This window comes from Bos javanicus, chromosome 9 (genome assembly GCF_032452875.1).
Source record: "Bos javanicus breed banteng chromosome 9, ARS-OSU_banteng_1.0, whole genome shotgun sequence".
Lineage (NCBI taxonomy): Eukaryota > Metazoa > Chordata > Mammalia > Artiodactyla > Bovidae > Bos > Bos javanicus.
In genome coordinates, this window is record NC_083876.1 from 64,571,777 (window position 1) to 64,715,955 (window position 144,179).

General features: G+C 39.9%; 1 protein-coding gene and 1 long non-coding RNA gene across 2 annotated transcripts; one reads left to right on the top strand and one right to left on the bottom strand.

Moving 5' to 3' along the window:
• Positions 1-1,547: 1,547 nt before the first annotated feature.
• On the bottom strand, positions 1,548-29,850 carry LOC133253996 (uncharacterized). The gene is made up of 5 exons (XR_009738525.1): positions 29,716-29,850; positions 27,351-27,510; positions 18,410-18,495; positions 6,425-6,965; positions 1,548-1,716 (listed from the first exon to the last, which is right to left on the bottom strand). It is a non-coding gene; the product is annotated as an uncharacterized LOC133253996 (long non-coding RNA).
• A 38,072-nt stretch (positions 29,851-67,922) lies between these two features.
• Positions 67,923-97,837, top strand: TBX18 (T-box transcription factor 18). The gene is made up of 8 exons (XM_061427910.1): positions 67,923-68,669; positions 69,815-70,019; positions 72,241-72,342; positions 75,450-75,621; positions 81,655-81,822; positions 86,491-86,555; positions 93,154-93,248; positions 94,845-97,837. Exons 1-8 carry the CDS (start codon positions 68,363-68,365, stop codon positions 95,567-95,569), a joined length of 1,839 nt encoding a protein of 612 aa, XP_061283894.1. The 5' UTR covers positions 67,923-68,362; the 3' UTR covers positions 95,570-97,837.
• Positions 97,838-144,179: the final 46,342 nt, after the last annotated feature.

The following is a 144,179-nucleotide window of genomic DNA, read 5'->3' on the forward strand; positions in this document are numbered from 1 at the left end:
TCTAACCCATGCACCCTGCAGTGAAAGCATGGAGTCTTAACCTCTGGACCACCAGAGAACACTCACACTGTACATTCTTAATACATTCAAATTACTTGCTTGATTTGAAAAATCTAGATTAACATAGAATAATTTGAACATAGATGCAAAAATCCTCAAAAAAGTATTAGCAAACTGGATTCAACAATACATTAACTGAATCATATACCACGATTAAGTGGGATTTATTCCAGAGATGCAGGGATGATTCAACATCCACAAATCAGTCAATGTGATATACCACATTAACAAAATGAAAGGTAAAAATCATATGATCATGTAAAAAGATGCAGAAAAGGCAATTGATCAAATGCAACAGCCACTTATGAAGAAATCTCAACAAAACAGGTATAGAAGGAACATACTTCAACAAAATAAAGGCCGTATATGATAAATACATAGCTTATATCATACTCAAGGTGAAAAGCTGAAAGCTTTTCCTGTAAGATCAGGAATAAGACAAAGATGTTCACTCTTATCACTTTTATTCAAGATTTTATTGGAAATCTTAGCAAGAGCAATAGTCAAGAAAAAGAAATAAAAAACATCCAAATTGGAAAGGAAGAAGTAAAACTGTTACTATCTGCAGATGATATGAAATTATATACAGAAAATCCTAAAGACTCCACCAAAAATATGTTATAACTTAGAAATGAATTCAGTAGATTTGCAAGATACAGAATCAATATGCAAAAATATTTTGTGCTTCTATATACAAATAATGAACTACCAGAAAGGGAAATTTAAAAATAATCTTGTTTAAAATTGCATAAAACAGAACAAAATATCTAGGAATAAATAACTGAGGAGGTAAAACACCTACATGTTGAAAACTGTAAGACATCAATGAAAGAAATTGAGGAAGATGCAAGAATATGCAGTGAGAAAGGATAATCTCTTCAATAAACGGTAGTGGGAAAATTGGATAGCCACCTGCAAAAGAATGAAACTTGATCACTGTCTTATACTCTACATAAAAATTAACTCAAAATGGATTAAAACTTAAACATAAGACCTGGAATCATAAAGCTCCTAGAAGAAAACAAAGGCATGTATACACACATGAAGGACACTACTCACACATAAAAAAAAAATTAAATTTGGCCATTTGCAACAACATTGAGGGAGGGCATAATGGTAAGTAAAGTAATTTATACAGAGAAAGACAAATACTGTATACCACTTATATGTGGAAACTAAAAAATAAAGCAAATTACTGAATATGACAAGAAACAGACATAAATATACAGAACAAACTCAAACAAATTATAGTTCCATGGTGGGGTGGGTAACAGATAATAATATAGGGGTAGGGAATTAAGAGGTACAAACTATTATGTGTAAAATAAGCTACAAAGTTATATAGTACAACACAGGGAATATGGCCAGTATTTTATAATAAGTATAAATGGAATATAATATTTAAACATTGTGAATCATTATACTGTACACTTGTAACTTATATAATATTGTATATAGACTATACTTCAATAAAAAATAAGCACAAAAAAGAAATTTTAGTTTAGTTACAGTGGAATATTATTCAACCATAAAAAGAATGAAATCTTACTATCCACAACAAGGTGGATAAAACTTGAGGATGTCATGCTAAATGAAAAAAGTAGACAGAGAAAGACAATTACCATATGATGATATGATCCCTCTTATATGTGGAATCTGAAAACAAAATAAAAAGCTCATAGATATGGAGAACAGATTGGTGTCTGCAAGACGCAAAGGGTAGGGTGTGGAAGAAATAGGTGATTTGGTTAGTTTTTCAGTTTAAATAAATTGAATAAAAATGCTAATAACAAAACAAGAAAACAAAAAACCCAAATTACATGCTAGCATGTCTGTCCCCTCAAATAGAGTTTATGATAGTATCCTAGAATAGAGACAATAGAAAACATCATGTGGAGGTTAAGAGTGCACACTCTAGATAAAATACAACATGGGCTCTGCTGTTCACCAGCTTGGGTGGGTGACTCAACCACTTTGAACCTCAGTTTGCTCATGTGGAAAACAAAGATCCTATTAGTATTTGCTTTGTAGGGTGTTTGTGAGGATTAAATGAAATACTTCACACCATTTCATGACAGCTAATAATTGCTAGCTGCTTTGGTTTATGTGTTTGTTTAGTTTGTTGTTGTTGTTGTTTATGTATTCCTTGAGGCTTTACCGTAGCTAAGCCTAGAACATAAGTTTTTGATTAAAGTTGAATGAATGATGGCTTAAAAATATTTCAGAAATCTATCTCCTTACACATAAGAATTTAAGAAAGGATATTCTATGATTCATCTGAATAATATACTGAAGTAGCTTACAGTTCATACAGAAAGAGATGTGACAGAAGAGATGAGATGAAAGATAGATGATTCTCCTAAACACATAGTCTTGTTGGAATTTTTATGTTGTTATGATTTAGGTGTTACTCAACAAAAGTGCTACTATTCTGAAAATCTGCTCCTGTGTGAATTATGAAATAGATGGATTATTCACATTGATTTCACAAAGAGAGGTCTTCCATGGAAAAATATTATTGCAACAGTACACTAGTAAGGGCCACGATCTCCATCTTTGAGCTTTGAGCAATAAGAACCATCATTAGACTAATTGGTCTTTTTGTTGCCACGGTGTTCCCTGGTGTTTTAAAAGCTCTGGGTAATGTTGGGTGCTTTAATGGAAAGTGAAGTACCTGCCTAACAAGTTCTTGACCTGGGATGGTACCTGAGAACTCGGTCCAAGGGGTTTCCATAATGCTACAGGAGTGATAGGAAGACAGGAAGGGAGAGACATTCTTTATTTTTCTATTGCTTTCATTTTGCCAGGAGTTCTGCTAAAGATAAAAAAGTATGGATCCACTTCTATTTCCTGCTTTCCTTGTTGCTGTTGTTCAGTTGCTAAGTCATGTCTGACTCTTTGTGACCCCTGGACTACAGCAACCAAGTTCCTATATCCTCAGCTATCTTCTGGGGGTTGCTCAAATTCATGCCCATTGAGTCAGTGATATTATCTAACCATCTCATCTTCTGCTGTCCCCTTCTCCATTTGCCTTCAATCTTTCCTAGCATCAGGGTCTTTTCCAATGAGTCAGCTCTTCACATCAGTGGCCAAAGTATTGGAGCTGCAGCTTCAGCATCAGTCCTTCCAATGAATATTCAGGGTTAATTTACTTTAGGATAGATTGGTTTGATCTCCTTACAGCTCAAGGGAGTCGCAAGACTCTTCTCCAGCACCACAGTTCAAAAGCATCAATTCTTTGGTGCTCAGCCTTCATTATGGTTCAATCTCACATCCATACATGACTACTGGAAAAACTATAGCTTTGACTATGGCCCTTTGTCAACAAAGTGATGTCTTTGCTTTTCAATATGCTGTCAAGGTTTGTCATAGCTTTCCTTCCAAGGAGCAAGCATCTTTTAATTTCATGACTGCAGTCATTGTCGCCAGTGATTTTGGAACCCAAGAAAAGAAAATCTGTCATTTACCTTCTACTTTTTTCCCCTTCTATTTGCCATGACAGACTCAATGGACATGAGTTTGGGTAAACTCCAGGAGTTGGTGATGGACAGAGAGGCCTGGCGTGCCTGGCATTCATGGGGTTGCAAAGAGTCGGACATGACTGAGCAACTGAACTAAACTGATGTTACAAACTTCCATCCATATTTCTTCAGTCACTCTGTCTACCAGATCTAATCCCTTGAGTCTATTCATCACCTCCACTGTACAATCATCAGGAATTTGATTTACGTCATATCTGAATGGCCTACTGGTTTTCCCTACTTTCTTCAATTTAAGTCCGAATTTTATAATAAGGAGCTCATGATCCGAGCCACAGTCAGCTCCCAGTGTTGTTTTTTGCTGACTGTATAGTGCTTCTTCATCTTTGGCTGTGAAGAACATAATCAGTCTGATTTCAGTATTGACCATCTGGTGATGTCCATATGTACAGCTGTCCCCTGGGTTGCTGGAAAATGATGTTTGCTATGACCAGTGTGTTCTCATGACAAAACTCTGTTAGCCTTTGCCCTGCTTCATTTTGTACTCTGAGGGCAAATTTGCTTGTTATTCCAGGAATCTCTTGGGTTCCTACTTTTGTATTCCAATCCCCCATGATGAAAAGGACATATTTTTTTGCTGTTAGTTCTAGAAGGTCTTATAGGTCTTCATAGAACCAATCAACTTCAGTTTCTTTGGCATCAGTGATTGAGGCACAGACTTGGATTACTGTGATGTTGAAAGGTTTGCCTTGGAAATGAACTGAGATCATTCTGTGGTTTTCGAAGTTGTACCCAAGTTCTGCATTTTGGACTCTTTGGTTGACTATGAGGGCTACTGCATTTTTTCTAAGGGATTCCTGCCCACAGTCATAGATATAATCAATCTCTGAATTAAATTCATCCATTCCCATCCATTTAGTTCACTGATTCCTAAGATGTCCATGTTCATTCTTGTCATCTCCTCTGCTTGACCACATCTAATTTACCTTAATTCATGGGCCTAACATTCCAGGTTCCTATGCAATATTGTTCTTTACAGCATCAGACTTTACTTTCACCATCAGACATATCCACAACTGAGCATTGTTTCCACTTTGGCTCAGCCTCTTCATTCTTTCTGGAACTATTAGTAATTGCTGCATTTCCCCAGTTGCATATTAAATACCTTCCTACCTCAGGGGCTTATATTCTGGTGTCATATTTTTGCCTTTTCATACTGTTCATGGGGTTCTCCTGGGAAGAATACAAGAATCCTCTTTCAGTGGACCACATTTTGTCACAACTCTTCACTATGACCTGTCCATTTTGGAATGCTCTGAATGGCATGGCTTATAGTTTCATTGAATTACCCAAGCCTCTTTGCCATGACAAGGCTGTGATCCATGAAGACGATGCTTTGCTATAAAATGCTTTAAATGGGGTTTATCTATATTACTATTACTATTATTATTATTGATACCTTTTTAAACAAAACTTCACTCTATAAATTTAAATGCATTATATATTTGACTTCCTATAAAAATTTAAAAGACTTTTTAAAGAGAAATTTTACATTTACAGGAAAATTAAGAGGAAGGTACAGAGATTTCCCATGTACCCCCTTACCCCTACATGTGCACTGCTGCTGCTGCTGCTGCTGCTAAGTCACTTCAGTCATGTCCAACTCTGTGCAACCCCATAGACGGCAGCCCACCAGGCTCCCCATCCCTGGGATTCTCCAGCCAAGAACACTGGAGTGGGTTGCCATTTCCTTCTCCAATGTATGAAACTGAAAAGTGAAAGTGAAGTCGCTCAGTCATGTCCGACTCTTCTCGACCCCACGGACTGCAGCCTACCAGGCTCTTCTGCCCATGGGATTTTCCAGGCAAGAGTACTGGAGTGGGGTGCCACTGCCTTCTCCTACATGTGCACAACCTCCCCCATCTACACTGACACATCATAATCACCCAAAGTCCATAGTTTACATTAGGGTTCACTCTTGATGTCATGCATTATATCGGTTTGGACAAATGTATAATGACATGTATCCATCACTGTTGATGTTGTTCAGTCGCTCAGTCACGTCCAACTCTTTGCTACCCCACGGACTGCAGCATGCCAGGCTTCTCTGTCCTTCACTATCTCCCAGAGTTTGCTCAAACTCCTGTCCTTTGAGTTGATGATGCCATCCAACCATCTTATCCTCTGTTGTCCCCTTCTCCTCCTGCCCTCAATCTTTCCCAGCATCAGTGTCTTTTCCAAAGAGCTGGTTCTTCACATCAGGTAGCCAAAGTATTGGAGCTTCAGTTTAAGCATTAGTCCTTCTAATGAATATTCAGTGTTGATTTCCTATAGGATTGACTGGTTTGATCTCCATCACTGTAGTATCAGACAGAATATTTTCACTGCCCTAAAAATACTTTATGTGTTGCCTATTCAGCCCTCCCCTTGCCAAACTCTCTTTAAAATTTTACTCTATCCTTGTAGCTCCTCCTACTCTACTATCTCTTAAGTGTGTATGAAGTACTTGTTTCTTCACTGGTGGATAGTAGATGGTGTTACCTTTGTTTTATATATGCAGGAGGTAAAATTTTCATTATGTTAAGGATTTGTGCTCTGTACCTTTCCCCAGCAATATATTTCAGGAGGAAATCTGTATTCTTTATGAGTCTGGCCCTAAAACTCCATAGATTTCAATTATCTTGCAAGTCTAGTCATGCATCAAAAGATCTCTTTCCCCCACTAAATATGATGCCTAAAATGAAAAGCTGCTATGTTGTTCATATGCTGTGCTTTGAGGAACAGCTTTTCACAGATGGAAAGGCATAAAAATGATGGGCTGTTATCTTGTAGCTGAGACTCCATGCTCTGAACATATGAAATATTGATATTAAATCAAGCTGTACCTGGTTTCTCCCATATGAATCCTTCCAAGTTCTTGACCTCTCTTCTGTTGCTGTTTCATTTTAGGCAGAATTCCAGAGGCAGGGTGGGGATGGAGGGGATCTGTGGCCTCAGCGAAAGACAAATGAAATTGGACTAGCCTGTTCATGTATTAGTAAACTCAGGGAAGGAAGAAAACAGTAAAAATAAGGGAAACGACAATATGGTCACAAAGCTAAACATTTATTCAATAGGAAACTGCTTCACCCATATGCAATGACACCATTAAATGCTGACAACAGCACTTCTAATATTCATAACTAATAAATTGTGAAAGAAAATACATTCTAAGTACACAGATTATTGGTTAAGGTAATGCTCGCTGCTATAAAAACAAAACCAAAGCTTATAATTGTTAAAAAATATATCTCACTCATGTACGGCCAAAATGAGTGTTACTGATTTACTGGGGGTCACCTCCAGGCACTGATTCAGGGTCCCGTGCTCATCCCAGTTGTGATTCTATCAGCTTTAACACAAAGTTCCTGAGGTTGCCACGCTCCCCTGCATCAATTCACATGAAGGAAAAGAACATAGAGAATCTATCAGGAAGTTTTTATACACCAGGCTCAGAAATGCTATACATCACTTCTACTCATTCTATTGGCTAGAACCCACCCATCTGGCCACATCTAAGTGTAAAACAGTCTTATAAAATGCTATCTGGCTGTATGGCTTAGAAGAGGTAGAAAAACTTTCATTGATCATAGCTTACATATTTTCAATAAGAGCATTTTCAAAAATTTTCTTCAGAGATAATTTGACAAGACAATGGAACAAATAGGTTACTGGGATAAAGAGTGTTTTCACACACACACAAAAAATGAAAAAAGATATCTCAATATCACATACTTTTAATACATCTTGAAAAATGTATTAAAATCTGTCTTTGCAGTCCCTACAATTGTCTTACCATTCTGTCTGAAAGCGACATAGTTGGGGTTTTTCAAATTCACTAAGATATGAAGGCAGAGATAGCAGTTAAAGTCAAACCTTTCAGTTGTCAAAGCCCAAACCATCAAACTCTAGAAGATTCTCTTTCACTGGCTATAGTGAGTCTAGTCCAAACCTTGGTTCTTAGTATCTGGTAGAATAGCTATAGCATCAGGAGGACATGGAATAAAATCAAGAGGAAAATTTGCTGGAGTATTAGTCATAAAAACTCACAATGTCACTAACAGGTAAATACTGTTTTTTCCAGTGACTCTGGTATGTGTGGTGTGAAAGTCACTCAGTCATGTCCAACTCTTTGCAACCCCATGGACTATACAGTCCATGGAATTCTCCAGGCCAGAATACTGGAGTGGGCAGCCTATCCCTTCTCCAGCCAATCTTCTCAATCTAGGAATCAAACCGGGGTCTCCTGCATTGCAGGCGGATTCTTTACCAACTAAGCTATCATAGGTAACAATTATTTCAAGTTATTTTTAATGACTCCCATCTAATCACACAGTATTTATATCCATTCTAGGGATAAACTGTACATTTTCTGGAGGTTAACTGTTTCAAGACCTGACATTTAATTTAGATTAAGAATTCACTAATTGGTTCCCAGGGGGTCCAGCTACCAACAGGAAAACTACCTTTAGTTTTTAAGATCATCTTCTCAACCAAATTCTGTTCATATGAATTTTATTTCTAGCTTTAAAAATTTGTATTTCAAAATCAATTCTGTAAATATTCTTAGAGATATATTAGCAAAACAGAAGAGTGAGATTGTTATGCTGAAATTCACTAAAAGTTTACTATCCCAACCCCTGATGCTAGCTTTTTACCTAGAAGCTTTTCCCACTTCTGTGCTTGACTGTGTTAGTTTATTAGTCTTAAAAATCACTTGGAAAATCAGAAAATTTTTCCAGTGTCATTTACATATAACCAATGATTTTTTTCTAAACATATGACTTCTGTGATTCATGAATTAAGAATAGGGTTTTTAGAGAAAAAATGCCATTGATTAAATACATATTTTCAGCTTCCACAGTTTATGTGCATTTTTTAAACATCTATTGATGAAGACATCACAACATATTGAACATGAAAAGAAAAAATAGATGTTTTCCCTCTATGAGGCAAAGGTGTAAAGGTAATATATTTACCCAATGTTAACCAAGAATATTTACTGAACAATAAATAATAAGTCCTCTCATAAGGAGCAATAAATCAACAAATAATGAATCCTCTCTTAGGATGGCAGCCTTAAGAAGTATTTGTTTTTAGGCTGCTGCTGCTGCTAAGTCGCTTCAGTCGTGTCCGACTCTGCGTGACCCCACAGACGGCAGCCCACCAGGCTCCCCCGTCCCTGGGATTCTCCAGGCAAGAACACTGGAGTGGGTTGCCATTTCCTTCTCCAATGCACGAAAGTGAAAAGTGAAAGTGAAATCGCTCAGTCTGACTCAGCTCAGTCTGACTCAGCGACTCCACAGACTGTAGCCCACCAGGCTCCTTCGTCCATGGGATTTTCCAGGCAAGAGTACTGGAGTGGGTTGCCATTGCCTTCTCCTAGATAATGAAATTTTAGAAAGGAACTATTTAACTGAATTCATATGCCCTTGAAATATTGGTAAACAAAAAAGTTAAGAAAGCTAATCTAAATTAATCTAATAATCTGGTTTAATATTAGGATTCATAAAAATGAGTAAAGCAATATGAAAATATAGAATTAACTCTGTAAATACAGAGGTTATAAAAGAAGAAATGTCATTAATTATTGCCTGAGTATAGATCCTTAACATTTTTTTAAAAATACCAACTCCTGGTAACTTCAATTTTTTATATTCATTATTGTTCTTGCATGAGAAAAGAAGAGCTAATTCCTGATCCCATTGCTCTTTTACAAAACTTCAGAGATAACAGTGTTTTTAAAATATTATCCACAAAGGAAGATCAGGGGAAGTATACACTGATCCCAGAAAAGCACAACCTTAAGGAAATTACTTTAGCAGGAAACTTCACATGGTGATATTATAGCAAAGTTTGACATCATTAGCCAATAAATGATAAGCATTACATTTTAAACCAAAGTGGGAAATACAGATTATACTTCAGGTAAAAAAAAAAATTATTTCACCAAATTAAAAAGAGAAACCTAGAAGCTCAGAGAAGGCGATAGCAACCCACTCCAGTACTCTTGCCTGGAAAATCCCATGGATGGAGGAGCCTGGTAGACTATAGTCCATGGGGTCGCTAAGAGTCAGACACGACTGAGCGACTTCACTTTCACTTTTCACTTTCATGCATTGGAGAAGGAAATGGCAACCTACTCCAGTGTTCTTGCCTGGAGAATCCCAGGGACGGGGGAGCCTGGTGGGCTGCTGTCTCTGGGGACGCACAGAGTAGGACACGACTGAAGTGACTTAGCAGCAGCAGGCCTAAAGCTACATAGCAATCAGGATGTGCTAAAAAAAAAAAAAAGAAAGCAGTGAACAAAGTAAAGTTGGAAAGCAAATGTATTCTTGGTCTAAAATCCTTTTCAAAATGTAATTGTACCATGTGACAGTTTGTTTTGATTCTAGTGGTCTTGATTGTGCAATTAATAATTTGTACTCTGAATTTAAAATGATGGGAAGCAATAAGGTGAAGATGACATATATCTGGACCCAGAGTCCACACGCACAGGCTAAAGATCCCCAGCCTTGTGACCCTGGGCAAGTCCCTTCAACCCTCTGTCTTTCCTCTGATCCCATATGCCCTGAAGTGTCCTCCATCCTGCCTGCCACCTCCTGTTGTCCACCACTCTGCTCTCAGGTTCTGACTAGAGAACAACCCCAAGCTGCTGGCTGACTGTGGTAGGGTGAGTTTGGAAGATGGGTGGTCACACCAGAGAGCTCTGGAGGGAAAACCATGCTAGATGAGGGCTTTGAAAGTCTTTAAAAAAGACAGCTCATGCATTTCCAGAGTCATAAATTGTCACATGAAGCCAATGATCTCATTTTAGTGATATTTGTTATTGAAAGAAATATGGATAACAACTTGTCTTAAAATCATTTCATGATGTTGTGGTAAATAATATCAAACCAGCCCAGAGCCCTGGCATTTTATACTGCCTTTAAAAATTAACAAACCAGCAAAGTAGAAACTTCTTGATCTTCCTTCAACCAAAAGAGATGGAAAGTGCAAAGACATCATATCTATTTGAAAATACAGGGTACACCCCCATGTTTATCATGAAGTACAGTGCTGTGTTTTCAAGATTATTTTTATTTTGTATGTACCCTGTAGTGCTCAATATTTTAATTGCCACTTCCTCAACAAAGTTATTGGAAATCTTCCATCTTGCCATTAGCACTTGCGAAATAACTGTTAACAATATGTTATCCAGACACAGAAACTTTATAATTAATGTTGGAATAGTCTTCAAAGTCTAGTGACTAAAATATATCCTATAAAAATTACTGGACTTCATTCAATGCTATTCTGCTGTTTTAAAGTTCAGTAAATGTGTTGAGGGGGAGATATTTGGCAACCTAAGTTGGCCAGTCTGGCAGGGAGACCTGAGATGCTGGAGGGTTTAATTTCTGTTGTGTGGTAAGTACACCAAAGGCCTCCAGAGTTTCAGTGCAATCCCTGAAAGGCTGAAGGAGATCTGACCAAATGCAACTCCCAGTGGGAATCTGAACAGTCATCCGGGGCTATATTCCCACCTTGTCAGTTGATGAGGCACTGGGACAGGTTCCATTTAAGCAATAAAACACAACAGGCCATGTATATATCTGGGTGATTATAGCATAACTCAGATTGTGTTATAAGTCATGAGGCTGAAGGCCAAGTGTCTTAACTCCATGAGAAGTGCAATATTGGCCCCAAAACACACTGCCTGAAGTGTCTTATTGCTGTCAAGAAATGGAATTTCTACAGTACATTAAGAAAAGGAAAACACTTAGCACAGTGGATTTAAAATAACCATGGCTATGACATCACTGACAGCTAATCAAAACTCTAATTGCAACCAGAGTTCTGAGGCTATTGTATGAAAGGTCTTAACAGACCCAGGCACAGATACCATGAAGAACAATGCCGAGGCCATGAGCAAAACTTCAGTAGCACAGGACGTGAAGCGAGACCAGAGTGGGCTGGCAGATTTCAGACAATCCCATTAGCATGAGTTGGTAACTTTGTAGTGAACTCACCTTGGGCCAGTTAGCCAAAAAAAAAGTAGTGCAAACACCCCCTGAATATTTTCTCCTTCACTTGCAACCTTCATTTTCATACAGTTAAATATTTCTTTAAATGATTATAGATAAGGCAGCATAAATGAAAATAATACCCAGTTCACTTGCTCTAGAGGAGATGGAAGGTTATAATGAGCTGAGAGGAGTTATGGGGGTCACATCTTCCTCATGATCCATGCAAGGAATTTTCAGTGATATTAAGTTGAAGTTGTCCAAATGGATTGAAGTCAGTATGTAGTCATAAGGACTCAATTCACATTTTACATCTGAATCTGTGTAGCACCACAAAGTGGAACGTGTGTTTCATGGTCCAGGTAAAAGCCTCAAAAAATTTAGCTATGCCAAAGCACACACTGAGAGGTTCGTTCAGAAGGTATATAACAGGGAAGCACATAACATTATAAATGAGAGCAAAAAGAAGGGTTGTCTCAGGAGCCCAAGGATTTGAGCCTAATGATTTTCTGGGTCACCACGGATAAGTACATAATTTTTGTGGGTATTAGTTTACCTCCAGTGAGTGTTCCTGGACTCTGGTTATAGGCGTTGCTTCCTCAGCCTGAAAATGCAGCAACTCTGACATTTCCTGCAAGTTTACTGACAGGGCTTTCCTGGTGGCTCAGATGGTAAAAAGTCTGCCTACGATGCAAGAAACCCAGGTTCAATCCCTGGGTCAGGAAGATCTCCTGGAGAAAGGAAATAGTAACCTGCTCCAGTATTTTGCCTGGAGAATCTCATGGACAGAGCATGGTCAGCTATAGTCCATTGTAGTTACAAAGAATAGGATACATTACAAAGAATAGGACATGACTTAGACTGAACAAAAACAATGAATGATCTGTTAATGGTACTCATGTGAAAAATTCATGTTCTTGTGGGAAAAAACAAGGAAGAGTTTATTCCATTAGAGTCCATTCAGGTTCTGGAAGAAGGTAGCACAAAAACATGTTTTTCTCTTTCTTCTCAATTTGCTTAAAAATTTTACCCATATCATACCTGTCACCCATGATTATACTCATTTACAGATAATAATTGTATCCTACCTGTCACAAAATATTTTTAATAGTTTTACTTTATGTATTTTTCTAATAATCTTTATTTATATCAGCTTGGGTTCTTTTGGAACTACAGAAATGTTAAATGTATAACCAAATGACTAAAACTAGATATATGTAAAATATTCCTTATAAATATTAAACTCTTATTCATAAGAAACAGATCAATTAATTATTTTATCTTGTCAAAACTTTATATATATGGATTTAAAAATTCTGCTCTTTTAACCAATCCATTAAAAATAGTTAACAGTCTTGCTGGTTTTAATGGTTTTATTAATAATATATACTTTGGTTTAATTTGAAATAAACTACATTTCCAAATTCTGTTTTAACTAATGATCTTGCAAAGGACCTTTGATAAGCTAAATCCTTCATAATTTTAATAACCTTTCTCTTTGATAAGACAAAGAACCAGAGTCCAATACATATTCAGTTAATAACTTAGGATCTAGAATATTGCCACAGCGTCAAAGCTAGTCACTGAATAGCTTAATAAAAAATATTCCAATAGCACCAGTATTAACAGTGTTGTGTCCAGTAAAACTTAAGTATTACACAGAGATGTAAACATTAGGATCTAATGACTGGCTAGTAACACATTAGTCAGAGCCACTATGAAATGATATTCTCTTTTGTTGTACAACGATGCCATGAATAAGTGTAAAGCCACTTTCAAAGTACATGCTTCATCAGTTCAGTTCAGTTCAGTCACTCAGTCGTGTCCAACTCTTTGCGACCCCATGGACTGCAAACAAAGCAGGCTTCCCTGTCCATCACCAACTCCCAGAGTTCACTCAAAGTCAGGTCCATCAAGTTGGTGATGCATTCCAACCATCTCATCCTCTGTCGTCCCATTCTCCTCCTGCCTTCAATCATTCCCAGCATCTGGGTCTTTTCTAATGAGTCAGTTCATCGAATCAGGTGGCCAAAGTATTGGAGTTTCAGCATCAGCCCTTCCAATGAATATTCAGGATTGTTTAACTTTAGGATGGACTGGTTGGATCTCCTTGCTGTCTAAGGGACTCTTAAGAGTCTTCTCCAACACCACAGTTCAAAAGCATCAATTCTTTAGCACTCAGCTTTCCTTATGGTCCAACTCTCACAACCATACATGACTACTGGAAAAACCATAGCTTTGAATAGATGGACCTTTGTTGGCAAAGTAATGTCTCTGATTTTCAATATGCTGTCTAGGCTGGCCATAACTTTTCTTCCAAGGGGCAAGTGTCTTTTAATTTCACGACTGTAGTCACCATCTGCAGTGATTTTGGAGCCCAAAAAATAAAGTCTGTCACTGTTTCCATTGTTTCCCCATCTATTTGCCATGAAGTGATGGGACCCAATGCCATGATCTTAGTTTTCTGAATGTTGAGGGGTTTTGTGTGTGTGTGTGTGTGTGTGTGTGTGTTTGTTTTTTATTGAAGGATAATTGCTTTACAGAATTTTGTTGTTTTCTGTCAAACCTCAACATGAATCAGCCATAGGTATACATATATCCCCTTCCTTTTGAACCTCCCTCCTGTCTCCCTCCTCATCCCACCCCTCTAGGTTGATACAGAGACCCTGTTTGAGTTTTCTGAGCCTACAGCAAATTCCCGTTGACTATCTATTTTACATATGGTAATGTAAGTTTCCATGTTAGTCTTTCCACACATCTCATCCTCTCCTCTCTTCTCCCCATGTCCATATGGACATGAATGTTGAGTTTTAAGCCAACTTTTTCACTCTCCTCTTTCACTTTCATCGAGACGCTCTTTAGTTCTTCTTCGCTTTCTGCCATAAGGGTGGTGTCAGCTGCATATCTGAGGTTACTGATATTTCTCCCAGTAATTTTGATTCCACCTTGTGCTTCATCCAGCCCAGTATTTCTCATGATGTACTGTGCATATAAGTTAAATAAGCAGGGTGATAATATACAGCCTTGATGTACTCCTTTCCCAATTTGGAATCAGTCTGTTGTTCCAAGTACAGTTCTAACTCTTGCTTCTTGACCTGCACACAAATTTCTCAAGAGGCAGGGCAGGTGGTCTGGTATTCCCATCTCTTTCAGAATTTTCCACAGTTTGTTGTGATCCACAGTGTCAAAGACTTTGGCATAGTCAGTAAAGCAGAAATAGATGTTTTTTCTGGAACTCTCTTGCTTTTTCGATGATCCAACAGATGTTGGCAATTTGATCTCTGGTTCCTCTGTTTTTTCTAAATCCAGCTTGAACATCTGGAAGTTCATGATTCACGTACTGTTCAAGCCTGGCTTGGAGAATTCTGAGCATTACATTGCTAGAGTGTAGATGAGTGCAATTGTGCAGTAGTTTGAACATTCTTTGGCATTGCCTTTCTTTGGGATCAGAATGAAAACTTATTTTTTCCAGCCTGTGGCCACTGCTGAGTTTTCCAAATTTTCTGGCATATTGAGTGCAGCATTGTCACAGCATCATCTTTTAGGATTTGAAATAGCTCAACTGGAATTCCATCACCTCCACTAGCTTTGTTCATAGTGATGCTTCCTAAGGCCCACTTGACTTCGCATTCCAGGATGTCTGGCTCTAGATGAGTGATCACACTATCATGGTTATCTAGGTCATGAAGATCTTTTCTGTACAGGTCTTCTGTGTATTCTTGCTACCTCTTCTTCATATCTTCTGCTTCTATTAGGTCCCTACAATTTCTGGCCTTTATTATGCCCATCTTTGCATGAAATGTTCCCTTGGGATCTCTAATTTTCTTGAAGAGTTCTCTAGTCTTGTCCATTCTATTGTTTTCCTCTATTTCTTTGCACTGATCACTGAGGAAGGCTTTCTTATTCCTCCTTGCTATTCTTTGGAACTCTGCATTCAAGTGGGTATATCTTTCCATTTCTCCTTTGCCTTTCATGTTTTTTCTCTTCTCAGCTATTTGTAAGGCCTCCTCTCTCATCAGGAAGCTTCCATAAGTCTCTTACTCTTCTCCATCAGAGGGCAGACAGAATGAAAACCACAATCACAGAAAACTAACCAATCCGATCAGATGGACCACAGCCTTGTCTAACTCAATGAAACTATGAGCCATGCCATGTAGGGCCACCCAAGACAGACAGGACATGGTGAAGAGTTCAGACAAAATGTGGTCCACTGGAGAAGAGAATGGCAAACCACTTCAGTATTTTTACCTTGAGAGCCCCATGAACAGTGTGAACATGCTTCATACTTCCTATAACAATGTAACATAGCTTCATCTATGAAATGGGCTACCTACAACATACCATGGGCTGCCACAATAGGACCAATTCCCAATTATTTAAACTAATGAATGGCCTGAATAAGTTAAGCCAGCTAATAAACCCAGTTCTCTTATTGCAGACATTGCTTGTAATATACTTGTTAGAAGTGTTGCTGGGATGTTGACATATTTGGCTAAGGGATCCAAAATATACATGTTCTGCTCTGACAACCACCCTTACTCAAATTTACTGCTGTGCCTTCCCCCCAGCCCCCCAACACACAAAGTGCAAAGTGCTGGGTTGTTTCTGTGATTTTACTGGCTTAGCCCTGCCCAATTACCGCCAGTGCACAATGACGGTAAAAGACTAGGGTGGGCTGTGTGTGCCCATACTCTACACTACAAAGTGGAGCCACTTCTTACCCCTACTCCTAACCTACGATAGGCTCTTACCACTTCTGGCCTGTCATGGGCGAGAAATCAAAGCAATGACCAACGAGTGCAGGCATACTTTGTGGTGATCAACAAGGCAGATTCAGGTTCCCACCACACCAGCAGGATGATGGAGGGTTGCAGCAGAAAGCCCATGAGTGCATGAGCATGAACACAGTAAACCTCATCATCAGACTGCCCATTAGTATTTCAAGACTTTGAACAATCAGTTTAGCAACTCTTCCCTACTTGGGGAAGGGTGAGGAAGAGGCCTGAGCAGAGAGGGCTTGGGAAGGCAGAAGAGTCTCTGTTTCCACATTTCCTCTCTGCCCAAATAATCCACCAGTTCTACGGTTTAGTTATTGTGAACTCACATTTGCTGGGAAATGGAAGAGAATTGTGGTATTCTTTTAAGTGATATATTAAGAGGGGCCAAAAGGAAATCTTTTTACCAGGAGTGTTCCCTGGTTGGAGGCAGGTAGCTTCAGGCAAAAGAATACAGGGAAGGAAGAACTTGTGGCATGGGCAACAGAGAACTGGGAGTTACCTGGCAGAACATCTTATTAGGGTCTATGGACTATAAAACAGCATACGGAGAAGCCTGTTGATGGCTCATTATTCACCGAAATCTTCCCTCACCAACCCATAGTCTTCCATGTAGCAAAGGGATAGTGAAAATATGAGTATATATCCTATGGAGGGGAGTAAAGAGGGGTAAGACAAACCACTTGCCCCATAGTCTGTCTGCTTTGTAATCACCAAAATGATGTAACTTTAATCTTTCTTCCCTTGGTGATCCAATCAAATATTTTTAAAAAGAAAGAAAAATAGCCAAAAATATGTGAAGCAAATATCTAAGAAGAAAAAAATACAGAAGAGCATAAAAGAGCCACAAAGAGATGAACTAAATCCATGAGTAGTTACAACAGATTGAATAACGTCCCTCCAAAACTCATGTCCCCCTGAAAACCTGTGAATATGACCTTATTTGGAAATAGGGTCTTTGCAGATATAATCATGCAAAGTGAGGTCATACTGGACTAGAGTGGGCCCTACATCCAATATGACTGGTATTTTTACAAAAAGAATGGAATCTGGACACAGGCACAGAGAGAAGATGGCCACGTGAAGATGGAGAGAGAGATTGGATTTAACACTCACACAAGCCAAGGAAAGCCCAAGATTGTCAGCAACCATCAGAAACTAGGAAGAGGCAAGGAAGGATCCTCCCCTAGAGCCTTCAGGGAGAGCACAGCCCTGCTGATTTGGATTTCTAGCCTCCAAAACTGTGAAAGGATAAATTTCTGTTTCAAGCCAATCAGTTTGTGGTAATTTCTTATGGCAGCTCAAGGAAACTAGCATAGACACCATGGTGCATTACTAATACTTGTATATCAGTTGCATTGTTCTTTCTTTACATGGAAATCTATTCTATTCACATACCAAAAAATTAGACTGTTGCACAGAAAAATAATATTATTTACTCATTACCAGAAAAACATGGACTTGGAGTTTTCTTCCACTTGTGCAAATTAAATAGGTACCAAACCGTCCCCCTCTACCTCTCCATCCTTCTTGTGATCACGACCATTCATTTATAAATTGGGATATTGGAGTATGAGGAAATAAATCTACATGGAGATAAATCTACAACCCAAACTCATTAGGACTATTATCTCCTCTATGACAAAATATGCTAACTGATCCAAACTATGATGAGGCCATTAGAATGACTGCACAGATAATATGGATAAATTACAGCATTTCTTTTAGGTATTGCTTTATTTTCATTGTAATATATATTCAGGAATTATAAAGCATTTAGGATGAGATAAGCCTTGCTTTTCTAAGTTGTAGTAATGCCTTTTGAGGTGCTTAGAGGTTTTTTCCTCTACCTCAAGCTACTGATTAAGAATTCCTTCTCTAAATTAGTTTAATTTGCATCAAGGGAAATGTAAACTGTAATGGCACTAATATTTGGCCTTTAAATGCACTCAGAAATAATGATTATCAGAACTATCCTGCTGTGAGTTGTATGCTGGCAAAGTGGATTTATCATGCAATGGTCTAAAGGGACCCAATCTTTGGTTGCACTTACATGTTGCCAAGTATCCTGACTTGAGTGCAGGTTTTGGATGAAAGCCCAGTTCTCAGAATTCTTATCTCAGTCCCAATGTCCAGGACCTGAATACAAATTATAATCATAATGATAATAGTACCAAGAGTGACAGCTAACATTCACTGAACATTTACTATGCTGTAGGCACCATGCTAAGAATTTTATCTACATTACCTCATTTAACCATCACTAAGACTCTATGACATAAATGCTCTTATTATCTGTTTTATAAGTGAGGGAAAAGATTTATAAATGAAAAACAATTATACCTGTTGAGATCCACCCCAGCAGGGAATAAACACCACCTCCAAAAGAGGTAAATAAGGAGGGTTTAATGAAGTGACTATTTACAAAGTTGTTGGTAAGATTAGGGGAAACCAACAAGCAATGGTGAAAGGCTAATCCCATCAGAAAGTTCTTACTATCCCAGACTGGAACACTGTAAGAACAGCCAACAGCTTTTGGTAGAAGGACACAGCCACTGCCAAGCTGGCCTGACGGGCAGGTGGCTGGGATAATCAACACCCTGACCTGTCTTCCCTCTTTTTGATCTCCTGAACTATATCACATTGGCAGCCTCAACTAGAAACCATAGGATAAGGGAACTTGGTGATGCAGTCTCTAAAGGCTGGCCTCCTAAATACAGAGCCGGGTGGAGAAGACTGGAGAACAGATTTGGAGAGACAAATGACATCTAGGCAGCACAGTAACATACCCAGGACATACAACTACTCAATGTTGAATGAAGGCAAAATGTAAACATGGGTCACGTTCCTGTACTTAACCACTATACTGTGTACTGAGAAGGAAGAAATTCCCATAAAGAAACCAGTGGGGGTTGCAAGAGGATTCTTCTCTCCCCTACCCTTCTTGAAGTCTGACTCTTTTTGACCCCATGGACTGTAACCTACCAGGCTCCTCTGTCCATGGAATTCTCCAGGCAAGAATACTGGAGTGGGTTGCCATTCCCTTCTCCAGGGGATCTTTCTGACCCAGGGATCAAACCTGGGCTTCCTGCATTGCAGAGAGATTTTTTTTTTTTTTTTACCATCTGAGCCATTAGGGACAAGGATTCATAGAGCCAAAGCTATGGTTTTTCCAGTGGTCATGTAGGGATGTGAGAGTTGGACCATAAAGAAGGCTGAGCACCAAAGAATTGATACTTCCTAATTATAGTGATGGAGAAGACTCTTCAGAGTTCCTTGGAAAACAAGGAGATCAAACCAGTCAATCCTAAAGGAAATCAATCTGAATATTAATTGGAAGGACTGGATGCTGAAACTGAAGCTCCAATACTTTAGCCACCTGATTCGAAGAGCTAACTCACTGGAAAGGATTCTGATGCTGGAAAAGACTGAGAAAAGGAGGAGAAGTGGGTGACAGAAGATGAGATGGTTGGATGGCATCACTAACTCAATGGACAGGAGTTTGAGCAAACTTTGGGAGATAATGGAGGACAGGGAAGCTTGGTATGCTGCAGTCCATGGGGTCTGAAATAGTCCGGACATGACTTAGCAACTGAATGACAACAACCCTTCTTGAAATCCGTCTACAGCACCCCCTCCCCCCAGCTGAGTTCTTAGTTTTCTGGGAGAGCTCCTTCAATGCAGACAGAGAGGATTTCAGCAGAAATATGGGTATACCCAGCCTGCTCCCACTGGAATGTAAGCTCATTAACACAGAGATTTTAATCAGCTTGTTCACTGCTGTGTCCCTATAAATTAAGTTACTGGGTTTGAAGAACTCTTTTGAACCAAAAGATGCTGAACAGTCCATCTTCAGGAAAAAACCTGCTAGCAACAGAATATGATCAATGAATTATTCTATCCACTCTGCTTATCCTTATCACTTCCCTGTTTAACTTTTGTGATTCTGGTCTTTGATTAGCTGTTGAATATTTTTTACAGTGGAAATCTAATGAGTGCAATGTGTCTTGTTTGGTGCAAAGAGCTTTATGTAGATTTTCTTACTTGATCCTCATCATCACATTCCTCTGAGACCAACACTATTATTTTACTAGTAAGGACACTGCAATGCAGATTCAGGTATATCTTATTCCAACCAATGAACTTTAAATTACTTCTCCCATTCTGCCTTTCTGTTTCTCTATCACTGTTTAAAAGTAACAACTCCATTGGTGACACCCAGACTTTGATGGTACGAGGCCCTCACAGCACCTTTGATGGCTCATGAACTACCACTCAAATCTGATGCAGCTCATAGCCTGCCTCCAGCTCTGCTGGGGTAAGTCAGGATACCACCAGTCCTCGACCCTGCCAAACATCACCCCCTTCTCTATTATGTCTTCTACATACATGCCTTCAAAAAGCTGCTGTCTCCTCAAGCTCTCAGTTCCCTGACCCATCAACTACCTCCTTGATGAGTGCTGCAGGTTGCTTTGCAGTGCAGACTCACCAAAGAAGCAATGAAAATGACTGTTCAACTTTACTGCTGTTGGGAGAATAATTGATTGGTGCCTCTCCTCCCTCTGCTGCCCCTCTGGACCATTTGCACACCGAGGCCACTCTCAGGCAATGCCTGAGCATGGCAGAGGCTCTCAGGCAGGCCCAATCTGGCAAGATGTGGGGATTCTCCAATAGGTGGTGTTGTCTGAGGACTCCTCATTAGCCTGGATACACCGTTTTTGAAATTGTATATCCATCCAAACCTCGACTGCTCTTGGTCATCCACTTTCTCTCTCACATTTCACATATGTCAGACCTACATGTGGCTTTAAGCCTCTTCCCACCTTCTCCAGTTCCTTCTCCCAATAAATCTCTTACATGTCTAATTCCATCTTGGTACCTGCTTCTAAGTAAGCATGAATTGATGCGAGTGCACAGGAGATGGTCTGAGAAATAGTGGAAAGATAGGAATAGGGCATCATCAGAGAAAGGCAAGAAGGATGCCCTCCTAAATGGTAAGTGGAGCATAGATAGTTTCTGACACAAGTTGGCAGCTCAGTTGCTGGAGATTTCATGGGTGGTTACCTGGGAAAATGTCTGGGATGAAGGAAATATCGTTGTAGATTAAACAATCCAGACATTTTTTTTTTTAATTGGAGGAGAACTGCTTTACAACGTTGTGGTAGTCTCTGCCGTACTCAGGGTGAATCCATTCAAAAGATATGAAGTAAAAATAGCCATCAATACAAGGATAGTGGACATGACTACTTATTTCTAAGTTGTTTTGATGCCCTACAGAGATGATGAGAAACTTTTGATCATTAACAGGCAGATAAATGCTGAGTGTGAAACAGACTTACAGAAAGAATTTATGGTTGCTGGGGAGAAGGATGGGGGTGGGGTAGGGATAGTTAGAGAGTTTGGGATGGACATGTACACAGTTATATTTAAAACTGGTAAACATCAAGGACCTAATGTATAGCACAGAGAATTCTGCTCAATGTTATGTGGCAGCTTGGATGGGAGGGCAGATTGAGAGAGAATGGATACATGTATATGTATGGCTGAGTCCCTTCACTGTTCACCTGAAACTATCACAGCATTGTTAATTGGCTAAACCCCAATACAAAATAAAAATTTGAAAAAAAAAAAAAAGAAAGCTGAGTGTGAGATCCAGAGCATATCTTTGGGAGCTCACTGAGACGTCCTTGTCTAGGATACAGCAGAGCAATATCCTAGAGATTTGATAGGTATGTTTCAGCATTCCATAGATGCCCAAATGCTCACTTAAGGCAAGTTTGTTATGCTAAGGACCATGCCTGGGAAAAACCTGAGCCCCTGAAATATGGCATGACGTCATCTGGATGGGTGTCCCTCAAGATGTTGGTTCTACAGAGCCCTGTCAGACTGTTGGAATGGTGTATGTTCTTAGATGGGAGAGGGGGAGAATGTCTTCACATGTGAGGAAGAGAGCTCTGTCTTGTTAGGAAGAAATAGGGAGTGGTACTGCTGTTGCATGGGAGTTCTCATGTCTGTACAAGAGTGTACATGGAGCTAACAGCTTCCATTGGTGACCCCACAGCCCTTGCCTAGACCTGGTGACCATCTCGCTGGAGTCTTCCTATTGTCAATTCTAGTGAACTCTGGGACTTGCACTGAACATGGCACCCCAGCTCTTTTTCATGCCTACCTATCAGCTTCAGCTTACCTACACTCCAAAGAGTTATGTTCTGTTGCCTGAAAACAGCAGACCACATTTGACCCAAGAAACCCAGCAAACATCTCAACCATCAACTGCAACCACACCTACCCCAGTAAGGTCTGAAGCTTTGGAGTGGGGAGCCTCCCTTCTAAGCTGTTCCTTCCACGGATATGCTTCCTCAACCCAACGGGTACTTTAGAGTTCTTTCTACACCCTTATAGTTACTCTCCTATAGTATGGTTTAATCATTGTTTATGCTAAAAATCTCTTGTTCATATTACAATATAGTTTCTGTTTCCTGACTAGACTCAGATTGATATGAGTATCTAGAATGTATATTAAAAAAATACAGAATATAAGATTAAATGAGCAAACATTTACTGTCCAAGCCAGTATATTTAATATCTTGGTAAGGACCCCAACTGATGCAACAAACTCACTGCTAGTGTGGCTCTTAGATGCTTCAAAAAAGCTTATGGCCAATGTTGAGATAAATGGAAGTGCATGGGTTGCCTTGGCTGATGGCAGAGGAAGAAATAAAGAGGCTAAAAGAAGTAGGCATACTGGAATGAATGTATTAACAGGCCAGAAGATTATGTTCTACAGTGAAGCCCAGAGAACAGAGTGCATCATTCACCAAGGCCATGAAAATGGCAATGGTGGGAGGGGCATGAGCATCAGTAGATATTCATGGTGGACCCTCTCTGTAGGCTTGGCTGACTGTAGGGGAGGCAGTCACAGAACTGAGCTCAGTAACACTCAGCTCCAAAGTATTAGAGCCTAGATGGGGGTACTTTCCCATCAGACACCAGTTACCATAATTACATGCAAGAGCAGAGGGTAGCCAAAAGGTCTTGAAGAACAGGGAATTGTGGAGATGGTTAACACAATATGGCACCTGTAGGGGCCAAACAGACCACTGGGCAATAAGCATTCTCCTTTACTTCTACAATCAGAAAAAAGGGTACCAATTCCTTGCTCAGTTTTCTGATCCAGAATCACCTGATTTAAAAGGCTCTCTAAAAAAGAACATAGCAACACTGCTATAAGAACATACTGTAGTGACTTCCCTTGTTCTTCCCCACTGGGATGTACAGTGATATACTCAGCTGACTAGACACACTGAGGAAGGGGGAGTCCCCAGACAGATCAAGGTTAGTTTATTCAGTGTCTGAATTGACAGATCCCAGAGGTCCAGAGCCCCTGGAGGGGAGCACGGCAACCCACTCCAGTATTCTTGTCTGGAGAATCCCCACGGACAGAGGAGCCTAGTGGGCTGCAGTCCATGGGATCGCAAAGAGTCAGACATGACTTAGTGAGCACAGCAAGCACAGAAACCTAAATCATCATTGTTTCCATGTTCAGTTCAGTGCAGTCACTCAGTCGTGTCCGACTCTTTGCGACCCCATGAATCTCGCAGCACGCCAGGCCTCCCTGTCCATCACCAACTCCCGGAGTTTACTCAGACTCATGTCCATCGAGTCTGTGACACCATCCAGCCACCTCATCCTCTGTCGTCCCCTTCTCCTCCTGCCCCCAATCCCTCCCAGCATCAGAGTCTTTTCCATGTTAGAGTAGGGCTTATAGATGACAGGTAATAAATCCAGTTATGGTTAAAGTCTGGCCTACAGAGACACTCCCAGTGGTCATTTCCTTAGTTCCCTACCTTATAATTGGAATTGACATGTTAAACAGTTACAGTAACCCCCACATTGGGTCCTCAACTTATGGACTAAGACCTATTCTAGTGGAGAAGACCAAATAGAAACCTTTGAAATGGCTCTGGTCTCAAAGAACCAAGATAGTAAATCAAAAACAATATAATCTCAGGAGGGATGGTGAAGATTAGTGCCACCATTAAAGGTGAAGATTAGCGCCACCATTAAAGCCTAAGAGATGCAAGGATGGTGTTCCCAGTTAAATTTCTGTTGAGTTTGGTAGTCTGGTACTTGCAGAAACCAGACATATCCCACTAAGCCTTAGGCATCTTTATGTAGAAAGAGAGCTGCTGCTGCTGCTGCTAAGTCGCTTCAGTCGTGTCGGACTCTGTGCGACCCCATAGACGGCAGCCCACCAGGCTCCCCCATCCCTGGGATTCTCCAGGCAAGAACACTGGAGTGGGTTGCCATTTCCTTCTCCAGTGCATGAAAGTGAAAAGAGAAAGTGAAGTTGCTCAGATGTGTCCGACTCTGCGACCCCACGGATTGTAGCCTACCAGGCTCCTCCACCCATGGGATTTTCCAGGCAAGAGTACTGGAGTGGGGTGCCATTGCCTTCTCCAAAAAAGAGAGCACATATTGTTATTTTGTTGCAATGATTATTGGGCACTCAAATTTCATCATTTGAACTCTGATATATCACTCAAGTTATTGATAACTATAGATCGTAGCAAATTAGAACAATTTGAGAGAGCAATACGGCTCTGATTTTGGACAAAGAAGACAACTTTTGGGATATATTATAATCATCCTAAATATGTTCCATCAACAATAAACTTCATGATGTTCTCCAAAAAGGCACATGGCTGCATGGTACTTTACTGCTCCAAGTTCCTCTTCATGGACTATTATTCACCCTATATTTTGTCAGATATACTATAACATCTATTTAAAAACTCAACACAAGAGTTACCTTTTCCAGGAAGTCTCCCTTAAACCCCTATCCACACACCAGGCTAACTGAGAGGTCCTTTCTTACTGCTCCAGTAATATCCCCTGCAGTTTTTTATTTGCAATAATCTCTCACCTTTATACTTGTCCATTAATATATCTGTCTCCCCACTGGGCTGTGAGCTCCTTGAAGGCAGGGATTGCATCTCATTCATCTTTGGGCCTCAGTTGTTTAGAATAGTGACTGGCTCACATCTGGCAGCCCATATATATTTGTTTAATGAATGAATAAATGACTTAATAAATTTAAATATTCTGTGTTGATGTTTGGATTGTGTACCAGTTCCTCAGAAAGCAGTACTCTCTGAGCGATTTCTTCCAGAACACATTAGACTATTTCATGAATGTGTATGCAGGCACATTTCCAATTTATCCTTTTGAACTGGAACAATACCCTGCTCCAGACCACCCAGCAAGAACCAGTCTCTGTGGTCAGTGCTCTGTAACCAGATTGAATCATCAGCTTTCAGTCTATTCTGGATGAAATTCTTGGCACAGTCATCTCCATGGAAGGTCAGGTGAGTTATCAACAGTAGAATTACTGACTATGGGTATGACTGAATCCCCGCACCTGGCTCAGCTGCCATAGAGTGATGAGTCTGCTGATAGTCCCTTTAGATAATGTGGTTCCTCACTCTCAGCTTAAAGCATCACTTTACCAAGTTCCACAGAATTATGTCTGCCATGTGCCAGAGAGAATTCAACGGATGTGCTAACATCTACTGGATCACAGAAAAAGCAAGAGAGTTCCAGAAAAATATCTATTTCTGCTTTATTGACTATGCCAAAGCCTTTGACTGTGTGGATCACAATAAACTGTGGAAAATTCTTAAAGAGATGAGAATACCAGACCACCTGACCTGTCTCCTGAGAAATCTCTATGCAGGTCAAGAAGTAACAGTTAGAACCAGACATGGAACAATGGACTGGTTCCAAATTGGGAAAGGAGTATGTCAAGGCTATATACTGTCATCCTTCTTATTTAACTTATATGCAGAGTACATCATGCGAAATGCCAGGCTGGATGAAGCACAAGCTGGAATCAAGATTGCTGGGAGAAACATCAATAACCTCAGATATGCAGATGATGCAACCTTTATGGCAGAAAGCAAAGAGGAACTAAAGAGTCTTTTGATGAAAGTGAAAGAGGAGAGTGAAAAAGCTGGCTTGAAACTCAACATTCAAAAAACTAAGATCAGGGCATCTGGTCCCATCACTTCATGGCAAATAGATGGGGAAACGATGGGAACAGTTACAGACTTTATTTTCTTGGGCTCCAAAATCACTGCAGTTGGTGACTGCAGTCATGAAATTAAAAGATGCTTGCTCCTTGGAAGAAAAGCTATCACCAGCCTAGACAGCATATTAAAAAGCAGAGACATTACTTTGCTAACAAAGATCCATCTAGTCAAAGCTATGGTTTTTCTAGTAGTCATGTATGGATGTGAGAGTTGGACTATAAAGAAAGCTGAGCGCCTAAGAATTGATGTTTTTGAAGTGTGGTGTTGAAGAAGACTCTTGAGAGTCCCTTGGACTGCAAGGAGATCCAACCAGTCCATCCTACAGGAAATCAATTCTGAATATTGATTGGAAGGACTGATGCTGAAGCTGAAGCTCCAACACTTTGATCACCTGATGTGAAGAACTGACTCATTGGAAAAGACCCTGATGCTGGGAAAAACTGAAGGGAGGAGGAGAAGAGGACAACAGAGGATTAGATGGTTGGATGGCATCACTGACTCAACAAACAAGAGTTTGAGCAAGCTCCAGGAGTTGGTGATGGACAGGGAAGCCTAGTGTGCTTGCAGTCCATGGGGTTACAAAGAGTCGGACATGACTGAGCAACTGAACTGAACTAAACTTACCAGGTTCCACAGTCTGCCATGTGCCAGAGAGAAGACAGCTCGAACATGGCAGTAGGGTCAGTCGTAGCTCAGCCTGACCAGAAGCTAACTCAGGTCAGTTCTTGTACTACTTTTCAAACCACACAACCCTGATCTCACCATCTGCTGCTACAGTCAAAGCTACATCCAGGATGCAATGTCCCACTTACAGAAAGCCATGCATTATAGTACAATTAACATAAGTGATTGAACCTTCAAGCATCTCTACGAGCAAATAATATGGTGGTTACTCTCTTTTACCTGCTTCAACTGTCTGATTTAGTCTTCCCAGGTTTGAAGTGTAACAACTGAGACATTTGTAAATGTGAGACATTAGTAAATCCAGATGTATGTCTTGACCAGTGCAGAAAGGATCCAACTGTACATTAGGACCAAATAACATCCCCATCGTGGGTCCATTCTTCACATCGTTGTTTGGCGAGAGAGGGGGAGGAAAAGAAGTGGGGATATAGCTTTTGAATTAAATTAACGTGTATTCTCATCCAGTCTCTACCACTTCACAGTAGTGTGATCGCAGACTAGTCACTTCATCTTATCATTCCTCAGTTTCATTGCCCATAAAGTGGGACAATCTGCTTAACTGCAAAACTTGAGCCCCTTTTATCATATCATTCTTCTCATTATAAGACATGATTTTTGCCCTTGGATAGCTAAAAGGGGAAAAGACTGAAAAATAATTAAAAGAAATCTAAACACCTCTCAGCTACTCATGGAAGATTTGACCTAGGTTTCCAGAAAACACCATGGGTATACGAATTAGGAAAGACATAAACAAATGTCTATCCCAGTCTCTGATACTGTACTCCATAGAACAGATGCTGTGGAATAACAATACGATGACCACTTAAGTTTAGCTGGATCAAAGCTGCCCACCTAGTCACCCTTCTGGGAGGCCCTACAAATACCAAAATCTGCAGATGCTCAAGTCCCTTTTATAAAATGATCATAGTACAATTAATATGGTTGGCTTTCCAGACATCTCAGCATAGTTGATACCAAAATAAATCTTGACTATTTACTAGCTACTTGACTGTAGATTCTCATCTACACAATTGAGTTTATAATACATATCTCACCAGGTCAGAGTGAGAATAAAATATGATACCATATCCATTCAAAAACATTCCACAAATAATAAGTTCTTCTTTGCTTCCTCACCACTCAGGTGGCAGTGATTAATAAGAAACATTCTTGTTCATTTGTAATCATTCTTAAGGAGTCTGAAGTGAATGCTCATAGTAGAGGCCTGCCACAATATGCAGCTCTATAAATAGTAGTCGATAGAAATAGAATTCTGACAGCCAGAAGGATGTCAACTGTATAAAGCCACATGGGAGACACATTCTGAACCCCATGTCTACAACAAAATGCTGTGCGTATGATCCCACTATGATCTTTATTACACAATTTTGTGGCCATGGGCACACTCATAAAGATTATTGCAAAGCATTTTAGTTCTAGAGGACTCCAAGGATAATTTATACCAACCCATAATAAAAAACTCCCACTGATATATACTTTTAATGCATCCTATATATATACGTATCATTTCTCTAAACTTAATAAAAAGTAGCATTTAGTTCCAAAACATATTCCCCCAAGTTGGATGATACTACTTATTACCTATGCATGGCTTTAGGTGTATCAATCTAAACTGAATTTTATAGAATTTCTTCTGGCTGAGCATCTGTTTTTCTCATTCCACACTAAGTAAGTTATCAGATTTAATTTTGAAATATGAAAGCTATTATCCAAAATGTACCGATATTTCCAGGTGTGCTTTATGGAAGTGTAGAACTACTTCTCAGAAGCATAAAACAGTTGTTGAAAAATGCTTTAAAGTGCCAACAAGTTAGAAGTCTTATGAGTTGAGCAGGGTCAGGCTCAGAGAAGTCGAACCCCGAGGTCCATTTGCCTCAGTCCCACAATCATGATGTGCCTTCTGTTCAGACCTCTGACAGTCTACAATCAAAAAGGAATATAATACATTCTATTCTGAGGGTTAAAAGCTCTACTTTACTTCATGTAAACATTTAAAATATACCACACAATTTTAGCTCCATTTGGCACTTCTTTATTGGTTTATATACCACATGCCTCGAAAATAGCCCAGGCTCTCTCAAACTTAGAGAAGACGAAATATCTTCAGGCAGCCTTCATATTCCTTTTTTTTTGTTTTTTGGATCATTTTAGAAGTCTTTATTGAGCTTGTTGTAATGTTGTTTTCTGGCTGTGAGGCATATGGGATCTTAGTTCCCTGACAGGGACTAAACCTGCACCCCTTGCACTAGAAGGCAAAGTCTCAGCCACTGAACCATCAGGGAAATCCCCTATATTCCAATGTATTTGATCTGTAAAGCTTCAAGTGGCAACATCAGTGATCTTCTCTAGTGATTAGACTTGTGGAAAACTCATATAACTAAAAGTCATGAGACTGATTAATGGCCAAAATCCCAATTCAGTGATTTCCTATTAGAAATACCGTACACTTCCCTGGTGGCTTAGATGGTAAAGCGTCTGTCTACAATGTGAGAGCTGGGTTCAGTCCCAGGGTTGGGAAGATTCCCTGGAGAAGGAAATGGCAACCCACTCCAGTACTTCTTACCTTGAAAATCCCATGGACGGAGGAGCTTGGTGCATGGTGTTGCAAAGAGTCGGGCACGACTGAGTGACTTCACTCACTTTCACACAGCTTACACACAGATAATCTATGCATTTATATGAAGGACAGAAAAGATGTTAGGAAAGGTTACATAAGAAACCTGTCATGAGAAGAATGCAGTTTGCTGATTTTGTATCTTTTTCTTCTTTAACCAGCATTTATTGAATACTTAAGATGTTCTGGGGTATATGCAAACTGCTGTTCAGAAAAAATAAAATAAGACAATTGCTTTGATTTATGGAGCATTTACACTGTGTCAAATATATCTTATTATCTCAGGTAATTACTACAAAAATGTGAAATGTTACAAAGCCCACTTGAATAAATGAGAAAGTTGAGGCTCAGAGAAATTAACTTGCACAATTATAGTAGTAAGTAGTAGGCTCTTGTTTTAGTTACTAAGTCGTGTCCAACTCTTCTGTGACCTCATGTACTGTAACTCACCAGGCTTCTCTGTCCATGGGATTTTCCAGGCAAGAATATTGGAGTGGGTTGCCATTTTCTTCTCCAGGGGATCTTCCTGACTCTGGAATCAAACCTGCATCTCCTGCACTGGCAAGCAGATTCTTTACCACTGAGCCTCCAGGGAAGCCTGGTAAGTATTAACAGTAGGACTGGGAATCAAATCCAGATCTACTTTCCTACAAAACTCAAGCTCTTGCCATCACATCATGGTACTTTTAATTTAATACAGGTGTGAGCAAACTAAGGCCTGTGTTCAAAATCCAGCCTATAGCTTGCTTCTGTAAATAAAGTTTTATTGGAATACAGCCACGCTCCTTCACTTATGTTTTACTGTGATTGCTTTCTCTCTACAGGAGCGGAGTTGAGCAGTTGCAACAGAGACCATATGGACTACAAAGCCAAAAAATATTTAACATCTAGCTCTTTCACAAAGTAAGTTTCTTGAACCTTGATTTAAGATATATTTGCTCAAGGAAATGGAAGAGAAATCAAAAATGGAAGAGAAACAGGAAAACAATTAAGATACAACTTAAAAGTCTTCCTATTATATATGGCTACCCTTGCTTGGTTCCCAGGAAGACAAAATCTGAGACAGATTATGTGCCAATATTCTATTAGCAAGTGCAGTGCCAGGGAAGAAGTGGGAAATAAGGTAGGGAAAAAGAGGAAGCCCACACTAAATAGTGCATTACCCAGATTGGCCAGTTTCTGAAGAAAGCATAGCTGGTTGTCAGGCATGTGGGATTTTTCCAAAGAGGCTGTTTGGAACAGTCTCAGAACAGTGCTCACCCTTCAGGGGAAGCTGAGACCATCAGTGGTATTAGAATATAAAGTGAACTGCAGAATCTGTGGGAGCTATCACTGTGGCTGCTCAGGCTGGGAAGCCAGGTGACACCTGAGACCCAGGGGATAGAAAATATTGTGGAAATAGGGACCGAGGCAATATTGGTCTATTACAACTCACCCCATGCACCTCTCAGATTTGTTTTCACTCTTCACTATAACCAAATCTCATACATGAACAGGATGTCCTCACTTCCTGTCTGAGAAAAGTTGTTATGTCTCATTCTTGAAACTAACACCCAGTTATAATCTCCTAGGTAGACTTCCGGAGAAGGCAATGGCACCCCACTCCAGTACTCTTGCCTGGAAAATCCCACGGGCGGAGGAGCCTGGTAGGCTGCAGTCCATGGGGTCGCTAAGAGTCGGACATGACTGAGCGATTTCACTTTCACTTTTCACTTTCATGTATTGGAGAAGGAAATGGCAACCCACTCCAGTGTTCTTGCCTGGAGAATCCCAGGGACGGGGGAGCCTGGTGGGCTGCCATCTATGGGGTCACACAGAGTCGGACACGACTGAAGTGACTTAGCAGCAGCAGCAGCAGGTAGATTTCAACAGGATTTTCAACCTAAGCTATAATCACTGATGATGCAGCAGTTGCTCTTGGAGCTAGAGTTAATACTGATCATCTCCCTTCTCTTTCTCATTCCAGACTTCCCTCTCCCTTGGCCAGCATTATACTTGCTTGCTCAGTCACCCAAGTCAAGTCCGACTCTGCCATCCCAAGGACTGTAGCCTGCCAGACTCCTCTACCCATGAGATTTTTGAGGCAAGAATCCTGGAGTGGGTTGCCACTTCCTTCTCCAGGGGATCATCCTGACCCAGGGATTGGACCCACATCTTCTGAGTCTCCTGTGTTGGCGGGTGGATTCTTTACCCCTGAACTACCTGGGAAGCACTGTACTAACTCAGTGGAATTATGCTGATAATCATTCCCAAGGAGTCTACACCCTAAGTTGTCTTACCAGGGTTGATGGAATTGCCCATTCACACTTATCCCTGGCCACAGAAATACCAATAGATAATCCAGTGATTTCCTTGGGTATAAGATATAATTTTTCTAGACCCTCAATTTTGTAGTCTCCATACATGTTCTTCATGGTAATTAGGGTTAATTATCTCATACTTTGTTGGTTTACTTTGTTGGTTTATTTTGTTGGTTGATGCTTAATACAAAATGGCCAAGTGGTAATCACAACTTCCAGTTCAGCGGATCTTACTTCGTCTCCTGGAAGAAGTACCCCACCCTTCCGAGGAATACAACTTGACAGAGCCTAACATTGCAGGGAGCAGATCATCTGAAATTCCATAAATGGATAGATGCAAATGATGGCAATAAAATCAATCTTACCTCCACCTTATGTTAGTTTGGATTATCCAAACTACTATCCCTCCAAAATACAAATGTTTGTATAAATTATTCATCAGGGAAATTTTCTGTGACTGACAAAGGGAAAGGAACAGGAATAGGCAATGAAAGGGTACCATGCAGGTCTGATACCTATGAAAGGAGACAGGGGAGGCATAATGCTATCCCTGTTATATGAATGAAAAAACTCTTTCCATCCTTTTTGTGGCCAGAGATAAGGGAAGAATTCCCCTAAATTGCGTCAGAGTCTTATTGATGCCATGGCAGCTGAGGGTGAAGCTACCAATGGCCCCTTACCACTGCCACTAAGTTTACTGCAGTCCTTATTCATCAGTTGTGATCAATCTGGGTTTTCTGGGGGTCTAGGTAGGTAAATTAATGGGAACCTGATGAAGACCATTTTGCATCTTTTAACTGTGTGATAGTGGTGCTAATTTTTTCAATACCTCTTACATCATTTGTTATATCAGAGGTTATATCACTTCTACTATGCTTCTCCTGGCCAGGAAGAGTTGGGGGTTAATTTCAGGAGCTTTCAACTGATCCTTCTATGAAAGAATTCTATCAGCTGCTATGTATATATTTGAAGTATAGAGTGGATCTATTAAGCCACTGAACTCACAGTGAGAAAAACTTGGGCTGAAAGTCCATGTAGTATCTGATCTCCATAAACCTTCTATGAAAGAATTCTATCAGCTGCTATGTATATATTTGAAGTATAGAGTGGATCTATTAAGCCACTGAACTCACAGAGAGAAAAACTTGGGCTGAAAGTCCATGTAGCATCTGATCTCCATAAACCCCTGCTCTACCCAGAGGACCAGCATGGTATTTCAGGTCTCCTCTCAGTATCAGGGCTTCCCTGGTGGTTTAGATGGTACAGAATCCACTGCAATGCAGGAGACCTGGGTTCAATCCCTGGGTCAGGAACGGTAGCCCTCCAGGCTCCTCTGTCCATGGGATTTCCCAGGCAAGAATACTGGAGTGGGTTGTCATTTCCTTCTCCAGGTGATCTTCCTGACCTAGGAACTCAACCCATGTCTCCTACACTGGCAGGTGGGTTTTTTTTTTTTGTTTTTTTTTTACCACTAAGCCACCAGGGAAGCCCTCCACTTCTATAGGCCATGGCTACGTTCAAGCTTCAAGGACTCATCTCAGCAAATTAAGACCAGAAATAGACATCCTTCCAGAACACCGAATCCTGAGTCATGTGTGAGATCCTCATGATGATGTACTATCTCTTACCCACTCATATATTACATCTTCCCCTAGTCAGCCCCCTCAATACCCCAACGTATTCCTATGTTTCTACTTATATGTGTGTATATGCGTATGCTGGTACTACTATTTTGTATGTAAATGCCTTTTCTTGAAGCAGCCTTGTACTTCCCTGTTCAGGCTGTGCTAAAATCTGACCCCAGTTATTATCTGGACAATAAAATATGCGGTGGGGCAGACCTTGATGAAAACCAGCATCATCTTCTGAGGCACCAAATTAAAGTGAAGTAATTGAGTACTCTCTAGATAAGCAGAAGCTCCTGGCCTCTGCAAGAAGGACGGACTTGCTTCTCATGGACAGAGAATTCAAGATAATTTGGGGGGTAATAATTCTCAAACTCATGCATGCGAATGTCCTCATCCTAATTTTTAGGATCCCCACTCTTTCCCTAGCAGAGTCATGAGTTAGATGTAGAACTGCTGAGGCTGCACATTTAGGTTTTTTTGCAGACTTACCACCCTTATATTCAGATGAAAGGCTTGAATTTTAGCCTAGTCATTCTCACAGGAGATGAAAGTTTTACTAAGATGCCATAAGGTCCTTTGACTCTTATAGCATGACACAGGTTAACAACTGTCTACAGCCTATAATTTTTCTTTTTTTTGCAAGGCTTCTGATGATGTCAAAAGCAGCCACCCAACAACATAATCCTTATAATTATCATCATCCCCATAATGTTCAAGCACAGAAGACACCATGTTCTTATACCATGTCATTCACCTGTACTTCAACTCAATTAACAAGAGCAAAAGCTTTAATAATTGCAATGCCATGGCATACCAGGGAGTATTACTACAACCCTTCTCATACCAGTTACTTTTTTCTATATATTCTACAGCTATGTGACTCAAAACATGATCCATGGACCAGCAGCACTGGCATCACTTGGGAGCTGGTTAGAAATGCAGACTCTGAGGCCCAACCCAAGAGTATTGAATCAGAATCTGCATTTTATTGAATTCCCCAGGTAATTCTTACAAACATCAGTATGTAAGGCACTTTCTCTACACTAAAACAGATCCTGAAGCAAAGTGAATATGCTACTCGCTTTTTGGAAGGTATAATCTCAGTGAAACAAGAGAAAGGGAAGAAGGAAACAGGCACAGAAAAAAGAAAGCAAATCCAATTCATAACAACTTCTAAAAAAAAACCACAGGTTGGAAACTGGTCACGTAGTATTTCTCCAGAGAACTCACATAGAACCCTAACAACTTGGAACAACCTGTTGTTGGGAGGTTGGCAGCAGAAAAGTGAGCAATTTGCTGGTTCATTTCTATTTTTTTGCCTTCTGTTGGTCAAATACTGCCCCCAAATATGTTAACTTCCTAGCACTTCCTGATATATTACCAGGCCCCTCCTTTCCACTATCTGGGAAGCCAGACCTTCTATGGGTTCTATTGGACCATATCTGCGTGGAACATTCAAGAATTTTAAAGATGTGGCTCTTTTGTCTTGTTTTTTTTTTTTACAGTTTCTCATCAGAAATCTGTTATTATTCTTAGATTTGTTCCTCATTTGTTTTTGGTTTCTCTGGCTGCCTACAAGATTTTCTTTTTGTCCTTGGTTTCCTGTCATTTGAAGATAAACTGTTTATATCTGGGTGTTTTATATGTTTGTTTTATCCTACTGATGTATGTGAGCTTCTTTGACCTGTTGATTTGAAAATGGTTAATTCTGGAAAATTCTTGACCATTATTTCTATAAAGATTTCTTCTGCCCCATGTCTTCCTCTTCTTCCTGTATCCCAATTACACGTTAGACTTTTGATACTGTTCCACAGATCTTGAGTTTCTGTTCTGCTCCCCCTTCCTCTCTTCTTTCTCCTATTTTTTCAATTTGGGCAATTTTTATCAACTTATCATTAAGTATACTGATTCCTCCCTTGGATATACTGATTCTACTGATGACTCAATAGGCATGGTAGGCATTTTTCATCTCATTAAAGTGACTTTTCCTAGCATTTGATTCTCTCCTACAGTTTCTATGTCTCATCTGGTATTACTCATCCAATTGTGCATACTGACTACCTTTTCCATGAGATCCTTTGACATATTAATAATAGATATTTCAAATTTCCTGTCTGAAAGTTCCAATACTTGTGCTATATCTGTCTAGTCTATTCATTGCTTTGTCTCTTGAAGTTGTTATATCTTTTCTTGCTTCCTTGTATGCCTTATAATTTTTTATTGAAAGTTGAGTATCTTGTACAGTAGAGACTGAGATAAATAGATTTTATGTATGGAATTATTCATACCATTTCTTCTTCTGGGTCTCTAGTATGAGGGAAGGGAGTTTGAGTCAATCTAGTCAGAAATTTAAATGGGTCCATGGAATGCTGATGCTATTTTCAGTGCATCATATTTTCAAATTCCCATAGAATTACTTTGATTTTATTGTGGTGGTTGGCACGTCAGAGGGTTTTCCTCACTATTTCCTGCACCTCACCTTTAGGTCTTCCTTTGTTCTTGTGCATCAGATAGGTCTCTCAGCATATTCCAGCCCACCTCCCAGTAGTCAACTGCTAATAGCTATTGCTTTAAGATTCTTAGTCTCTGTTTTGGAAAGAGGAGGAAGACTGCTTTTCTGTTGCTCTTATTAAGCTTTAGTTTTAGGCAGGAATTGTTTCCCTAGGTTGTACTGGTGGGGTCCTCTTGTGATCCTGCCCTATCCCCAGCTGTAGAAGACCTCTAATGATCTAGGATCAGGAGTGTTCTTGTTCTTCCCTCAGAGGTAAAGAATATTTCTCAGGTCCTTGCCACCAGCTGCCATGTCTTCACCAAAATCCTAAGTGCCCATAGGGGTCACTGGCCTTTCCCCAGCAGCTTAGGAATTTTGTTCCTTATGGGAACAAATAGGAGAGAAGGACTTGGGCTGGATTTCATGACCTTCTTATCATGGATGCTTTCCCCCTCTCCCAGATCCTAGGATGGTACTCTCACCCTACCCCTACTGTTTTTGGTGACTACTCTGAGATCTATGGACAAGAGCCTGAAAATGGTGCTGTTTCCCCTTTTGTCTCCTGCTTTCCAGAATTCTGTATTCTCATTCTGGCCTCTATTTGGCTTTATGCAATTTGTGAACATTTTTAGTAGAATTTTTCCTACTAGTTTTGCAATGGCTGGTTCCATCAGCCCAAGGTACACCCTAATTGCTCCTGTTTTGTCTCTCCTTGGAGGTTCCTGTGTCACCTTAGATTTTGGATTAGTTGGTTGCCCGGTGATCTCAGCTTTCTCATGGTTTCATGAAAAATCATGATTTTTCAAATCATCTGGCTGTTTGCTATTGTCATTGTTTCTGCTGTACGTCTGAGAGTGATATTCTTTCCAGCTTCCTACACATTAAGTAGCATGAAAATTTAAAAATCATCTCATATTACTATGAAACAGTAGAATGTCTGTTTCTGGCTTTCTTGTACTTATTCTTACTTCTGGTTCCATATCCAACTTTGGAACCTTTGGTTTTACAGCCCTTTGGTCCTCATCTCCCAGCTTGATGGGCTCAGCATTCATGCATAGGTTTATCCACTTCCTCGGTTTTTATGTACTATCTTCCTCTGATCTTACGTGAGAAAGTCTCATTTCAGCATGTAGTTCTTATGTATCCACCTCTGGGGACACAAAGGTAGAATGGCATCTCCTACAGCAATTCCTTTCCCAAATTGGGTAAAGAGGTCAACAGTAAAGTAAAATTTTCCTAAAATGCCTTGAACATTTTTTTGGAAAAATTTTAATTTAAATTAACATTTGGTAAACCGTATCAGACACCTACAATAATTTATCTAATGTTTTCTCAATTCCTATTTTACTTCATCCATTGCCATAAAAACCAGTTTTGGTGAGTGAAACTGATAGCACTTTTCCTCCATGGTACCATACAGCTCTTATTTTCTGCCCATTATATTAAAATTTAAAGAAAATAAAAATATTTTCCTACAGTTCCTGTCAACAAATCAAAATTTCAATTTTTCTATGTCTTCCCCTAACCCATGTTCCTGTACATGTAATAATTTTAGGTAGTTGATTTAAATTTGTATTCTGGTAGGGATTTTGTTTCTGAAGTTTGCTTATTTGTTTTCCGTAATATGCCATTATGATAATCTGTTCATGTTGCTAAATATCCATTACACTTTTCATTTAATCAGATCAGATCAGTCGCTCAGTCATGTCCGACTCTTTGCAACCCCATGAATCGCAGCACACCAGGCCTCCCTGTCCATCACCAACTCCCGGAGTTCACTCAGACTCACGTCCATCGAGTCAGTGATGCCATCCAGCCATCTCATCCTCTGTCGTCCCCTTCTCCTCCTGCCCCCAATCCCTCCCAGCATCAGAGTCTTTTCCAATGAGTCAACTCTTCGCATGAGGTGGCCGATATTTGTGTACCCTAATTTAATTACATGCCCCATTGTTAAATATTTAAGGTTTGTTCCCAGAAATTTCAGTAATAAACACTGCTCTTGCAACCGCCAATCTATTCCTTGTTTCTATGAATATGGATCACTTAGATTCCATGTACAAGTGAGATCATACCATATATGTCCTTCTCTGACTTATTTCACTCAGCATAAGCCATCAAGGTATATATGCACATTGTCACAAATGACAGAATTTCCTTCTTTTATAGGCTGAATAATATTACAGTGTGCGTGTGTGTGTGTGTATACATCACATCACATCCTCTGTATCCATTCCTCTGCTGACACATTGTTTCCACGTCTCGGCTATGATGGATACCCTACAATGAACATGGAAGTGCAAATATCTGTTTGAGGTATTGATTTCATTTCCTCTGGATAGACACTCAGAGGTGATACTGTTGTATTATATGGTAGTTTTATTTTTAACTTTTTTGAGGACCCTCCATAATGTTTTCCACAGTGGCTCCACTAATTTACACTCCCAAGAATGGTACAAAGAGTTCCCTTTTTTCCACATTGCCTCCAATACTTATCTCTTGTCTTCCTGATAAGAGCCATTCTAATAGATGTGAGGTGATATCTCATTGTGATTTTGATTTACATTTACCTGATGATTAGTGGTGTTGAGCACCTCTTCAGTTACTTATTAGACATTTGTATTCTTTGGGGAAGCAAGTCCATCTCGACACCAGCATCTTGTGCAAGGCCATGGGAATCATGAACTCCTTTGTCAACGACATTTTTGAGCACATCGCTGGCGAGGCATCACACCTGGCACGTTACAACAAGCGCTCAACTGTCACATCCAGGGAGATCCAGACTGCTGTGCGCTTGCTGCTACCTGGGGAGCTGGCCAAGCACGCCATGTCCGAGGGCACTAAGGCTGTCACCAAGTATACCAGCTCCAAGTAAATATAATATGCCTAGCCGCTGTTAACGGAGAAGGCAATGGCACCCCACTCCAGTACTCTTGCCTGGAAAATCCTATGGACGGAGGGCCTGGTAGGCTGTAGTCCATGGGGGTCACTAAGAGTTGGAGACGACTGAGCGACTTAACTTTCACTTCACTTTTCTTTGGGGAAAATGTCTGTTTAGGTCCTTTCACCATTATTTGGATTTTTTGGTGAATCGTATAACTTCCTTATATAGTTTGTATATTAACCCCTTATTATATATTTGGTTTGTAAATATTTTCTGTCATCACATAGTTTGCCTTTTCATTTTATTGTTTCTTTTGCTATGTGGAAACTTTTTAGTTTGATGTAATCCCACTTATTAATTTTTGCTTTTGCTACTTCTGCAACAACAACAAAAAATCCTTTTTGTGTCATATACAAAAAACCATGGCCAAGAGCAATGTCAAGGCGTTTTTACAATGTTTTCTTCTAGTAGTTTTAAGTCTTTGATTCAATGTTAGTTAATTTTTTTTTGTGAGCAGTGTAAGATAGGAGTCCAATTTCATTTATTTTTTGCAAATCCAGTTTTCTCAACACCATTTATTAAAGAGACTGTAATTTCTCCACTGGATATTCTTAGCTCTCTTGTCAAATATTAGTTGACTCTTTGTGTGAGGATTTATTTCTGGGCTCTTGATAGTGTTCCATTTGTCTGTCTGCCTGTTTTTGCCGCTACCATACTGTTTTGAATACTACAGCTCTGTAATATAGTTTGAAATCAAGAAATGTGATGCTTTCAGCTATGTTCTTCTTTCTCAAGATTGTTTGGCTTTTGGGGGTCTTTTATGGTTCCATACAAATTTTAGGATTTTTTTATTTCTGTGAAAAGTATCATTAGAATTTTGATGGAGATTGCATTGAATCTATAGATGATTTTGGGTAGTGTGATCATTTTAGCAATATTAATTCTTCCAATCCATAAACACGGGATATCTTTCCATTTATGTCTTCTTCAATTTCTTTCATCACTGTCTTATAGTTTTCAGCATACAGATCTTCCACCAATTTTAATTTATTCCTAAGTATTTTCTTGTTTTTGATGCTATACATTTGGGATAGTTTTCATTATTTCTTTTTCAGACAGTTTGTTGTTACTGTATAGAAAGACAGTTGATTTTTGTATGGTTTCTTTCATTTGGCATAATGTTTTAAGGCTCATTCTTGTTGTGGTATGTATCAATATTTCATTCCTTTTTATGACCAAATAACATTCCAGTGTATGGATATGCCACATTTTATTTACCTATTCATCAGTTGACGAATATTTGGGTGATTTCCACCTTTTGGCTATTATCAGTAATGCTGGTATAAACATTCATAAACAGTGTTCTGAGTGGGCATGGATTTTCATTTCTCTTGGGTATATATATCCAGGAGTAGAGTTGCTGGGTCATGTGGTAACTCTGTGCTTACTCTTTTAAGGAACTGCCAGACTGTTTTACAAAATGGCTACATACTATTTTGCATTTCTACCAGCAGCATATGAGTGTTCCAATTTTGCTGCATCCTCACCATCACTTGTTATTACCTGGCTTATTTATTCTAGCCATGTTAGTAGGTGTAAAATGGTATTTCACTGTGTCTTTGATGTACATTTCCCAGATGGTTAATGATATCCAGCACCTTCTCTTGTGTTTAATGGTCATTTATATTTCTTCTTTGGAGAGGTGTCTATTCAGATTCTTTGCTCAGTTTTTAATTGGGTTATTTGTCTTTTTATTCCTGAGTTTTAAGAGTTTTTTAATCTATTCTAGATACAAGCCTCTATCAGATATATTTGCTAATGTGTATAGTATCTTATTTGGCATGTTTTAGTAATTCTCCACATGATCACAGTCTTCTTTTAGACACATTTCCTACATTCAATTTAACTTCATGCATGCTTTGTAGTTAAATTCTTCAAATTAAATGCACTGGATACACATTCAGTATGATGCCTTCATCAACATTTCTATTAGATTCATAAGACTATGTACACCAACATATGGAGGGACTCTACTGTAGCAGTTCTATTAGGGGAAGGGAGAGCTCTAGAGGTAGAGTCTGGGTTCTAACACTGGCTCCACCATGTACTAGCTATGGTACTTAGGATGTTACTTCACCTCACTAAGGTTTAGTTTCCTCATCTGTAAAATGAGGCTAATAACATACACTATATAATGATGGATTACTGATGAAACTAGGCTAATGTAGTAACAACTTGACCATAATTTAAGACAAAAATAGTGATAGCTATTATGTATATTATTGTTGTGTTTACTCTGTTCCAAGTAATCTAAAGATTCTACGTATATGATTTAATTCTCAGAATTATATGAAGTTGATATTATATTTTCGTTTTCTTAATATGTATACACTATTAAATATTATTATATAGTCATAAAACACCACACTCAATAACTATTGCCTACCTAAATATAATTATTGGATTAGAATATTTGTAAGACATATTTACATTTTATTTCTCAAAATGGTTTGTTTACCTAGCCTTATGGATTCATTATTTAAACATAGTATAACTTAAAGGAATACTTCATTTGTTTAATAAAGAATATTGGCAAAGTTTGTTTTGGCTTCTTATTAAATTCTTTAGTAAACATTCACATATTTTATTTGAATGGATTTTTGTACTCTTTTCCTCAAACATGCTTTAGTGATTTATATTCACTCATCACATTAATGAAAGAAATGTTGAATGATTAATTTAAATGTTTATTTTAAAAGGTGACCAGAGGAAAATATTTTAGGAGATAGAAATTTTGGAACAGCACATATTTAAAGACAAAGAAGGAAAAAGTTTTGTGATATGTGGTATTAAATTCCACTGTCCCTGAAAACAGTCATCAAGCCTTTTATATTTGCTCAATTTATAATTTATAGATGGCACTCCAGTGCCAATTATAAAAACATATTTTGGAGGGTTGCTGAAAGTTTGTAGAGGCAGCTTTTATTGTTAACAGATACATTTATGTACAGGCTTTTCTGACCTTTGATAAACAGTGTATATGCTCAGATGCAACATTATTTATCTGAGCACTTAACATAGAGGTGAATGCTATACTTCATTTATTACTAAGAACAACGCACAGAGGCAGGTTTTATTACAACTCCTATTTATACAGAATAGGAAACAGAAGTTTGAAGACATTGCATGTCTTAACAAAAGTTCTTCAGCTTCAAACAGTTAAGGAAGATGTATTCTATTGCTTTTCCACCAGGAGGTTATAAAGTCTTAAATTAGTGAGTAGAATGGGTTTTTTCCCCTCATCTTTCCTGCAGTTCTTCCTTTAGCAAAGGCTCTTCCATTCCCAAATAATCTGACTGTTTTCTCTCTGAAGTACTATAGCAGTAGTTCTTCAAGCATGATCCTGGCCCAGCAACAGTATAGAATTACCTGGCAACTTGTTACAAATGCAAACATCTCAGATTTACCAGATAAGCCCTTCTGATTCTGATGCACACTGAAATTTGAAACTCATCACTCTACAGAAATTTCTCTCTAAACAGTCTCTGTCTTTCTTAATTACAGATCTACCAGTGAGCTGAGTACTCATGAAACTTTCCTCTGTGGTGGCATTTAACAGAATTCATCTCCATTTCAATCTTAAAACGATATTATGTTGTTTTCTAGAACATGCTTTATCTGATCATCTAAGGTTCCTAAATTTTCTTTTTATGTTTTTTTCTGCTTCTAATTATTCATTTAATCAATTCGCAGGACCCAAGCTTCTGGTCCCATCACTTCATGGCAAATAGATGGGGAAACAACGGAAATAGTGACAGACTTTATTTTCTTGGGCTCCAAAATCACTGCAGATGGTGACTGCAGCCATGAAATTAAAAGACAAGCACTCCTTAGGAGAAAAGCTATGACAAACTTAGACAGCATATTAAAAAGCAGAGACATTACTTTGCTGACAAAGTTCTGTCTAGTCAAAACTATGGTTTTTCCAGGAGTCATGTATGGATGTGAGAGTTGGGCCATAAAGAAGGCTGACTTTCAAAAAACTGATGCTTTTGAACTGTGGTGTTGGAGGAGACTCTTGAGAGTCCCTTGGACAGCAAGGAGATCAAACCAGTCAATCCTAAAGGAAATCAATTCTGAATATTGATTGGAAGGACTGATGCTGAAGCTGAAGCTCCAACACTTTGGCCACCTGATGCAAAGAGCTGACTCATTAGAAAAGACCTTGATGCTGGGAAAGATTGAAGGCAGAAGGGGACAAGAGAGGATGAGATGGTTGGATGGCATCACTGACTCAATGGACATGGGTTTGAGCAAGCTCTGGGAGATGGTAAATGACAAGGAAGCCTGGCGTGCTGCAGTCCATGTATTCGCAAAGAGTTGGGCACGAATGAGCAGCTGAACAAGTACTGCACACACACTGACTTCCAAAATCCTATCTCCTCCCTAGAATTTTTTATTAGTTGAATTATTTAGTCATTAACTCAATATATATGTGATACTGTGCAGCAGTCACAGTCAAGCAGCATTTGTTGGAGATACTGAAGAGATAAACAACAGCCCTTGCCCTCAGTTCACTTCAGTCGCTCAGTCGTGTCCAACTCTTTGTGACCCCATGAATCGCAGCACGCCAGGCCACTCTGTCCATCACCAACTCCCGGAGTTCACTCAGACTCAGGTCCATCAAGTCAGTGATGCCATCCAGCCATCTCATCCTCTGTTGTCCCCTTCTCCTCCTGCCCCCAATCCCTCCCAGCATCAGTCTTTTCCCATGAGTCAACTCTTCGCATGAGGTGGCCAAAGTACTGGAGTTTCAGCTTTAGCATCATTTCTTCCAAAGAAATCCCAGGGCTGATCTCCTTCAGAATGGACTGGTTGGATCTCCTTGCATTTCAAGGGACTCTCAAGAGTCTTCTCCAACACCACAGTTCAAAAGCATCAATTCTTCGGCGCTCAGCCTTCTTCACAGTCCAACTCTCACATCCATACATGACCACAGGAAAAACCATAGCCTTGACTAGACGAACCTTTGTTGGCAAAGTAATGTCTCTGCTTTTGAATATGCTATCTAGGTTGGACATAACTTTCCTTCCAAGGAGTAAGCGTCTTTTAATTTCATGGCTGCAGTCACCATCTGCAGTGATTTTGAAGCCCCCCAAAATAAAGTCAGCCACTGTTTCCACTGTTTCCCCATCTACTTGCCATGAAGTGATAGGACTGATCTTCGTTTTCTGAATGTTGAGCTTTAAGCCAACTTTTTCACTTTCCTCTTTCAAGAGGCTCTTTAGTTCTTCTTCACTTTCTGTCATAAGGGTGGTGTCATCTGCATATTTGAGGTTATTGATATTTCTCCCAGCAATCTTGATTCCAGCTTGTGTTTCATCCAGCCCAGCGTTTCTCATGATGTACTCTGCAGAGAAGTTAAATAAGCAGGGTGGCAACATACAGCCTTGACATACTCCTTTTCCTATTTGGAACTAGTCTGTTGTTTCATGTCCAGTTCTAACTGTTGCTTCCTGACCTGCATACAGTTTTCTCAAGAGGCAGGTCAGGTGGTCTGGTATGCCCATCTCTTTCAGAATTTTCCACTGTTTACTGTGATCCACACAGTCAAAGGCTTTGGCATAGTCAATAAAGCAGAAATAGATGTTTTTTCTGGAACTCTCTTGCTTTTTCCATGATCCAGCAGATGATGGCCCTTAGGAGCAGATAATTAAAATTTGTAAATGCCCATAGGATATTAAACCTTGATGTTCTATAGGTCTTATCTCAGCACAATCTGATTTATGAACATCACCTTTGTCCCTAAATTTAATTTTCCTTTTGAGTCTGACAGGAGTTTAAAAAAAAAATACACATTTCAGTGTTAGTCACACTGAAACTGTAACTCCCTTTCCTTCACTCTATATATACACCAACCTTCTCCAACCAAGTCTTCCTACTTCTTTAAAAATGTGTCTCACAAGCATCTCCCTCCCTATGGCCGATGTTTTGGGTCCAGCTCTGACCATACTATAGTAAACATAGAATTTTGAGCATTACTTTACTAGTGTGTGAGATGAGTGCAATTGTGCAGTAGTTTGAGCATTCTTTGGCACTGCCTTTCTTTGGGACTGGAATAAAAACTGACCTTTTCCAGTCCTGTGGCCACTGCTGAGTTTTCCAATTTTGCTGGCATATTGAGTGCAGCACTTTCACAGCATCATCTTTCAGGATTTGAAATAGCTCAATTGGAATTCCATCACCTCCACTAGCTTTGTTTGTAGTGATGCTTTCTAAGGCCCACTTGACTCCACATTCCAGGATGTCTGGCTCTAGGTCAATGATCACACCATCGTGATTATCTGGGTCATGAAGATCTTTCTTGTACAGTTCTTCTGTGTATTCTTGCCACCTCTTCTTAATATCTTCTACTTCTGTTAGGGCCATACCATTTCTGTCCTTTATCGAGCCCATCTTTGCATGAAATGTTCCCTTGGTATCTCTAATTTTCTTGAAGAGATCTCTAGTCTTTCCCATTCTGTTGTTTTCCTCTATTTCTTTGCACTGATCGCTGAGGAAGGCTTTCTTATCTCTTCTTGCTGTTCTTTGGAACTCTGCATTCAGATGCTTGTATCTTTCCTTTTCTCCTTTGCTTTTCGCTTCTCTTCTTTTCACAGCTATTTGTAAGGCCTCCTCCGACAGCCATTTTGCTTTTTTGCATTTCTTTTCCATGGGGATGGTCTTCATCCGTGTCTCCTGTACAATGTCACGAACCTCTGTCCATAGTTCATCAGGCACTCTATCTATCAGATCTAGTCCCTTAAATCTATTTCTCACTTCCACTGTATAATCATAAGGGATTTGATTTAGGTCATACCTGAATGGTCTAGTGGTTTTCCCTACTTTCTTCAACTTAAGTCTGAATTTGGCAATAAGGAGTTCATGATCTTAGCCATAGTAAGCTCCTGGTCTTGTTTTGGCTGACTGTATAGAGCTTCTCCATTTTGGCTGCAAAGAATATAGTCAAACTGATTTCAGTATTGACCATCTGGTGATGTCCATGTGTATAGCCTTCTCTTGTGTTGTTGGAAGAGAGTGTTTGTTATGACCAGTGCATTCTCTTGGCAAAACTCTGTTAGCCTTTGCCCTGCTTCATTCCATACTCCAAGGCCAAATTTGCCTGTTATTCCAGGGGTTTCTTGACTTTTACTTTTTCATTCCAGTCCCTATAATGAAAAGCACATCTTTTGTGGGTGTTAGTTCTAAAAGGTCTTGTAGGTCTTCATAGAACTGTTCAACTTCAGCTTCTTCAGCGTTATTGGTTGGAGCATAGCATATTGGTTGGATTACCGTGATATTGAATGGTTTGCCTTGGAAATGAACAGAGATCATTCTGTTGTTTTTTGAGATTGCATCCAAGTATTGCATTTCGGACTCTTTTGTTGACTATGATGGCTACTCCATTTCTTCTAAGGGATTCCTGCCCACAGTAGTAGATATAATGGTCATCTGAGTTAAATTCACCCATTCCAGTCCATTTTAGTTTGCTTATTCCTAGAATGTCAACGTTCACTCTTGCCATCTCCTGTTTGACCACTTCCAAATTGCCTTGATTCATGGACCTGACATTCCAGATTCCTATGCAATATTGCTCTTCATAGCATTGGACCTTGCTTCTATCAGCAGTCACATCCACAGCTGGGTATTGTTTTTGCTTTGGCTCCATCCTTTCATTCTTTCTGAAGTTATTTCTCCACTGATCTCCAGTAGCACATTTGGCACCTACCGACCCGGGGAGTTCCTCTTTCAGTATCCTATCATTTTCCTTTTCATACTGTTCATGGGGTTTTCAAGGCAAGAATACTCAAGTGGTTTGCCATTCCCTTCTCCAGTGGACCACATTCTGTCAGACCTCTCCACCATGACCCTCCTGTCTTAGGTGGCCCCACACGGAATGGCTTAGTTTCACTGAGGTAGACAAGGCTGTGGTCTGTGTGATCAGACTGGCTAGTTTTCTATGATTATGGTTTCAGTGTGTCTACCCTCTGATGCCCTTTTGCAACACCTATAGTCTTACTTGGGATTCTCTTACCTTGGACATGGGGTATCTCTTCACGGCTGCTCCAGAAAGTGCAGCCTCTGCTCCTTTCCTTGGACGAGGGGTATCTCCTCACAGCCGCCCCTCCTGACCTTGAAGGTGGAGTAGCTCCTCTCGGCCCTCCTGTGCCCGCACAGCTGCCACTCCTTGGATATGGTGTTGCTCCTCTCGGCCACCTCCCCTGACCTGGGGCATGGGGTAGCTCCTCTCGGCCACCACCCCTGATCTTGGATGCCCCAGGTTCCTATGCAATATTGCTCTTTACAGCTTCGGACCTTGCTTCTATCACCAGTCACATCACTGCAGATGGTGATTGCAGCCATGAAATTAAAAGATGCTTACGCCTTGGAAGGAAAGTTATGACCAACCTAGATAGTATACTGAAAAGCAGAGATATTACTTTGCCAACAAAGGTCCATCTAGTCAAGGCTATGGTTTTTCCTGTGGTCATGTATGGATGTGAGTGTTGGACTGTGAAGAAAGCTGAGTGCCGAAGAATTCATGCTTTTGAACTGTGGTGTTGGAGAAGACTCTTGAGAGTTCCTTGGACTGCAAGGAGATCCAACCAGTCCATCCTAAAGGAGATCAGTCCTGGGTGTTCATTGGAAGGACTGATGCTGAAGCTGAAACTCCAAAACTTTGGCCACCTCATGCAAAGAGTTGACTCATTGGAAAAGACCCTGATGCTCGGAGGGATTGGGAGCAGGAGGAGAAGGGGACAACAGAGGATGAGATGCCTCAATGGCATCACCGACTCGATGAACATGAGTTTGAGTGAACTCCAGGAGTTGGTGATGGACAGGGAGGCCTGGCGTGCTGTGATTCATGGGGTTGCAAAGAGTCGGACACGACTGAGCGACTGAACTGAACTGAGAGACTTTGAAATTTTATCTTTGTCCTGCTTGAAAACACACAAATAAAAAACAGCACAGTTCAGTAGCTCCCAATTGCCCACAAAAACCAAACTCTTATATAAAACATTTAAAATCCTTCTAAATGTGACTTCAACTTCCCTCTCCAGCTACATGCCTCCATCTCCCTGGGCTATTTCACCAATATGCCATCCACTGTCACTCTGCCATGGTTCTCGGAGCTATGTCCCTGTGTGGGGTGACTTTATCAACACCTCTTCCTCTGGCAGCATCTCACATCAGGACTCTGCTTCAATGTTATCTTTTCTGTGAACATTTCCTGACTCTCTTAACAATCCTTTTCTCAAACCAGACAAAATTAATAGCTCCCTCTTTAACACTCCTAGTATATTTTGTTGGCACTTACAATGCCCCACTGGATTTTAAACAACTTGAGATAAAGGACTATATTAGTTCATCTGTGGATGCCTGGCATCCAGCTCAGTGCTTGGTATATTAGTAGGTCCTTAATAAATAGAGGTAGAATTGATCTAACCCAATTTTAATATTTTGGTTTTCATGTTAAAGCTATCTGGAAGCAGAAGTTTAAAGTACTGATTAAACGGATGCTGATTTTGTTGCAGTCTCTACTTCTTCTTCCGTATTATTAGAACTCACAATTTCTGGTTGGACTCTTGGCTCTTGGAATAGAAACTACATTTCTCAGCTTCCTTGTAGCAAGGTGTGGTCATTTGTTAAATTCTGGATGGTAACATATAAGCAGAGGTGGCATGGCAACTTATAGGAAGGCTGAAAGGGAAAGCCCTGGAATGTGGACATAATTGCTGAGCCTCCAACTTTGACATGCATGGCTACTTTGGGAGTGCAAGCCTTGTAAAGCACAGCAGCAGGACAGATGGAGCCTCGGCCCTCTCCCCGTGGACTCAGTGTGCCACATCAGATCCAGCTGCATTATCCAATGGATATGAGACAAGGAAGTTAGATCCCACAGTTTTAAATTGTGTTTTACTTATTTGCTGAACCCAATTTTTAGTAATATAATTTAAAAACACTGGTATTTATATTAAAATATTTAACAAAACACAGCTTATTTCCCTAACCTTTAAACAGAGAGTTTAAAATATGATTTACTCTTCTTCTGATTAACAAGTATCACAGAACTATAATGATATGTGACATCATCCAGGAGACCACAATTACCTGCTTAAGAGGACTGTGCTTATAAGATTGTTTTCCTTGTCAGCTCTACCACTTCTTACTTTCAGTGTGCCTGCATCTACAAGGTAGGACGATATCCCTTTAAATTTTTTTCTATCTTCTGAAGCAGTCACCTACATAAAGTTTCATGTTCTCATTCTCCAATAATGACCCATAAAGGAAGTATCACTATATTTGAAAGAATGAGTTCCCCTCCTACATCTGCATATATAAAGCATCAAAGTAGAAGACAACTTTGAGACCATGCACCACACTGTAAGTCCATAAACCATTATCTGTTCACAAAGATAAAAAACCGAAAAATAAAAACTTACAGCACTTTTGATATTTCTGTGACAGGCAAGCCCATGACAAGCAGTGTACTTGTTCACTGAATAGAGTGCAAACCACTTTGGATGCCATTTAATTCACTTGTTAAGTCACATGTGGCATGACCCGAGTGTATGTCATGTATACCAAGACCATGTGTTAACTGAAGATGGGTTCACATTTTAAAAAAACTTCAGAGAGTTCAAAACACTGGTCTACATCTGGGGTCAGAACTTGGGGTTCCTGATTTCTGGCTCAGCACTGGCTGCCTTGGTCCTTTGCTGCACTCAGGTGCTAACACTGATGTCACCAACCCATATCTCACCACTTGAGGGGCTTCAGAGTCATTGTCTAAACACAGCTCTAAACCTGCTGTGAGTGCTTCTGCAATGTGATTGGTTTCGCTGTGTCTGAACACCAGTTTTCCTGGGATGGACCCCATATACCTGGGTTCCAAGGACTGCTTCACCCCAGCATTGGCCTCCACTCCTACCGTCCCCTCAACACTATTCTCGATCCTGCTTCAAACTGAATAAACTATGAATCTTTCTCTCATCCAGTTCTGAAAATCTCCACTGCCTAAGTGCCACTACAGCAGTGCTCACGCTTCTTCAACAGAGAGAGAGAGAAACGGGGAAAGCACTTTAGATTCAACCCACACTCACTTGAATCAGTGGTCACCGTTTACTGGTCTGATGAAGTTGTTGAATGACCAATTCACTGAGTTATTGTTGAATTTTTAAAAAGATTAGTTCTGGCGATTGTGCACAGCAGTAGTTTTCACAAATGTTTGCGTAGGGTAGCTCAGTTATCAGTTTCCCACATGATTTACATTTCAGATACTAAAGCAATTCTCCGGGACTTAGCATTTAAGATGTGGATGGAGGAGTTATCCTTTAAACACACTTTATAGCCTTTTATATTTCTGCAGGTGTCTGTCCTGGCCATGCCTCTGCTTCTGCTGGTGAAAAGGCTCTTTACGAATCTTCTCCACCTGGTAAAAGATATGTACCTGACAGTTTTCTGCAATTAGTAATTTGGCAAGTTGTCAAAGAATTGATCTGCAGCCATCACCAAGTGCCACATCCTACGCCACTTGAATTATGTTTCCATTCACATAGCAAATGACTTCAGCAGCTGAAAGTAAATTTTGGGAGAAAGAATTGCCTCTACTAACATCACTGATTTTACATGTACTTTTTGTGTCAAAGCACACCAAATCAATTACCTCCATACCACCTCCACCCCAAAGAGTTGTTTCCTGTGGATTCTTTCCTTCTGCTTCAAAGAAGAGCCACAACAGTTTGTGCGTGGATTGTGGGGTGGTAAGCTACCTGTATGCAGTATTTTACTTTAAAGTGCTTTCAAATATACTGTCTCATCTGATTCACATAATCAGTTAATGCGTTTGCCAGGGTCCACATTACTCTGTATTTTTGTGTTTTTTTTGGGGGGCGGGGGGAGGAGCTGAGGAAACAGGCTCATCAAAGTTAGAAAACTTCCCTCAAAGTCATATAGGCAGCAAGTTAAAGGATCTGCACCAGAAACAATCTCTCAACTCTTACTTCTTCACCTGGCTCTGATTCCTATTCGGGCATTTTTAAATATTTCTGCATAAAAGAATATCAGTGAAGTATTTTCAGTCTTTACAGTATTTAGGTGCTATCATTAGTTTGCCTCTGACTATGCTTTCCTAGCCCTATTAATATAAATAACTTATTTTTGGTGTTTTCATATGGTTAATTTAGCTGTAAACTTTTGAAGGTGAAGGCCAGTTCTTCTCCATGGTCAGTATTGTTCATGACATGTGTCTCCTGGCACTCAAGGGATCCCCATTTAGTTTCTTTTGGCCAGAGCCTTCCTTGGGTGCTTTGAATCTGGCCAGTGAGCATTAACCAATCAAACAGCTTCTACGGTTCTGGCAGGACTTCTAAGACCTTCTCTCACACAAAAGTTCAGGAATGAGAATAATAAGTCAGGCTATTTTAAACAATAAATGCAACTATTCTAAGAACAGACAGCACAAAGGTTTTTCTAGTCTCTTTGAAGACTAGAACTATGGATCAATGTGCAATGACCATCATCTCTCTTAAAAAGAGGAGATTTCACGTTTTCTTCTCTTAACTCTATTTCTCATCTGGAAAATGTGAGTGTACTGGTGTTGAATCAACTATTCTAAATGGTATTACAATATACTGTTCAGTGAAAAAGTAAAATGCAAGAATATGTTGGGAAAAGAACTTAACAAGAAGGCTGCAACCACTTTAGAAGTGTAAAACTCCATCCGCAGGGGAGTTGGGACACTAAAACTTCCATCAAAGCACATGAAAATGACATCAGTGGTCTGTTATCCCCTCATAAATGAACCAGACCTGGGCAAGGACGTTTGAGCAACATCAACCCTTGTCAAACCCTTAACAAAGTTTGACATCTGTTAAATCATTAGAGGGACAAATAAAATGTTAACCAAGACAGAGAAGGAAGGGAGAGTGCTGATAGAAAGTATTAGGACTAAAGGTAAAAGACCAGAAAAGACATGATTAATTCCTGGATTTGGAATATCTCTATAACTTGTTGGCTAAACCTTCCCAAGTTCCAAGTCACTGGAAACTACTCTGGCAATAAAAACACTATGGAGATCTGTAATAGATGGATTTAGGGCTTTTAACACTGATACAGCTGTTTTCACAGTAAGTGGAGATCCTTTGGCTCTTCATATCCTCATCTTCCTCCAGACACCTTGTTTCAATTCCATGGAATGTAATTCTCCCTGACCTCAAAGAGACCTTTGTCCTTGAACCAGCTTCGTAAGAACAAAAACCAAACATTGGCCTATAGTACTTATCTTAGTTTTTATACCTGATTAAACAGTGCACTCTTATTTTCTCTGTCCTTTGAGTCTGGGGCATACTAGTCTGGGATCACTTGTACAGAAAAGAGTGGGGTTTCCCTTCAAAACTTAGGACAGAGAAAAATCTACTGCTGTGTTGTGCAAGTGGCTTCAGTCACGTCCAACTCTTTGCAACCCCATGGACTGTAGCCTGCCAGACTCCTCTGTCCAAGGGATTCTCCAGGAAAGAATATTGGTGCCATGAGTATTGGCATCATGATAAGTGAGGTGCCATGCCCTCCTCCAGGGGATCTTCCCAACCCAGGGATTGAACTCACGTCTCTTACATCTCCCGTATTGGCAGGCAGGTTCTTTACCACTATTGCCACCTGGGGAGTCCTCAAGAATTGCTTGATACATCAGTTAGCATTACTTTCCATGACTAATACGTAACTTATACTATATTGAAATTTACGAAAACAAATAAGCTTGAGACTTATATGATAAATGTACCATAAATGGATCGGGATAAATATGCATCCAAATCTAACTGGCCTGAAGGTGAACAGCAACCAACCTTCATATGTGGGTACATGAGGACTTTCTGCAGCAACAAGGAGAGGTGCACAGGAAGTAACATTCCACACCTTTGGGCCTGCCAGTCAAAGAAAGGACCTTTAGAAGGAATAGCTAAAGTGCATTAGCTCATTCTTACTCTGTGTGTGGGTGAAGCCAGGCATGAAAAATGCAAGAGAATTCACAGCAGGAGGAAAAGAAGTAATCTGGACTACTGCAGCCCAACCCCATGCAGACAAGAAGCACTTTGGCAGGGCCTCCAACATGTAAGACCTAAACATGTATGCAGGTCCAGCAATGGGAAGTTGGGGTAACCATGGAGATAGTATCAGTAACCAAAGCAACAGGTAAGTATAGCAACTTAATGGCAGCAAACAATAGCAGCAGAAGCTCCAGAAGAACCAGTTTTCCAGGGAGGAAGTGCAGGAGTGCTGCACCAGTTGGCCAAGCTGAAGCTCTGGGTGGACCATACCACGAAGGGCTGCTCAGAGGAAGCTCTAGTGACAGGTGAGCAGAGAGGACTGAGACAGGGGCTGGGTTGCAGGTCCCATGATCCAACTGATAGGGGAAGCAAGAAAATGTCTTCTTGTGAGAATGTACTGTAACCTTCTCCTCCAGTATTCTCCTAGAAAATACTCCACTGGTTCTGCCTGCAGCCTTAATTCTAGAATCCATTAACACCAGCAGAAGAACTCAGATTCACATACTTTAATAGAGTACAGTTGTATTCTCACTCCTTCTTTCCCTTCCCCTGAGAGAGTTTCAGGCAGTTGGCAAACATGGCCACAAAAACCATGCCACATGAATAGTCTGGCCTCTCTAAACTCCTTCCCACGGCCAGGTGGACCCTGTTGTGGGCTGCATGCCATACTCTGTACCCAATAACTGCATTATTAGGTGGGAAAAATCCCATCACAAGAAAACATCATAAAGCTTGCTTCCCTTCTGCCATATTCTGTGCATTTTCCAAGGAAAGGAGCAGGATATTTATTCTAAATCACTTGGCCTGTACTTCACAAACAACAAGGACAAGTGCACTTCTTGGCATCTTAATCATGGGGCCATGCCAACCTGAAACAAATTACCTGCCATTCTAAATGCAGTCAATCAATGCATAAACACCAAGATGTTTATGGCCTTCGGATGCTTACAATCATGTAGAACAAGTCACACAAGTACATACACATCGCTATTCTCTTCTGGGCTTCCCTGGTGGCTCAGAGGTTAAAGCGTCTGCCTGGAATGTGGGATACCCGGGTTCAATCCCTAGGTGGGGAAGATCCCCTGGAGAAGGAAATGGCAACCCACTCCAGTACTTTTCTTTTCTAAGATATAACTAACGTTGGAAAATACAAAGACTTGGATACGCTAGATTGATATTTGACCCAGTACCAACCTTCAAGCTTTAGCAGGAGAAATGTGAGAGTTTAGTGGGTATTGAGCAGGTGAAAGAGGACGAAGAAGGAAGAGGGATAAAAAGAGAGGACCTCTTGGGGACAACTGCCTGGATAGTCTTAGGTGGTGGACCCGCAACAGAGAACCTGTCTCTGCAAAACCTAGAACCACTACTGGATTCTTCACAAGTACTCAGTTTAGAAGTTCTACACAGTAAGAGGCAGAGTGAGGGAGGTAGGGGGCAAGGGGAGGGTTATCTTGTATTTAGTTCCTGCCCCAAATCCTCAATACTTCTAAGATTACTTTCTATAGTGACGGCAAAACTGTAGCTCCTGTCCCCGTCAAAAAAATACTCAAGAGATCTAACTACTTTCTCTTGGAATTCATTCATGCCATGACTCACCTCATTACCAAGGTGACCCAGACAGTTGCCACTTCCCCTGGTACCTAGGAGTGGGGCTACTGCACAGCATCCACTTGTGGCCCTGAAGCCTCAAGACTGACACTTCTTATACTTGCTGGATTAAGACAAGGTCTGTCTTACCAGTACCTCCTTCTCTCTCCAGAAAAATAACTACTACAGGTAAGCAGGGAGAGTAAAGGAGCTCAGAGACCTTGCTTATATGCCTGTACTTGCAGGTCTTCCAGTCTTAAAGCTTGGCATTCTTATTTGCTCTGAGGCCCAAATGGAGAAGTGCCATTGAATGCTTTGTGGCTGTGGAAAAGGAGAAAGGAAACTAATGATTGTGTTATTATTAAGGGCAATAAAGACAGCAGTTACAGCCTCACACAAAGTTTCTTAGTGTCAGGCTAAAAACTGGGAAAGGCATACATCAGGGCTGTATACTGTCACCCTGCTTACGTAACTTATATGCAAAGTACACCATGAGAAATGCCGGGCTGGGTGAAGCACAAGCTGGAATCAAGATTGTCGGAAGAAATATCAAATAACCTCAGATATGCAGATGGCACCTTATGGCAGAAAGTGAAGAGGAACTAAAAAACCTCCCAATGAGAGGAGAGTGATGAAGCTGGCTTAAAATTCAACATTCAAAAGATGATGGCATCCAGTTCCATCACTTCATGGCAAATACATGGGGAAACAATAGAAACAGAGACAGACTTTATTTTCTTGGGCTCCAAAATCAGTGCAGATGGTAACTGCAGCCATGAAATTAAAAGACGCTTGCACCTTGGAAGAAAAGCTATGATAAACCTAGACAGTGTATTTAAAAGCAGAGACTTCACTTTGCCGACAAAGGTCTATCTAGTCAAAGCTATGGTTTTTCCAGTAGTCATGTACAGATGTGAGAGCTGGATCATAAAGAAGACTGTGTGCCAAAGAATCGATGCTTTTGAACTGTGGTGTTGGAGAAGACTCTTGAGAGACCCTGGGAAAGCAAGAAGATCCAACCAGTCAATCCTAAAGGAAATCAATCCTGAATATTCATTGGAAAGACTGATGCTGAAGCTCCAATACTTTGGCCACCTGATGCAAAGAGCTGACTCATTAGAAAAGACCTTGATGCTGGGAAAGATTGAAGGCAGGAGGTGAAGGGGACGGTAGAGGACAAGATGGTTGGATGGCATCACTGACTTGATGGCATGAGTTTGAGCAAGCTCTGGGAGATGGTGAAGGACAGGGAAACCTGGCATGCTGCAGTCCATGGGGTCTCAGAGTCGGACAGGACTGAGCGACTGAATAACTAGAATACCCTCTCCTTCTGGCCTATGGGCTAGTTTGTCTCCACTTTATAAAGAAAACTGGGTCTCAGAGAGGCTTTGCCAAGGGCAGAACCCTAAGTGCAAAAGCCAGTAATGTACTCAGATCCCTCTGATTTCAAAGTTCTTTCCAGACACTGAACTGCCTCTGTGTAGAGAAGCAGCTTCAGCCTAATTCTAACAAAGTAAAAACAACCCAAGAAGAGTACCTGAGTGTGTTGGAACTTGGGGGCCAGGAAGGGGAAAGGCAGTTGATCTCCCAAATGAAACAGCTGCTGCTACTAACATCATCACTAAAGTGATGGGAACAGTTACTTAGTATATTTAAAAAAACTGATTAGATTTCTCCTTGTGCATTATAAGCATCTTGTTTTGCTCTTTACTCTTGCTTCCAGGAAGCTCAGAGACAAACCCAAAGTTCCTGTTTAGTAACTGTGCAGTAAGCCACATGCATATCAGTATTTTCATCTTGATCCTGGATTTTGATTTCTATTTCACTTGGTTCTAACCTTTACTCACCATTTATCTATTTATTCACATGAGAAACCTCAATTTATTCTCATGAGAAACCTCAAAACTTTAGTGGAATAAGGTTAAGGTATGCATGACATTAATTTAAAAAAATAATTTACCTGGGTGCAGCTTTCATCTGTAGCATCACACAGATTCTTTAGTCCTTTGAATTCTATTGCTAAAGTATCTGAAGCAAAAAAAAAAAAAGACACCATCTGGAGCCTTTGGAAAGACAGAGGTAATCAGGTCTTTGATCTGCTCTGCACATGGACTGGGAGAGGGAAATAGGACCAAATCTCCCTGACACAGACAATCATTTGCTTTATTAAACAAGTGTCTTGTATTACACACAGAGTAGTGCGTTATGTGGATGCACAAGAAAAAAAGATGATGAAAAGTAGATACTGAGCATATTGAATACTCTGGGTTTTGAAACATTAACATCACAGCTGTTTCTAATAATTTTTTCTCTAACTGCAAGCTTATTTCCACAACATGTTCTAATGTAACTGTAACTGCCCCAAAATGTTTTTCATTTTTTCAAATGAAGTCTTGTTAGAAATAACTATGCATCGGAGAGCCCATAGTCATCTTAGCTTACTACCCCATATACAGGTTATTTTGTATTCATTTATTGGTGTGTTATGTGATTCAAGACGTGACAGTTTGAAACAATCTAACCTACTTTTAAATTAGTGAAATGTGCCTTTTTAAACAACAGAACAACAACAACAACAAAACCCAAGAATACCTCACTAATGAGAGAAGTCAAGAAAGTTCATCAGTGGAGTGCCCTGCAGTTTTAAACGTAAATGACAACGAGAAGCTCATTCCTCCACCATCTGTATCTTGGGTACTGATAATGGTAACAGGTCACTGCAACTGGCCTGGGAACTATGCTAGCAGGCCCAGGGCCTAGTTGGACATATCTAAGTCTTTTGTAGGAGGGTTCTTTGGTTTAAAGCATTAAAACTATGGGGTTAACCTAAATTCAGGTGCAAAGAAAATACACATTAATACTCCTTTTAAGTTCCTCTTTATATTTACCTTGTTTTTCTCAACTGTCTCCCTCCATCCATGTAGCTGCTTTTTCTTCTAAATAGTTTTATAGCTTTGTAAAAAGTTTGGGGATGTCTTCAATTGAGACTCTCCCAGGAGGTTTGACCATCAGAGGCCAATCTCTTCTCTGGGCTTGATTTTCCAATGAGACCCAGGACAGTTCAGGACAACCTAGAGGGGTCCCCTTTCAACCTGGGTTTTGGGTGACGCTCAGTTTCTGTTCCAGCCAGGAGTCTCCCGCTGCGGCAGCTGCCCATGGCGAGATGGTGAGGTCGACCAAGAGCCTAGTATAGGGTTCCAGCAAGGCTGCTCTGCTCTAGGCAGGGCTCAGGGACAGTGCGGCCCAGCGGTCCCCAAGGGCATCACGTGTCCTGGCCTGAAGCGTGGCCAGGACACTAAACGACCACTAGCCCCTTCTACTGGGAGGTCGCAGGCCGGGACCTGTAACCCCCTCACTCCACCACCCTCCAATCTGGGAGGGCTGTGAACTGCCACCCGGCGGGATAGTTGACAAGTCTCTCCCAGCCGGAATATATATTATCCCGCCACCACATGGTGGGCGAGCCGGCAAAGACTATTATCCCCGTTGTAAAGCTGAGGAGGTTAAGGCCGGGACAAGGCCGGGGTCCCGAAACAAATGCGTGTGGAATCATTTCAGGAGAGGAGCTCAGTCCGCCTGCCCCCGCCCCAAACTTCGGAGCCGGGCGGGCCGCGGGCCAGGGAGTTGGCCGAGGCCCGAGTGAATTAGCGTTTACGCCCTTGGGGAAGGAAGCGGTGGGCGGCGCGGCTGGCGAGGTCAGGGGCCCGGAACCGCCGAGGCGAGGGCGAAGAAAAGGCCTGAGCCGCGGAGCCCAGGAGCCACAAAGAGGCCCAGGCTCCCCAGGACGCAGCCACCAGACCTCAGCAGCGGACGCAGTGGGCGCCCAACTCCCACGCGCTGCCCCGGAACCAGAGCTCTCCGCGGGGCGTGGGGGGGGGGGGGGCTTAGGTTTACCTCACTTCGCTCTTTAAGCCATTTTTAAAAGGAGAGGCTTCACTGGCAGCTACAAGGGACAAACACACCCTCTATTCCCCGCTCCAAACCCTCGCAGCCTCCCGCAGCAACCCGGCCTAACGGCCCGCGCCGTCTCCGCACGCACACGCACGCACACATGCGCACACGCCGCTCACGCCAGGTCTGGGCTCTGCGGCGCCGCTCTAGCAGCTCTCGCCGGTTGGGCTGAAGCCCGGGAAATCGGCGGCGGTGTGGTTGTGAGTGTTTCTGAGGGTTAGTTTCCCTCGGAGGAGCCAGCGCCGCACTAGACAAGGGGCCCGCGGCGTTCGGGGCAGCAAGCCCTTTCAGCCTACGAGCGGAGGCGCAAGCGCGTCGCGGCCGCCCACACTAATCAATAACTCTCGGCTGGCTCCGAACGGCAGGGGGCTGAGAGATCTTTCCGAGAGAGCTGGCCCGGGAGATGATGTATTTATTCTTCGCACTTACTGTGCACTTAGCACCAAGAGGGCTGTTCTTTGCTCTTAGCGAAAGAAAGAAACCCTCGGCTCCGCAGCCTTGACTCCCTGTGGCCGCTGAACGCGAGTCCGCCTGGGGTCGCGGAATCATAGACTTGGTCTCTGCAACAGGTGGCGAGGGCCGGCGGCGACCGACCGGGACACCTTCCCCTCTGCCTGACCCACATCTCCTGGGTGTCGTGGCCGGCCACTTGGCCCCAAAGAAGAGGCCGAGGACTCTTGTGCACTGGGGAGTGAAAAGACTGGCGGGCCACGGGCTCCAAGCAGTTCCAGCGCCGAGGCAGAGAGTTTTCCAGGCTCCTTTGATTTTCCGTAAAATAGATTTACTTAATGGCTGAGACGAATCTCGCTTTCAAGTGACTTGAGCAATCAGAGAAACTCCTCTCTGGCATTCAGAGAGAATCGAGGAATTGTTATTCCTTGCTCAGTCCCCCACCCCTCAGTTTGCCTCCCTAGTCTTCCTGACTTCATTCACAGACAACCCACTGGACAACTCTCAGTGATAAATTAGGGAGTCGTTTAGGCGTGGCCATGCCTTTCTACCCTACATGCCGCTTCCGCGGATGACTCTGAACTCGGAGTAGAATCCTATTCCCGCTCAGATCCCCGGAGCCGAGCCTCACTCACTCCAACCAGGCGAGCCCAGCGGCTGCTGGAACATCGTGGCTGCCGCGGGCGCGCGGCTTCGAGCGCGCTGCTCCCCGAAGCCGCCGCGATGCTGATTTATGCTCCAGCCGCTCGCGAGAACCCCAACGCTTTGGCTGGGTTAATTTTTGTCAATTGTTCCTCATCACACTGAGATAGTTTGCAGCTTGAGGCGGGTTTTATTTATCACCCTGCACATTTGAAATACAGTCAGACATAAAAATAACTGACTCTGGGACTCTGGCGCAATATTGGAGCCGTCGGGGAATAATTTGGCTAACTGACTTGGACGTTTCACCTTCTAAACAGAAATGCAACTCTCAGTCAAACTGTAAATCAAATTGTCTTCGGCAATGGAGGGGGAAAAAAAAGCACCAAACCCAGAAGGGAACAGAAACAAAATGAAAGAGAACGCAGATATTGACCAAAGCAAAACGAGCTGCAGAAACCCAGATTGGATTTTAATTTTAGGCGTGGAACCTCGTTGAGAATGTGAATTAGTAAATGTTTTACCAGTCGGATCCGCCTTGGAGATTCTAGGGTGCCCTGGAAACTGGACCGATTTCTTTCTTTTTTTAACTGCTACTACTGTTTTTGTTATTAAATAATATATGCTATTGGCGGGGGGGGGGGTGTCCCCTTGAAGAGTTCCAATTGTAAATGTTAAGGACAATGATCTGGGTAGGACGGGGTAGGAATTCTGGGAACCACCTAAAACTTGGAGAAAGAGGTCAGAAATTTCCTGGCACTTTCCTGTCCCCAAATTTCTTGTGAATAGGTAGAAAAGAATCTGATAATCTTTTCGGCTCCTCCGGCATTCCTCCCCCGCCCCCAACACCTGTCTGGAAGCCCCCAATAATGAAAGCTCAATTTCTTACCGCGGCACCAAGACCGAGTGATCTAAATCTTGGCGGGGAGTGGCTTTCAGGAAGACAGGAACTGGAAGAGAAACCCACCCCCAAGCGACCACTCAACAATTGATCAATTAGAGGAACTCAAAACGCAACCAAATAAACATTCTGCCAGGGTGGGGAGCATCTGCTATTATTTTTGTATTATTTCACACAGCCCGAACTCCAGCAAGTAGATTTCATTCCTGCACAACAAAGCGGAGATCAGCCTCCTGCATTTCCCAAACTTCTACAAGGGAAATCTGAAGACCGTTTTCTTGACATGAAGCCACAGCGACCTTAAATGTAGACACCTTCCCCTGTCATAGGGTATTAAACATTTATATATTTGTTTAAACTTCTTTTTAACCAAGACTATTCACATAACTTGCGTCTAACATTTCTCCAAATAAACTGGAACAGGAGAGCTGTGACTCTTAAAATCCACAAATTAAAATTAAATTTCAAGATAACAAAGGGGGCTTCAGGTAGAAACTTGGCGGGATTATTTTCAAGTAACTATGAAAGTTTAAGATACTTCTATAGTTGATAGTCCTTGGTATCTCTTCTGAATATATAATATTAAATTGTGGTTGCAATCAAAACGTGGTTTCAAAGGGATTAAATGAAATAAAATTTAACTTTTTATGGGGGAAAAGATCGGCAAGTAGTTGGAAATTTCTCTCAAAAACAAATTTATTTGGTGTGTTTTTGACATTTGCATGATCCAGTTCTTAACCTAGTGGTTTTTATATCAACCCCAAACTGGTTTTGCTCAAGTTGACATCTCTGCTTCTTCACATTGGGAACTCGGTAAGCGCAGCGTGCTCTGCTGACAGGCAACTCCTGTGTTGTGAGTATTCCTTTGCCAATACATGGTGTGATGTCCTTTTCAGTGTAACGAGTAGGAAAAATAAAAGAAAAATTTGCCTCTCCACGCATTTACTTTTATTTGTTGTTTTTTCTTTATTTCTAACACATCAAGATGAGTTCTTTCTCTTAGAATCTCAAACCACAAATATCTCCTTAAAACGTATATTTAAAAAAAATTAAATCTACAGATGTAATACATAGTGTGAACCCTATAAAATGCGTTTACAATGCTGACTTAAAGAAAGAAATTTATAACTTTCATATGTACCTTCCTTTTGCAATAGGCAACTGCCATATGTTTCCGACTTCCATAATTCAGTTTTTCCTGGACATCTGTAGCAGGTAGTGAGTGCTTCTTAAAGTACATTTTATGTAATTTGAGAAGGAAGCCGAACCAAAGACTAAAGGTTAACATAAAAAAGCACAAGTCTTTCTAGAAATGTTAGTTATTCAAAATTTACATCACCTATTGTGCATGGCCTGAGTTACTTTTTTTCCCTCTTCTTCTTTCTTCTTGAGACTGAATTTGGAAATGCAGTATTGTGAATGCTGAGAATTTTTCCACATGCAGCATTTCCAAAAATGTCTAAATGCTTTGGTAGAGTTCCTCTTGTTTTTACTGTTCTTTAGCCTTTTGCTTGAAGATTCTCATTTGGTTCTTTTGAAAACCCACATTGGAAGTGTTTTCCAGTAAGATTATTTTGAGACACATTGTAATATTTTTATATCAAAAGAGGGAAATCATAAGCTCTTTCATTTTTCCTTTATCTTAGCTGTTCATCTTATGCTTGTTAAAGGATGGAAGAATTTACATGATTAAAAATGAAAACAAACCCAAAAGTAATGTAGAAAAGCCAAGCTTGTTTTCAGGTTTTTTTGACTGTGTGTTTAAATTCAGAGTTCATTATTAATGCTAATACTACATTTCAGTAGCTCACTTCTTTTTGTGAATTTCCAGTGCTAGACTTAATCTGTCAAAATCCCCTTCATTCAGCTGAAACTGAAATGTTTCATCTGTCAGTACAAAACTATGAATATATTCTAGCCACATTCTTTATTGTTCATATTTTCAGCAGATTATATAAATGCACACTAAATATTTACTGTTTAATAACTGTAGGTATCTACAGATGTGAAATAGGAGAACAGGGTCCAATTTATAGCCAATTAGATGGTGTAATAATTTGTATAAAAAGCTAAAAACCTTACCTACTGATTCTTACATGGAAACTAAACAGGGACTCAGTTTTCTTTTCAATTCATTTTATTAAATCAGCAGACTCAAGATAATCCTCATTCATGGGGAAAATAGCATTAAATATTTAGTTCTAAGAATATGAAGCTACATATTTAAAATATCAATTTAAACATGATTTTATGAAGTATAAACTATTAAAATGCCCATCAACTATTTAGGGAATATTGTTTAATTTCCCCATTCTTTGTCCCAATTTGGTTTATGTCCAAATTGACCTGTTGCAATATTGGTATCAGCAATGTCCAACTACCCACCTTTGGGTATTCATTTACATCTAGGTGTTAATTTCATTAACCACCTCCAAATCAGCTAACACCTGATTAGTGACAGGCAAATTTTGCTTATTGCATTTTTCTGTTACTAACCCTTTACTGTAGTAGGGTCATTAGAGTGTGGGTCAATGAATGAGGAAGTGAAGGGGGTGGTTTTTCATGCACAGGGTGAAAAATAATTCCAGCATCGTCTGGAAACACAGCCGATAACTGCTGGAAATTGGACATGAGTGGGGAAGCTTATTCCCCCCAGCAGAGTGAGTTTCCTTCCGGATTCATTACAGGTTCTTTCCGTCCTCACCATCCCTCAACTTGGTGGGTTAGAGGACCTCTTTCTCCTTTCCTTTCCTTGCTTAAACTGGAGAACTTGGACATGGGAGGGAGGAATAATGATGACAAGCTTACACTCCTTTTGCTTTCCCCAAACTGCGCATCTCCCCTAAACCTCACTGAGAAATGAGCATTGACTGCAAAACCAACACTAGAAGGCGTCTCTTCAGGCTCTAAATCGAGTTTGGGCGCCTGGGAGCCCTGAAGAGCGCTTCCGTCGGCTGCGGCACTTCTTTGGTAGCGAGACTCGTTCTCAACTGACGAGAATACTTGAGAGACTGGTTGTTAGAAAAAGAGAATGATAATCAATTGCCAGCGTGTAGGATGTGCTGTCTGTGTGTGCAAATCCGCAACAGAAGCCTCGAGGAATTGCGGTTCTGGATCTCTTTCTCTACGGGGCCTGGGTTTGCAGTTGGAGACTCGGCAGGGAGGAGGCCCGCGAGAGCGGAGATCGAATGTACTCTCTTAGTCCTTGTAAACTTACACAGGTTACATTTTCTTATTTTTGTTAACCCAGATCAGAGAGAGAGGCGAAAAGAAGAGCAGAGCAGAGAAGAAAGGAAGTGGCGGAGAAAGGGAGCCCCGCCCTCGAGTAAGGTGCTGCTGAATGACTGGGGCGGGGGGTGGGGGTGGGGGGAACTCTGAAATCCACGCCCCCAATTAGGATGCGGCTTCTTCCCAGATTCACTTGCAAATTAAGGCAGCCAAATAAGTACTCCCTTGGTGCCCTTGTCACCCCCTCTCTCGAGTCTATTTCTGTTTTTCTCACTATGTTAATCCTCTAGCTAATAAAAAACTTTTTTTTTTTTTTTTTTTTTAACGCGTGAGAAGAAAGTCAGGATCCTGCCTGTTCGGAAGTTCGGGGACCATCTGATGCAACTCCCATTCAAAAGCAAAGAACAAACTCTCTTGTGTGCCAGGGCTCACCTCCTGTGTCAGGTCTTGTGTGGGGAAAATTATCACAAGGGTTAGAAACTCATGGCCATCGTCAAGTGTAAAAGATTTTTTTTTAAAAAAGTCTCTTTAGAGAAGAAAATCCTCGCTAGAATTTTTAACTTTAGAATTTAAAAATATGCTGTTTATAAATATAATACAAGTAGTTATGTTAAGTAAACGTAAATAGCAAGCTGTCTCCAAACATGTATGTGTGTGTGCTCAGTTGCTAGGTCGTGTCTGGCTCTTTGCAACCCGATGGACTGTAGCCCCACCAGGCTCCTCTGTCCATGGGATTTCCCAGGCAAGAATACTGGACTGGATTGTCATTTCTTTCTCCAGGGGATCTTCCCCACCCAGGGATGGAACCCATGTTTCCTGCATTGGCAGGTGGAATCTATGTATATTACACTATAGTGTAAATAGGCTCTAGGCTGAGAAAGCACAGTGGGAACGTAAGCATTTTTAAAAAAATCTCTCAGAACTGTCCAATTTTAAAATGCACCGAGAAAAATAAAGAAGAGGAATCAACTTGCTTTTCAACGCCCACCGTCCTTCCTGCGTTAGTTTTGCTATCTGGCTGGACACGGATTCCACTAGGTACAGTTCACAGGGCTGTTCTGTTCTTTCCTCTCCGTGCCCGCCGCCCCAAGTTCTGGAGACAAGCCCACTGACAACGTTCTTGCCTGGATGGCTTTTACTTGAAATAGAGCACTGCTATTCTTGTCAGAAGCTTGACAGTTTAATTCCGTTTTAATCGTTTCCTTAACGTAGCTCATACTGGGAACAGACATTTTCTCTCTTCAAGTGAGGAGAGGCACACGCTCCCCGGTCACACGCCCCCCACCCATGTTTGCACGCGCGCAGGTGCACACACGCGCACCCATGCAAAAATGCAAATACAGACACGTGCACGCGCGCACGGGGTTAAGTTTTTCTCCCGCCAATTCGCTCCCTGTCCCTGCTTCTTTTGCTCTCTTGACTCGCAAAGTGCAAGGCCTGGCTTGGTTCTGGCACGCGCATGCCGTGCTTTTGAGAAAACGCAGCAATAAGGTGCTAGCTTCGCCAGCACTTCGAAGGCCGAGACTCCGAAAGCATGCCAAGCCAGCCCTCCTTCCCTCCCGACCCCATGAGAAGCTCGGCGCACCCTCTCTGGAGCGAAAGTCGGGGGTGCACTGAGGTCTGCGACCTTCTGCTTCCCGGCGGTTGGGGGCAACTGGTCCCGCTGGGTCCTTGGGTCCAGGAGTCTGAGCAGGATTCAGCGCGAGCCCAAAGTGGAGAGCGGTGGTGTGGCTCCATGGCTGTGGTTCCCAAAGGCCAGCCAGGACTTGGACTAGGGAGACAAGAGCCTAGGTTCTGTCCCGGGCGCCCAGGGCACACCTGGATTATTTCTATGGGTCACGTTCCATCTGACGTAGTGGGTGTGTGTGAGGCCCGGCTTTCCGGCTTGTCTAAGTGGACACAAGTCCTAGGTGCCCGCGCGTCGGGAAGGCTGCGTCCATCGCCGCCGGGGATAAAGGAGAAAATGGTGTAGGAGGATAGGAGGCCTTGGTGCTGTGTGAACCTCAGAGTGCCCTGTAGGCCCGTGCAGTTCTCTCTGAATGTTTGAGCTGCGAGGCATGTAAACGGACAAGAACCCGTCTACAAAGCAGGCTTCTCGTCTGGAAAACCGTGACCGTCCCAGGCGACCTGGGGTTGCTCCTTCCCCTCTAGTGGGGCCGGAGTAGGCCTGAGGGCCCTGGGGACTCCAACTCTGGGCCTCAGCGCTTCCACATCCCCAAGGCCGCAAGGGCGGCTTGGAGGAGCATCGCGTCGCTTCTTCTAGGGGTCGCCGAGGGCCGGGGCCGGGCGCAGGGCGCTCGGTCCCCGCAGGCTGCGGATGTTGGCTCCAGATGCCCCGGCCGCGCGGAGCTCGGTGCGCAGCCTCCTGCCACGTCTGCGGCCCTCCCACCACCGCATCCCCCTCCCCACCGCTTGCCCGAGCCCTCCGGGCGGCCTCCTCGCTCTCCCAGGCTCGCGCCCGTCTTAGGGCAGGCTTCAGAAACCGGATTTGCGCTTACTTTTAAAGTTATACTACCCGCCCAGGGCGCCGCGGCGTTTGGAGGTCCTCCGAAGACCGACCCGCTCCACACTGTGCGCACAGCCTTCTTTTGCAAATGCAAAACACCTCCGCCAGGTTGAGTAGGGTTCTCAATCTTTTAAAAAAGGCCTTCTCCGCAGGTTGCTAGGGAGTCGTTTTTGACACAGAGATTGCTGGCCCGCCGGAGGGCAGCGAGTGCGGGGACGCCTCTGAACACAGCTTGCTCTGCTTTCTGCTCTCCTGGTTGCCTTGGAGGAACCGCGAGTTCCCCCTGGATAAAAAAAAAAAAAAAAACTGAGAAGCTACTGCTTGAATAGCTGTACTGGAAACTACGAGAGAAGTAAGAGATAATGGGGCAGCGGATAGCGTGGAGGTTAAACAGTGCGAGAGAAAGAGAGAGAAACAAAACAACACAACCCTTTGTCCTGTATTTTACATCAAAAATTTAAGAGTAATATGCATCATGAATTTTATTCTACAAGAGACTCGCTCTACTTACACCACCTCCATTATTTTTGTTCAGTTCAGTTCAGTTAATCCAGGGCAAAAATCGAGTAGAAAGTACAAAACAAACTGTGCAGATACGCTTAGTGTTATTCAATTAAAAAGCATTTTAAAATTTGTTTTAAAGAAACATGTTGATTCTAATAAAAGCCTGAGAAAAGAAGTAGCAAATTGTAAAAAACAGGGAAAATATGAAGCTACGTTAAGTCACAGAGACACTTTTAAAACTGCAATGGAAATCTTATTGCATCTTAAAACATATTTCACTTTGCAAACTGTTTAGGCGTCTTAAAGCTACGTCCTATCGTTAAAAAATTAAAATCCTAGGTTTAAATTAACTATCACGGTATGAAAGAAATGGGAGGCTCCGGAAACAGCGTGCTTTTTCTGACTAGTTCATAGAAAGAACTGAACTAAAATAGGATAGAATTTTACTTTCCTAAATATAAAGGATTTAAACATACCTTGAATTCTCCCGCCCTCCCCAAGAAAAATTCACAGAGTAAAAGAAATAAATACGTCTATGCCACTCCCGGTGCAGAATGGGTGTTAGTAAAGGCAGGAATGTGTAGAGCAGAAAAGATGGGCCTGGCGGCTGTGAATTCTCTCCATTCAAAATGTTCTTAGTTGTGGCAATATTAAGCGATACGGGAAAGGGACTGGAACTTTAGGTTTACTGAAAGATTCTTGGTATTCTAATGTGGTGATCACTTCGGTTCAAAGCCAGGAACCTCAGCCTTTCCAGGTCCCGGTGGGGAAAGCTGGAGACTCCTGGGCTGGACTGGGCTGTGGGAGGCAAGGAGACTGACCCAGTTCAGCGCCCGGGTTGGCGCTTCCAAGCCAGATGGCGGCGCTTTCCACTCTAGGTTTTTTGCAACCTTGTAAGGAAGTGGGCGCGGGCTGAGCGGAGTCGGCGCCTTCTGATTGGCTGGACGTCTCAGTGATTGACAGGACCCCGGACTCCGCCCCCGCCCCTTTATTGACACTAATGAGCAAGTTCTTCCCACCGCTCTCCTGCCTGGAAGTGCTGACAGATCAAGGCAACAAATTTCAATTACAATCCCTAATTTGTGTCCGCAGAGTGTTTTTTACCCATGTTAGTTCTCGCTGGCGCATCAGTCGAGGCAGATCTTGGAGCAGCAGGAGGAGGTGGAGGGGGTGGGAGCGAAGGAGTCCATCAGTGAGAGAGCGCGCGCGAGAGACCGAGGGAAGGAAACTTGGCGGGCGCGTCGCTGGTTCCTCGGATCCCAACACAGTCGCGAGAGAGGAAACGCCAAATTTGTCTTTGCCCGCAGCGGGGAAGGGAGCTGATCTGGGCCTGCGGGAGGCCCCGAGAGTCGTTCAGATTTTGGTGGGGGAAGGAGAACGAGTGTGTGCGTGTGCCCGCGCGCGTGTATATGAGCGAGGGGAGGGCGCCGGGCGGCGGGGATGGCCGAGAAACGGAGGGGCTCGCCGTGCAGCATGCTAAGCCTTAAGGCGCACGCCTTTTCGGTGGAGGCACTGATCGGCGCCGAGAAGCAGCAACAGCTTCAGAAGAAGAGGCGAAAGCTGGGCGCGGAGGAGGCGGCCGGGGCCTTAGATGACGGAGGCTGCAGCCGCGGCGGCGGCGCCGGCGAAAAGGGCTCCTCCGAGGGAGATGAAGGCTCTGCGCTCCAGCCGCCGGCTGGGGCGGCTTCCGGGCCCACCCGGAGTTGCGCAGACCTGGAGCGGAGCTGCGGCTCCCGCGGAACCGCGGGTGAGTCGGCCCCTCCCGCCTAAACTTCTTCCCTGCACGTCCCCTCCCGGTCCCGCGGGCCCGTACCGCCGCGGAGAACCTGAACTTATGCGAGTTGTGGGCGTGCGAGCGCGCGGTGTCCCTACGCACCCAGGGCAACTCAGCCACAGGAGCACTAGCGGTGGGTGTCAGGGCTCAAAGCTCCCGCTGCCCTGGCCGCTCCTCCGCGCAACTCGGGTCACCGTCCAGACGGTTAAAATGCCGCTTCCAGTCTGGCTTCTCAGGCGGCCGCCGCCCACTAGGCGAAGCTCACCCGTAGCAGCTGCAATTTGTGGCGTTCAGCGGTGCAGATCTGTGCTTTCCGCATCTGCCTCCCTTGGGCTTCTAGCCCCTGGGTGCTCTTTTTATTTCCTAACTTTTCAAAGCTAGAGAGTAGGGTGAGCGACGGCGTAACCCCCCGAAACCGAAACAAATGCCTAAACCATTTGGGCAAACCAGGAAGAGGGCGGTGTATTTGCAAACGTGGTTTCCCAAGGGCTAGCTGAGCGGTTCCCTTGCCTCCCCCCAACCCTTGGTTCCCGCTACCAAGGCCGACGGCGATCTTGGGCTTGTTTTTCGCGCTCTTCTATTCCCTGTGCTGCTTTGCTAGGACGCTCTGGACGGCCGGGGAGTTTGGCGAGAGCGGTGTCTGGAGAGATTTCTAGAGGATACCTCCGGCCGGGCCCTGAGCAAGGACGCCGATTGGGAAGCGAGGCCCAAGCATATGAGACCTGGAACCCGAGCGCCAGGCGCTTTTGCTCTGTGCTCTCCATGGCTCGGGTGTATCCGGCACGGATCCCAGACTCCGGCTGCGGCACAAAACTTATTTTGGGGCCTTGACCGGGCGGAAGCAGAGAGGGTGGGGTGGACTTGGGCCGCACGCCTCTTCAGGACTTGAGACTTGGGGGCCAAGAGGGCCCTACTTGAGCGTCGAGTGCCCGTCCCTTCGGCGGGCGGAGCAGGTATTTACCCACCCGTGGGCCTGTTACAAGGGCCGGATGGCAGGAAAACTTCCGTTTCTCCCGCTGCCCTTTTCTCTCCCCAGCCGCCCGCGGGGGATTTATCTCTCCACTAGGCTTCCTATCTCCAGCCCTCACCGGTACCCCTCTCTACCCTTTGCTGCCCAGGCGGCTGTGAGGATGGCTTCCTGCAGGGCGCTTCCCCGCTGGCATCCCCAGGAGGCTCCCCGAAGGGGTCCCCGGCGCCCACCCTTGCCCGGCCCGGGACCCCGCTGCCCTCGCCGCAGGCCCCGCGGGTGGATCTGCAAGGAGCTGAGCTCTGGAAGCGCTTTCACGAGATCGGCACGGAGATGATCATCACCAAGGCGGGCAGGTAAAGGGCAAGCTGGCGCGAACGGCCCGGGCCCTGGCCTCACTCCACGCCTTGGTGGGTGAGGGAAAAGGATCTGCAGCACGATGGGGTCTCTGGTTAGCAGTTTGTACAGATAAGACTAGGCCCTCGGTAGTGGTTCACTTTTGAGACCGACTTTGCCTACCTAACCTGGAGTGCAGTCGGCGCGGGGAGTCCTCTCGTTGGATGCTGCGGAGAAATCACTGTGGCCGCCGAGGCGGTGACGGTGACTACTGATATTCCGTGGGCAGGGGTGTTAAAGATTCGTGATCCGACTTAGCATCTGTTCATGTATTTAGTTAGACTTTCGTTATGTTTCTGAAACTGTGGAACAGATTATCCACCACCACACTACCCCTTTTTTAAAAAACGCAGTTTACTCTTTAGCCAAACTGTCGTTTGCTTTTATAGATTCGAAACTTCCAATTGCTTCTTTATCCACAGATTCGCTGGCAGTATGAGTATGTGCTGTGTTATGCTCTCTTGATATTAGATTAGGATGAAAATTACTAGAATCATCTGTAAACCATGTTTAATCCCTGCAAAAACAATTGCTCTGATTTTTAAAAACCATTCTTTTTATAGATTCACAGTTACTATAGTTTTTTCCCCTTAGTGAAATCCAACAAATTAGCCTAAATTTGCTGAGGAATACCAAAACAAAATTTGTAAGTTTTATCTATTTTTTGAAAGTGTGAAATTTCCACATCCATCAGTTAGTAAAATAAATGGATTTGTTGCACAGATCATGTTAATTCGAAGGCGCACAGCAATATTTCCGTTTTTAAGTTTTCAGTTCATTTAGTGCAGTGAAATCTATGACTACTATCTTCTTCAAAAGAAACTTTTAACACACACACAACTCTTTCAGGGAGTACACATGGCAAAAACCTGGATAGTATAAAAGTATCCAAACTAGTTAGAAATTACAAAAACATATTTTATTGAATCCATATGCTACCTTCTACATTTTCACAGAGCTTTTATTAATGATCCAAATTCAGTCTTCAACAACACAAAGCAACAGTTGTCTTATAAAGGTTGTAGTTAAACACCTTTACTCTTTATCTTACAGGTGCACTGAGAAAAACACTTAAACAGCCAGTGTATTAAACTGTTCTCATGCCTAGTTAGGAATAATGGACTTTCTTTTCTCTGGAAGTGGTCTTTAATGGCATTATTGTTATGAAAACATTTTTGGTAAATAACAGTACTAAAATTTGTGTTATAAGGTTAAATTAGCAAAAATTAGATTACCTGGAAGGGTCCTAGACATAAATCAGTAGATGAAAGTTTTTTGTTTTTTTCTTGAAGAGGGAACTGCTCATATACACACACACACACACACACACACACACACACACATATATATACACAATAATTTGCTGTTGTATTCCTTGCTACTGTGCTTTTTAAAAAGATAGATGCATTTACTTTAGTATCTCCTTTGATAAGCATCTCTGGGAAGCTAAAAGAAATGTGGGTTTCATTTGTTTTAATTAGCAAAGTTGTGAGTAAGTGTGGTTAAAGTATTTTCAGGGCATGGTGGGGGAAGGAATGATTTGGTAAATATACATTGTGTTTAGTTTCTGCTTTCAATAAAGAAGTTTTACTATACCTTTCAAATTTAGAGCAACTTTTGCACTTCACCTTTACCATGCGGCAGACAGGAAGTCCTGTCTCAATAAAGAACATATTGTTTGGTTATGGCATGGCACATTGGCTCCTTGTGCTTTTTTATAACCCTTTTAAAATTTCACATTATAGTATATTTTATCACTTTGAGAAAATCAAATTTTCTATTTCTACTATTTGGAACCATTTATTATTTGTTTTGTTAAAGTCAGCCTGCTTACTGATTTTTGTTTAAAAAATAAAGTGCTTTCTGTACCATTATTTCTTCAGAATATATATGTGTGTGTGTGTGTGTGTGTGTGTGTGTGTGTGTATTTGGCTTTTAGATATACTGACATTTCAGTAAACATAGAATGCAAATACAGGTATAACAAATTACATTTAAATGATTCAGTTTTATACATCCTGTGTTCAAATTCTTTGGATTACATTTGCCAAAGTGAATGCTATAAATTTGTCCACATGAAAAATACAGATTCAAGAGCTTTCTTTGCTTATTCATTCTTCAAGCATAATCATAACCCAAAACAAAACCCAAACCATCTTTCCTCCCCTCTCTTATACATAGGCGCATGTTTCCAGCAATGAGAGTGAAGATCTCAGGATTAGATCCTCACCAGCAGTATTATATTGCCATGGATATTGTGCCAGTGGACAACAAAAGATACAGGTACAGTGATCAGATGGGTACAGAGAATAAGAAAGCCCCAGGATTTCACAGGCTAAGTGGATTTCATCTGTACTGACTATGATATTTGTTTCCAGAAGCCTGTAGAATGATTGGATCCACAGTCCAACCCCAGTCACTTGCAGTAGTCTAGATGGTGCCTTCTCTTGCAGTAAATGTGAACATTTATTTTTTGTTTTGTTTTTAATAGATACAGAAATGTCTTTAAGTGTTGAGGAATTTTAATAAGTGGCCAGTTTAGCATTGGTAAGCTAAGTATGTCTTTTATGTTGATCTTATTTTGATTAGGATTTTGAGAGGAAATATGAAGTAAAATTTGTACGTGTACATAATAGTTAAACTGTTTCAATTTCTTCCTGATTATTTTGTGACCTTTAAATAAATTCCCTTTATTTTGTTATGTACAAAATCATAACTGTTTACAGGCTTTTTTCTCTTTAATATGAGAAAATTATTGAAGATTTTTTATAATTTAGGAAAACAAAATCATAATTCATTATGATATCAAGACATCTTTAAGCTGGTAATAAATTTGTTATCTTATTGTTTTTTGTGGCTGGTAGTTAACAGAGAATTTTTTAAAATTATTATAATATTTGGGTTTTGAGAGAATATATTTATCTAGATATCAAGTAAAGCTGGATTCCAGTAAAGCTGGAAAAGATACTTTCTTCAGTACCAAGCCAAACTTTGCTTTTCCTTCTGTGAGTAAACAAATCAACAGTCTTCAATGACAATTATTTTTATTTTCCTGGGGAGTTGAAAATGCTAACATTTAAAAAAAGGAAATTCTGAGTGGCAAGTTGGAAGACCCTGCTTTAAATTTTGGTCTCTTTTGTTTCTGTCTTTTAAATAAACACCTAGAACATTTAGTAAGTTTTTAAATGAAATCAGATTTGGTTTTTATTACTTTTTAAGATTTAGGGAGTCACTTTTTGGAAACAGGTTTATGGTGTCAAAAGTATACAGATTTAATTAGTAGAGGCACATATGGAATGCTAAAAATATGGGTAGTAAAAAGGACAGTTTTATGATTTGAATTTTGTGTATAAGTTGTATCATTTATTTTAATTAAATAATTCATTAGGGAGTTTTGTTAAAATTGTCTACTCCATAATAGAAGCTAGAAGTGCCTTGAAGTTTATCATTAAGTATACTTGGTTTAAAATCCATATTCTAATTTGGGTTTGTGCAGAGGAAAACAGTGTAATTCTAGTGAGTTTAGACATCTTTCCTTTCTCTTCTAAGTTTGTCTTCTATTTCTTCTTCCAAATCTCTCTCATATATTTTGGATGGCTTATTTTATTTAATTGATGCTTATTCGTCACATATAAAACAAGAAAAATTTCAAGTATTAGTACTAAGATGCCAGATTTTAAAAGATCAAATTCTAAAACATAAATTTGCTTTCAGTTAAATTGCTTCTCAAGAAAAATTTGTTTTGAGCATTTGTATTTAGAATGTTTCACAAAGAATATGTAACATGTAGCATTTATTCTCTTAGTGGGTATAGATTTTTGAACTGTTCAATATGCATACTTTTCAAAATTTTGACAGAGCATATTGTTCTATTTATTTTGGCAATAGCTCTGTATCCGTTGTGCTGCTTTTTCTTGCATTTCTAAGATTTATTTTCCAACTTTTTCAGCAATAGTAGAAATAAATATTTTGGCTCTTTCTCTGCTATCAAAGAATGGTATTTGGTCAAATGAAAAGTGATTGTGACTTATTAGAATGTAAAATTCATATTCACAAAAGCCCATGCACAGAGCTTATTTATTGAAATTACACTGTATCAATTAAGGGAAATTGTTTTTATTGTTATTCTTAATTTTGTGATAATGTATTTTTTCCCAAGAAAAGGAATTAGAGAATAGAAGGCATATTGAATTCAAAAGAGAATGAAATGTGTGAACATAGTTGAAACAGTGGGCCTCATCAGGGATATTATGAAAATACTTCATGCTATTTTAAAAAGAAAATTTCATAGTATACTCGTAGAATTCTTTGAGACTATTCATAAATTGTTGCTTTAAATTGTATGCCATATTTTAAAACAAAAGGAAGACAAGCATCCAAATATATATTTTCATTTTCTATCCTTTTCTAAATTAATCATTGATATACTAGTTTCTAGTTTTTGAGTTAGTCTATTTTAAACTAACCATAAGTGATAGTCTGAATATAAGATTAAACATTATTATCTTATATACTACTTGAAACATTGTTATATAAGTGTGTTATTTTTATAGAGTCCGTGTAGTTGACAGACATAAACAAGTAGAATAGGATGTTTTGCCTCTTAATTAGAAAGGTAATATTATTTAGATAAATCGTAATTTTAAAAGTTTGATGTATATTTTAATTAGTGGTATAAAAATTTAAAGATTTTCTGACAATAGTAAAAAAAGAGAATTAGAAGAGAGAAAAGCCTATGTTTTATGATTATACAAACTTTTAAATTAAACTGAATTTTAACAAAATTAAACTGAATTTTCAGTTTCTAGTGTAATGGAGTTAGAAAAAAATAATTCTAAATAATAGATGGGACTTTTTTCCCTATGAAAATAAATTTGCTGTACATTCTGACAATTTCCCCTTGACTTTCTACCATGTCTCTTATCAGTTTGAACATAAGCCTAAAATGGGGAGTGATAAAGAAAGTTAGACCATTGAAGATATAACTCTCAAGTATTTTTGGGATTTCCTTAAAGCAGACCTTGACAACTTAATAGTTTCTTCATGTCAATTGCATATCCAGAAGAAAAATGGAAAACATCAGAATACAGACAGAATGTCTAACATGAATAAGTGTGATTTATCCAAATTGAAATTCATGCATTTATGGTGGAAATAATGTGCATATTTTTCACTAAATCCTTAACATATCACCTTGAGTGGTCAGCAGGCTACCACTGCTTCAGAGAGTTTTTTAAAAGTGTTTGAATTCTTATCTTATACACATTGAATCTAAAGAGCAAATCCTTGAATTTTAGACTTAAAAGGGTGCCCGTTTTGTCTGAGGCTACAGAGTTGGAAATTCCAAGAAAGCAACAATCCACAAACAGAGCCTTGTCCTTGCCTTCTAGGTATGTTTATCACAGCTCTAAATGGATGGTGGCAGGCAATGCTGACTCCCCTGTGCCACCCCGTGTGTACATTCATCCAGACTCACCTGCCTCAGGGGAGACTTGGATGAGACAAGTGATCAGTTTCGACAAGCTGAAGCTCACCAACAACGAGCTGGACGACCAAGGCCACGTGAGTAGAGGGCCTCCCTAATTTGCCTCCGTTGGATGGCACGACCATTATCTATACTGTGTCTGCCTGAAGGAAATGAACTTTTCTAAGATCGTGACATTCCTCTCCTGGTTGACTAGAGTGTGCACAGCTGTGCAACATCAAGGTTACATTTTCATCAGAGGCTATGCCTGTGGCCAGAGTATTCTATGAAGCTTTTAATAGGTAAAACTGGATACTGCACTTGTGTCAGAAGATAATTTTAGCCAGCACATTTGTTTGAAATTTCATAAAGTGATAATTACTACACTTTGAATATGAATTCTAGAAGTTGGGTGAACCGTGATAATGATTTATGGTGTCCTGCCTATAGCCTCTTCTTTTCCCAGCTGAGGTTCATCGCTTTCAACAATGGCCCAGGCTTATGTTATCTGTGTGTTCCATCTGCAAGCTTCCAATTGTTTTTTAATGACATCTAATGTGTCAAAATATGTTGTAATAATAATTCCTTTCATCTTAAAACTGAAATATGAAATATATGCTAAAGTCAGTAGTTTCAATAATATAGTCATTTTTAACACTTTAATGATTTTCACACAGTGTTGTTTGTAGGTGAGATATCTACCTTATTATTGATGTTTTAATAAATAAGAAACTGAATATGTGCTGATTTCCACTCAGTGCTAGCATTTCTGTTAGATTTCTGTTATTTGAGAGAGTTTTGACTGAAGCAGGATTGATGTGCCTTTTGAAGAGTGTATCATACATAAAAGGAATACCAATTCATTCATTTCTCAAAGGGGTGACATGAAGATAGCTTATTTACGGGCCAGTCTTTTAAAACAAAAAATGCAAACTGTCGTAAGATGGTAATACAGTGATGACAGGATGTGATTTGTAAGTTGCTAGACAATATCTTAAGCAATTGACCTTAACGAAGACATTCAAGTACACATTTCATTGTGGTACAGATGCAGTATCTAGATTTGTAAGACTCATCTCTCTGAAACTGCCAGTGCTTTTTGTAATTTGAAGCCTAGTACATTTCACTTCTGAATGATACAACTTCATGTCCTGAAAGTACATTACTTTCTGTTTTTTTCTTTATGTACATAGTCAGGTTGTAACAGTTCTTTTTCACTTGACTTCAGTGAAAGGACATTAGTTTCTTCTGTCTCAATGAGGGAGCTAAGTGTGAAATTTTGCCAGTGTGTCCATTGAAGAGTCTTTACTTTTTTTTAGAATAAAAAATTGAAAAATAAATGGCACTAAATGTTGATGATTTTCAAAAGCTTAAATATACTCTATTTTTTGGAGTTCTATAGTTTGAGTGTATATATATATATATTTTTGAGTACATATCTTTTGAAGAGATAATGGATCCAAAAACTATACACTGTCATAGATAAGATACAAATGACTTTAAATAATTTAAATAAATATGGTGATTTTATAATTCTAATTCTGATCAAATTACTGGCTTTATACCTAATATATCTACAGTATTAGAGGTAGTAATTTATCTATCTATATGATTTTATCTTCATAATTTCACTAGATTCTATTTAAAACAGCATTCTCTAGAAAAACAGAACCAACAGATTATATTATACACACACACACACACACATACACACGAGAGAGAGACGTTTATTTTAGGGAACTGACTAACACAGATGTAGGGCTGGTAGGTCCAAAATTTGCAGGGTGGATTGGCAAAGACCCAGGGAAGACCTGATATTACAACTTGAGTCTGGAGGCAGTCTGGAAGCAGACTTTCCTTTTCCTCAGTGGACCTCAATTTTTTTTTCTTAAGTTTTTCAACTAATTGGATGAGACCCACCGTATTACAGAGGATAATATGCTTTGCTCAGATGTCTACTGATTTAAATCACACAGCATTTGCTTAAAACACAAAATAATAGATTGCCAATTGAACCCCAGTTGTTTATACCTGAATAATTATAATATTTCACTATTAAGAAAAATAAAAACTCAGAAAACAAGCAATATCTATAGAAGTGTGTCATCTTCCAAAAAAATTTTTTCTTTTAAAGTTGTGGCAGGATGTAATACTTTAATAAAAAAAAAGTAGTGTGTAGGGGGAATGGAGAGAGAAAAATATGTACCTATACATTTTGGAAGCAAGAAAATTGCCTTTGCTATTAGTAGAAATCACGTATTGCTTGATACTAGAGGAGAAGGTAGGACGGAGAGTACTCTTGTCTGTTATTTATTTAAAAACAAAAGTTTTGAAGACTTTGTAAAATGTAGTAAGAGATGAAAAGCCATAGTCTCTGGCTTCAGTGATCTAACCTAGACAAAAGAGAAGACTAGCACACAGATTCGGAGAAGGCAATGGCACCCCACTCCAGCACTCTTGCCTGGAAAATCCCATGGACAGAGGAGCCTGCTAGGCTGCAACCCATGTGGTCGCTGAGGGTCGGACACGACTGAGCGACTTCACTTTCACTTTTCACTTTCATGCATTGGAGAAGGAAATGGCAACCCACTGCAGTGTTCTTGCCTGGAGAATCCCAGGGATGGGGGAGCCTGGTGGGCTGCCTTCTATGGGGTCGCACAGAGTCGGACACAACTGAAGCGATTTAGCAGCAGCAGCAGCAGCAGCACACAGATTATGGTGCTGTCAGAGCAGCGCAGTACGGCAGCCATTTTGTTCCAGCCAAGAGAGATTGGGAAGGCTCTGCAAAGAAGGTGTCTATTAGGGTTTTTTTTTGCTCAGTTTTATCACCCTAAATAAGGTTAGATTAGAGATTAGGAAGTCATATTCTACTGTTGATGTGATTCAGGGTCTGAGAAGACAACAGTACTATTGTGAGGGGACTAACTCAGTCGCTTTCTTGATGCAGGGACCTCACAGGGACTCTCATCCCTCTGCCCTTATATGATAGGCAGCATCAGAACTAAGTAATAACGCTTCTTTTGACTCAAACCTAGTGTCTTTTTACAAAAGTAATTTATTCTGCTTCATAAGAAATAAAGAAATTGAAAGAGACTCAGAATTGTGAAGAATATACGAGAAGGAAATTGGAAGACTAGTAATGGCTAAATTTTAAAATATTAGTTATCCCACCAATGTCAAACCTAATGTCTTTAACATGGGGAAAATGTGTATTAACCTACACATGGGAAAGCACCCTGTTTGTATGGACAGAGATTTATGTTACTATCTGTGCTAATAGATAGCATCCAAAAGAAAAAATATCCTCCATCTAAACAGAACAGAGAATATAGAACATGTAGATCAGATTATAATTATTTGAGTTTCAGTAATGGATATTATCATTGTGGTCTTTTTGTTCATAAGGGCAGTGGTTCTCTTAGTTCTACTTTAGTTCTAATAAAAAGCAAATTATTCATGACCATTTGTCATCATAACTTTGATAGTTCGTTAAAAAACAAATAATGCTATTTTATATATAGGAACTAAGGCTTGTTTAGCATTCCCTAAAAATTTGTAGGGATATACTAAATTCCTATAGGTAATATTGAGAATAAATTATTTTTTTGAATAATATTCAGATTACTGTTGGCAGTTGCCCTTTAATGTACAAACATAGGCATGCCTCAGCTATTTCTGTACCCTACTCCCAGTATATCCCACCTTAAATCATTTTGGAGATTGCATAAGGATATAAACAAATAATCGGAGAAGGCAATGGCACCCCACTCCAGCACTCTTGCCTGGAAAATCCCATGGATGGAGGAGCCTGGTAGGCTGTAGTCCATGGGGTCGCTAAGAGTCAGACACGACTGAGCAACTTCCCTTTCACTTTTCACTTTCATGCATTGGAGAAGGAAATGGCAACCCACTCCAGTGTTCTTGCCTGGAGAATCCCAAGGACGGGGGAGCCTGGTGGGCTGCTGTCTCTGGGGTTGCACAGAGTAGGACACGACTGAAGCAACTTAGTAGTAGCAGCAGCAGCTTAAACAAATAATACTATTAAAATATAGAGAGCTGTATGGAGAAATCTGCTTGAGAGAAAAAAGATTTCATAAAACAAGAATTTACTTTTCATTGACTAGTAAACAGAAACCTAAATGACTTTTTATTTCCTTCACTTCAAGTCAGTTAACTCTCATCTTTTGAAACTGACCATGCCTTTTATTTTTGTTTAATGTAAAGTGACTTTTTCCAGTTTTTCTCCAGCTCTGGAATTTATGAATCATTAGAATTAAATCTTGCTTTTTCAGACTTTTAATCTGATTACAGCCAGACATACATTTTATGTTTAACTTAGTGTATATACACACACCCCAACAGGCAGTGTTTTGCAAAACAGAACTTATCCTTACTAAATACAGCACGTTTTATTTTTTTACTTTATTTGCTAATTTTATTTATCTAAAGATTTCCAGTTGTAACCCTTTAATTGACTTTGTGAGTCATGAATAAGTTGAAATTCTGTCCTTTTATATATATGGAAAAAAAACTTTTCCCGAGGTTGCTGATTTGTGTTGTGTCCCCCCAGATGACAATGAGGGCTATTGTCTCCTCTTGTCCTTTATTCAGACTCATGCTATCCCTCCATCAGGCATGTGTGGTGAGTATCATCATTAGATTTACTCTCTAGGCATTTCCTCCACTGATAGAAAGAAAAGTTTAGGTTAGAAAAACCTCACAACTGTTGGTTAATAATGGAAGATAAACACATTCCTTTGGGGCAGCAAACACGCTCTATAAGTAGAGAGATGTTTAGGTTGACCAGTGATTCTGAATTTGGTTTATTAAACTGTGCACATCCTGAAAAGCATAAGGCAGGTAAACCAACCACTGTGGTTGTGTTTTTTTCCCTCAGACTTTTGTTTAAGCATTTCTCCAAACTTCTAACACTTCAAAGCTTGAATTCAAGTTGTATAGCTCAGGAAAGATATAGATTTGTTAATTAAACTCATTAGTGAATAACTGAATTTGGATTTCCAGCAGCACATAGAAAATCTCATTGGATGAAGCTATTTCTTTACCTACCTCCTCTACCTTGAAAGTGTAAAACAAATGAAGAAGAAAACATTCATCCACAATTCCATCATCTAGAGATGACCACTGTTCATATCTTTGTATGGGTCCTTTTACTGTCTATTTTTATGTAGTTATGGTAAGTTTAAAAACAACTCGGATCCTTTATTCTAATTTAGGGTTTAAAAAGAAGTGTTTCATTATGTCGTTAAAAATGTTCTAAAAGCGTTAGTAATGGCTGAATAATGTTGTAACCATTGTGTGGATTTTCATTTACCTAACCAATCTATTCATGTGGTTTATAGTTTTTCCACTGTTGTAAATGGTGCATTGCACATCTTTGTACATGAAACACTTTTGGGGATTTGGAATATTTCCTTAGGATAAATTCTCAGAAGTGGAATCATTGGGCAGAAGGCAGTTGAACCATATCATCAGATTCCCCGAGCTGAGTCTGAGAGCTTTTTCATCCCCGGACATCTGGGTTTTGGAAGCCTTGTTGTGATGGAAGCACGAATGCTGGGCTTTCCAGGCAAACCAGAGACTTTGTGAACCACACATAAGGCAGACCCTGGGGTATCCTTAAAATCCCTTTGCCCTTGAGTAGATATGTTGTAGTTACCAACAGAGGAAAAATGTTCTCTGAAGAAAATCTTGGTGTGCAAATACTTACTTTTAGGGGATGGGTGTGGTGGAATTAAAACAATCATTTCAGTCTCATTTTTAGTTTTATTGTTTTGGACTCTGTGTTCCATTAGGTTCATTATAAATAAAAATGCTGATGAATTTATTCTTGTGTTTTCAGAAACAGAAAATGTGATGCTACATTCATATGGTTGCACACAGGGCTTCAACCAAAATAATTACTTGCCTTTTTTTCTTTTTGTATGCACACTTTCCAAACAGCTTCCTAATTGTCTCACTCCAGTTTTCATACACTGTATTAAATTGGGACTTTCACAGCCTTGGGTATCTTTATTTCTAACTGGGATTTGTTTTACACATTCAGTATTTAGTCAGAGGTTGAGGTTGGGTAGAAGTTGCTGACAAATTTGTCTTCTCTTTCCTTGATATAGATTATACTTCATTCTATGCACAAATACCAACCGCGAGTCCACATCATCCGTAAAGACTGTGGGGATGATCTTTCTCCTATCAAGCCTGTTCCATCTGGAGAGGGAGTGAAGGCATTTTCCTTTCCAGAAACTGTTTTCACCACTGTCACCGCCTATCAGAACCAGCAGGTATTGTTTTCAGAATTGGAATCTTTCTAGACTTTTAATTTCATGTGTAGATTAAAAGCTAGCTCTCTTTTTCACTCTATCTAAAAGTTAAGAATGGTCATAAAATGCTTGCCATGTATGACATCCAGAATGTGTGTGTGTATATATATATACACATATACCCCCACCTGTCAACACAGGAGACATAACAAAAGGGGTTTGATTGCTGGCTCAGGAAAATCCCCTGGAGGAGGGTATTGCAACCCACTCCAGTATTCTTGCCTGGAGACTCCCATGGACAGAGAAGCCTGGTGGGCTACGGTCCATAGGATTGCAAAGAGTCAGACATGGCTGAAGTGACTTAGCATGCATGCATATGTAGTAATATTTATCCAAGATGCCCTTGTAAAGCTACTCTTTACAAGTGAAGATTTCTTCAGACCAGAATGTCTCTCATGACTGGCAGTGTAAGTTTACTTTCCATTTTGAGACATTGAATCCTGATGTTATAATTAAAATTAGAAAGCATGTGTACTGACTAGGAAATAGACCCGTAGAATATGAAAGTGAGTTGTATCACAGGACATGAGATTTGTCAGCTCACTTTATTTTAAAGCTGCCATCCATGTGTTCGGGGAAGTATTTCAGAATCATTTATCCTTCTTATATGTACAAAAGTGCTATTTCTTCAATTGTGATAGAGGGTTATACATACCCTTACTGTCTGAGAGATGAGCAATTGTGGAGTAATCCTTCCATTAAATTAGAAATAATTTGAGAAGTGAAATATTTCTTTTCTCTATAAGTTAGCATTAATATATGTCATTATTTAAGGCTGTATCAAGCAGGTGGAAAATTGAGTGGAGGCAATTATTTGACCCATGCAATTTTCTGGCCAGTTTTCATAAGAAATAGCAATGTAGTGGAGCAATGTGGTCTGTGGTAGATTTTTTTTTTTAATTTTCAAAGGTCAGCAGCATTATTTTAGATTTTCACTTCTCTTGACATTTATATACATCTCAGTCAACAATCTAAGGCTTTAAGGTCTCTGTTTTGTTTTCTTTTGTTTTAAATCTTCTTAGGAGATTTGAACCCTGCCCTATGAGTTCTCCCTTAGGGCTGAGAAGCTCCTCTGCTCTCATCCATGGGTGACACCACCCAAGCTGTCTTGTCCTCTCACACTCACACTGTCACACTTTTTATGTAGGCTTTTAGGAAGGAACATGAAATTAACCTTTAAAAGGGCTGGAGATAATTAAGTTTTTTTTAAGATATAGCCCCTTAGGGCTTCTCAGGTGGCCCTAGTGATAAAGAACCCACCTGCCAATACAGGAAATGTAAGAGATGTGGGTTCAATCCCTGGGTCATGAAGATTACCTGGAGGAGGGCATGGCAATCCACTCCAGTATTCTTGCCTGGAGAATCCTGTAGACAAGGAGTCCATGGCAGTCTAGAGTTCATAGAGTCACACAGAATCGGACACAACTGAAGTGACACATGCACGCTCCCTTTTAGTCTTTATTGGCTTTGTTACAATATTTCTTCTGTTTTATGTTTTGTGTTTTTGGCTGTGAGGCATGTGGGATCTTATCTCTTCAACCAGGGATGGAACCAGAAGCCCCCTCATTAGAAGGCAAAGTATTAACAACTGGACCACCAGCAAGTCCCAGGAATATATTCTTAAAATATATCAGTCATAGAAAATGATTTTTTTTTTCAGGAAAAATACAATGTGTAAGGAGAAAAGAGGCATTTTGTACCTTTGGTACCTTTTAAACAACCCTGTTAATCTTTCTTCTCTGTCTGTCTCTCTCTGAATTACGCATCCAATTAACTGTGTATTAAATGTTATTTTAAACATGTATTTTCTCCAAGCCTCTGTTATACAATAAACAAGATACAGTGGGTTTTTGATACATATTGGTGACTCACACCAATTCACAAATGCTGATAAATCAGTTAAGAGGGTGGAAAAGTTGGAAGAAAGGAAATTGATCATGAAAAATGCAGTTGTTCTTTTTTTTGGTTAACTTCTCAACTGTGTTTTGAAGAACTTATGGGAAATTGATAGGCTTCCATGCCTGGTGGTTACCAGCATAAGCGCTGAAACTTGGGGTTCCAGTCCAGTCCTATGGCCAAGTAACCTTATAATCATAAAAAACTTAAGCCAGTATAAAAGAAAACATAAAATTGGGATAATAACTACATCTAAGTTGCTATGAGAATTAAATGAAATAATTTGTGCAAAACTCGTATTACAGCATACATGGTATGCACGTAATAGGTGTGATGTCAGTGTAATGATGCTGGTGATTGCAATGTATTTAAACAAGCACCATGATATAAATCTGAGCTCCTTTTTATTTTTTTTATTTAAAAATTTATTTATTTATTTTAATTGGAGGCTAATTACTTTACAACATTGTGGTGGTTTTTGCCATACCTGAATCAGCCATGGGTGTACATGTGTTCCCCATCCTGAACCCCCCTCCCACCTCCCTCCCCATCCCATCCCTCAGGGTCATCCCAGTGCACCAGCCCTGAGCACCCTGTCTCATGCATCGAACCTGGACTGGCGATCTATTTAACATATGATAATATACATGTTTCAATGCTATTCTCTCAAATCATCCCACCCTCGCCTTCTCCCACAGAGTCCAAAAGTTTGTTCTTTACATCTGTCTCTTTTGCTGTCTTGCATATAGGGTCATTGTTACCATCTTTCTAAATTCCATAATATGCGTTAATATACTGTATTGGTGTTTTTCTTTCTGACTTACTTCACTCTGTATGATAGGCTCCAGTTTCATCCACCTCATTAGAACTGATTCAAATGCATTCTTTGTAATAGCTGTAAACTCTTTTTTAAAATACTATTTTTTGCTTTGTCTTTCCATTTACTTATAGCTCAGAAATATTTTTTTAAACTTCTTCCCCTGTACTTTATTTTTTTTTATTTTTAATTTTTTTTATTGGAGTGTAATTGCTTTACAATGTTGTATTAGTTTCTGCTGTACAACAATATGAATAACTCATATGTATATGTGTATATTCCCTCTGTCTTGAACCTCCTTCCCACCCCACCCCAACATCCCACCCCTCTAGGTCATCACAGAACCCCAAGGTGAACTTCCTGTGCTATACAGCAGCTTCCCATTAGCTATCTATTTTACTCATGGTAGTTTATATATGTCAATATTCCTCCCCCAATTTATTCCACCCTCCCCTTTCCCACTGTGTTAAAATACTGTTTTAAATGAATGTTTAAGTTATTAGGTGTTCTTTAAGCATTATTTAAATGAACAGATAATTGAGCTATAATGAATTATAAAGAATTCTTTCAATGGCAGAGTGATAGACATAGTGAATTACTTAGCAGACCCTTACATTATCTTGTTATAATGTAGTTTCATCCACAAACTTGGAGAAGGAAATGGCAACCCACTCCAGTATTCTTGCCTAGAGAATCTTGTGGACGGAGGAGCCTGGTGAGCTGCTGTCCATGGGGCTGCACAGAGTCAGACACGAAGGAAGCAACTGAGCAGCAGCATCCACAAACTAAGTAGTAGCATGTGGAATACACCTCCCTTGGGTGTTGCAAAGCTGACTGGCAGATGGCTGAAAGCACACACAACATGATATAGGGGGATTTCAGGTGACTCTCCAGAGATACCTTTCTTTGCCTTAGTGTCATTCAGCAGTGTTCATTTGTCCTTGACCAAAATGGCACAATTAGAACTTAGTAGATTCTACTAAACCAAGAAACACAGAAAACAAAGCATGATGTGCTTCTTAGAAAATAGGCTATAAACTTCTCTGGGCAAGATGGAGATACGGTCAGAAACAGATGGGATGTTGTTTATTAGTGTCAATTTCAAGATGGTATAACTAAAAAAATTGTTTATAATGGAGATGATTAGACCACTTATAAAAAATTTTCCCTCATATCTTGAGATCTTCCTGAATAAAAATCTAGTTATAGGTCAACAAATTACAGCTGTAGTTAAAATGAAGCTATTATTTATTTCTCCTATGTATATAAGATTGAATCTTATTAAAACCTTCAAGTCACGGTTACCTTTGGTTAGACATTCACTGTAGTCCTCTGACCAGGTCACGACTCCACAGATGAAAGAGGAGATGAGAGCTGTAAAGATGATTTGAGGAGAGACAAAGAAAAACGGAAGGCAGGAAGGTTCAAGGAGTATATATTGCCCATTTCTGAAGAACATTAACAACATTTAAGTGTATACGTGGCTGTTAAATAGAAGTTGGATATTAGCTGTTCTCCATCAGCACTACTGCAAAAGAAGCAGACACATTTCACAGAGTTAAGAAAGGGAAGAGTTTTAAAGAGATTGTCAAACGAAGGGCAATTATCAACAGACGATTCAGAATCCCCTTCTCTAGGGATATTAATAGCAAAGCAAACTTTATTACAGTGCTTGGATAGAAGTAGGGGAATGTTCTTTTCATAGCAAATGAATGTCTAGATGACTTCTGAAATATTCTTGTAGCTTTGCTGCTAAGATAATAAAATACCCGAGAAACAGGGGAGAAGAACACAGTAGAATCCTCTGACAGTTGATTCTGGAGTTTCTTATAGTTCTTCCATCACTACCATTTTTTATAACCTTCCTTGGCTTATATCTTAAGATTTGATGTGATTTTTTTTTTCCTACTCTGCAGATTACTCGCCTGAAGATAGATAGGAATCCCTTTGCCAAAGGCTTCCGAGACTCCGGGCGTAATAGGTGAGTCTTAGTTAAAAACATTCTGGCTGTGATAAATACATTTGATTTTTATGGTGAATTTTCCACCACAAAGTAAACAGTTAAATTTACTTATGTGATTTTGAAATCGTTTTTTATAAAGTTTAAATTTGTTAATATCACTGAGGCATGAATATAACTTATTTTGGGTGCATCATTGTGGCTTACTCATTTCTAAGCTGAATGTTGATGTGAAATGCTGGGGTGAAAACGGAAGTTCTCAGGGTGTACAGTGCATGCTGCCTCTGGAGGGACTTTGTAGAAACCTGTGCCTCCAGAGCCAGGATCTTTAATATCCCAAGTCAAAATACTGTCTGCATCTGCTCTTGGTTTAGAATTTGCTCAACAATGTCACAACTATGTATTGATCTGTCTTCGAAATATGACAGAGACTCTTGTTCACTCAGATTTTCAACTAGAATTTGAAACTACTCCCCACTGCCAAGACAGCTGATGTTCTTTAGTTTCCAAATTTGTCTTGGCTCTACTGACAGCCACACACTTGTTTATTTTTTCTGTGTCGTGTTTTATGGTGTTTGTACTAAGTGGGAGAGCTACAGTAATGAATTCCACTCTATTACTCTTTATCAAAAAGCAGATCTCCTTAGTCTGTGTGCCAAGAGTTTTTGAATTTATTGATATGATTCTATTCCAATAGAGTTGGTGTGACATTTTCTAAAATATTTTATAACTGTTGATAGTAATAATAGACTAACGTTCTCCAGATGCCCTCTCTGGGTAAGACTTTGACTTAAATGTTTTGAAAAGCATTTTGTTTTTAAAAAGTATTTGAGACATTTTTATCACTTATTCCAGACATTATTCTAATACTTCTTAAAAACTTTGTATTGATAGGCTGTGGCTATATGAGGTCGAAACCCTCGATTATTTTATTTTAGGAACAATTACACTTAAAATTGTAGAGAGAAAACAATCACATAGGAGTCCAGACTTTTAGTTCTTTCAGATGATTGGCTGAGCAAGGTAAGTATAGACAGAGACCTTTTCTCAGAATAAACTTATGTGCCTGCAGAAAGACTTGATTTCATCTTCATGTGCAATGGCTCTTTTATTTTTTTTTTTTTCTTTTTCAGATTATTTTCCATCATGGTTTATTATAAGATATTGAATATAGTTCCCTGTGCTATACAGTAGGACACTGTGGTTTATCTACTTTATATATAGTAGTTTGTATCTGCTAATCACTAATTTATCCCTCCCCCTTTGGTAATGCAGTGGTTCTTTTAAACACCATGTACTATGAGGACTGGGCATCACCGACCTGATGGACATGAGTTTGAGTAGGCTCTGGGAGTTGGTGATGGACAGGGAAGCCTGGTGTGCTGCAGTTCCATGGGGTCATAAAGAGTCGGACACGACTGAGTGACTGAACTGACTGAATGCTGCTGCTGTTGCTCCTAAGTTGCTTCAGTCGTGTCCAACTCTGTGCGACCCCATAGACAGCAGCCCACCAGGCTCTCCCATCCCTGGGATTCTCCAGGCAAGAACACTGGAGTGGGTTGCCATTTCCAGGACTTAAATGTATGAGAGTAGAATACCCTCTAGTTTAGCGCAGGCAGATCAATAAGACTGACTAATAATGCAGCTTCCGTCTGAAATCCTTTACTCTGTAGGAAGATTTCCGGATGTTCCTACCATACGTCTGCTGTACTGAGATTATTCTATTGTTTTAGATGTCTCTTTCCATGTGGAGAAAAACTTTGCTTGGCTTTTGTTACATCATTGCATTAGCTCCTAGTTAACATTGCTTTTCAGAGGAGTTTCTGAAAGCTGAATAAATCAGTAACTGAGGTGCTTATTGGTGAGGTGACTGGGAGCCCCTGGGATGATTCCTTTTTCGACCTTGACAAATACTTTGATGAAGTCTTCTTGTGACTTTTCTGATAGCAGAATATTTATCTATTTAAGAACCTTCTTTTTTTTTTTTTTTTTTTTTAAGCAGAGAATGAATTTATTGAAACTCACTGAAACTCCAGAAAGGGAGCACTGAGACTTGAGACTATACTGTGCTCTGCTTAGTCATTCAGTTGTGTCCAACTCTTTGCGACCCCATGGACTGTAGCCTGCCAGGCTCCTCTGTCCATTTAGATTCTCCAGGCAGGAATACTGGAGTAGGTTGCCATGCCCTCCTCCAAGGGATCTTCCCAACCCAGAGATCCAACCCAGGCCTTCCGCGTTGCAGGCAGATTCTTTACTGACTGAGCCACCTGGGAAGCCATGTAACTATACTGCCAGGACTAATTCCAGGCTCTCCTGTAGGATGACTCTAGCAAAGACCTCACTGCTGTTGACATTGTGAGGTCACATGGCTTGAACACTGTCTTTTTTTTTTTTCTTTCCACATTTATTGAGATGTCATTGACATACAGCACTGCTAAAGTTTAAGGTGTACCACATAATGATTTAACTCACATACATCATGAAACAATTATCATAATAAGTTTAGTGAGCATACATCATCTCATATAGGCATAAATTAAAGAAAAATAGTTTTTTCCTCATGACGAGAACTTAACTTTCTTATATAACATAGAGCAGTGTTAGTTATGTTTATCATTTTGTACATTACTGTCAGTTCTTTTTTGAAGTGATAACCTTAAACATTTTTAAAGATGTATCTTGGGTAGTGTTTATACTGCATAAGCCTGTAAATGGAAGTGAGATGATAGATACATATTAGGTTGGCCAAAAAGTTTGTTCAGAATAATTTTCCATAAGATGTAATGGAGAAACCCAAACGAACTTTTTAGCCAACCAATATTGCAAGGCTTCAAAAAGAATTTTAGGTAAGTTGGCACAATTAAAAGGTGTTTTTTTTTGGATCAGTTAAAAAAAAATCAGAGGCATTGGTCAAAATAAACCACTAAGTCTCTTGTTTGGTATCATGAGGTCAAAGTGCTAGGTTCAATAGAAATTTTTCTTTCCTTTCACTGTTGAAGGGGTATAAGTCATGGTGCTGGCTACTGTTTATTTCCTGATTCTACACCTTTTAAAGTTTTTAATAGATATGCAAAAAATAATGAATTTTATCTTAACACTTTTTAAAAGGTTGTTAAACTTTGAAATTTTTATTTTACTCCAACTGTTTAAATAATACCTTAATATAGGAAAAAAACTACTGAGCTTATATATAGCTTCCCTGTTGGTGAAATGAATAGTTTCACTTTTTTTCTCATTAAAATGAATTCTCCTGCTTATGACAGACAAACTCTTCAGTGCTTATTTTTGAATGCTAAATATCTATGACTCAATATTAAATATCTGTGAGTCAATATTAAATACTTTAACGTTTTCCACTGATAAATGCGAAAGACACTTTTATGGAAAAGAGAGAATGTGGTAAGCTTTGAAGATTTCTAACTTACGTGTTATTTTCCTTAAGAAAAAAAAAAAAAAGAGCCCAAGTTATCTATAAGATCAGGAGGATGCATTAGTGCTGAGGACTTGGGGAAGGGGTAATATGTTTTCATATGTTAATAGAGGAAAAATCCCATGAGAAAAAGTGCAAAATATTTCTTTAATACCCCTGATTTTGATGTACTGTTACTACTTTTTAATATACATTCTGTTTTTATTTTTTCCCTATACATGAAATAAACAAATTATGCAGGACGAGAAATAAACTTGGACTTGTGATTTTTTAAACTTTATAAAACAATTTGCTTTAATTAAAAATTATACCTTCCTGGCTATTTATGGTCCAAAGCCTATTTTATAGAAATCAGTAGCTTCAGCCCTTAAAAGCGCTCCTGCAGGACATTTGTTACGTGAAGGAGAATTTATGTGCTGAGAATAGTTTCATTCTTCAGTTAGGCCTTAGGGTTGACCCTATAAAATCTTTTACTCAGGAAGGTACAAAAATTTCTTCTCTTTAAATACTTTAGGAAAAAACATAACCATTTTACTAAATAAACTCGGCTATTTGATAGCATAAATTAGGGTGGTGATAAAATGTGGAAATTGTTCAAAGGCATCTTGTATAAATTATCGCCTTGGCTACACTCCTGCAGGAGGTTCCTTTTATCTTTTCTTTAACTAGACGGGAAAAGTCTCCATTACGGGGGAAAATGAAGACTTTTTTTTTTTTTTAAGTCCAGATTCAGCTAATAAATATTTTATAACTGTTTCCTGCAAAATATCTGAAATCCTTTCTGGAACTTGCAGTGTGAAACAGCAGCCTCAAGAAAAATATCAATAGGTCCAAATCAGACCACTTGTAGATCTGTAACCTTCAGAGCATCTCTTTAAGGCTTAGGGTTACCTATTTGTGAGGATTAGTAACTTCTCCCTAAGAATTTGGAGTATGGGTTTGTATTTGAAACACAGTCAAGTTTACACCGCTAAAGCAAATAATGCACTGATGCTCATCTCCACAGTTAATAAATTTCTAAGTCCTGTAAATATTCATTAATTGCCTCTTAGTAAATTCCCCCTGAGGCCCCTCCAGGACTACTTACGTATCCTGAATATTTAAAACTGTAATTACAAAAATTCATCTGTGTTTAATGAAACAGTTTAGGACAAAACTGTGTCCTAAATTCTATAACTTAAAAAAGCTTGTTTCTAGAAAGTCATAAAAAAATTGAGTATTAGTACAGGCTAAAATAAAGTAATGGAATAAACAGTACCCAGCATTCATAAGGGGCTTCCCAGGTGGTGCTGGTGGTAAAGAATCTGCCTGACAATGCGAGAGATGTAAGAGATGTGAGTTCAATTCCTGGTCGGGAAGATCCCCTGGAGGATGGCATGGCAACCCACGGCACTATTCTTGCCTGGGGAATCCTATGGACAGAGGAACCTGGTGGGCTACAGTCCATAGAGTCAAAAAGAGTTGGACACAACTGAAGCAACTTAGCATGCATGCATGTACAGCATTCATGAGTCTAGTATTAAATGCAACCTGTAGATTATGTGGGGCTTTGAGACTGATACGGCTGCCAAACTTATACCTTCAATACTTTACATAAAATATTGTTGAGTAGAGTGTTCTTAGACCTGGTTTGTAGTCAGCCACGGATACAATGTCTGGTTTGTAAATTGCTTAGTGGTAAACTTTAGGGCTAGGAGAGGACTCAGAACTTTGTATTCCAGTCCTCACTTTGTGGGAAATGGCAGTCCAGGGAGCTCCAAACATTTACTCAATGTTAGAGGGTTGTAGTCACAGTCCAATTGTCCTGACCCCAATCCAGTGTCCTGAGCACTAACTAGTCCTCTCTCTGGGGCACAATGATTCCATCCAAAGCCAGACTCTGTTCTTCATGCTCAGTGCAGCCCAGGGCAAGTAAGGGAAGATGGTTTTATCTGTATGCACAGGTCACTTACTCTGGGTCTCCCAGGAGTTTTCACCATGTTGTATAGGAGGTGTGACTCTGAAGGGGGTGTTTCTCTAGTCCTAGTTCATAGGTTATAACTTGGAGATGCAGGGAATCTACAGCAGCTATCACATGGAGTCTAAGCTGTTAATCATACTCACTGTCTTTAAATTTGCATTAAACACAGATTATCTGCATTCACTAAAACTGTATCTGACAATCTCAAAAAGGTGGCCTTGTATAGTGTGACACTCAGGAATCAGGCATTTTCTTCAGCAAAGCTGTGCGTTTCATGGAAAGCGTAATGTTACCTGAATTAACAGATTGATTAGGGCTGAAATGGTTGAGGGAAAAGTGGAAAGGCCTTGAGAAGGTGCTAGTTGAGTGAAGGAACTCATTTCTAGGACCTGGAGGACTTAATTATCTGATATACAATAAGGAAGACTCTGAATCACTTACGGTAGGAGACACATACATTTTTGTGTGTATGTAGAGTAGTCAGCCATGTTTTAAAATTTATAAATATTATGTGGATAGTCCATTATGAAGTTATCCTATCTCTTTGTGTCCATTTATTAAGTGTATGTAGAGGCTTTACCATAATGTCTGATGCTAATACTAGGTCTGTGTACCTTAGCCCCCTATGAGATAACCTTGTTGTGGTCCTCCTGGAGGCTGGGTTGAGAATTCAGGGCTGCTGCCCTGAGCTCTCCCTGGCTGTCCTGGGTGTGGTGATCATGCCTCAGAGAGAGAAGTGAATTTTCCTTGGATGACTGCTCTTCTTGGCTGGCAGTCAAGGCACTGAACGATGGGTAGAAATGCCTCTTTGCAGGAGCACACTTTTGTGGCAGAACCCTCCTCATCAGAGGGGTAGTGATGTGTCAGGGAAAGAGGGTGCTTCCAGATCACACAGAGCCTTGGACTCAGGGCGGCCAGGATGGATGGGCTTCACGTCGTCTTCCTAGCGCAGGGGCCAGCTTTTGTATCCCCTGAGATCAGCTCATTTTTCAGAGAATATTAACAGGACCCGCTGGTGGTTTCTATCCTCTGTGCTCTTGGTGACAGAATAGTAGCTCATCTCCAGACCATTTTTTTGGTGTGTGTGTGTGCCAAGCTTTTAACCTGCCAATGAGGGAGGCACTGTCAACTCCAGTGGTGTTTCCTGAGCAGCTTATTACGAGTGAAAACTCCAACTGCTCCTAACTTGGCTTCTTGTGTTCATCCCCTGTCCTGACCCTTCCATTTAGAATGGGTTTGGAAGCTCTTGTGGAGTCATATGCATTCTGGAGACCTTCACTACGGACCCTCACCTTTGAAGATATCCCTGGAATTCCCAAGCAAGGTAAATCATGAAGTCTCCTGGGTCATAGATATGGTCAGTTCCTACCTAGATGCTCAGGCACTGAAAAATGCCGCAGTCATTACTATTGTCTAATGGCTACCTCATTACCAACATCCTTCTATTATAAGATCCCTCCCTTTTGTGTCTGGTGTAGGTATGGAAAATGGCTAGTGTGGTCATAAGTTAAGTTTTGGATGTTTTAGGCTGTTTATGTATTTCATGACCTTTATTTCACCTTTAATTTTTTTTTTTCTTAAAATTAGAAGTAGACTAGTTGGCCCTGGTACCTGGTGTACTTCACAAGAAATTACAGATACTGGTCCCAGATCATCTTTTTTGCTCCCTTCTTTCTTCACTTCCTTCAACTGAATTGCCTCTAGGCTTGTTTCTCCTGCTGATTTATGATGAGAAGTTCAGGTACACTGAGGCAGCCTTCCCTGAGATCACTGTTGAGCATTTCAAACAAGCCCAGGGCTGGTGTTTCCTCAAAGAGGCTGCATGGAACAGGATGATGCTTCCTTCTCTACTGGGTAGCTAGGACTCACAGCCCAATCCTGCACTCAGTCCTGCACTTAATGCCTGACCCTGCCTGGCATCCCCATGAGAATTTAGCATGCTAGGATTTTAGATAATTATCATTGGGTGGATTGCGCTTTTAGATTATTTTGAGAAGCTATATAAAACACTGTCTCTAGAGCAATGAAGGTTTTACAACCTGTCCAGCCCATTGGAATTTTCTTCTCTCCCTAAGTTCCATCAAGTTGCAGACATCAATCTGCCAGCAAATCTGGGGAGTGGGGGGCGATCAGCTGCCACCACTGTTATTGATTGGAGGCAGGGTTAAACACCCTCTCTATTTCACAGGACTGTTTATCTGTTGGACCTCTGCTCTTGGGTTAGCATGTGATTCACCAAACTGCTTTCTGTTTGGAAATGAGATTTTTGAAGTTTGAGACTGTTGCCTTATTGTAGTAGCCCTGCATGCGTGGTAGTCACTGATCCACAGAAGCTTTCAGTGGGAGGTTGCCAGTTCGTTTGAGACAGGATGGGTCTGGCCAGTTTCGATCTTTCCTTTGAATTCCTTCTTTTTTCTTGCAAGAAAATATATTGATCCAGAGCAAACTCTGCTGAAAAAAAGAGTAAAAAGTGGGTAGAAATGAGGTGATGGTTATACTTCTGGAAAAAATTACAGAGTAAGATGAAATTTATATTTTCTTAAGTTGCTGGGAAAGTTAATATTTGTAATGTTTATTACAAAATAATGAGAAAACTCTGAGAAAACTAATTGAGGGAGAAAATGTGAAAAATTGATGTGGTAGAGTCCTAATACCTTTTGCAAAAAAAACAAACAAAAACAATAAAAAGCAAACAAATAAACAAAAAAGACCATCCCTTGGGGAGATAATTTTTCTTGAAAATGTTGAGAGTATCTGTGTTTAAAGTCATTCAGTCTAAATTCAATTACATTACAATTCCTGAGAGCGGAGACCATCTCCTTTTTGTCTTTTTACCTGCTCTATGTAACAAGTTGCGTCTAGCTCATGTGTACAAAATTGAAAGGAAAAGAGGCTCTTTACATTTCAACTTCTTTTGTAGGAAATACAGGTTCCTCTACCTTACTCCAAGGTTCTGGGAATGGTGTTGCAGCCACCCACCCTCATCTTTTGTCCGGCTCCCCTTGCTCATCTCCTGCCTTCCATCTGGGACCCAACACCAGCCAGCTGTGTGGTCTGGCCCCAGCTGACTATTCCGCCTGCGCCCGCTCTGGCCTCACCCTCAACCGATACAGCACATCCTTGGCTGAGACCTACAACAGGCTCACCAACCAGACAGGGGAGACGTTCGCCCCTCCCAGGACTCCCTCCTACGTGGGCGTCAGCAGCAGTGCCTCGGTGAACATGTCCATGGGCGGCACGGATGGGGACACCTTCAGCTGCCCACAGACCAGCTTGTCCATGCAGATTTCAGGGATGTCTCCCCAGCTCCAGTACATCATGCCTTCACCCCCCAGCAACGCCTTTGCTGCTAACCAGACCCACCAGGGTTCCTACAACACGTTCAGATTACACAGCCCCTGTGCCTTGTATGGGTATAACTTCTCCACATCCCCTAAACTGGCTGCCAGTCCTGAGAAAATTGTTTCTTCCCAAGGAAGTTTCTTGGGGTCCTCACCGAGTGGGACCATGACGGATCGGCAGATGTTGCCCCCCGTGGAAGGCGTGCACCTGCTTAGCAGTGGGGGTCAGCAGAGTTTCTTTGACTCTAGGACCCTAGGAAGCTTAACTCTCTCATCATCTCAAGTATCTGCACATATGGTCTGATGAAGCCTTTAAGTTAAACTGCATTCGAATCCAGCTAATGTATTTTCTTTCTTTGTTTTCTTTTACTATTTTTTCTTTCACTTTGGAAAGCAATATGAAAAGAAACTTATCAAGTAGCTTGTAAAATGTATATATAATAGAAAATGAAGGCTCACTGAGGTTTTTGACTTCCTCATGGTGAGATTGTGATTAGCTATGGTATATATGTATACTGTATGTGGCATGTGGAGTTTGCAGCCTACAAAACCACATCCTCCCTCTATTTTTCTCCCCAGTTGCACAGAGTATTGGCATCATGTAGTATGTTTAACCAAAGTTCTTATACTTAAAAAAAAAAAAACAAACAGCAAACTTAAAACTTGGCAATGATACTAACCAGACTAAGACCTATAACTTAATTTATCAGGAAAATGCTCTACACAGTTTCCTACTTGAGTGTTGATAACCAGCAGTAACCAGCACACAGAGTCTTGCAATTTGTTATTCTTGGGCACAGTGTGAGAACCTAAGATGCAAAAGCCAGTTGAAGTCTCAGTAATAGTTCTGAGGTATTTGTAATCATGAAGGATTAGCTTTTGTGTTCCTGCTTGCTCTTATTTATCACGTCTATTAGGTGACTTTGGTCCTGTAAAAATTCATAATCCATAATAATTATTTCCCTAAAGAAGATAGAGAGGCTTGTAATTTTTTCACTTTCCATCGGACATATAAGAGGTATTTATTCATATGCAGAGAATAAATTTCCAGTGTTTTGGACTTTCCTGGTTCATTTTATTTAGTATCAAGTAGACCAATAAATATTTTAAATTCCAGTTTTCACCAGAAAAGGAATATATGCTATGACTGAAATGGCAAAAAGAAAATAAATCCACCTCAAATACTTTAATTCCAATGAAAAATGTCTTAACTTTTTAAATCAAGAGGAATAATATTTTCTGCTTTCCCTTAGGTTTTTATAGTGTGTTTTTTTTCATTCAGGTTTCTTTTTCCATCTTGCTTTGAGATTCCTGACCCATGATCTAGAAGTAAAAAGAAAAGGCATTTACACTACTTATTTATGTCTCAAAAATTCCTGCAAATCGAAACCTCTCCCCTCCCTGAACCTTGTCCCTTTGTCTGAGTCTTTTTCAAAACAGATAGATTCTAGGCCTTCATGGTGTTAAATAGCGCTGTAAGGAATTTCAGGGGGTTATCTCCAGCAATCTGTCTTTTAGGGGTTGCAGTGCAAAGGCCAAAACCCATTACTATAAAGTCCTTCTTGGAAGACTAAGGAGGAAGATACCAATTATGATAAAGGAGCTGTAAAACTTTTAACCTCAACATCATTTTTAGCCTTGAAACTGAAAAAAAAAAGAAAAAGATTATTTTTAAAAAATTCCCCCAAATAATGTGCACATGGTTTCAAAACAAGTAGTAACTTTGATAGCACAAAATGAGATTAATAGGAAAAATTAAGAATGCAAGATGAAGAGCATTACCATATATTTGTTGAGAATAAAATTATGTGTCTGGACATTGACTCATTACGTTTCATATATTTGTCAAGCGAAAGCAGTGGAGTTTCCTTTCAGTGCTAAACAGAATGGCATTGTCCTATCCTTAGTTTGATGGGGAAAGAATGTAGTTCCTGATTTGCTTCTTTACCTTAAAACAGCATGGATGTTATATATTTAGGGGGATTACTATTTGAACAGTATTTTCACACAATGTGACTCTGTTTATACATACTGATAAATTTCTTCATGGATGCTCTAACAGTTCATCAAGTGAGTATTGATCTTTAAATTTAAAATTAGTGTGAAGGTACATGACATATTTCCAGTAAGTAGATCTATGTAACATGTTTGTGTATGGTATTAATAGATAAAGATTTGGGAAAAGTCCTTATTATGAACATATCCCAGCCTCAGAGTCTGGCATAATTTCAGGAGAACAAGAGAGTTTTCCAACTTGAGAAAACATGGAAAGTAATGATCTATTCCTATATATATATTAATAAGATGAGAATTTTCCTTTCTGCTCTTTGTGATTTGAGATGACACCACAATATGAGGAGAATTTTTAATCTTTTCCTTTTGATCAGCAATATTGTACAAGTGCTATTTCCTTTAGGTTTTACTGTAAATATTAATCATCATGTGACTTCAAAGACTAGCCTTTTATCGTTATATTAAATGACATACATGCATTGATAATTATAATTATATATCTGTATTTTATTAAAAAATGCTTAAGAAATTATATATTAAAGTGTGTTACTAAACCCTTTTATGGCTTTGAAGAGGAATCATTTAAAGTGTCTATAAACGTTGTTCCAAGAATAGGCATACACATGCAGACTCCAAACACAAATTTTGTAGCTTACAATTACAAGGCATGAGGACATGGGCCTGGTATTCATTTTTCATGTGTTAAATATAATTTCTTGGTGCCTTGACCATGTCATTGAAGGTGAAGCCCTGACAAATGGTGAACACATGAAAATTCAAATGTGAGAAGAAGAGGAAGGCAGACTGGGATGTTTTGTTTTGGGTCCAAGGGGGAAGGGTAAGGATGTAAGAATAAGCTACTTGTACCACTGACCAGTGATGACAGATCACTTTTAGACCCCTTGCCCAGAAAACATTCCAAGGGACATTGTGATGAGGTGAGGTTGTTGCTATCACAACCAGTCACATTTTGAAAATTAACACTTGCTTCCACACAAGCTCCGTCCCAGAGGTCAACAGCTTTTCTCTAGCAGGGCACCCAGTTGCTGACCCCTGGTTTCTGGAATGTAGGGGGGTCAGGAGACTTTGGTGGCCTCCCGAGGAGGTTGGGGCATAGTACTGCGGATATGGCAGTGGCTCACACACTTTACACTAGTGGAATTTTGAACAGAATGCACCCAACTTTTAACATGTGAATTCCTCTTGAGACCTCACTCCCTAGACATAAACCTATTAGCAACTCACAGCTTAGTATGAAATAGATAACACAGAAGTTTTGGAGATAACTGGAGGTTTGATTAAGAGAAGAGAGTAAATTTTGGAGTAGGGCAGTTCTGAGAAGATTTAGATGTGAAGGAGAAGGTGCAAGAAGAGTGATCACTAACCAAGTCTGGTGTAAAGCCATTAAAAATAATTTCATAAGTTTTATTCAGGAGTCATGGTAGAGTTGGTGGATGCTATGCTGATGCTCTCTTCTATTAGACAGGTTTGTAAAGAATCCTCTATTTCAAAGTGTAACTCTGCCAGGTGTCCTCATGGTGAGTTTATTGACTCATCTACATGGAGAGTTTCTTCCACTGGAAATTAAATCATTTTATTAAATCATTACCACATTGTGTTTTAATCTCATTAATCATCATTCCTTAAAATAGGTGCTCAGAGAAGTTGCAGGTGAAGTTGATTATATGAAGAGTAAAGTAGACATACATGATTACAGCCTTCTGGGAGCTCAAAGCTTAAAAACATTGTCAGGGGAAATGAACAAATATATATGCATATATATATGTGTGTGTGTATGTATATATATATATATTTCAAGTATAGAAACATCCAACAGAGGTTGATAAACCTTAATATCCATCTACATGCTGATAGATTTTCAAATCATGAATTTTCTTTTTTTTGGAAGTTTGAAGCAGATCATCACTTCCTTGAGAATGAGGGAACCTGATTTCAAGCCATGCATTTCCCAATCATGGTTTTAGACAAAATGTAACTGCTTTAGATCTCAGTTTTTTATGTGTTAAAGGAGTGTCTGTGATGAGAAGTTTAACTAGCCCTTTCAGTTTCAAATTCATAGACAACCTTGGTGTATAAATAATATTCAGCTTAATAAAAGAAAAATACTTTTATAAAAATGAATTTTCAGAGATATGTACATGTATTTGGATATACATATATTTCCAAAAGATATCTTTTTATAAAAATATTTAGGTATATATCTTTATAAAGAACATTACACTACCAGAATTTTTAAAAATTTGTTGGATTACTTATAACTTTTAAAAATGGAATTGTGCTTTATTTAGTTATAATATGTAAGACATACTTTTATACATTATTATTTGAAGGAAGCTGCACATAATAATGGAGAAGGTGATGGCACCCCACTCCAGTACTCTTGCCTGGAAAATCCCATGGATGGAGGAGCCTCATAGGCTGCAGTCCATGGGGTCGCTAAGGGTAGGACACGACTGAGCGACTTCACTTTCACTTTTCACTTACTCCAGTGTTCTTGCCTGGAGAGTTCCAGGGACAGGGGAGCCTGGTGGACTACCATTTATGAGGTTGCACAGAGTCAGACACAACTGAAGCAACTTAGCAGCAGCACTTAATAATGCATTTGCTATTTTATACTGAACAGAAAAGGAAGTTAATAAAATTTCCTTTTCATGATGCTCTTAATTGCATGGTATAAAATTGTTTCAGTTTGGAAATAAGTTAAATAATTATCAGTTCAGTTCAGTTCAGTTGCTCAGTCATGTCCGACTCTTTGTGACCCCATGGACTGCAGCACACCAGGCTTCCCTGTCCATCACCAACTCCTGGAACCTACTCAAACTCATGTCCATTGAGTCGGTAATGCCATCCAACCATCTCATCCTCTGTCGTCCCCTTCTCCTCCTGCCTTCAATCTTTCCCAGCATCAGGGTCTTTTCAAATGAGTCAGTTATTTGCATCAAGTGACCAAAGTATTGGAGCTTCAGCTTCAGCATCAGTCCTTCCAATGAATATTCAGGACTGATTTCCTTTAGGATGGACTGGTTGGATCTGCTTGCAGTTCATGGGATTCTCAAGAGTCTTCTCCAACACACAGTTCAAAAGCATCAGTTCTTCGGCACTCACCTTTCTTCATAGTCCAACTCTCACATCCACACATGACTACTGGAAAAACCATAGCTTTGACTAGATGGACCTTTGTTGGCAAAGTAATGTCTCTGCTATTTAATATGCTGTCTAGGTTGGTCATAACTTTTCTTCTAAGGAGCAAGTGTCTTTTAATTTCATGGCTGCATTCACCATCTGCAGTGATTTTGGAGCCCCCCAAAATAAGGTCTGTCACTGTTTCCCCATCTATTTGCATCTAGTAAAACATTTAGAGATGATTCCAATTTGAATTCCAAGTCATTCAAAGTTCATTTAAATTTAATGAAATTAAACTTTCATTTAAATGAAAGTGAAGATAAATTTAAAAAATTAAATTTTCATTGGCAAAAATCTTAATTTGTCATTTTGAAAGGTTTTATTCATGCTGAATTAGATACAAAACAGCTGATTACTCTGCAATTCACTGAGTTTACACAAGGTGGGATCAACATACCTACTCTTTGTTCATTAGAAAAATTATATTAACTTTAAAATTATGTTTTTAAATATTTTTTAAATTACAGTATTTTTTATTTTTTTAATTTATTTTTAATTGAAGGATAATTGCTTTACAGGTTGTATTGGTTTCTATCAAACATCAACACGAATCAGTCGTAGGTTTACCCATGTACTCTTGCACTTCAACATCCCTGCCACCCGCCTCCCCATCCCACCCCTCTAGATTATTAGTGAACCTTGGTTTGAGTTTCCTGAATCATACAGCAAATTTTCACTGGCTATATATTTTACATGTGGTAATGTATGTTTTCATAATTTAAAAATTATATTAAGTCACTAGAATAACTTAATAATACAGCAAAGATATTTTTCTCAATAACAGCTTTATTGAGATATAATTCACAAACCATACAATTCACCTGTTTAAAGTGAACAATTCAGGGAATTCTCTGGCAATCCAGTGGTTAGGAGTCTTGAGCTTGCACTACAGGGGGCACGAGTTTGATCCCTGGTTGGGGAACTAAGATCCCTGCAAGCTGCACTGATGCAGGCTAAATAAACTGAACAGTTCAGTAGTTTTGGGTATAACTGTGCCACCCTCACTACAATTTTAGAACACTCTCATCACCCTGCAAAAAACTCCATACCAATCAAATGTCACTCACTTTTCCCTCTACTCTTTTTTTACCCCAAACTCCTAGGCAACCACTAATCTACTTTCAGTCTATAGATTTGCCCACTTCTCATTGTCAGTGGAACAATAGGATATGTGGTCCTTTGTGACTGGCATCTTGCATTTAACATAATGCTTTCAAGGTTCATTCAAGTTGTGGCATGTATCAGTACACAATTCCTTTTTCTTGCTGAATAGTATTACATTGTAGGTGTACACTAAGTGAGTGAAGTTGCTCAGTCGTGTCCGACTCTTTGCTACTGTAGCCCACCATGCTCCTCCGTCCATGGAATTTTCCAGGCAAGAGTACTTGAGTGGGTTGCCATTTTCTTCTCCAGAAGGTATACACTACATTTTATTAATCTATTCATTGATGGACATTTGGATTATTTTCATTCTTTGCTGTTATGAATAATGCTGATAAAAACTGGTGTACATGTTTTTGTGTGAATATGTTTTCATTTCTGTTGAGTATATGCCTAAGAATGAATCCTGTCATAATATTTTGTGGATCCTGTTGTAATATTTTGTGGAACTTCCAGACTGTCTCCCAAGTGGTTGCACCGTTATACATTCTTATCAGCACCATGTGAGGGTTGATTTTTCCATATCCTCACTAACAGTTGTTATTATCAGTCTTTTTGTATATAGCCATCCTAGTGGGTGTGAGTGATATCTCATTGTGGTTTGGATTTTCATTCCCTGATGACTGATGATATTGAGCGTGTTTTCCTGTGCTTTATTGGTCGTTTTTAGATCTTTAGAGAAATGTCTGTTCAGATCCTTCACCCATCTTTAATTGGGTTGTCTTTTAATTATTGAGGTATAAGATTTCTTTATATATTCTAGATATAAATCTCATCAGATATATTGTTTGCGAATATTTTCTTCCATTTGGTGAGCTGTGTTTTGAGTTTATTGAGTTGATGTCCTCTGCTTCACAAAAGTTTTTAATTTTGAAGAGATTTAATTTACTTATTTTTTTCTTTCATTGCTTGTACCTTTGGTATGAGGCCTAAGACACTGGATGAATTTTAAAAAGTCTGCCTTTTCACATTCTTAGTAAAAGTAGTAGTAACAGAAGTGCATTTTAAAGTTCTTTTTGAGTGTATATATCTGCTAAATTATATATATAATTTATATATCTGATAAATTATCCCTCCTCCCAACTCACCTGAAATATTGTCATTGGATAAATAATGACATGGGTTTCCCAGGTTGTTCAGTGGTAAAGAAAATGCCTGCCTGTGCAGGAGATGCAGGAGACACAAGTTTGATCCCTGGGTTGGGAAGATCCCCTGGAAGAGGAAATGGCAAACCACTCCAATATTCTTGCCTGGAAAATTCCATGAACAGAGGAGCTTGGCAGGCTATAATCCATGTGGTCACAAAGAATCGGACACGACTCAGTGACAGCGCACATGAAAATAATTATGCACCCTTCAGTGTCTTAAAAAAAAAAAAGGAAAGTGAAAGGATCCCAAAACATCATGACACTTTTATTACCCTAGAAAAAGGTTGGCACTTTCAATATTTATTCAATCAGTAACTATTTACTGAGCATCTACATTGGCATTATTTTAGACATTTGGGGTACTGCAGTTAAAAAATGTTGGGTGTCTTCAATGCCCTGTAAAAGTTGAAATGCTGGTTTCCTAGGGAAAAGCCTTCATACTGCAACATATCACAGTTGGCAGGAAAAAAGTGTTGCCTCTTGGCTTCTCTGTGTGTTGGTGCCCTCGCCCTTATTATGATATTACATATCCCAGATGGTCACTGCAAAATGCCTGCTCCTGTGCCAAGGTACAACAGGGATGCATTATCGCCTTAATTCTGAGTTTGTTTTGTGGTTTTCTTTGGAAACCCTAACATCATTTAAATGCAATTTCTTCAATTTGGCTCTATTTACAGAACTGTAATAAGATATTTCTCTATTAATAACTGGAAGGGGAAAACTTACTAGTTTCGGGTTTTGGAAAACTCCTGCACATTTTTCTTAAAGGTGTTTGGTGAAATGGCTTTGCAGAAATTTGCAGATTTCTTCTTATTAATTTGCCTAATTGAATTTCAAGGGAAAATGACTTGAACTGTTTTTTTTTTTTTTCTCCCAACAAAATAGAAGCTCTCACTCAGCAATGATAAAGACAATTTCAAAAGTCATTTCTATAAAGGAGTGTCACAAAGTTCTAGTAGTCCTTTGCCTTAGGGACTAAGGAATGAATGAATATCATGGTGGGTGCCTTGAAGCTTCCGCTTACTTTATTTTTCTGAATTTGATGAACTTGGTGTGTAGAGAAGAGAGGAAATAGAAATTGTATATGTTTAAATGTCTGCTGTCCTCTCAATTTTACCTTGGGAGGGCATGGTGGGGAGATAGAAATATAAAAAGTAGAGCTAGAAGATCCTGAGGGGTCAAGTAGGAGAGTAATATGTGGAATAGCAAGGGGCCTTCGGAATAACCATGTTGACCTGTCTACAAGCTTCAAACAAGATATTCAAAAAATTCAGGGATAGCCTCCATCGATGACATTAAACACTTTCAAGCTTCCTTGTCTTTCTTCATGTTTTTCCCTCAGCCCCGAATGTCCTTAAAGCCTACATTCTCATTTTTCAAGGAATTGCTTTCTCTTTCCTCAGTGAATCCTTTCTAATTCCCATTCTTTCTGTCTTCCTTTCCCCAGCAGAAATAACCCCCCCACCTCAGAATGTCACCGCAGTACGCTATGTGTACTTGTCTTAAAAGAAAGTACCTCAATATATGCTTTCTTATAGGTTGACCAGCCCAGCCACAATGGGAGGTCCACAAGGGAGGGTGCTGTGTCTCATTTATTTTTGTACAGCGTGTGGTGAAATTTGTTTTAAAAAGTGATTAATGAAGAAATGGATACATGAATAAGTATATGAATAAATTAATGAAAATTTAAATTAATTTTATAGACTTGCAAAGGAATCTAAAACTTGGTAGGTTTGGAGGTTTTGTTTGGTGAGCTGCCAATTTGCTGTTATTAGCAGAGACACAGAGATCAGTAGCTTCTCATAGAAGGACAGGAAAAGAAAGACTTTCTTTCTTCTTCCCTTCCACCTTCCTTCCCTTCCTTTCTTCCTTCCTCCCTTTCTTCTTTCCTTCCTTCCTAACATAGATAACACATGAGGTTACTAACATAGTCACTTCTAGGTTATTATTATACATTTGTGCCAGTGAGTTGATATTGCAATATCATTTCATCTAGAAAAAGTGCTTGTTTTGCAACATGAAAAAATAAAGTTACAGAAGAGGACCTAGAGATCTTTCTAGCTCTCATGGTTTAAGAGTGCTCTGTCAGGAAAAAAATATGTTCTCCATTGGTGGAGACCCAAGACTCCTTGGAGAAAATCTGTTTTGCTATGAGGAAACTCATAACAATGGCTGTTGACCTAGCATCTGGTGCTGTCTTCAGGATGAGCAGCTTATGAGTGAGGCACTGCATATTGGGGCATAGAAGGAGCCTCTTCTTGCTACCTGCCTGTTCCCTTTTCTCTGATATGTAGGAGAATATTTGGCTTGGCTTTTCTTCAGATTCTAGTGATAAGATCCACCTAAGAGATTGGGGGTGAAATGGACATACAACAAGAGAAGGGAGCATCCATAAAGAAGTGAGCATCCTCTGCCTTCACAAAGTAAATTTAACCATAGCTGTACTTTGGCGGGGATACCGGATATCTGCTCAGATTGATAAGACTGTATTTCATTTCTGTTTTTTCTGTTTTCTGCATGTGTGTGTGATGTACCTGTCAGAGCCCCAAAGAGAAGGCTGTGAAGGACACCCTGAGCTCCTAATACACGTGTTTGCTTATTTACATGCACTTCAGTCACTTATTCACCCCTGTATTTAGTGTTGAACACTTGCCGCATGCCAGTTGCTGTTGCTGGAGTCGAGATGAACAAGGAAATGTTCTTTGAGGGGTGCTCAGAGTCCCAACAGAGAGGAAGTTGCAAAAACACAGTCCCGACACAGTGTAGTAAATGTTACAATAGAGGCAGTACCAAGAGCTGTGGGAACATTGGAGGATGTGACTGAGGTTAGAAGGGGACAAGGAAGGGGTCAAGTAAAGCTGTGAAGATGAGATGCTATTTGATAAAGTTCAAGGAAGGCTTGTGGGAGTAGGGAATGAATATTCTGGGGCAGAATTCTCCAGTAGTCCAATAGAGCTTTGTGCAAGAGTGATAATATTCTCTATCTGCACCAACCATTACCGTAGCCACACACGGCTAATGAGCACTGCAAAATAAGGCTAGCGTGATTTAGGAGCTGGCTTTTTTATTTCATTGAATATTAATTATTTCAAATTTAAGTAAAAAATAAAACCACCTGGCTAGAGGCTACCACGCTGGACACTGAAGCTCCAGAAAGCTCTGTGAAGCAGAAAGAGAAGTGTGGAATGGACAACAGTGAGAATAAAACTTCCTCAATACACGGTTCAGCCACTATGTGGATGATGCTTCGGAGGGTTATTACCAGCAGGTGGTGACTCTACTGTCACTGAAAACGGACTAAGCTACAAGACTCTGCCTGGCAACCCATCCATGACATGAATGGGTCCATGTGCGTTACTGAGCACCTGTGTAGCTCTCCTCTGTCCTCCACACGGCTGGGCTGGTCACACAGTCATCCAGCAATGAGTCACGCCTCAGGTCATTTCTCTTCTATCAGGGAGAAACCAAGGAAGTTCTTTCAGGGGTCTTTACACATTATAATTCCTTTTGACAAGGCTTGTTTTGGGGGGAAATGGTTATTAATTCTGAAGCAAAAAGGACTTTTTCTGGTGTTAGTGGGTTCCTTCCTGGCTGAGGTGACTTAAAATACCTCAGGCCCCTTCTCCTTGCTCTGCTCCTACCCTCTCCCTGCAGTACCCACTGACGAATAACAGGATGAAAGGTTGTCATTGTATTGCTTTGTCAAACCATGGTAAAGTCCAGGTAACTACTAGAGAATATGCCTCCTTCTCTTGCCTTAGCTCCATTAAATGAATTAAGAAGACTATTCATTCTAGGGGAAGATGGGAGAAAATTAATGCAGACTGTTCCTCAAGTGAGCTATTTAAAAAATGACTAGTGTTTGCACAGCATTTTATAGAACATACTGCATAGTCACATACATTATCCCATTTAGTCCTTACAACACTCGTGTGAGATGCTTTAATCCTCACTTTATAGGTGAGGAAATTGAGTTTCATGAAAATTAAGGACTTTCCCACAAACACTGGGCCATTGGGTGACAAACTGGGGTAAAGCCTGTTTCCTGATGCCTACATAGTGTCTGACAGTGCTGAAGGAAGGTGATTGGGGCAGTCATAATGGTTTAGGGGAAATCCTAACTGGTAGAGAAGGGAAGAGAGAAAAGGGAAGGAAAGTGCTCCTTGCTGATTCTGTGTGACTAAAACATGAAGCTCTTTCCAGGAAAAGCAATTGGTTGGCAGTAATAATTCCCAGAATTATCAGTATAGCTTCCCTTCCTCTTGTTACCTGCTTTCTTGGGAACAGCCCCTAACTTGTGTGGGTAGCTGAGGCATTCAGAGCTAGCTCCAAGCCAGTGGGAAAATCTTAGTTATATTAAAAGTTGTTAAAAGATAAACTGAGGCATGTTAAATGTTTTCAGAGTTTATTTGAGCAAAAAATTGGTTCTAACATGGCAGTGCTAAATTTTAAGTGGTTAGGAGAGCTCCACAGACAGGAGCTTAGGGTTAGTCTATTATAAAGTCCAAAGTAAAGGGAGGGAATTACTGCTTGACTATAGCTTACAGTCCAGCCTAGTTGGCTGTTTGTGTTGGGCTGTCCTTAGGATTTTGATTTTGGAAACTTGAAGCATCTGCAGGCTGAAATTAGGGGTTGCTTACATAGGTGGCCTCAGAGCCACCTCAGTCTAATGGCCTCGAAAGTTAACTTAACAGGGTTTACTATTAGGGATTGAGAAGAGGAAAAATGAAATGGTCAGCTTTCCCTCTTATGATCCCCCTGGAAATATGTGATGTTGTAGTTGTTCAGTTGCTTAGTCAAATCTGACTCTTTTGCGACCCCATGGACTGTAGCCCACCAGGTTCCTCTGTCCATGGGATTCTCCAGTTAAGAATACTGGAGTGGCTTGCCATTTCCTTCTCCAGGGGATCTTCCCGACCCCAGGATCAAACTCCCATCTCCTGCATTGGCAGGCAGATTCTTTATTGAGCCACCAGGGAAGTCTAGAAATATATTTCAGTTCAGTTCAGTTCAGTTCAGTTGCTCAGTCATGTCCAACTCTTTGCGACCCCATGAATCACAGCACGCCAGACCTCCTGTCCATCAGCAACTCCCGGAGTTCACTCAGACACACGTCCATTGAGTCAGTGATGCCACCCAGCCATCTCATCCTCTGTCGTCCCCTTCTCCTCCTGCCTCTAATCCCTCCCAGCATCAGAGTCTTTTCCAATGAAAAGATATTTCAAAGATCTGATATTTCCTCAGATATGCAGATGATACCACCCTTATGGCAGAAAGTGAAGAGGAACTAAAAAGCCTCTTGATGAAAGTGAAAGAGGAGAGTGAAAAAATTGGCTTAAAGTTCAACATTCAGAAAATGAAGATCATGGCATCTGGTCTCATCACTTCATGGGAAATAGATGGGGAAACAGTGCAAACAGTGTCAGACTTTGCTTTTTGGGGCTCCAAAATCACTGAAGATGGTGACTGCAGCCATGGAATTAAAAGATGCTTACTCCTTGGAAGAAAAGTTATGACCAACATAGATAGCATATTCAAAAGGAGAGACATTACTTTGCCAACAAAGGTCCGTCTAGTCAAGGCTATGGTTTTTCCTGTGGTCATATATGGATGTGAGAGTTGGACTGTGAAGAAGGCTGAGTGCCGAAGAATTGATGCTTTTGAACTGTGGTGTTGGAGAAGACTCTTGAGAGTCCCTTGGACTGCAAGGAGATCCAACCAGTCCATTCTGAAGGAGATCAGCCCTGGGATTTCTTTGGAAGGAATGATGCTAAAGCTGAAACTCCAGTACTTTGGCCACCTCATGTGAAGAGTTGACTCTTTGGAAAAGACCCTGATGCTGGGAGGGACTGGGGGCAGGAGGAGAAGGGGACGACAGAGGATGAGATGGCTGGATGGTATCACCGACTTGATGGATGTGAGTCTGAATGAACTCCGGGAGTTGGTGATGGACAGGGAAGCCTGGCGTGCTATGATTCATGGGGTCTCAAAGAGTCGGACACGACTGAGCAACTGAACTGAACTGAACTGTGTTACAAAACATAATGCAAGGCAGCAAAAGATAGATACATTGGACTTCATCAAAACTGAAACATTTGCGTGTCAGAGACCACTATCAACAGAGTGAAAAGACAACCTATGGAATAGGAGAAAATACTTGCAAATATTTGATATTTGAAAATATCATATATCTGATAAGGCATTAATATTATTTATTAATTAGCTTAATATATAATGCACAAAGTAAGCAAATCCATGAAGATAACTATCTGTCATATATAATGGTGTGAAATGGCTATTAAAACAAATTTAAAAGGTAACCTGCTTAAAGAATGAGCAGCCTGGGTCTCCTGCATTGCTGGAAGATTCTTTACAGTCTGAGCCACCAGGGAAGCCCAGAGAATGGGCAAGGGACTTGAAAGCACATATACAAATGTCCAACAGCCACATGAAAAGATGCTCAACATCACAAAGCATTCAGTTCAGTTCAGTTCAGTCCCTCAGTCATGTCCGACTCTTTGCGACCCCATGAATTGCAGCACGCCAGGCCTCCCTGTCCATCACCAACTCCTGGAGTTCATTCAGACTCACGTCCATCGAGTCAGTGATGCCATCCAGCCATCTCATCCTCTGTCGTCCCCTTCTCCTCCTGCCCCCGATCCCTCCCAGCATCAGAGTCTTTTCCAATGAGTCAACTCTTCACATGAGGTGGCCAAAGTACTGGAGTTTCAGCTTTAGCTTCATTCCTTCCAAAGAAATCCCAGGGCTGATCTCCTTCAGAATGGACTGGTTGGATCTCCTTGCAGTCCAAGGGACTCTCAAGACTCTTCTCCAACACCACAGTTCAAAAGCATCAATTCTTCGGCGCTCAGCTTTCTTCACAGTCCAACTCTCACATCCATACATGACCACTGGAAAAACCATAGCCTTGACTAGATGGACCTTTGTTGGCAAAGTAATGTCTCTCCTTTTGAATATGCTATCTATGTTGGTCATAACTTTTCTTCCAAGGAGTAAGCGTCTTTTAATTTCATGACTGCAGTCACCATCTTCAGTGATTTTGGAGACCAAAAAAATAAAGTCTGACACTGTTTCCACTGTTTCCCCATCTATTTCCCATGAAGTGATGGGAAATGCAAATGAAAATCACAGTGAGCTATCACTTCATAAAACTATAGAATGGATATTAGAATCCTTATGCATTGCAGGCTGCAATGGTTCAGCCTCTGTGGAAGAAGGTATGGTGTCTTCTTAAAAGATTAATAGAACTCCCATATAACCCAGCTTCTCACTTCTGGACATATATCCAAAAGAACTGAAAGCCGGGACTTGAACAAATATTTGTGCAGCCACATTCACAGCAGCATTATTCACAGTAGCCAGAAGGTAGAAGTGATCCAAAATGTCCGTCGACAAATAAGCAGATAAAGTGTGGCCTATGTATACAATGCAATACTTTTAAGACTTAGAAGGAATGAAGTTCTGGTCCATGCTACAACATGGATGAGCCTTGAAACCATTATGCTAAGTGAAGCAGGCCAGACACAAAAAGACAATTCTTGCATGATTCCACTTATATGAGATATCTAGGGTAGTCAAATTCAAAGAGACACAAAGTTGAGTGGTGGTTGTCAGGAGCTGGGGGAGATAGGAAAAGCGAATAAGTGTTTAATGATACAGAATTTCAGTTTGGGAAAACAAAATTGTGCTGGAGATACATGGTGGTGTTAGTTGCACAATGATGTCAACTACAGAACTGTACTCTTTAAAATGGTTAAATGGTATATTTTGTTATGTATATTTTACTAAAATAAAAGTGTAAAGCATAATGTTAGTACATTTATGGCACTGTGCTAATTCTAGTGAGAAAGACTAAAAATAATCATCATAGCTAGTAGAAAATAAATCTCACAATCATTTGGGTATTCATTCTTTCAATCCTTAACAAATATTTATTGAGCATTATTTATGACTCAGGTCTCATTCTAGACATTGGAATACTGTCTAAGTATCAGAATAAGACACAGAGCTGCCTTTCACACATAAGAGTGTACGATCTAACAGAGGAAAGAGACATAATCAAATAATGACTCAAATAAATATAAAAGCACTATGGCATAAATGTTCTCCATGAAAAGAGCATCCATGGTGCTATGAGATTATAGACTAAGAAGGATATGATTGAAGAAAGGAATATTTGATCTTGATTTTAAGTTTAAAACAACTGCATACCCTTGTACCATTTAACATGAGTGGCACTGGTTTCCCAAGTTCCTAATTTCCATGAGTCAAGTGTGTTTGTGAAATTGCTTTACTAAGGAAGAAAAGGGAATATTTCTTGTGCAGCTGCCAGAGTACACTATTGAAAACACAAACCTGAAACACAAATGTGCCTGATACACAAATGAAAATGGCATGTGTTTGATTCTCATCTTCCATCTAACTAGGAAGCATTCTATCCTCCTAGCAATCAAAACAGCCTATCAATATTATTTTGCAAATCTCTATGGTCATTCCTATTAGATCTTTAGCAAAGAAATAGGGAAGATGTATTTTATTTTATTCACAAGCAGGAGGGCACAGGGAAATTTTATCATTTTTATAGCTGAATGTTGCTCACTAACTAAAGAAAAATTCAAGTGATTCATGTTTTTAAATAATCATTTTAAAAAGTAAATATATAAATTTTAACCAAGCATTGCCTGTGTTAGAAGGGAGAACAGGAAACAACTTATTGTTTACCAGACACAAAGAAGTCTCTTAGGAGTGTATCAGTGAGGTCCAAAGTTAGGCTGAGGGCACAGTTCTTTAAGACTCTCTGTATATTTACTTATGCATTGAATTTTATGGAATATAAGCTGTGTTGTCATTTTTTTTGAGCCACTAAGAAGAAAACATGATGCTAGTTAAACTTGATACAAGGCCTTATCCATCATCCTGTGTAACACCTGATCAGTCACACCAGTTTCTTGTTTCTTTCCTATTTCTTCTGCCTTCCATTGCATTGTTTGGCAGGCAATAGGATACCTTTTTGCACATGTCTCCAATGAACTAGAGCACTTGGCTGTTACTTTGTAAGAAAAGGTGGCATTGACATCATCTTGCCAATGATAACTTCACTAATGTCAATTTATGCCCCATCATCCTCTCTCTCATGCCTTTTTATGAATGCAATAGCCTTTGTTTTCAATACTGTATCCTGATGTAATCCTCTTAGAGACATTATATTTTGCAGTTAAACTCAACTCTTGTACCAACAGTGCAAAGAACTCAAAGAAAGTGATTAAAATAAGACCAAAAAAAAGGCACACAGCATACAGGCAACAATGATTTCATCATAGCTGCTGCCTGGCCACAGAGACCATAAGATGCCATCAAGTCTCAGAAGCATTTCTGTTTGGAAGGTGTTAAAAATGTAGAAAAAGCTCCATACCCTCGGATATTTGTGATATGATTTACTATGCAGCACTGGGCTTAGTTGCTCAGTCGTGTCTGACTCTTTGCGACCCCATGGATGGTAGACCGCCAGGCTCCTCTGTCCATGGGGATTCTCCAGGCAAGAATACTGGAGGGGGTTACCATGCCTTCCTCTAAGGGATCTTCCCTCCCAACCCAGGGACTGAACCCAGGTCCCCCCCATTGCAGGCAGATTCTTTACCATTTGAGCCACCAGGGAAGCCCATGATTTACTATAAATTACTTAAAATTATTTCATAGAATCTTTATGGAAAGTTTTATATCTGACTGGAAGTTCAATGGAAGTGAAATTAAATGTCAATCTGATCTCATTTTACTTGACCCCGTATGTTCCACCTCCATTTTGTCTCTCAATCTCTCCAAGACTTTTCTCACCTTCAAAGAAAGCAGACGCAACTTAGTGACTAAACAACAAGAAAACAGAGGCTTTGCAGATACCTTTGAGGTGTTGTCATGAACTTAAACCTGTTGCAGATTTTTGACTAATCTCGGTGAGAGAGGCACCTACAACGAAGGCCGAACAGCTTTCCTTCCTGCTCTATGAACACTTCGCAAAAGTGTTGATGACAGTTGCAAGAACATGATGCACAGCAGTGTTCTTTACAGCAGTTTAGTCTGTGTCATCAAATCCCTAGAAACCATGATTAATAGCAGCACTTGAGTTTGTTCTCAAGTTGTGTATTTGGCAGTGGTGAACTTTGATCCACGGTTTTACTTTAAAGAATCATTATGACACAAACTTTTCCTGTAATCCTTCCATCTAGTCAAGCTCTAGACAGATACCGTGTAGAGGAACACTTAACGCCATTGCTAAAAGCTGTGTGTTTATTGTATCATTTGAAGCACTTTGATAAGGGGAGAGGGACGTGTCCTGTCCAGTCATTGAGCGGTTGGCATCACACACAACAATCTCAGCACCCAGAAGTGGCTAGTGCAGCATTTTGGTTAGGAACACAGACTGGAAAATTAACCCTAAAGGGAATTATGAGCCAGCGGTTTTGTCTCAAATAAAATTACTTTCCTTTCATATAGTTGTGTGAAAAGTGAAAGTGTTAGTCGTTCAGTCTTGTCCGACTCTGCAACCCTGTGGACTGTCTGCCACCAAGCTTCTCTGTCCATGGAATTCTCCAGGCAAGAATACTGGAGTAGGTTGCCATTTCTGTCTCTGGGGGATCTTCCTCACCCAGGGATCAAACTCAGGTCTCCTGCATTGCAGGCAGATTATTTACAGTCTGAACCGCCAGGGAAGCCTTTTCATATAGTTAGACAGGCTAAATTAATAGTTTCTCATTTTTCCCTCCTCTATCCATCTCCCCCTGCATTTCAATGTAGAAACTATGCTTTCTTTTCTCTTTATAATTCTTTTCTAGAACATCACTGCCCAACAGAAGTATAAAATGAGCCACATATGTATATTTACATTTCCTAATGACCACACTAAAAATCAACAGGTGAAATTAATTTTGAATTAATGAATCCTGAACATTATCATTTAAAATGTAATTAATATAACAATGGTTAATGGGAAATTTTCCATTATTTTTTTAGTCAGTCTTTGAATACCAGTATCTGTTTTACACTAATTGCACATCTCAATTTAGATGCTAATTTTTCAGTGTAACCTTTCCAAAATTAAAGTTTTGTTTAATGGAAAGATATTTTACATTGCTTCTGTTTTAAAATTTAAGCTTAAATTAATTAAGATTGAGTAAAATCTAGTTCTGTAGTTTCATAAGCCACATTTCAAGTGTTCAGTGGCCACAAGGATTTAGTGGCTACCATATTGGACAGCATAATCCTCAAGCTTCAGTGAGAGCCAGATCTCTGTGATTTGGGAAGTTAATTTCATGCTATTAAATACTTGAACATATGCAATCTTATACCTGAGTTATTGGAAACATGAGAAGTATGAGCATTGTGATCCCCAGGAGGGCTTCAGTGGGACTTCTCTTTAGGAGGTAAAGATTGAACTGTGGTTCTGGAGAAGACTCTTTAGAGTCCCTTGGACTGCAAGGAGGTCAAGCCAGTCACTACTAAAGGAAATCAATCCTGAATATTCATTGGAAGGACTGATGCTGAAGTTCTAATACTTTGACCACCTGATGCAAAGAGCCAACTCATTGGAAAAGACCCTAATGCTGGGAAAGATTGAGGGCAAAAAGGGAATGACAGAGGATGTGATGGCTGGATGGCATCACCGACTCAATGGACATGAACTTGAGCAAACTCTGGGAGACAGTGAAGGTTGCAAAGAGTCGGACACAACTTAGTGACTGAACAACAACAAAGACTGGAAAGAGAAACTCGTAACACAGGATCACTGCAAGTGCTTAAAAAGTGGTAGCCATTAATATGAATTTGTTAGCCTTATATTAACAATATGAAGGTAAGATCCTTGAAGTCACAAAATGGAACTGACGCATAATATGTACCTAGTAATCATTAACATTCTTTCTTTCCTCATATCCACTGTAGTAGCCATGTAAAACTTGATCAGTAAAATAATAGAAACAAGCCTATTTATCCTTAGGCACGAAACTCATAAAGGCAGTTATCAAAAAAGAAGGTGGACTTCATGTTTGTTTAGATAGCCCATCATAAACTTCAAGAAAAATCTTCTGGGTCCCCATACCGTCTTTCCTCCTGAAGTGAAAATAGGCTGGATAAGGCAGATTATCACTGTGGCTTCTAGAGATTTGATTTCTGCTGTTACTGAATTTGGAAGAAGAAGAGAAAAATGTGCTGTTCTCCAAGTGACTCATTTATGGGCTTCCACACTGGGATGATTCTGTAAGTCCTTGAAACGTGAACTTGAACTGTTCTACCCTGATGAGTGTCAGTTTTTGAAAATGGAACAAATGTAATAGCTTGTGAAGATAATCTATTAAAGTCATTCTTTAATTTTTCCTGATCTGTTGGCATATTTGGCTTGGGTTTTTTTTTTTTTTCCTTTTTTGTTTCAGGCACAAAGAACTATTATTGACCCCTAAAAAAACCACAATATTTTCCTCCTAAGTTCTTTGAAATTTGGTTTTCATGTTGATTCCATTAAAGGTAAGTCTTTTCCTGGGCAAACAGCCTGTGGTTTTTCCTTAGCCCACTTCTTTTCTATCAAGAATGAGGAGAAGGCTTTTTCAGAAGCTTTGTTGTTATTCGGTTGCTAAGTTGTATCTGACTCTTTGTGACCCCATGAACTGCAGCACCCTAGACTTCCCTGTCCTTCACCATCTCCCAGAGTTTGCTCAAACTCATGTTTATTGAATTGGTGATGCCATCCAACCATCTCATCCTCTGTCGCCCCCTTTTCTTGCCCTAATCTTTCCCAGCATCAGGGTCTTATCCAGTGAGTCGGCTCTTCCCATCAGGTGGCCAAAATATTGGAGCTTCAGCTTCAGCATCAGTCCTCTGAAGGGAAGAAAGGCAGAGAGCTGGGAGGTTTCTTTTCTCTTCCTTCTTTCTGATAGAGGTGACTCCTTTCCCACAGTCCTCGGTGATTAAGGGGCAGCTAGTGGTAACAGTAATAGCTGCTCTTACTTGTGTACTTTCTATGTTTCAGATACTCTATTAAGCCCTTCACCTAATTTATATTATATAATCTATGTAACTGTGCTAGGAGAGAGGTAATTTTATTACCCTGATTTTACAGATGAAGAAACTAAGACTCAGCCAAATAAATAATTTACCAAAGGTACACGGCTAGTATATACTCAAGGCAAGACTCATACCAGGTCTGATTCTTCACAAAGCCCACTTTATGAAGGGCTGTTAAGTATTAGTAGGCATTAGTAAGTGAGAGTCTTAAACCAAGCTCCTCAGCTCCAGTCCTTTCCTCTACCTACTGACTTCTCTCCAGGCTCCCGTGCTTCCTTTTCCATTTCTGATTTATATGTCCAACATGCTCTTTGGGTTCTGCTCCTGCTTGTGTTTTGGGAATGGAAAGCTTCCAAAATTTATAATGCATACAAAGTTGGCAAAGGAACCTTACAGTGATTAAAAGACACACATATACAAAGTTATAAAAACAAGGGAATCAGGAAATCTAGAACAAAATTTGGCCAAGTGAAGGGTGAAAAAAAAAGGATGCAGAAACAAGAAAGGGGAGTTTTGATTTTCTCATCTGATGGCTTCAGTTCTGAAATAATAGCTTTCATTCATGTGTATGTGTGTGTGTGTGTGTGTGTGTACAAACATGCAGATCTATGTTTTAAAGAAGCAATCACTTATATGAGGCTTCTCTGGTGGCTCAGTGGTAAAGAACCCACCTACCGTTACAGGAGATGTGGGTTCAATCCCTGAATGGGGAAGATCCCCTGGAGAAGGACATGGCAACCCACTTCAGTATTCTTGCCTGGAAAATCCTACTGACAGAGAAGCTTGGCAGGCTACAATCCAGAGGGTTGCAAACAGATACAAGTGAAACAACTGAGCATGCCCACACGTATTTCTGGCTCCAGAAATGATGCTTTTCATCACCTCTGCTATGTTAAAGAATTGTAGGGCTTTCAAAGCATCTGAACAGTAACAGGTTCACAGAGCCGGGTGCTGCAAGGCTGCAATTCAGTCCCAGGTCTTGTCCATGTTGAGGTCTCTGTATACTTTATGTCACACTGGGTTGTTTTCACAATAATATATGCTGAATAAATGAACACTCTAGAAAAGAGACAGGAAAAAAGTTTTCTTTTTTAATTATGGGTTATTTATTTATTTATTTATATTTTTACTTTACAATATTGTATTGGTTTTGGAGGGAAGTGGGAGGGGGCTTCAGGATGGAAAAAAGGTTTTTTGAACATCATGATACTGGGAATAGATACTGGTATATGGTGATACTGGGGATGCAGTCTTAATTCTCAGCTGTAGGCAGGGTCCTCGCTCCCTCAACTACACTCACATACAGACAGTACATGATTTCATTTCCAACTGGCATACTATTCAAAACTAACTGATAGGTGTCAAGTTCTTGCACAAATGCATCCCTTGAGAGTTTCTTGCTGAGAAAGATTAAGTGTAATTTTCATGGATTGGTGAGAAGTATTATTCTATATGCCTTTTAGGGGTATAGATCCCAGCACAGACCCACAGAGTAAGCAAAGTGGACAGAGGACGATGGTCCAAGTGCGTCCCTCACACTCCAGCTGAGTAGGTCTTGTCCCGGTGACCGAGGACACAACGTGTGAGCCAAAACACACGAGCTCTTGAAGGAAGCCTGTTTCTTTCCTCGCAGCTCTGTAAAATCAAAGTTTGAGGCACCACAGGAGCTCTTTTAAAACGTCCTGGCTGGGCGTGCTGCAGCCCAGATGTTGTTCCAGCCTCGCCGCGAGCTCCAATCAGTGCACAACTCGCGCCCCCGGGCTGCAGCCCGGCTCGCCTCCGCTGGCGCTGCGCCCTAGATGTTACAGATGCCACAACTCATTTCTTTGAAGTCAGTGTGTTTTTTAAAAAAACACCCCTTTCGACAGATTTGGCCCAACTTCTCATTATATAAGCTGATATGTTGGAACATCTGTCACCATGGCCGATTCGGCCCCCATCCTCCACTGAAGTATCAGAGCTTGACATTAATAAATAATGAGGCAGTGCTGGGTTGAATGCACAGATTAGGACGTATGGAGGCTAAAATGGCACCCTTTCATCTTTCAGGAAGAGGAAAGCCTAGATTAAGCAAACAAGGGAAACGCAGCTAGGGCCCGGATGAACACTTCCAACTATTGCTCACTTAAAGCAAATGTTAATGTACCTCATGTGATTGTCTATCTCTTGCTAGTACAGATTGACACCAGGTTAGTGGGAAGGACTAGGGCTTACTAGCTGGAGACATATTAACACAGGAACATCCATTCTGCACCCTCTTGGTTACCACATCTCTGAATGCCTTCTTCTGCCCAGAGAAAGTATTATCTTAGCAGAAATAGCTATTATAGTTTGGTCTCATATTGACATCTCCCATACAGAAGAATGCCCTGGTGGTAATATGCACTGAGGTGCCACCAACACATGAGAAATCTCGTTGGTACTGCAAATGCTTGTCTTTATTCTTCTGTAGGGATCATCGTGTGTATTTGCTATTGAGTACCTTCTGGGAACACGGTAGTTAATACCCTTTGGGCAAATAGAAAAGGAGACAGAAAAAAAAAAAAAGAAAAGGAGACAGAATCTGGTTATGCTCTCCTGTGAACTCCAATGCTTTGAAAATTTGAATATATTTTCATATATTAATGGTCAAAGAAAACCTAAGACCAAGGCAAACACATGGAGTTAGAAAGATGGCCAGTGGGATGTGTTTCCAGGTTTTGTACTTCAGTGCACAAGCACACACACACATACCCACACAAATCTGCACACTTTTGCCCTGTACTTAAGTGCCCATATTCTGCCTGTGTTTTGCATCATGAAACTACTTTAAAGCCAGGGATGGAGTCTGTCTGGTTTAGTCTGTACAGCTCCAACTTTATGTCATGCATGTGGATGCTTAATAAATATTTAATGACAAAGGAAACAGCTCTATAAGTGAGGACGGCTGCTATTATTCCCACTGCAGAGATGAGTGAATGGAAGGAGAGAGATGAATTGCCTGAAGCCCACACCGTGAGTCAGTCACAAAGTACAGCTTAGAAGCTTAGTCCCTGGGCTGTGCCTGCCTTTCTTCAGATCTGGGTATGGAACATTTATCTTTGGGATTAGCTTCGAAGCTTGCTAAAATTAAAACAAAATTTTAAAAAATACTGATTTCTGGGAGCTTATATTTTAAAGAGAAGATAGTGCAGAGGCCAAATTAAGAGTACCAACAAGAAAGACCAGCCCAAATTAGTAGATATAGTAATGGAATAAAAGAAAGATGGGAAGGTTTCCTGCTGTTTCACATCCAGGAAAGACTTCTCTGGAGTTCCTTCAAGGAATGCTTACAAATTATTCAAGGTGGTTAAAAAAAAACTCCATTTATTTTTCCTCCAGGCCACATTTTAACATCACATACTATACAAGAATTGATGCTTTCATACTGTGGTGCTGGAGAAGACTCTTGAGAGTCTCTTGGACTGCAAAGGAGATCAAGCAAGTCAACCCTAACGGAAATCAGTCCTGAATATTCATTTGAAAGACCTATACTGAAGCTCAAGCTCCAGTACTTTGGCCACCTTATGTGAAGAACTGACTCACTGGAAAATACCTTGATGCTGGGAAAGATTGAAGGCAAGAGGAGAAGGGGACAACAGAGGATGAAATAGCTGGATGGTATCAGCGACTCAATGGACATGAGTTTGAGCAAACTCCAGGAGATAGTGAACGACAGGGAAGGCTTTAAGCAAGAGTTGCAAGAGTACAGTGGCGTCTAGGGTCAGAGGTAGAGAGGGGAGATGCTACAGAATTCCAAGTCAGTGGCAGGAGCATCAAGAGGCTGGGCCTTAATTTAAAAAGTAAACCTCTAAACTAGGACCTTGAACTGTATTATGGTGAACATCTGAATCGCTAACTAAAACTGGGTTAGGGTGCACTTGATGTAAAATTGATTATTACTAGAATCTGAAATCTGATTTTTAGGTAAAGATGAACAATTTAACTGAATAGTCAGTACATATAAGTCTTTTTTTCCTTCCTGTCTTCTCCCTCTGTCCCTCATCTCTCTATTTATAGCTTTATTCCAACCCTGAAATGATCATCTTTGGGAGCCTAGAGGTTTCAGTGTGTGTGTGTGTGTGTGTGTGTGTGTGTGTGTGTTCACACATGAACACATTTGGTCATCGAGCTAGGGTAAAAAAAAAATGGAGAGAGACTTCTCTGGCAATCTAGCGGTTAAGACTTTGCCTTCCAATGCAGTCAGTGTGGGTTCCATCCTTGGATGGGGAACGAAGATCCCACATGCTTTGTGACCAAAAAACCAAAACATAAGACAGAAACATATTGTAACAGGTTCAGTAATGACTTTATTTATTTTTTTCCTTATTATAGTTTTTAAATTTTATTTGATTATTATTTCATTTTGTCTTATTTCATTTATTCTTTAAAAAATTATTGTCAAAGTCATCAGGTAATGTTTTCCAAGCATTATAACAGACACCTGAGTTTCCCAAACCATTTTCTGAAGATTTTAGTTCAGTAGATTGGACCCAGGCCTGAGAACTTACATTTAGGCTTTTCACACAATTCTTAATATTAGCTAGCATTTGGAATCCATGTCATAGGCAAAAAACCAAAATGAAACAAACAAAAAAGCTCCCATTTTTATGTGGTGGTTGTTTAAAAATTATTATTAAATACTTTTAAAATTACAGAATGATTTTGAAAATAGCACAAAGAACTTCCACATGTAGTTCACTGTATTTCTCAGTTTTAACATTTTGCTACATTTGCTTTATCATTCTCTTTTCCTGTAGAAGGATATATCATTTTTTTCTGAACCATTTGAGCCAGTTGAAGATCTAACGGTCATTTAAAAATATTAACTGCAGTTCATTCCATATAAAATTTTCTTAAAGATTAGCTAAAAACGATCCATGTCAAAAAAAAAATCTTTGTTAAAAAAAATCAATGAAGATGACACATGGAAGAGATACTATCCAAGGGCAATAGTGGCTTATGTTATGCTATGTTCATTAACTTCAATTTACAGTTCCCAAATCTTCCTTCTTTGACTCCATGACTGTTCTCTGGAACTATAACCTCATGACCCCATGGTGGATAAAGCTTGGCAAGCTAACTGGTAGTTCTCGTGCTCTGTTTTCTAATGCAGCTCTTTGGTCTGGAGTGAGTTTTTGATGGGAAATAGCCTAGATGTGTATAAATTACATGGAACACTACTTCCTGCCCTCAGCCTTCTCCCTCTAGATTAAGGAAAATCACTGTTTTCTGGATTTTTTTTTTTTTTTTTTAGCCTGCAGGATATTTGGAAGGCATTCAGCCTGTTCATGGTGAGCATTCAGTTGATTGCTATTTGGGGGTGGGCTTGGAAAGTGAGAACATTGCTGTTGCCCTTTCTGTAGACAGTCAGAAACAAACAAACCAAGAAAATCTATAGGCTCCTAACAGATGGGTTTTAAAAAGTAGGTCATGTTTTGAGCCCACCAACTTTGATGACATCCCTGTAACAGAAACTGGATTCCTAAGTGTCAGGATAATACAAATGAGGTTCTAAAATGGTCTCTGGATCTGTTACAGCTTCCAAGTGCAGCTGGGAAAAAAGTTGTGGAGGAAAGTCTCTAAGGAGTCAGGAAAATAAAAACCATGCTGGGAAGCCCTGAATCCACTGCTCTGTCTCCCCCTCCCCTCACAGAAGAGATTGGGATTGACTAGGTCCTGAAGAAATTAAGATGATATAGAGATTTCAGGGAAAAATTTGTGTCTGTACGTGTGCACACTGGGAGGGGTGAGGACCAATTTTCTCCTTTTCAGTGAGGAGCTTACTGAAACAAAGCATATGGAGGCTAAATAACTAGGCAAAGGGATTGTGGCTGCTTTGTTTTAAGATGTTTGGTTTCTGGCAACTGAAAAGCCAAAAAGATGAGGTGTGTGGCCTTTGAAAAAGGGGGACATTCACTCTTTTTCCTGGTCTCTGATGTGTGTACCAGGGATCCCTCTTGATAACAGAATTATGTACAGATCAAGTCAATAAGCTTCAAGTTCAGAGGAAGAGGGTAATAGGTCTATGAGAACTTATAGGACTAAGATAAAATGCCCATGTGTGTTTTCCACTCTACAGTCCTGGAGGGGAAATAAAATGCCTTCTTAGGTCCAAATATCTGTGGTTTCCCAGGCTTCATGCCTCATTGCTCAGTGAGAACAACAGTTGGAAACAAGAAGGCACATTTATACATCAACACGGTTTTGCCTCCAGTAGAATGAAGGACAAAGTGGCCTCCCCTGATTATGTCTTGATGATTATTTGCCTGCTGTCCCCAAAGATAGTCCATCAGAAATCCATCTCCAAAGCTCAATTCCCTGAAAATATTAAGCTAGAAATATTTTTTCATTATTTTTTGTCTTGTCTAAAGACTGTTTGCCCTTCCTCTTGTCCTCATGACCCATCTATGGCTGAGATCCATAAACAGGTCTTCTCTTACAGTTTATCATCTTGAATATACATGTTGCTGGTATAGAAATTCAGCATCACAGACATTTAGTGGACATTGTCACATCTGATGCCTCTGTGTTGACTTTGTACTCTTATTTTCCAACATTGATTCTTCAGTAGAAAAGGTGCACATTTAAGAAGATGAACAGTTTTGTGTCCTCAATCTAGCCTTTCCTTTGCAGTCAATCTGATGGGCATCAAGCATTTCATGTTCACACTGGGTAAGGAAAAAAGGGGGCAAGACAATACAATATTGGCAATAACAATATTTGGTAAAAAGCCTTTTTCCTCTTATATAAAACTATTGTGTGACAGGTCTTTACCTGGTGTGTGGAAGCTATTGTTCAATTGGATGGATATATATTGATTCACCTCTGAAAATCCTAAAATCTACCTACAATTAGGTTAATGTCCATATTTAAATTGCGGACTATAAAACTACTATTTATGTTAAAAATACTAGCAAGAGGAGGTTAGCAAGAAAATCACACACCTAGCATATAGATAGCATTCAGGAAAACTCAAACTGTACATCCATCACATGTCTTGTGACTTTTTAAGAAAATAAAGAACTTAGATGGAAGTTGTGAGGATTGGATATCCAACTCTTTATGCATTGGGAGAAACTGTATGCTGTTCACATGCAATTATTCAGGACCCATTCTGAAATAGCTCTGTGGGAAGAATAACAATGATATAAGACATTTGATTTCATCCCAGCTATCAACAGGGGATGCGTATTTTGTTTTTAATTTTGTATGAATACTTTCAGCTTTCCTATTCTTATAAATGGCGAATAGAAGACCCTGTAAGAGAGAACTTCAAGGAAAATTGATAGTCCATATAACTTAAATTCTCCTGAGATTTGACTTCTTTATATGTCTTTACAATGAACTCAGTTATCATGTTTTTCATCTGACATTCTTGGATAGTTCTTTGGGCTCTGTAGGTACAAAAAATATCACTTAGTTTCTGTATCACATTCTTGTGAAAGGGACCTGGACACATGCATGTCTAGGTCTTTACACTTCTAGCCTTAAGAATTTGCACAGGTTTCAGAATTCTTCTGAGTTTCTTTACCTGTAAAAAGAGGATAATAATAGTGTCCATTTAACAGAGATTTTGTAGAGTTAAATTATCTCATATATGTAAAGCAGTTAGAACAGTGCCTGGAAAAAATCAGCATTATGTAAACACAGCATCCCTAACTTAACTATTAACATATATTCTGACCAACAGAATTTCTATAATGGAGAAATTTGGATGTCATTAGACATGAAACATGACTATCAAGTTTTATAGGCTATTTTTGACTAACTAGAGTTGGTCAGGGGGAAAAGTTGACATTAAACCAACTAAATAGTATACAGTATGGAAATTATTATGTCTGAGACTATTGTGTCTTCATTATAAAGGGGTATCATTTGCATATAAGTTTTCATCTGGGTCTTTAAAATAAAGAGTGTACTTAAATATTGCCTAGGGTACCTTAGATTTTCAACATAGGCAGCTCTCAAATGCAGGAGGTAGAGCTATGCACTCAGGTAGCCATCTCTCTTACATATCCCATAGCAGATTTTCTTGGAGTCCAACAGGTATATTGTGAAAAAAACCTCCACAGATGAATCTGATAGGTCCTTTTCTCATCATCTCTTACCCCTCCCCCCAACTTTAGTTGAGAATCCCCAGAAAAGTGATATACCTATTAGATTTCACCAATCTGTCACCAGTCATCACTATACTCCACACTATATAATATCAAAATGAAACCCGTGTTTTCAAAATAGAAAATCAGTGAATCAAAAAGTGTTTGGCCTGCTTCCCAAATGGGTTTGTATTTAAACGTTCTGTCATGGTTGCTAACATTAGTACACAAGCTGAGATAACTTCAGTTTTTACTCCAAAATTTATTTGACCACCTTACTTATTTTTAAAAATGGTGATTAATAATAATGCTCAATGAGTTGGACATTTTGGTGTGGAAAGGATTATACATCTTTTAAGAAATACACTCAGACATGACCATGAGCCATACTTAGAAATCAAATAGAGAATCTTTGTAGCATCAGAAACATGAATCTGTCACTACAGGATGTAATAGACAATATTTGGAGAGTTCTATTAGGCTCAGCTTTTAATTACTTTCAATAGAAAGCAGAGGTTAAATGGGTCCATTCAGTAGCTCAACAAATCTATATGAATGAAGATTGACATTTAACTCAGTAAACATTTGTTAAGGTACTTTCTTAGAAAAAACAGGCTCCCTTATTTCCTCCATTCAAAAAACAAAAAAAATTCAGTTAAGAAAACTGGCAACAAATAAAGGAAGATTTGACAAAGCAGTCAAAATACAATAAATTCTGAACTTTAGAATTCATTTTGATCTTTTGGGAATTAGCCAGTCACTGTTTGGTTTATCTCACCAAGTTCCAATAGTTGCAAGCATGTAGGTACTTTTGTAATAAATAATTAGGTGAATTGTGACCCCTGGGAGGGCAAATCTGGATGAAGTGGGAATCAACTGTCTCTCACTTGGATGCTCTCTTTTGTAAGATCCATGAACATTACGGATGATCACAATTCTAAATTTCATGATCATTATTTTTACAATAGACCAAAGACCTTTTGGTGATATAAAGTGTGTTAGAAAAATTGAGAAGTGCAGAAGATGGAAATAGAAGGTCTTATACATGCTCAATAGGAGTTTAAAATAATAGACTAGAGAGAATGGAGGAAAGGAAGTATATAACAAGTAGTAGTTGCAGATTTTCCAAAAGTAATCAAAATTATGACTACACATTTCCAAAGAGCACAACATAGCTCAAAGTGGATAAAAGGAAAGAAACCTAAACACATCACAGTAAAACTTAGAAACCAAGACAAGAAAATACTTAAAGAAATCAGAGAAAGCATTCAAATCACCTATTCAGGGATAACAATTAGAAAGATGGCAGTCTTCTCAACAGTAATTATGGAAGCCAGAAGACTGTGGAATGTTTCTACAATGCTGACAGAAAGCAACTACCAATCTATAATTTTTATTCCCCACCAAAAAAAAAAAGGTTATTCTCATAAATGAGAGAAATAAGTCTTTTACAGATAAAAGTGCAAGAAGAGTTACTACCAAGGATCCTACTCAAAAGGAACTCATAGAGGATATACTCTAAGAAAAGATAGTGATCTCAGAAGGTTAGGCAGAGATTTAAGAAGGAATGGTGAGAATAAAAAATGATAAACAAACAGGTAAATATAAACATTGTATAAAATAAAATAACTATGATTTATGGTGCTGCAAAAAAGATAAGGGGCTTCCCCAGTGGCTCAGTGGTAAAGAATCCACCTGCAATTCAGGAGCCACAGGAGCCACAGTTTCAATGCCTGGGTTGGAAGGTCCCCTGGACACATGACAACCTACTCCAGTATTTTTGCTTGGAGAATCCCATGGACAGAGAAGCATGGCAGACTACAGTCCATAGGGTCACAGAGTTGGACAAAACCGAAGTGACTTAACACACACATGAACACAAAAAAGATAAGACAAATACTGGACAACAGTAGTTCATAAGTTCAGTGGGGGAAGATTAGTTGTTCTAAAATTTTGTGTTATTCAGAAGGAATTCAAGATATTTAATTTTAGATTTTGTTAAAAATCTATAAAAAATAGTAATTTTTTTTATCATAACCGCTAAAAGAAAGAAACAGTGGTGAGCTGGTAAGTGTACAATAATTTTCTCTCTGAAAATAACACCCTGATTTGTGGCATTTGCCAGTTTCTGTGATGTAAATAACTCCTGCCATGGCCAATTTCAAGCTACCGGCATGAAGTCATTGAACTAGAAGTTGGACAGATGTGTGTACAGTTGACTTTCATGTGCTGTTATGAGCCCATTCCAGTATATCAATGAATAGAGTATATATTAATAAATACCAAAGCATTAGAGAGAGAAATGTGGGGAAAAAACTTCAAACAGTCAAAAGAAGGAGAAAAGAAACAAAAATTGGGCAATTGAAACCAAAGTAAGATGATAGAAACACATTCTAATTATCAATGATGACTATAAATGTAAATAGGCTGAAGAACTGAGCTACATGCTATCTATAAAGGATACACCCAGAGCGTAAAAAAAAAAAAAAAATCAGAAAGAATACCTAGAAAGACAGGCTAGTGAATGGAATAAAAGCAAAACCAAGAGAGTGTTGTGTCCTGGAAGCCAAGTTAAAAAAGTATTTTAAATTCCACATATGATATTTGTCTTTAGCTTACTTCACTTAGTATCATAATCTCTAAGTCCATCCCTGCTGCTGGAAATGACAGTATTTCTTTTTTGTGGCTGAGTAAGAAAAAAAACTTATGTTTATCTAAGAGGAAAGGCAGGTGCTTAATCCCAAATTAGGATCTTGGGGTTAACATATCCATACTACTATATATAAAATAGATAACCAACAAGGCCCTGCTATATAGCACAGGGAACTATACTCAATATTTTGTAATAACCTATAGGGGAAAAAATCTGAAAGAAAATATACATGTATGTATAACTGAATCACTTTCCTGTACACCTGTCACAGACACACTGTATATCAAGTATATTTCAATTAAAAATTTAAAAATAAAGTGTTCTAAGAAGAAGTGATCATGTTACCAGAGGCCAATATTAGTCATAAAAAATCCATGATTATTTCAAGCCTATCTATGTTAGGTTAGTACAATATAGCTGGGCCAAGTTACTGATATAGAAGATCTCCACAGGCTAGCAAAGTCACACTGAATACCAAAAAATACCTGCTGAGTGTCTGCTTTCTCCTGGGCACAGTGTACAAGTATAAAGAAAGAAGCGTTGAATAAATTAGGCATATTTCACACTTTTGTAGGCTTATGCTCTTGCTTCAGATGTGTTTAAGTCATAAGACCATGCAACTTTCTTCTATGAATAACTCTGTCCTCATTGTGGTGGTGTGTTTCCCAAGAAATATTCCTGGTGATTATCAATCTATAGCAGTTTGCGTGTGGCAACTCACTTTCTCCTGTGAATCAAGTGAACACAGCCCCAAGGCATCCAGAATATTCCTCTGGAAACTGAAGCCTCCAATGTTGAAGGCCATTGGTTTGTGCTGTTTCATTTTACTGTAGTCAGTCACATTGTACTTCAATGTTGGCTATGTGAATAGGTCCTGTACTGCTGCTAAGTTGCTTCAGTCGTGTCTGACTCTGTGCGATCCCAGAGATGTCAGCCCACCAGGCTCCCCTGTCCCTGGGATTCTCCAGGCAAGAACACTGGAGTGGGTTGCCATTTCCTTCTCTAATGCATGAAAGTGAAAAGCAAAAGTGAAGTCGCTCAGTTGTGTCTGACCCTCAGCGACCCCATGGACTGCAGCCTACCAGGCTCCTCCATCCATGGGATTTTCCAGGCAAGAGTACTGGAGTGGGGTGCCATTGCCTTCTCCGAGGTCCTGTACTAGGTAAGATCAAAACACAAATGCACATGCATATCAATACACAAGCACACACTTCAGTGATTTCAATGTACATACAAATAGGTTCATTTTGAGGACTGAAGTGTACTAAGGTCTGGATCAGCCCATAATATAGGCTGATTAAAATGGTACCTGGATGTTTTACCTAATTCCAGAAAGCTAGAGTTAAAAAAAAAAAAAAAAAAACTTAAGAGATCAAACCCAGTGTTTATCAAGATTTTTAAAGAATGTAATATACCCAAAACTGGTACTCTGTGACAACCTAGAGGGGTGGGATGGGGAGAGAGGTGGGAGGAGGGTTTAAGAGGGATGGGACACATGTATACCTATGGCTGATTCGTGTTGATGTATGGCAGAAAACATCACAATATTGTAATTATCCTCTAATTAAAAAAAGAAAATAAAAAAGAACGTAATACACAGTGACACACATACAAACAAATAACTAAAACAAAAGTCTAATGAGAAAATATATGGTACAGTGTATTTTTATCTTATTCTTTCCTATCTTATCTTTTTATATGTTTCTAAAAATTGACTGCTGCAATGCACTAAATTGATTTCATGTCCCACTAATGGCTACAACTCACAGTTTGAACTATTTTAGATCAACTGCTCTGTTTATTCAGAGAAGGCAATGGCACCCCACTCCAGTACTCTTGCCTGGAAAATCCCACGGACAGAGGAGCCTGGTAGGCTGCAGTCCATGGGGTCACAAAGAGTAGGACACGACTGAGCGACTTCACTTTTACTTTTCACTTTCATGCATTGGAGAAGGAAATGGCAACCCACTCCAGTGTTCTTGCCTGGAGAATCCCAGGGACAGGGGAGCCTGGTGGGCTGCCGTCTATGGGGTCGCACAGAGTCAGACACGACTGAAGTGACTTAGCAGCAGCAGCAGCAGCTCTGTTTATTAGGAAATAACACTGATGGTCAGAGACACCAAAAGAGCTGTTCAAAGTCACAGTTATTCCAGAGCTGGGGCCAGAGCTCACCTCTCCTGGTCCAGAGGGTTATGTTCACTTAGGACAGTTTATGCCTCACTTTGGATCCCTTGAAACAGAAATAAGTGTAAGGACATGTACACTTACAACTCCGCTTTGTGTTCTCTATTCTGCCTCCCCTGGAAAATGTTGTTGGAGAATGTTGGGCTTTTCCGATGAATGCAAGTAGTTCCCGGTTAGATTCCCCGCTCCAGGAATGCAGGGTCATGAAGACAAAGCTGCGTGTTTCCTAAGCTAAATCACTTGGTCTCAAGGCGAACCAAACTGTAGCACAGAATGTGAGGTGCGTTGGCCCTCGCCCTTCATTTATCTTCCTTTAATCAAACAGACGGAACATTTTCATTGGAAAGAAGAGGTTGTTATCCTTGGCTTTCTTGTGTCTCCGGCAGTATTTTTCTTAGGAATGTGTTAATAGCTGCAAAAATTTTAACACGTCTTCAAGTGCCGCTCATGTTAGGAGATTCTCCTCAGTTGTGGGAAAAGTGGTTGTCGGTTTGCCTGGTGTTTAAGCAAAATCAAAGTGTTTCTGACAGGTAGATTATGCTCTTACTTCAAATGCCCTGTCTTTACTGAATATGCGGCTGGAAGCCTCAGAGGAGAGACATTTTTCTTGCCAACTCTGATTCCTTCAGTCCTCATTCCTCCTCAGGCAGCTGGGTCCAAAAATTGGTTAACTCCAGGGCCAGTGGAAGAACAGATTTGGGGGTTTCCAATTTCAAGATTATATTTTGTTTGGCCCTTTTGTGGAGAGCAACTTTGCTGGGCTGATCAAACTCCTTTACTTTTACATTTTGTTTGAAGCAACAAGAACATTTAAGTAACAAATAGGAAGTATATTATGTAGAAGGCAGTTCTAGAGGAAGTTGAGAATCAAATGTACAAAAAGCCCTAAAAAGTCCTATTGAAGTTTCCACTACTTCTTCAAAATATATTTATTTAGTAGAACGGAAAGTTAGGGTGAATGAATCCTGGGTTCATTCAAGGTTACAATTTCCTGTATATTCCATTCAAAGAAGGATCTTCCTCTGTGGACATAACACAAAACAACTGGTCTTCTGTGCCCATACACTACTTCCCTACTCATATTGCCTCAGCTATGAATGCTTTAGGGTAGATGCATAAATGCTTCTCAATGGATTTTTAAAATTTTTCTGTGGGTCAGCTGGACAGCTTTTCTCATTTGGATAGCTTAACTAGTCTCAGCTCAACTCACTGCTGCCTCTGAAGTCAGCCGCTAGGTCCAGGAGAGTCACCTGCATTTATGTGACGCTTGGCTGTCTGTTGGTTGAGGTAACAGTTGGTGATTGGATCATGTTTTCTTCATGATCCATCAGGCTAGCTTAGGCTTCTTCTTACGGGTTCTAAGAGCAAGCGTGCAGGCATGATCAGTCGTGGCTGACTCTTTCCAACATCATGGACTACAGTCCGCCAGGCTCCTCTGTCCATAAAATTTCCCAGGCAAGAATACTTGAGTGGGTTACCATGCTCTCCTCCAGGGGATCTTTCTAACCGAGGGATTCAACCCACATCTCTTGTGTTTCCTGCATTGCAGGTGGATTCTTTACCTTTGAACCACCAGTGAAACCCTCTAAGAGCAAGAAAAAAAGGCATACCCCTTTCTGGAGTGCTTTCCAAGGTCCCATTTGCATCACAATTGCTATTATATTTAGACTTTCAACAATAGCAAACTACACAATGAAAAGAATAGATCACAAGGTAGCAAATCCCAAGTAGTCAATATTAGCACTTCATCATTCTTTCACATGTGAGCTCCTTCTTTCCTTTTGTCCAAACTGGTATTCTCTTTATTGTAGTCTTAAGCTCTTGTTCCTTTTTTTTACCCCTGCCTCTCATTTCCTCTTTAACTTCATTACATTCTACTTCCTCTCTCTTGATTTTCCTTCTTCTTTCTTGTCCACTGGTTAAGACTCATCACTTACCCAGAGACCTATTTTCAGCTCCAAGGAGGTAGTTTACAGAGTTAAAATGTTTGCTGAGTACTGAGGTAACTAAAAATGGGGTCCCTGGCTGCTCGCCACTCAAAAGTCATTAAAGAGGCTAGGTTGGTGAAAGGGAAAGTTTATTTAATTTTGGGTGCCAGCTATGAGATGGGGGATGATGGCTGGGAGGGCAGACGCCTGTCCAAAGCCCTACTCCCTCCCACTGACAATCAGTGGGCTAGAGCTTTTTATAGGTGGAGGGTGGGGGCTACATGGAGAAACAGCACAGTCAGCTCTGACAGTCATCTTCAAACTGGTCATTGGTGGTCTGACCAGTGTCATTTTGATTAAGTACAGTTAATCTTCAGTTTCATAGTTGGTTTGTTTCCATTTCTTGAAGCCAATTTTCGGAATTATGGCAGTTATGTTAGGGCTACAATCTGGTCATCATGTAGTTAATTTTTTCCACCTGGTAGGGTTTCAGTAGCTACAAAATAGTTCACAGAAAGTGGCTCAGAATATTCTCTATAGCCCTTAAGAAGGAACTAAAGGTGCTAGAACTATGCTTAATGACTAAATGATTATTGCTTAGTCTTGGAGTGTTTTCTTTTGTTTCTGCATTTTGTCACTTTTTTGATGAATCTTACTCTTTGGCTAATGTTTTTCCACAGACAAAAGGCAGGTGGAGGACATGGAGAGCAAGGACCATAGGATCCTTCTCCATTTCACTGAGGTCCCTGGAGCATGTGTACATAGAGATTTGTCTCTTAAAGTGGGATCACTTTGCCCAGAGAGGAGAACAATTTGGCAAAGCCATTCTTCTCCTTAATGCCTTGATGAGGGAAGTTTCTCTAAATTGTTCCCTATTCTGATGCCAACACACTTTCCTAATAACAATATGAAAACCTCTGAATGAACTGATACAGATAATGGACGGGTTTGTCTGGAGCTGTTCATAGAGATGGCTTAGAAAATGGATTTCTGGTGTGGTCATTTTACCATCTTAGTTAAGAGGCAGGTCACATTTAGACATGCACAGGACCAGAAATGGGTCTAAAGACCAGAGTTCAAGACCAGAGTTGGGTCTAAAGAGTGAAAAACATCTCTGAATCAAGTGTTTGCAATAAGTATTTGTATGGGACTTCCCTGGTGGACAAGTGGCAAGACTCTACCTGCCAATGCAGGGGACATGGGTTCGATCCCTACTCCAGAAAGATTCCACATGCCACAGGGCAGCTTAGCCAGTATGCAGCAAGTCCTGAGCCTGGTGCCGCAACTGCTGAAGCCAATGTGCTCTACAGCCCATGCTCTGTAACAAGAGGAGCCGCCAGAATGAGAAGCCTGCTCACCACAACTAGAGAAAATCCACATATAGCAACATAGACCCAGCACAACCAAAAACAATAAAAATTAAAATAAAAAAGAGATTAAAAGTATGGGTTCTTGGCTCATTCTGTATCCCTGAGTGATACAGAAATAAACAAAAGAAAATAGGTATTTTAAAAAGCCTTTCATGCATCTACTAGTTCCCTTGCAAACTGGCTCCAGAGCCTATTACAGCAAGTTCTGTGGCCTTGGGCAGGCTAGGAAATAGTTTTAATTTGCTCAGTGCCCTAAATTATAGACTATGTATTTGCAATTGTTTTGAACTAGTCAGCAAAGACATAGTTTTCAACAGGTTTTAAAGAGGCATTTCAGCTCACAGGTTAGAGTGTTTTAGATTATATTTTTTGCAAAACAGAGCAAATTTAAGTTCTTTTCCCTTGAGGAGTGGGAAAATTGAGCAGTATCCAATAAAAATGAAGAATAGTCATCCTGAATTAAATTGTTCATCGGGGCACACAACTGTTTTCCTTTTACTTTTTTTGCAACTATCAGTTGTAACAGGTATTCAAACAATCAGGGTTAGACAAGTGATCTTTGTGAGATGTATTTTGGGCTGAATTTGTCTCACAGGAACTGGAATCCTGTTGCAAGACACATGGTTTTAATTAAAGTGCTGATAGATATGCAACCAGGGTGAAGACTCATTAGATTGTAGCACTTTAAATTCAATAACTGAGTGCTGTATGCTGGTACATCACAGTTGTATTTAAACCCTTTTCTAACTAGTATATGACGTACTTTTAAACTTTTAAAAACTTTGTTGCCACTGACATTCTTCATTATGTTCTAGTATCTCACATTTCTTAGTATCTAAGTGTTTGTTGAACGTAGGAACGGACATCCTGGTTTCTTTTATGTACTGGAGAGGTTTGTGCCACAGAAAACTATTCCTGCAATTCCAGGCATTTCCACCAGGTGGACAAAGGAGGCACTGCAGTTTTGGCAACTAAGGGAAATAACATAAAAATATGAGCCCTGTTATTTTTTAGAAAAATTACACTACTTGTTTCCATGTTCTAACAAATTAAATATGTTGCTAAGAGGTTAAATAAACAGTAAGGAGGTGTTTAATAAGATTTCTTTAAACACAGTATGTATGCCTACATAAACATAGTATGTATGCAAAATTCTGACTCAATTTGAACAATAACCACAAACTTTTTTCTGGTTTGCTCCTTTTATTCTAAATAATATTCTAAACTTTTAAAACTCTGTTAAAATTTATAGCCTTCATTTGTTAAGCCTGGGAACTATGTCTTCTAAATATATATTAAAGAGGAAAAAAAATCTCTGCATAAACATGATAGTTTCCATATATAATTCCCACAGGAATTTCATTAAAGAATATTAGTAGAGCCTCTAGAATTATCTATTTCATGTTTGGTTGTAGATTATCCAATTTAGTTTTGGATAGATTAAATGAGATTGTTTTACTTCCTAGTTGGTTTCATCAGCCTTTAGCTCATAATATTGATTTCCCAGGTAGTTCAGTGGTAAAGAATCTGCCTGTCAATTCAGGAGATGGAGGATTCAAGGGTTGGATCCCTGGGTCAGGAAGATACCTTAGAGGAGAAAATGGCAACCCACTCCAGTATTCTTACCTGGGAAATCCCATGGACAGAGGAGCCCAGTGGATTACAGTCCATAGGGCCACAAAGAGTTGGACATGACTAAACATGAGCATGCGGCCATAATACTATTCTCTACTACGATATGTCAATAAAAAAGCTCTTCCTGTGGATCCCAGGTTTGAGTAAGTCATGATATCTCTCAGGCTTAACTTTTTAATTTTTTTGTTTAATGTAAGTGCCCACAATGTTTCAGGTAGAACATTAGGTTCTGGGGGTGCTATAAAGAACAATATTGCCTAGAAACCTGGAATGCTAGGTCCAAGAATCAAGGTAAATTGGAAGTGGTCAAATGGGAGATGGCAAGAGTGAACATCGATATTTTAGGAATCAATGAACTAAAATGGACTGGAATGGGCAGATTTAATTCAGATGACCATTATAGCTGCGACTGTGGGCAAGAATCCCTTAGAAGAAATGGAGTAGCCATCATAGTCAACAAAAGAGTCCAAAATGCAGTACTTGGGTGCAATCTCAAAAATGACACAGTGATCTCTGTTTGTTTCCAAGGCAAACCATTCAATATCACAGTAATCCAACTCTATACCGCAAAAACTATTGCCAAAGAAGCTGAAGTTGTATGGTTCCATGATGACCTACAAGACCTTCTAAACTAACACCAAAAAAAAAAAAAAGATGTCCTTTTTATCATAGGAAATGAATCCAAAAGTAGGAAGTCAAGAGATATCTGTAGTAACAGGCAAGATCATCCTTGGAGTACAAAATGAAGCAGGGCAAAGGCTAACAGAGTTTTGTCAAGAGAACGCACTGGTCAGAACAAACACCCTCTTCCAACAACACAAGAGAAAACTGTACACATGGACATCACCAGATGGCCAATACTGAAATCAGATTGATTATATTCTCTGCAGCCAAAGATGGAGAAGCTCTATACAGTCAGAAAAAACAAGACTGGGAGCTGACTGTGGCTCAGATCATGAGCTCCTTATTGCCAAATTCAGACTGAAATTGAAGAAAGTAGGGAAAACCACTAGACCATTCAGGTATGACCTAAATCAAACCCCCTAACAATTATACAACAGAAGTGACAAACATATTCAAGGGATTAGATCTGATAGAGTGCCTGAAGAACCATGGACGGCAGTTCGTGACATTGTACAAGAGGCAGGGATCAAGACCCTCCCCAAGGAAAAGAAATGCCAAAAGGCAAAATGGTTGTCTGAGGAGGCCTTACAAATAGCTGAGAAAAGAAGAGAAGCCAAAGGCAGAAGAGAAAAGGGAGGATATACCCATCTGAATGCAAAGTTCCAAAGAATAGCAAGGAGAGTTAAGAAAGCCTTCCTAAGTGATCAATGCAAAGAAATAGAGGAAAACAATAGAATGGGAAAGACTAGAAATCTCTTCAAGAAAATGAGAGATACCAAGGGAACATTTCATTTAAAGATGGGCACAATAAAGGCCAGAAATGGTATGGATCTAACAGAAGCAGAAGATATTAAGAAGAGGTGGCAAGAATACCCAGAACTGTACGAAAAGGATCTTGATGACCCAGATAACCATGATGGTGTGATCATTCAACTAGAGTCAGACATCTTGGAGTCTGAAGTCAAGTGGACGTTAGGAAGCATCACTATGAACAAAGCTAGTGAGGTGATGGAATTCCAATTGAGCTATTTCAAATCCTAAAAGATGATGCTGTGAAAGTGCTGCACTCAATATGGCAGCAAATTTAGAAAACTCAGCAGTGGGCACAGGCCTGGAAAAGTTCAGTTTTCATTCCAATCCCAAAGAAAGGCAATGCCAAAGAATGCTCAAATTATTGCACAATTGCATTCATCTCACATACTAGCAAAGTAATGCTCAAAATTCTCCAAGCCAGACTTCAACAATTTGTGAACCAAGGACTTCCAGAAGTTCAAGCTGGATTTAGAAAAGGCAGAGGAACCAGAGGTCAAATTGCCAACATTTGTTGGATCATGGAAAAAGCAACAGAATTCCAGAAAAACATCCATTTCTGCTTTATTGACTATGTCAAGGCCTTTGATTGTGTGGATCACAACAAATTGTGGAAAAGTCTTCAAGAGATGGGAATACCAGAGCACCTTACCTGCCTCCTGAAAAATTTGTATGTAGATTAAGAAGCAAGAGTTAGAACTGTGCATGGAACAATGGACTGGTTCCCAGCTGGGAAAGGAATATGTCAAGGCTGCACATTGTCACTCTGTTTATTTAACTTATATACAGGATACAATATGCGATATGCCGGGCTGGATGAAGCACAAGCTGGAACCAAGATTGCCAGGAGAAATATCAATAACCTCAGATAGTTAGATGATAGACCACCATTATGGCAGAAAGCAAAGAGGAACTGAAGAGCCTCTTGATGAAAGTGTAAGAGGAGAGTGAAAAAGTTGGGTTGAAACTCAACATTCAAGAAACTAAGATCATGGCATCCAGTCCCATCACTTCATGGCAAATAAATGGGGAAACAATGGAAACAGTGACAGACTTTATTTTCTTGGGCTCCAAAATCACTGCAGATGGTGACTGCAGCCATGAAATTTAAAAAAACACTTGCCCCTTGGAAGAAAAGCTGTGACCAACCTAGAGAGCATATTAAGAAGCAGATACATTACTTTGCCAACAAAGTCTCTCTAGTCAAAGCTATGGTTTTTCCAGTAGTCACGTATATATGTGAGAGTTGGACCATAAAGAAATCTGAGTGCCAAAGAAGTGATGCTATTGAACTGTGGTGCTGGAGAAGACTCTTGAGAGTCCCTTGGACTGCAGGGAGATCACAGTCAATTCTAAAGGAAATCAGTCCTGAATATTCATTGGAAGAACTAATACTGAAACTGCAACTCCAATACTTTGGCCAACTGATGCGAAGAACTGACTCCTTAGAAAAGGCCCTGATGCTGGGAAAGATTGAAGGCAGGAGGAGAAAGGGATGACAGAGGATGAGATGGTTGGAGGGCATCACTGACTCAATGGACATGAGTTTGAGCAAGCTCCAGGAGTTAGTAGTGATGAACAGGGAAGCCTGGTGCGCCCCAGTCCATGGCATCGCAAAGAGTGGGACACAACTGAGCGACTGTACTGAACTGAAAAATCATATTAAGTTGCATGGTACTTTTAAGAATCCAGAGAGAGGGAATATCGGTGTGTGTATATATATATATATATATATATATATATGCTCATTTAAAAAATGAAACAGCCTTAGAGAAATGAGGTGACCTACCTTAGGTCAGGTCATAAGCTCTACAGTTGAATTAAACATTATACATTTTGTTAAATTCCTTTAAGTTTTTGAAAACTCCAGTGAATGACAAGTGTGTGTATTGTACACGCACTTTAAAGATGAAACTGAACTTGTGACAGATGATGTCATCTTCTCCAGGTCACATTGCTTGAAGTGGTACCATTGGGTTCAAGCCTAGGTAGTTCAACTCCTAGATTCATGCTTTTTCATTCTCTAAGCTTTGAAGACTCTCTAGTGCATTCTATTCATCTTTTTTGGTTCATTAAAACATACATACGTTCCATTCTTATTTATATCCATGTAGTTGTTGAGTTGACAGAGCAATCCTTCCAGGTTCCATCTTTCAAAAACAGACTAGATGTTGACTATGCTCTTGGGTCTTGAGTTTGCAGCCTGTCAAGTGGATACAATAGTTCTGTCACACAAATCAGGTTCATGTAGTAAAAATCAATCACAGTTCTTCATGTTTCAAATGTTAAGAGCATATTTAGAGCACCTGCTTTGTGAGCTCCGAGTTAAGTGCATTAAGAGGATGCAAAATAAATAATAAGGCTGGGCCTTTGTTTCCAGTTGCACAGAGGCAGAGTCTACAGTCCATGGAGTCACAAAGAGCTGGACATGACTGAAGCGAAATAGGTTATGTGAAAATATTATGCCAATATAATATAAGGTACTTGAATGTACGTGGATTTGGGTACTGTGGGCAGTCCTGGAGTCGATTCCAGTGGATATCAAGGGACTACTGTATTTGGAGAACACATCTTTGGATCAAATATTTTCTCAGTGGAAAATGATATAAAAAGGTAACAAGGATTTTAGGAGGGACAGACCTGGCTTCTGATCTTACTCAACTGTATGATCTGAGTGTCCCAAGGCAAGTTGTTCAACCTGCAATAATCCTGGGATAATAATACATACTGAAAAGGATATGGTTAGGTTAAGTGGAAAGAGTTTGACAAATGGCTGATGTTAAAATGGAGGCAAACATTGAAGATATTGTGGGTTCAGTTCCAGAGTACCTCGATAAAGTGAATATTGAAATAAAGAGAGTCACAATTTTGTAAAGTTTTCCATTATATATAAAAATCCTTTTTATAATATACTATAGTCTATCAGATGTGCAATAGCATTATATTTTTAAAAATGTACATAGCTTAATTAAAAAACACTTGCTGTTAAAAAGTGCTAACCATCATTTGAGTCTTCATCAAGTCATAATCTTTGCAATACTAACATCAAAGATTACTGACCACAGATCACCATAATGAATATAATAATAATGGAAAAGTTTAAAATATTGTGATACCAACATATGACACAGAGACAAAAATCAAGTGCATACTGTCAGAAAAATAGCACCAAATAGACTTGCTCAACACAGAGTTGCTACAAATCTTTGATTTGTAAGAAGTGCAGTATCTGCAAAGCACAATAAAGTCAAGTGCAATAAATGAAGCATGTCTGTATTATGCTGAATTAATCAAATTACTTTAAAATTATTCGTGTTTATATATTTGTTAAATTTTTAAAAATTACATTTATTTCTTTAAGATGTATGGTCATTAAATCTAGATTGTAAACATATTTCCAAATAATAGTTCTTGGGAAATTAGTAGTTGGAATTAGCATATTAATTTCCTAGGAATTAATGGGTATTTCTAAAATAGTGAAACTCAATTTATTCTAAAAAATAGATATTTTAAAACTGTTGCCTGTGCTATTAGTTTGCTTAGCAAATCTTCTCTCCATATATTTGCAGTGATAATTCTCAGCCTTGTCTTTTCCAAATAATTGCTGATGAGGATGCAGTAAATCATTGAGCTTTTACTACTTTGCTGAATTGAACTGTCCACAGGGGGCCAATTTTTTCACTTACTGTAGAAACTGATGGTTCTTCCTTGGCAAAGGAGTTATTAAAGATATATATGAGACCATTGTTGGAGATCATTTCTACCTGATGCCAGAAATCTTGATTAGTTTTTCTCCATCTCAGTTTGCTTACTCCCCTCCCCTCAGACTCCCTCTCCTATCAATTGACTGACTGCTTTGGTGTAAATAAAATGATGACACAGGTCTAGAGGACAAATGTATGGATACAAAGCGGGGAGAGGGAAGTGGGAAGAATCGGGAGATTGGGACTGACACATACACTATTGATACTACATATACAGTAGATAACTAATGAGAACATACTGTATAGCTCAGAGAACTATGCACTGTGCACTGTGGTGACCTTAATGAGAAGAAATACCGTAAGGGCAGGGATATATGTATATGTATGGCTGATTCATTTTGCTGTACAGTAGAGACTAATACAACATTGTAAAGCAACTGTATTCCAATAAAATTAATTTAAAAATTAAAATGAATGAATAAATACAATGATACTGATAATAACAGCATGCTCCTCCTATGAGCCAGATCTTATTTAAATAGAGTTTTACATACATTATTTCATTTAATTACCAAAAAACTCTATGCAGCAGATACTGCTAGTGTCCCCATCCTCCAGAAGAAATAAGTGAGGTATCAGAAGATGCAGTAATTTATCCAAGGCCAGATACTTTGTGTCACTGTCTAGGTTTATAACAGTAAAAGTGAAAGAAAGTGTTAGTCACTCAGTCATGTTTGACTCTTTGTGACCCCATGGACTGTAGCCTGCCAGGCTCCTCTGTCCATGGAACTCTCTAGGCAAAAATATTGGAGTTTGTTGCCATTTCTTTCTCCAGCAGATCTTCCCAATCCAGGGATCTAACCCAGGTCTCCCGCATTATAAGCAGATTCTTTACCATCTAACCCAGGTCTCCTGCATTATAAGCAGATTCTTTACCATCTAAGCCCATAATAACAGTAACTAACATTTACTGGGGGTTTCCCAGGTGCCACTAGTGGTAAAGAACCTGCCATTGCAGAAGGTTGCATGTGGTAAAGAATAATGCAGGAGGCCCCAGAGACAAGGGTTCAATCCCTGGGTCAGGAAGATCCCTTGGAGGAGGAAATGGCAACATACTCCAGTATTCTTGCCTGGGAAATCCCATGGACAGAGGAGCCTGGCAGGCAATATTTATGTTGAGAGTTTACTACATGCCATGTGTAGTTAGCATAGGGAACCAAGTATGTTCCATATGCTGACTTATTATCCCACACAGATACTATCATTTGGCAAGTGATGAGACCACATTTCAGGAGCTTGAGGCAGGGTCCAAAACCAGAACTAAATCATCCCCTAATCTTATCTCTCAACCAGACAAAGGACTGACCAAGCACTGGGAGATATACACAGAATTCTGGTCACCAGAGAAGAAACAGAGCTTTGCTTTCTTTATCTGATGAACTTATTAACTTACCTGAGAAGTAAAATGAAGACAAATGAATCCATGAGTGAAAAAGGAGAGGGCTAAACTCTTAGCTACAGAAGCTAGAAGACAGGGTTTAGAAAAGGAAGGTGAATATGGACTATGTGATTCTGTGAGGTCTCAATGAACCAGGTGTGGCTGGAGCTATACCTTTAAGTACTATGAATGATGAGGAGAAAGGAGGAGAGAGAATATTCTGGAATGTGGACTCACCTATGAACTCTCCATAAACAATCTGTTTCTAATTTCCGGGTTAAAACTCATTTATCTTGGCATTTTACCTCATTAAGGAAAAAAATCAGCCTCTCCATATATTGCTCTATAGTCTTTTCTAGTAAGATTGAATGAACTTTGTAAAGTTTTTAAAAAGTCTTCCAATTCTTCATTCCATCAGAGTAAAAAATGTTTCATGTCCTCTGACATTAACTAGAAGAGCTAATTTCCTTTGCCTTTAATTTTGGCAATATTTTCCTTTACATAAATAATGACAGGAAGGATAAAAATTCCTTGTGACACTTCAAATGTAAATTTGATTAAAATGACATCTCCTTATGCACACAGTACATTTATATGTTTGGATCAAAGGCTTTTTTTTTGGCAGAATGAAAGAGAATTAGCAGGTTGGTTTAATGGAGAGTCATCTGTTTTTAAAAGCTTATAATAGAAGATGGTTTTTCCTTTAATAAAACTTCACTAGGAGATAGGGTAATTTAATAATATATTCACTCAACATGTCCAAAACTGAACAGATTACTCCTCAAACCTGCTCCCTCCCCCTGCGCACCCTTCTGTCTCAGGTCATTGCATCTTCAGTTGCCACCTCCTGAAGGTGACTCGGCCCCCTTGGCTCACTCGCTCACCCATCAACCACAGGGCCTGTTGATTTTCTTGGGCTATCTCAAATGGCTATAGGGGCCCAGTGGGTCAAATACAACAAGCCTGAGGGACACAGCCCCATGGAGAGGGTACTCAGTTTAAGGAAGGCAGCAGGTACTCCTTACTACTGAGCAGAGTGTTGTGGTAAGGATGTGGCTCAGTGCTGCAGATTTTGGATTTTTAAGGAGGAGTTGGAAATTTAGATTTTATGTGAAATCAGTCTCTGGATTTTAAAGTCTTGGTGATGAATTCAGGCAAAACAATGACAAGGTTGAATTTGCAAGTTGTGTGTGATATTTTTTCTAACCTTATTCTTTTTATCTGGTTTAGTTTTTTTTAAATCAAAGTATAATTAACAATGTTGTTAGTTTCAAGTGTATAGCATAGTGATTCAGTTGCACAAATGTATACTTTTTCAGATTCTTTTCCATTAAAGGTTATTATTACAAGATATTAAGTATAGTTCCCTATGTTATACAGAGATAAATTAGAAATTGAGGATTAACAGATACATACTGCCGCTGCCGCTGCCAAGTCGCTTCAGTAGTGTCCAACTCTGTGCCACCCCATGGACTGCAGCCTACCAGGCTTCTCCGTCCATGGGATTCTCCAGGCAAGAACACTGGAGTGGGTTGCCATTTCCTTCTCCAGTGCATGAAAGTGGAAAGTGAAAGTGAAGTCACTCAGTCCTGTCTGACTCTTCTCGACCCCATGGACTGCAGGCTACCAGGCGCCTCCATCCATGGGATCTTCCGGGCAACAGTACTGGAGTGGGATGCCATTGCCTTCTCCCAGTAGATACACACTACTAGTAGTAACAGATACACACTACTATATATAAAATAGGTAAACATCAAGGACCTATTCTAGAGCAGAAGGGACTCCAACTCTATTCTTGCTCTTCATTCTCACTGCTCCTGTTCCAATTTAGGTCTATATCATCTTCTGTCTAAAATATTACCTCAGAGTCCTCATTGTTCTTGTTCCCACTAATCATGCTTCATCCTGGCTCCTGAGTGAATATTTTAAAACACAGAGTTGATCATATTATTCCACTGTTAAAAAGACAAAACAGAACAAAGCATGTTTAATGATTGCCATTGCCTTTAGGCTAATTCTAGACTTTCTGGCTTGCCTTTTAGGCCCAGTATAACGTGGATCCTCCCAACCTTCCTAGGGTCTGTCCCTGTGGTTTCCTTAGCCATGGATTTGGTTTCAGAACACTGAACCACTCATGAGTCTCAGAAGAACGTATATAGATGAGTTCCTTTTGTGCACTATACATGTTGGTCCTCTAGCAGAGATTTATCCCTCTCAAATTCTGCTTATGCTGCTCAACTCAGATATAATTTTCCCTGTGAAGTTCAGTGCAGGGTATAGTATGTGCTCAAAAAATTGTTGAGTGAATGACCAGCCAATAATTTCTCCAAGCTTGCACCATAGCAACCATTACCACTCTATTCAAAATTAGTTTCTTCATGTTTGTTTATGTTATGCATTTTGCACCTGTCACTCATTGTGGTTAGAGGTACAGTATGCCTGTATTTCCTGTATTGAATTGGACCTTCCTTTCTTCACAGATTTTAGCACAATGCTTGAACTATGATAATCAACAAAGAAATAACAGGGAGTTTAAAGATCTGGCTTACACCCTAAGAGTTCCTTTGGCCCATATATGAAGGATTAACTATAAGGCGCAAGGGTGGAGACAACAAGACTGGGTACAAATATGTTGTGGTAAGAGACAGGAATAACTTGGTAGCAATGAAAAGGTAAAGAAGTGATAAGAAATTTTAGAAGTAGATCTAACGGATTTGGTTGAGGAATTAGAGGTGAGATGTGAAAAGAAACGGGTAATTAAGGATGACTCCTGGGATTTAGGTCTGAGCAATTATATAGATAGCAGTGCCACTTCTCAAGATGGAGACTTGGGGACAGTGAATTAGGGGAGGGGGATGAGATTTGATAGTTCTGTTTGGTCCATGTTACATATGCAGTGAAAATTAGACAGCGAGAGTTGTCAAGTCACAGTTGGATATACAAATGTGGGGTTTAAGAGATAGGTCAAGCTGAAAAATAAGACTTCAAAAGTCACCAGTTTAGAGATACTATTTTTTTTCAGTTATATATATTATTTTCAGATCCTTTTCCATTATAGGTTATATAAGATATTGATAATAGTTTCCTGTGAAGTGAAAATGTTAGTTACTCACTCATGTCTGACTCTTTGTGACCCCATGGACTGTAGCCCACCAGGCTCCCCTGTTTATGGAATTTCCAGGCAAGAACACTGGATTGGGTAGCCATTCCGTTCTCCAGTGGATCTTCCTGACCTAGAGATCCAACCCAGGTCTCCCACATTGGCAGGCAGATTCTTTACCACTGAGTCACCAGGGAAGTCCCTTGTGCTATACAGTAAATCCTTGTTGTTTACCTATTTTATATGCAGTAGTATGTATCTGTTAATCCAATCCTCCTAATTTATCTCTCTCCCCCTTTCCTCTTTGGTAACCATGAGTTTGTTATGTCTGTGAGTCTGTCTCTGTTTTGTCAGTAAATTCATTTGTACTATTTTTTAGCTTCTTTGTGTAAGTGATATCATATAATATTTGTCTTTTTCTGACTTATTTCACTTAACATGATATTCTCTAGGTCCATTCATGTTCCTAAAAATGGCAATATTTCATGCTTTTTATGGCTGAGTAATATTCCATTATATATATAGATATAACACATGTACATATGTATTAATTATATATATATCACATCAGGCTTCCCTGGTGGCTCAGCAGTAAAGAATCCACCTGCTATGCAGGAGATGTGGATTTGATCCCTGGGTCAGGAAGATGCCCCAGGGTGTGGGGCACATGGCAACCCACTTCAGTATTCTTGCCTGGAGAATCCTTTGGACAGGGGAGCCTATACATGGCAGACTATATAGCCTATAACATGGCAGG

Excerpts from the sequence above, each read along its gene's own strand:
- TBX18 (XM_061427910.1), top strand. The coding sequence starts at position 68,363 with ATGGCCGAGAAACGGAGGGGCTCGCCGTGCAGCATGCTAAGCCTTAAG. Across the intron at positions 68,670-69,814 it reads CGGCTCCCGCGGAACCGCGG|GCGGCTGTGAGGATGGCTTC; the intron begins GTGAGTCGGCCC and ends TTTGCTGCCCAG. Across the intron at positions 93,249-94,844 it reads CCCTGGAATTCCCAAGCAAG|GAAATACAGGTTCCTCTACC; the intron begins GTAAATCATGAA and ends CTTCTTTTGTAG.